This window comes from Drosophila bipectinata, chromosome 3L, assembly GCF_030179905.1.
Source record: "Drosophila bipectinata strain 14024-0381.07 chromosome 3L, DbipHiC1v2, whole genome shotgun sequence".
Taxonomy (NCBI): domain Eukaryota; kingdom Metazoa; phylum Arthropoda; class Insecta; order Diptera; family Drosophilidae; genus Drosophila; species Drosophila bipectinata.
In genome coordinates, this window is record NC_091738.1 from 21,943,781 (window position 1) to 22,080,035 (window position 136,255).

At 42.3% G+C, this 136,255-nt stretch overlaps 23 protein-coding genes, 1 long non-coding RNA gene and 2 other non-coding genes across 30 annotated transcripts in view; 13 read left to right on the top strand and 13 right to left on the bottom strand.

Moving 5' to 3' along the window:
- Positions 1–7,373: 7,373 nt before the first annotated feature.
- Rich (Guanine nucleotide exchange factor subunit Rich) lies at positions 7,374–12,411 on the bottom strand. 2 transcript variants are annotated; one of them, XM_017247109.3, is made up of 3 exons: positions 12,252–12,411; positions 10,064–12,165; positions 7,374–10,000 (listed from the first exon to the last, which is right to left on the bottom strand). In XM_017247109.3, exons 2-3 carry the CDS (start codon positions 12,140–12,142, stop codon positions 7,772–7,774), a joined length of 4,308 nt encoding a protein of 1,435 aa, XP_017102598.2. In that variant the 5' UTR covers positions 12,143–12,165; positions 12,252–12,411; the 3' UTR covers positions 7,374–7,771. The 2 variants fall into 2 exon arrangements, with proteins under 2 accessions (XP_017102598.2, XP_017102599.2); XM_017247110.3 differs by having other exon boundaries at positions 10,064–12,160; positions 12,252–12,405.
- A 93-nt stretch (positions 12,412–12,504) lies between these two features.
- Positions 12,505–15,213, top strand: Ddx1 (ATP-dependent RNA helicase Ddx1). Its single transcript, XM_017247134.3, has 4 exons — positions 12,505–12,695; positions 12,750–12,801; positions 12,862–14,537; positions 14,612–15,213. Exons 1-4 carry the CDS (start codon positions 12,680–12,682, stop codon positions 15,055–15,057), a joined length of 2,190 nt encoding a protein of 729 aa, XP_017102623.2. The 5' UTR covers positions 12,505–12,679; the 3' UTR covers positions 15,058–15,213.
- LOC108129178 (GSK3-beta interaction protein) lies at positions 15,009–15,920 on the bottom strand. The gene has a single exon (XM_017247135.3). It carries the CDS (start codon positions 15,836–15,838, stop codon positions 15,263–15,265), a length of 576 nt encoding a protein of 191 aa, XP_017102624.2. The 5' UTR covers positions 15,839–15,920; the 3' UTR covers positions 15,009–15,262.
- A 541-nt stretch (positions 15,921–16,461) lies between these two features.
- On the top strand, positions 16,462–17,492 carry JMJD7 (Jumonji domain containing 7). Its single transcript, XM_017247096.3, has one exon. The coding sequence runs from the start codon at positions 16,505–16,507 to the stop codon at positions 17,450–17,452; it is 948 nt and encodes a 315-aa protein (XP_017102585.2). The 5' UTR covers positions 16,462–16,504; the 3' UTR covers positions 17,453–17,492.
- A 305-nt stretch (positions 17,493–17,797) lies between these two features.
- On the bottom strand, positions 17,798–24,744 carry cmb (combover). Its single transcript, XM_017247095.3, has 9 exons — positions 24,361–24,744; positions 23,928–24,081; positions 23,348–23,718; positions 23,163–23,258; positions 21,550–23,101; positions 20,653–20,921; positions 20,091–20,593; positions 18,659–19,742; positions 17,798–18,598 (listed from the first exon to the last, which is right to left on the bottom strand). The coding sequence occupies exons 1-9, from the start codon at positions 24,640–24,642 to the stop codon at positions 18,032–18,034; spliced, it is 4,878 nt and encodes a 1,625-aa protein (XP_017102584.2). The 5' UTR covers positions 24,643–24,744; the 3' UTR covers positions 17,798–18,031.
- A 424-nt stretch (positions 24,745–25,168) lies between these two features.
- LOC108129091 (uncharacterized) lies at positions 25,169–26,689 on the bottom strand. 2 transcript variants are annotated; one of them, XM_070280441.1, is made up of 3 exons: positions 26,476–26,496; positions 26,299–26,363; positions 25,169–26,213 (listed from the first exon to the last, which is right to left on the bottom strand). In XM_070280441.1, exons 2-3 carry the CDS (start codon positions 26,350–26,352, stop codon positions 25,518–25,520), a joined length of 750 nt encoding a protein of 249 aa, XP_070136542.1. In that variant the 5' UTR covers positions 26,353–26,363; positions 26,476–26,496; the 3' UTR covers positions 25,169–25,517. The 2 variants fall into 2 exon arrangements, with proteins under 2 accessions (XP_070136542.1, XP_017102503.2); XM_017247014.3 differs by lacking the exon at positions 26,476–26,496 and adding an exon at positions 26,585–26,689 and having other exon boundaries at positions 25,174–26,213.
- A 650-nt stretch (positions 26,690–27,339) lies between these two features.
- Positions 27,340–28,384, top strand: LOC138926364 (peritrophin-44). Its single transcript, XM_070280178.1, has 3 exons — positions 27,340–27,600; positions 27,661–28,097; positions 28,157–28,384. Exons 1-3 carry the CDS (start codon positions 27,354–27,356, stop codon positions 28,373–28,375), a joined length of 903 nt encoding a protein of 300 aa, XP_070136279.1. The 5' UTR covers positions 27,340–27,353; the 3' UTR covers positions 28,376–28,384.
- Positions 28,385–28,635: 251 nt separating this feature from the next.
- Positions 28,636–29,709, bottom strand: LOC138926419 (protein obstructor-E). Its single transcript, XM_070280426.1, has 4 exons — positions 29,641–29,709; positions 29,449–29,589; positions 28,947–29,383; positions 28,636–28,885 (listed from the first exon to the last, which is right to left on the bottom strand). Coding segments are annotated over exons 1-4 (789 nt in total). The 5' UTR covers positions 29,642–29,709; the 3' UTR covers positions 28,636–28,675.
- Positions 29,710–30,511: 802 nt separating this feature from the next.
- LOC108129076 (chondroitin proteoglycan-2) lies at positions 30,512–31,729 on the top strand. Its single transcript, XM_017247000.3, has 4 exons — positions 30,512–30,548; positions 30,609–30,839; positions 30,952–31,439; positions 31,505–31,729. The coding sequence occupies exons 1-4, from the start codon at positions 30,524–30,526 to the stop codon at positions 31,727–31,729; spliced, it is 969 nt and encodes a 322-aa protein (XP_017102489.3). The 5' UTR covers positions 30,512–30,523.
- An 810-nt stretch (positions 31,730–32,539) lies between these two features.
- On the top strand, positions 32,540–38,843 carry LOC108129086 (probable serine/threonine-protein kinase tsuA). The gene is made up of 3 exons (XM_017247010.2): positions 32,540–32,954; positions 36,832–37,475; positions 37,552–38,843. The coding sequence occupies exons 2-3, from the start codon at positions 36,844–36,846 to the stop codon at positions 38,333–38,335; spliced, it is 1,416 nt and encodes a 471-aa protein (XP_017102499.2). The 5' UTR covers positions 32,540–32,954; positions 36,832–36,843; the 3' UTR covers positions 38,336–38,843.
- Positions 33,889–33,961, top strand: TRNAV-AAC (transfer RNA valine (anticodon AAC)). The gene has a single exon. It is a non-coding gene; the product is annotated as a tRNA-Val (tRNA).
- Positions 34,598–34,670, bottom strand: TRNAV-AAC (transfer RNA valine (anticodon AAC)). The gene has a single exon. It is a non-coding gene; the product is annotated as a tRNA-Val (tRNA).
- Positions 38,844–56,747: 17,904 nt separating the features above from the next.
- Positions 56,748–58,304, bottom strand: LOC108131517 (uncharacterized). The gene is made up of 3 exons (XR_011442862.1): positions 58,150–58,304; positions 57,454–58,065; positions 56,748–56,997 (listed from the first exon to the last, which is right to left on the bottom strand). It is a non-coding gene; the product is annotated as an uncharacterized lncRNA (long non-coding RNA).
- Positions 58,305–60,563: 2,259 nt separating this feature from the next.
- LOC108131412 (uncharacterized) lies at positions 60,564–61,430 on the top strand. Its single transcript, XM_017250282.3, has 2 exons — positions 60,564–60,699; positions 60,794–61,430. Exon 2 carries the CDS (start codon positions 60,834–60,836, stop codon positions 61,428–61,430), a length of 597 nt encoding a protein of 198 aa, XP_017105771.2. The 5' UTR covers positions 60,564–60,699; positions 60,794–60,833.
- Positions 61,431–62,180: 750 nt separating this feature from the next.
- On the top strand, positions 62,181–69,351 carry LOC108131712 (protein bric-a-brac 1). Of its 2 annotated transcripts, none has more exons than XM_070279817.1 (5): positions 62,181–63,751; positions 64,565–64,744; positions 65,298–65,621; positions 66,396–67,441; positions 68,254–69,351. In XM_070279817.1, exons 2-5 carry the CDS (start codon positions 64,595–64,597, stop codon positions 68,693–68,695), a joined length of 1,962 nt encoding a protein of 653 aa, XP_070135918.1. In that variant the 5' UTR covers positions 62,181–63,751; positions 64,565–64,594; the 3' UTR covers positions 68,696–69,351. The 2 variants fall into 2 exon arrangements, with proteins under 2 accessions (XP_070135918.1, XP_017106229.3); XM_017250740.3 differs by having other exon boundaries at positions 62,182–62,297.
- A 47-nt stretch (positions 69,352–69,398) lies between these two features.
- Positions 69,399–72,995, bottom strand: flr (actin-interacting protein 1 flr). Its single transcript, XM_017250742.3, has 7 exons — positions 72,837–72,995; positions 72,402–72,523; positions 71,947–72,037; positions 71,480–71,743; positions 70,347–71,401; positions 70,137–70,287; positions 69,399–69,844 (listed from the first exon to the last, which is right to left on the bottom strand). Exons 1-7 carry the CDS (start codon positions 72,868–72,870, stop codon positions 69,735–69,737), a joined length of 1,827 nt encoding a protein of 608 aa, XP_017106231.2. The 5' UTR covers positions 72,871–72,995; the 3' UTR covers positions 69,399–69,734.
- Positions 72,996–73,492: 497 nt separating this feature from the next.
- LOC108131763 (GPN-loop GTPase 2) lies at positions 73,493–74,631 on the top strand. Its single transcript, XM_017250812.3, has one exon. The coding sequence runs from the start codon at positions 73,589–73,591 to the stop codon at positions 74,510–74,512; it is 924 nt and encodes a 307-aa protein (XP_017106301.2). The 5' UTR covers positions 73,493–73,588; the 3' UTR covers positions 74,513–74,631.
- LOC108131762 (uncharacterized) lies at positions 74,591–80,332 on the bottom strand. Its single transcript, XM_017250811.3, has one exon. The coding sequence runs from the start codon at positions 80,207–80,209 to the stop codon at positions 74,951–74,953; it is 5,259 nt and encodes a 1,752-aa protein (XP_017106300.2). The 5' UTR covers positions 80,210–80,332; the 3' UTR covers positions 74,591–74,950.
- Positions 80,333–80,729: 397 nt separating this feature from the next.
- Positions 80,730–81,636, bottom strand: Spase25 (Signal peptidase complex subunit Spase25). The gene is made up of 2 exons (XM_017250752.3): positions 81,459–81,636; positions 80,730–81,347 (listed from the first exon to the last, which is right to left on the bottom strand). Exons 1-2 carry the CDS (start codon positions 81,495–81,497, stop codon positions 80,805–80,807), a joined length of 582 nt encoding a protein of 193 aa, XP_017106241.2. The 5' UTR covers positions 81,498–81,636; the 3' UTR covers positions 80,730–80,804.
- A 531-nt stretch (positions 81,637–82,167) lies between these two features.
- Uba5 (Ubiquitin-like activating enzyme 5) lies at positions 82,168–83,813 on the bottom strand. The gene is made up of 2 exons (XM_017250750.3): positions 83,442–83,813; positions 82,168–83,342 (listed from the first exon to the last, which is right to left on the bottom strand). Exons 1-2 carry the CDS (start codon positions 83,699–83,701, stop codon positions 82,412–82,414), a joined length of 1,191 nt encoding a protein of 396 aa, XP_017106239.2. The 5' UTR covers positions 83,702–83,813; the 3' UTR covers positions 82,168–82,411.
- A 702-nt stretch (positions 83,814–84,515) lies between these two features.
- betaTub65B (beta-Tubulin at 65B) lies at positions 84,516–86,358 on the top strand. The gene is made up of 2 exons (XM_017250748.3): positions 84,516–84,741; positions 84,801–86,358. The coding sequence occupies exons 1-2, from the start codon at positions 84,685–84,687 to the stop codon at positions 86,130–86,132; spliced, it is 1,389 nt and encodes a 462-aa protein (XP_017106237.1). The 5' UTR covers positions 84,516–84,684; the 3' UTR covers positions 86,133–86,358.
- Positions 86,359–87,023: 665 nt separating this feature from the next.
- Positions 87,024–90,112, top strand: LOC108131722 (putative trypsin-6). Its single transcript, XM_017250751.3, has 3 exons — positions 87,024–87,414; positions 89,402–89,672; positions 89,732–90,112. The coding sequence occupies exons 1-3, from the start codon at positions 87,086–87,088 to the stop codon at positions 90,080–90,082; spliced, it is 951 nt and encodes a 316-aa protein (XP_017106240.3). The 5' UTR covers positions 87,024–87,085; the 3' UTR covers positions 90,083–90,112.
- Positions 90,113–92,103: 1,991 nt separating this feature from the next.
- On the bottom strand, positions 92,104–94,552 carry Tsp68C (Tetraspanin 68C). The gene is made up of 2 exons (XM_017250393.3): positions 94,328–94,552; positions 92,104–93,146 (listed from the first exon to the last, which is right to left on the bottom strand). Exons 1-2 carry the CDS (start codon positions 94,379–94,381, stop codon positions 92,175–92,177), a joined length of 1,026 nt encoding a protein of 341 aa, XP_017105882.2. The 5' UTR covers positions 94,382–94,552; the 3' UTR covers positions 92,104–92,174.
- Positions 94,553–97,157: 2,605 nt separating this feature from the next.
- LOC108131512 (trypsin alpha-3-like) lies at positions 97,158–99,097 on the top strand. Of its 2 annotated transcripts, none has more exons than XM_017250410.3 (3): positions 97,158–97,591; positions 98,421–98,691; positions 98,746–99,097. In XM_017250410.3, the coding sequence occupies exons 1-3, from the start codon at positions 97,263–97,265 to the stop codon at positions 99,094–99,096; spliced, it is 951 nt and encodes a 316-aa protein (XP_017105899.2). In that variant the 5' UTR covers positions 97,158–97,262; the 3' UTR covers position 99,097. The 2 variants fall into 2 exon arrangements, with proteins under 2 accessions (XP_017105899.2, XP_017105900.2); XM_017250411.3 differs by having other exon boundaries at positions 97,397–97,536.
- A 4,945-nt stretch (positions 99,098–104,042) lies between these two features.
- LOC108131527 (farnesol dehydrogenase) lies at positions 104,043–105,038 on the top strand. The gene is made up of 3 exons (XM_017250425.3): positions 104,043–104,640; positions 104,701–104,841; positions 104,927–105,038. Exons 1-3 carry the CDS (start codon positions 104,056–104,058, stop codon positions 104,966–104,968), a joined length of 768 nt encoding a protein of 255 aa, XP_017105914.2. The 5' UTR covers positions 104,043–104,055; the 3' UTR covers positions 104,969–105,038.
- Positions 105,039–127,313: 22,275 nt separating this feature from the next.
- The window catches only part of Hml (hemolectin), a 20,424-nt gene continuing 11,482 nt past the window's right edge, over positions 127,314–136,255 (bottom strand). The window contains exons 16-27 of the mRNA XM_017250723.3: positions 133,489–134,814; positions 133,349–133,430; positions 133,040–133,289; positions 132,234–132,972; positions 131,697–132,182; positions 131,123–131,629; positions 130,578–131,061; positions 128,742–130,519; positions 128,466–128,681; positions 127,959–128,411; positions 127,640–127,896; positions 127,314–127,572 (exon numbers count right to left, since the gene is read on the bottom strand). Of these exons, the coding sequence (XP_017106212.2) occupies positions 127,453–127,572; positions 127,640–127,896; positions 127,959–128,411; positions 128,466–128,681; positions 128,742–130,519; positions 130,578–131,061; positions 131,123–131,629; positions 131,697–132,182; positions 132,234–132,972; positions 133,040–133,289; positions 133,349–133,430; positions 133,489–134,814 (6,698 nt within the window). The 3' untranslated portion in view covers positions 127,314–127,452. The remainder of the gene's footprint in view (positions 127,573–127,639; positions 127,897–127,958; positions 128,412–128,465; positions 128,682–128,741; positions 130,520–130,577; positions 131,062–131,122; positions 131,630–131,696; positions 132,183–132,233; positions 132,973–133,039; positions 133,290–133,348; positions 133,431–133,488; positions 134,815–136,255) is intronic.

Sequence of the window (136,255 nt, forward strand, 5' to 3'; positions counted from 1 at the left end):
ATGCTCTCCCCACCCGTTCCCCGCCCAGCTCCCCTTGACCTGTCTGCGCTTGCCAGGCACCTGTGTGGGATGGCTCGGGTGGATCAAAGGGACGAAAGCACAGCAGCTGGTCGTAAAGTGCAATAATGCTTGAATTAATGCAGGTCTAGTGTAATAAAAATATGCATAATTCTGCCATAAATGATCTTAAGCAAAACACATACTCCGAAAGTTGCCTTCTTTACAACTAGTCTCATTTTTCCAAGACAGGCGACTAAAAGTTTCCAAATTCCTGTTTGTGGCTAAGTATGGTATAGTGTTTCTACAGTTTGAGGGAAAAATATTTTTCAGATATTAATTTCTATAGATTTTAGTTCGAAAGAACCCACATAATGAACCCAAAACATGGATTTTTAGAGACTCTGTACTCCCACTGGTTTCCACTTTGACTATGAATTTTATGTTTCAATCTATAATAATTTTAATATGATCTTAAAGTTTGGATACTTTTTCCTGGAAAATGGAACTACAAAAATCCAATTGTAAGACCTCCTTAAAACCCGTCAAAGTACTCTGTTTTCCGTCAGACCTGACGATCCAAGTTCGACACCTCGGTTTACTTTGTCGGCTGGACTTTTATGGCTTCTTGGCTGCTGCTATGTTGCTTGAGTATTATGCACTTGCCGCACGCCCACCGACACACCTCCCACTGATGCAGGCCCATAAAGGGTGAAATCTTTCGGATTACATCCTCGCAGAACCTGGGGGACAAGTGGTGGGTGGATGGAGCTTATTGCCTCGGCCATAAATGGCGGAGCTTTTGGTTAAAACTTAAGCAGTTCACAGGTGTTGCACCGAAATTGCAGTTTATCTAGCCGGGGATAGCTTCTGCCCCTCCCTGACACCCTTTGGGGCGAATACTTAATGATCTCTGGCATGTGTTACGGGTCCTGGAGGAGATGGCCTTAAGTCGGGCGTAGTGCTACGTTCGGGCACCCCGGAACGGTCAGAACGCTCAGAACGGGCAGGAAATTAAGTTTTTGCTGTTGTGTTGCGTAAATGGCTTTCCAGTTCCCACGGAAGTGAGTTGCATAAATTTCGCTCTAGTTCGCTCGCCTCCTGTGGCCCGAAAGCGCGTGTAAAAGCCATGAAATCGAAATCGAAACTAGCAAACAGAAATGATTGACGAAAAGCGGGAGTGGGGCGGTGGCTATGAATGGTATCTGGAGCAGGGCATAAATCTTCATTGGAGTTCTTCGCCGGGTCGAGGCGAGCAGTGGCGGAGAAGTGGCGCAGTCATGCCGAAGGCCCGCCCCGCTCCATTCGCCTTTTTCGGGTGTTGTGCAATGGAACGTAAGCTGCCCCGCCTCCTAGAGATCGCCCCGCCCCGTGCCGAGGCGTAGAACAAAGGCCATTATGTACAGGTGCTGCTCGTCCAAAAGTGCCAAAACAAAGCAGAAGCTCTGCCCCACACACGCATACCCACGCACACCCCCACCTCAGCACAGACACAAGGACAAACACAAACTCAAACACAAATGCAAAGGCCAGGGCGCAGACACATTGATTAATGAATTAATGAGGTAAACTTTGCACCTCAATGACAGAAATGGCGGCATCGGGGGGCCCTCCACGCACTGCTCCAGGTATTCCTGCTTTTAATGCCTCCGTCACGTCAAGCCACCTTCAGCGGAACGCTCGTTATTCTGGCCCGAAATCAGCAGTGGTTTGGCTTGCTAATGTGCAGGTTCAAGAGGTCAGTCGGGGGTGGCGAGAACAACAGAACGATGCGAGTCATCCGCAATCCGCCATCCGCCCTGGCGGAGGGAAAACTTTTGCGGTTAACAGAAAGGCCATGAAAACATAGTCTGATGGCGACAGTTTGCTCCCATTCGAATCGGAGGGGAGCTCGGAACAAGTGGCACAGTAATCAAAACTTGTGCCTTTTTACTTATTATTCCGATACTTAATTATTTAAAATGCCAGCGAGGGCCGGAAAGCCACATGGAGGACTGTGAAAATCGAAGCGGTCATGTCAAGACTCGGCTTTTCAAAAGCATAAATACAAACTTTTAATTCCATTTAAAACCTACCAGATGAGCTACTTACCGAAAACTTAAGGCAATCAACATTTAATTAGGATTGATTTCCACCAATCAATATCAATTAGCAACCTCAATAGCTGGTACTCAAGTTCCCATCCTCTCCACTAAGCTCTTTCTTTAAAAGGGTGTGTTTTTTGTATCGGAGGAACCAAACTAGTAAGCCTTTAAATGAAAAGTTTAAAATTTCGTAGAAACTCAATCGGATGAAAGCCATTTATTAAAATCGTATTTATTTTCTTTATTTCAAGACCTAAATGAGTAGTGAAAATTTGATCCTTTTTACCTTTGGTCGGGAACTTCCTATTCCATGGCAGTGCTTACATACGCTTTTATTAAAATTTACATCAGATAATATAAAATACTTTAAAAATATGTAAGTTTAACATTTAAACTTAGGTGTAATATTTTAATTGTAAATGTATGCTTATTAATTAATACAAATAATTTTATTGTATATTTAATTTCTTCTGTCAAGAAAGCAAATTTCGGGTATTAACACTTAAAAGCATCACCTTAAACAGAGAACAATTGGTACTTTTTTGGCAGTTATCCAGTAGAAGGAAAGAAATATCCTTTTAGCTCGCAATTGGCCATTTTACTACATAAATATTTGCCACCATAAGAAAAATACACGAAAATGCCACATGATTTGGAAGAACCCGTTTGTCATCTGGATGACGAAAAATCGTGGCATTTCGCACTGTGATTTACATGAGCTGGCTCATTCCTCACGCGTCCATCTCCATCTCCATCCGGCTCCATCTGCAGCTCCGGCTCCAGCTCCTGTTCCAGGGGCAAGTCAACGTCAATGCTTTTGCTGCTGCTGCTGACACGTGATAAAACGCTTCTCCAGCGCCCAAACGGCCGCCCACTTGCCCAACCATCTCCCCATCACCCCCCATCTCCTGTGGCAGGCGGTACCGTGTAGGTGAACAGGGCACAAGGCATTAACATTTACATGGCGCACGCACACCCTTGTCCAGGTGGAGCAAGCCGGAGGAGGGCCATGTTGAATGTCGGGAGAAACAAAAGGCCAAAACTTTGGCACTGCTTTTGACGAGAGCAGGGCATTCGCATCCCCACACCCAGACCCACAGACCCAGACCACCACGCTTATCCCACACATGCATCCTCACACAGTTATCCATCCATTCACGAAGTGGTAATGTGTGGTCCAGCTGTGGGGGTGGATAAGGCGGTACCGCCTCAAGGAACCAAACGGAAACTCTGTTACGGACGCTCCTGGATCTCGGCCTGGGGTCGGACGTTGCCATTAACGTTTCTATTGTGAGCTCTTGGCCCCAGTGAAATAAATAAAATTCGACAGTTGCGACGGACATCTTCAGACACCTCCACACAAAGTCCCCAATCCCTAACTTTCCGAAGTGAAAACTGGTACACTCGAAAAACTATTGGTAATTGTAAAAAAGTTATGTGGACCATATTTGTGCATAACTTATGAAAGATCATTTTATTTACTATTTATATGTTACACATAAATTTTAATATAACCCATTTAATTTATATGTAGTTCTATAATAAATATGTTTAAAAATAACACTTAAATAATAATATGTGTTAAGAAAATTGTTATCAGGCTGTGATTACTATCAGACCTTCATATGGCAGTTTTAGATTATTATAGATCAACACCGTCTTTTCTTATTACTATTATTCTTAACTTATTACCAGACGGACTTGTAACTTGGAGGGTATACTAAGCAACAACTCCAAAAAAAATAAAAATTTGATTCTCTTGAGGGATTTAACAATTTTAAATACTTCATTTTTTAATTTTCAACTTATAGCTCATACGCAGTGTAGGCTGTCTTTTTTGATACATGTTACCATAAGAAACATTAAGCCTAATCACCTTTGTTTTTTGTTTAAGCAGAGTAGTATGTTTTTTTTTAATATAACCGTAAAGTCTGGAATAGACTGACACTTTTTTTTTAAATAACCAAACGTTTTGTTTAATTGTTTAAATAACCCAATTATTTTCTAGTTAGTACTTTTTCTTGTCAGTTATAAAAATTAGCTTAAACCCAACAAAATACTATTCACAAAATTGTAGTTGACCTTCAATTCGCATAAAAATATTCTCAGTGAAGTGGTAGTATTGTGGCTTTCAAATTTTAGCCAGACGCGATAGCCCTGGGAGCCGGGTAGGCTGGGCGGGACCAGAGAACCGACACCTACCAGTGGGTGCTGCTCCTCGGCGTATTTATCTATTCAAACTCACAAAAAGTAATTCGAACACCCGGCAGGGGCAGAGGGTGACTGCTTCAATGCAGCTAACGATGTAGGGACAACACCAGAAACAGAACTGCAGATGGAGATGGAGATGAAGCCGAGTTCCCGGCAATGGACTCTAGTGTAAGTTGATTCCGTGATTTTTGGGGGAAAAGTTTTCCGGGGACTCGCTCTGGCACTCGCCCTGCTCGTCGCTGCTGCATTTTGAGCTTTTATTATGTTTTTGGGGCGGCCCTCCGCCTCGTGGTGGTTCAAAGTTGATGCTGCAGCGGAGTTTGGGAGCTGGTTGGCTGGAAAAACGAAGAAAAGTGCAGACTTTTCAATGTTGTGCACAAAAGCGCCGGCATGGACACGAATGTAAGGTCGCTGTTCAGGGCTCGGGGATCAGGTTGGGGCCTGTACTCGGACGGGGGCTAGGGTATCGGGTTCCTGGACGAATGGTTAGACGCTTGGCTGGCTACAAACAAATAGGCAAACCGACCAACTGACAGAGCAACCAACCAACAGACAGACGTACCGGCGGACAGACTGGCGGCCAGACGGAGAGACTGATACAAGGAATCGAGTTTGCGGAGCTCTTGCAACATGCATTAGATTGGCAGTTGGGGATTTACTTGTAAAATGCAAATGCAATGAATGTACAATTTAGAAATTTTTACACCAAAAAATGGTAGACTCGACGGAACCGACATCGCAGATGGGGGTGAACCTGGAGCTCGCCTTGGCGGCCCCTGTTCGAGGTTTTGTTCGCATCCATTGAGCTGCACAGCAGATTGGGGCCCGAATGGGGCCGGAAGGGTCAGGAGAGTCAGGAGGGGTGCTGGAGCCGTCAGTCTGTTTTCGGGGTTCATTTCAAATGCAAGCCGTTGTTTTGTCTGAATTGCTCGTAATCTATGCTAATGAAATTGTTTTTGGTTTCGGTTTTTAAAACAAATTTTAACTCCGAAGCAGCCCCGGAAAAACTTCTCGCATAACAGCCACTGCAGTGCCAACTGCAAGTAACAAAAGCGATTCCTGCAACGATAAATAAACAGGATATACTTTTTCCCAGCTCGTCCTACTTGAAAGTACAAAGGGTAATCCATTTAAATTAATAAACAAATCTGTATCTGAACTTGACTTCACGTGCTTTTTAATATTTACAGCTTTTTTGGGTTCCCTCTGCGAGTTTGAAAAGTGAGTGATTTAGGTGTTTATTAAACTCTAAGTAGTTTTCTTGTTTTAATAATAAATGTCCATGTTATAATAACAAATTAGAGGCGGGAGCTGTCCTGCTACATTTACCATTTATGTATTAGCCATAATCTGAGCACATCCTTAAGCCTGGAGTGATTGGACAACGACTTGGTCCGCCAGCCCCACCTCCCCATCTGAAGCCGCAAGGATTGTCGTAGTGGCATGTGGCATTGTTGATTACATTGTGGTGGGCATCCTTGTTGGTACTGCAGAATGTTTTGTTGTCTGAGACGTTATTACAGTTGTTATTGGTGGCTGGCAGCTCCGGGCCGCTGCAAAGGATACGTAAAAGTTTCTCAAAAAAATTCTGCGTACTTGACGGCGACGACTTCCGCTGCAACTTGCAATGGTGTCTGCTGCTGATGCTTTTATTTATTTGCCATCACTGCCCCGCCAGCGGCCCCGCCACAACTTACGGCCGACTCTTCGCAGGAGCGCCAATAGTTTCTCCCTGCTCGTGAGGTCCGGAAGGATGCGAGGTGCACGAGAACCATGCCTTCCCTCTTAAATATTGCGCCCCAGGGCCCCCCAGGTTGGAGACCGAGCTCGCAAGTTCTGCGACCGGCCGGCTGTCGCAACGCAGCATTACAGTGATTACGCTCTGTAAAACTTACGGTTTTATTGTAAGTTCCCTCGTACGCCGTACTCAGATGGAGGGCTCTGCACTTGACAAAATTAAAACCAAAAATAATTTAAAATATTATCTAAAGAGTGGCAAATTCAGTTCCAATCATCTTATTTCATGTCCAGATAATATATACTTGTTATAAAATAGCTTCTTTAAAGACCTTCTCTTCTAAAACCATTTTATAACGTAATTCTTCCATATTTTCTTACTCACATACCTTTTATTCACTAAGGTATTTTCTGTCTATGAGTTTTTTTCCGAGTGCATCCAATAACCCTGTGTGGGTGACGAACTTTTGTAAATTGCCTGCGCGAGAACTTGGTGGTAAACTTGAAAAGCGCAGCTCGCAAAACAGGAACTCTGCGGGGCGGCTATTCGGCAGCAGAACTATCCCGATCAGAAGTGGCATTACCAAATCAAGCAGAGCACGTAATGAATCAGTCACAGCGATTAACTTTAACAGCAGCCGTGTGCAGGCGAATTACAACCGACTCTGGGAAGGATTCAACTGACAGACTCCATCGAACGGAGACATGGGTAATTTGTATCTCTGGCAATCCACGGGACGAAAATTTTAAAATCATAGTCCTCGAAAGTAGAACCTAGTAGAACCCTTCTAAAGGGGTACAAAGGTATAAAGAGCATCGGCATTGTGTAAAGATATAGGTGAGATAAAAGAGCTAATATTTAAGCTTATTATATTTTGTTTATGTTATTTGATAACCAAATTGAATAAAAAGTTGGATAAATTCGCCCAAAAATTGAATCTTAAGAAAACTTAAAAAGTTTTTTGAAACAGATGCCAGATTATTTAAAATGCTGATGTCGAAAATGCTTCCAACCGGGCGATTTTTGACCAGTTATATGAGTTGCATTGTGCTTTCTCACTGTCTAGTTTCAATGAGTTTCCAATTCTTGTAAACTTTTGCAACCAAGCTTTGTTCTAAGAATCTGTTTTTCAAAAAAAGTTTCGTTAGGTTAAAGATAAATTTTATAGGAAAGGAGTGGAGAGGCCGATAGCGTCCACTCTATTCAAGAAACTCGACTGTACCCGTCCATACTTGGTGTACTCGAATAAATGAACTTCTCATCCTGTGCCACATGCAAGGCCTCTGGGCAACAACTATAACATGCCAAAACAGGAAATTAGGCCAACAGAAACAGAAGTGAGCTTATTGTTAAATAGTTCATTTATTAGTAAAAATATAATTGCATTTGATTTGTATATTTAAGTATATTGTTTGTATAATTTTAATTAACAAATATTGCAGCAAATTTCATCTACTAAATAATGGATTACGTTACGTATGTATCATACGGTTTTACGGATTTGTATTTTACCTGCCGGCGCCGCTTCGTTGTTTGCGAGGAGGATTGGCTCTGTCCCACCTCCTCTTCGGCTTGCAGTCCGGCTCTCCTCCGCCCTGTGAGAGTGTGTACGTTCGCTTACAATTAACGGAAAATTTCAACAAGTTACAGCAACATAACGCTTTTCATCACGAATTTACAAAAGACATGCACATAAAGTACGTATTGCGTATTACGTCCTAGATCTGAGCAGGGAGACTGCTTACATGACACGGCATCCCTCCCGCTCCCGGCTATTCTGCCGGGGCAACTGCCGCTGTGTCGGGGTGGACTGGGCAGTTCCGCCGCCTGCCGCCGGCACGTTTCCGTTCGACTCGAGGCTGGCGTGTCGCGTCAGTCTCTGGTGATTTGGCCGCAAGTCCGCCACCGACCACTGGTTGGCGTTCACTTGCTGCGCCGCCCGATTTGGCACAAAATCATCCACTTCATCTTCATTGAGGCCGGTGCCAGAGTCCGCGCCCTGATCACTACTCGTACTGGTTTCACGTAGCGGCGCACAGGAGACGTCGCCCAGGGATTGGATGTACTGCTCCAGAAGATAGATGTGCGGCTGAAGGGTTAGCACAAATCCTCGGTAGAGAGACCCGCTGTGCTCGAAGGTGCTCTGACTCAGTTGCTTCAGAGCAGCTTCCATTCGCCGACAGGTGAGGACCGACTCGCTCCGGATGATCCCATTTACGATGCGGGAAATGGAAGCGGCATCCTGGAGCAAGATCGAGAGCACCAGGGCGTAGTCCGTACAGTTTGCCTCGATGAATAGCTGCAGCAAGTAACGCAGCTTAATGGACAGCTTTTCGGGCAGCGGATTCACGGCAAGGTCGTCTTCAGAAGCAGGCAGCGAATAGAGTCGTCGGTATCGGAAGTTGTCGAACGAGAGCTGCGATCCGGAACGCGTCTTCAGCACGGGAAGCGAGCTAGGCTGCTGCAGGTCCTCCTCCTCTTCCTTAATACTTGGCTGCAGCTGCGGGGACTGCGTTGCCGCCCCATTGGGAGTGGCTAGACTGAAATAGCCCGACTCCGAGGTCTGCGACGATCCCGCTCCGCCCGCCTGTCGGCTGCCGCGGAGCTGGTCGAAGTCATCCTTAGAGGGAGGCGGGAAGGGTATTGGAAGCTGCAGTTCTTCGTGCAGCGTTTGCAGAGCTCGTGCGAAGTCCTCTAGCTTGGCGGCACGCTCCACCTCCTGCGAAAGCCAGGTGACCAGATGAAAGTCCAGGTAGGCGCACATGTGGCCCAGATCTATCAGCTTGTGGTTCTGCAGCAGTTGGCGAGCATGTCTCTGAAGGATCAGGTCGATGCAGAAAATTTCCCGCTGCTTGGTGGATCGGCGGCGCACCACTGTGGGTGCGCCCGAACTGCTCGTTTCTGTCGCTGGAGTCGCTCCCGTAGTCGGCGTCTGCTTGTCCTTCGGCAAGTTGCTAGTCACCGTTGTGGAGAAGCTGCGCTCCCTCGCAATGGGACCCAATACCATGTTGAATGCGTCCGCATTCTGGTTCACTTGCTGCTGTTGGCTAACCTGCGGGGGAGGTGCGATCTTCACGTTCACCACCATTGAGGAGCGCGGCGAGTCAATCTCGTTGGGATCGATGGCCTTCAGGAATCGAATCAGATCCTTGGCTAACTCCCATTTGCGCTGCTGCAACGCGATGTCCAGCAGCATGGTGGCGTACTGCTTGCTAACCACGGAGGGCTCCAGGTTCTGCAGGATTATTAGGTAGCTGGCAGCGGTGTCCAGTTGCTCGGACTGCAGGCAAAGCTGGAACAGCTCTTTGGGCTTGCCTGCCATCGAGAAGAGGTACGGCCAAAGGGCGATTTCCGTCTTGCGAGCACATTGGACAATGGTCTCCAAATAGACTGGAAACTCCCGAATAAAATCTAGCACGCTGGGCAGCTGGGCGTCTGGAATTGGCTGTTTGCTTGTTGCCTCCTCTTCAAGCACCTCGTGCAGGAGCAGCTCCAGAGCATGGGGGAAGTAGGGAAGCGATCGACAGGACTGAGCGATCTCCCACGCCGAGTAGCCGAGATTCCGTTTAATTAGCTGGCGCAGAACCTTGTGGAGGTAGACCTGCGACTTGCGTTCCATGAGGGCGAATGGAAGCGAGAAGTGAGAGCCCTGCTCGCTGGCATACAAAGTGCTCTCGTTCTCCACGCCGAGGACGATTACGTTGTCGAAGAGCACGACCAAAGGGTAAAGCTTCAACGGAAATCCCAGCATGATCCGCTTGGACATAAAGCTGTGTAGTCGTTGAGCTCCAACCTGATCGCCCTCACGTCGCTCTCTGCCGGGCGGCAGAATAGGCAACCACACTCGCATTCCGTGTGCTCCCGAATAGAGCCACAGACAGTCGCGCATCGCGCAGCGCTCCAGGGAGTGGGAAAGCCAAAATACCTCCACGCAACTGGCTAAGCAGGTGGCCAGGAGAGTGTTGGGAACCTGTTTCAGTTAAGGAAATATATTATTCAACTGGCACATGCAGATACTTGGAACATGACTTACCTGTTCGCTGGAATCACGCTGGATCATCAGGATGCGACCGCACACATTCACGATGATCGTCTCGGCCTGTTCCGCACCCGTCGGAAGCTGGCCTTGCGGCTTAAACTCGTTCCTGAGATTCGTCACCGTAAGACTCACAATGCAGGCCGGATGGATGCAGATGCTCTTTACATCCAGCTCATAGGCACACTCGATGTCAAGGGCGTATGCCGACTTTTTAGTCATATTAAAGAGACTAACTATACCGTCGGCAGTGAGCACGATCAGCTGGTGCCGGAACGAGTTCAGACTGATAACCGGTGCGCGCACCTGCACCTTGTGGCCGAACTGGTTGTCCAACTTGCACTCCGCCGGGTAGCAGCGCAGTTCATCCGTTCGATCCAGAAGGGAGTAGCAGCCCATGACCACAAAACCTTGCCACCAAAGGAGGCCGCCGGACACCACGAAGTCCTTCTCCTGGGACTCGTTGCCAAATAACTTCCACCTGCGGGACACCAGTGAGTAATGGGCGAGACCAGTGCGCCCAGCCACCGCCAAGTGCAGTCCCTCCTGGTCGATCGCGGCGTATCGAATGGGCCAGTTGGTTGCCGCATAGTTCAGCGGCAGTTGGAGCACCGTCCAGTACTTGCTCTCGGTGAGAATGCTTCCAGTGTGGGGACTCTGCTTAAGCTCCAAGCAGTCATCATCCGTAGCCTGTTCTGCCCCTGAGCCGCTCGAAGGAAATGTGGCCTGGCTGCCGGCGTACGTCCTCTCTAGGTTATTGCCCTGGTTGAGGTACAAGCAATCTTCTCCCTGTAGCAGGATGTGGGGGTTGGCCGTCATACACGGGTTCATACTAAGCGCGCTCTTCACAAATTGCAGCTGCAGAACATTGCTCTGGTTTTTTTCGGTTTCTTCCTGCCCTTCTGACGGCTTCTGCGTGAGCATAAATAGCTGGTAGCCCTCAGTGGACCATTCCAGGCGACGCAGCTTAAGTGGATTGTGCCGCAACAGATCTACATTAAGACCAAAGTCCCAGCTCTGAGTGGACATCAAAAGCGCGCCAAAGGTGCTCCACAGCGACAAACCACCGTTTTTCCAGCTCACTGCCAGCACGCAGCCGTCGGGACTCCACTTTAGCTCGTTGACAGCTCCAAGGCTGTCCGGCAACACGTTCTCGGTAAGCATAAGGCGGTGGGAAAACTCCAAGCCGCCAGTGGCATCATCTATAGCGTACACATGAACTGCAGAGCTTTCCTGCCCGTATGCCAGTAGCCGGAACTTGTGGTTAACACTGCATACACTCGCGTCTTCTACGTCAGGTACCCAAAATCCGTGCATGTGGGTGGTGTCGAAGCGCAGATGGCTGGCGACAAGAAAGGCAGCGCGACGATCACTGAAAACGGCTGCGCACCCTCCAATAAAAGGTGAGTACTCCAAGGAAGCCACATACGAATCTCTTCCCATTGGTGGCACATTACGGGCTGTTGCTTGATGCGGCTGTTGCTGGACGTAGAAAGGAATCTCGCGCAACTGGATGGCGGACAAGGCAGGCAACTGTATTTCATTGTCCGCCAGCTCTAGCTGCGCCCACTGCAGACGCAGGAGCTCACAGGACTGCGTGGCTAGAAGTAGTTCGCTCAGGCTAATGCAACACACCGCCGTTATAACGGACCCAAGAGTCACGCAGCAGACCTCGCGCAGGCTCAACCGTGGAATGTTCTCCTTGATGAACAGCTCCGCCGAGTCCCGCTTCAGACTTGCCGCGGGAGGGTCGACCTGTTGTAGGATCCCACTTCCATTGGCGTCGAAATCTAGCTGATACAGGAGGAGGGCGCCTGCGGCCGTAAGTATAACTAGCTGACGAGAGTCGGGTTTCCACACGACTAGTTGGCTCGGGCCATACTGCTGGAGGGAGTCTGTCGAGCGCCGAAAGTATGCGATTGGGATGAGCGGGCTCGCGTACCAGATACCCAGGAAATCGTCTCCCACGGCGGCCACGAGTATTTTGACGGCATCACAGCAGATATGTCGTATGCTTGCACTTTCGCCGGGCAGTGCCAGGCTCACCCGCTTGGGCCATCCTACTGGAAAGTACATCCTCCGAGTGAATAGTTACTGCGCTGCGGAGAAATGCATTAGGTACAGGGTGAGTGAATACGGGGTCGGGGCGCAGATTTGACTTGCCACCGAGTGGGGAAACAATTACATTTTGCTGATTATGTCCAGTTTACATGGTCTCCCTCGCTTAATTGGCACTTTTTAAAAACATTCCGCAGCACAACAAAAAATCTGCGAGATTTACGCGTATACAGTATGTGTTGGGAAACACCCAGAAATCACAGATGTTCATAGATAGGGATGACATTTTCTGCATTGATTTCTCATCCCTAGATGAACCAACTTTGGAACTGGTTCTTCTATGAATCTTTCAAACTTTGACTAATCAGGTTGCCAGACCTTCGGAATTTTCATTGGAAATCAGCAGGCACACTGTCGTCAAAACATTTGGCAGCCGGCTTTTGTAAAAAAATATACTTCAAGGATTGCAGATATTTCCGCAAGGGAGTGGCCGAATAATCCTGGACTAAGTACGACATAAACTTACAATAAAAGTATTGTTGAATTGTTTTTGAAATGACGGCATTTGAGGGTAAGTACAAGAAAATAGACAAATGGAAATACTGTTTAAAACTTCTTTCCGTAGAATTTGGTGTGCTTCCGGAGCTCGGAAAGGCCACGGATGAGTTGGACTGGACGTAAGCAAGAAAAACTTCCCACTTTCCAGTTATCTATTAACGTTAAACTGCCACCCACAGATTGCCCACCGATGTCCAGGCGGAGGCCATTCCCCTGATCCTTGGGGGCGGTGATGTACTGATGGCTGCCGAGACAGGGTCTGGTAAAACTGGAGCTTTCTGCCTGCCCATCCTCCAGATAGTCTGGGAAACGTTGCGAGATCTCGAAGAGGGAAAATCCGGGAAGAGCAGTGCCGGAGGTTCGGCTGGGGCGGTAGCTCCATGGACAATGTCCTTCTTCGACAGAGGAAATGCGCTCGCTGTAACCCCAGATGGGCTGCGTTGCCAGTCGCGTGAGTTCAAGGAATGGCACGGCTGCCGCGCCACCACAGGCGTCCACGGAAAGGGACGATTCTATTTTGAGGCCATTGTTACGGACGAGGGTCTCTGCCGTGTAGGCTGGTCCACGCAGCAGGCAAACCTGGATCTGGGTACTTGTCGCTTTGGCTTCGGGTTCGGAGGCACGGGTAAAAAGTCCAACAATAGACAGTTTGACGATTACGGCGAGAGCTTTGGCAAAGCTGATGTTATAGGCTGTCTACTGGACTTGCAACGCCTAGAAGTAAGCTTCACCAAGAACGGACAAAGCCTGGGAGTTGCTTTTCGTGTGCCAGAGAATCTTGCCAAGGAAACGTTTTATCCCGCTGTTGTGCTCAAGAACGCCGAAATGCAGTTTAATTTCGGGAAAACCGACTTTAAGTACGCTCCGGCAGGTGGATTTGTGGCTGTCTGCAAAGCGGGAGCGGAGCACATTCGTTCTAATCCCCTGGCTAGTCCGTCTTCTAGCTCTTTAAATGCCAGGCCGGCCCCTAACGCACCCCAGGCCATTATAATCGAGCCCAGCCGGGAGCTGGCCGAGCAGACCTTTAACCAGATCGAAAAGTTTAAGTACCATCTGAGCAACCCAGAAGTGCGGTCGTTGCTACTAATTGGTGGCGTGCGACTGGAGGAGCAGAAGACTGAGCTATCGAAGGGAATTCATATTGTGGTGGGCACTCCCGGAAGACTAGAAGAGCTGATCAATAGTGGCCTAGTGCTGCTGACACACTGCCGATTCTTCGTTCTGGATGAGGCAGACGCACTGCTTAAACAAGGCTACACCGAATTGATCGACCGCCTCCACAAGCAGATACCAAAGATTACGGCGGACGGCCGACGACTGCAAATGATCGTTTGTTCTGCCACGCTGCATGCCTTCGAGGTAAAAAAGATGGCCGAACGGCTGATGCACTTCCCCACATGGGTGGATTTGAAAGGGGAGGATGCCGTGCCAGAGACGGTCCACCACGTTGTCTGCATGGTCGACCCACATGCAGATTCCAGTTGGCAATCTTTACGCCAAGCCATTCGAACCGACGGGGTGCACGATAGGGACAACGTCCACCCCAGCAACCACTCGCAGGAGACGTTCTCGCAGGCGGTGAAACTTCTCAAAGGCGAGTACTGCGTCTATGCCATAGAGAAGCACCGCATGGACCGAGCAATCATCTTCTGCCGCACAAAGCAGGACTGCGACCATCTGGAGCAGTATTTAAAACAGCGTGGGGGTCAGCGCTTCTCCTGCGTCTGCCTTCACGGTGATCGCAAGCCGCAGGAGCGCAAGCAGAATCTAGAAATGTTCAAGCGGCAGCAGGTCAAGTACCTAATCTGCACGGACGTGGCAGCCCGAGGACTGGACATTACCGGATTACCCTTCAGTAAGTTGAAGACATTCATGTTCGTGTTTTTCGGATCTTAATGTGTAATGATTTTAATTTCCCTTTCTCCCCAGTGATTAACGTGACGCTGCCCGACGACAAGGCCAACTATGTGCACCGCATCGGACGAGTGGGTAGGGCCGAGCGCATGGGACTGGCCATCAGCCTCGTGGCCACCGTGCCGGAAAAGGTGTGGTACCACGGAGAGTGGTGCAAGTCCCGCGGCCGCAACTGCAGCAACACCAACCTGACCGATGTGCGAGGCTGCTGCATATGGTACAATGAGCCGAATCTGCTGGCCGAAGTGGAGGACCACCTGAACATCACTATCCAGCAGGTCGACCGCGCCATGGAGGTACCCGTGAATGACTTCGACGGCAAGGTGGTTTATGGCCAGAAGAACCTCAACACAGGCAGCGGATACGCCGATCACGTGGAGCAGCTGGTGCCCACCGTTCGAAAACTAACCGATCTGGAGCTGCAATCACAATCTTTATTTTTAAAACGCCTTAAGGTCTAGTCGGGAATTCGTCTGGAGATGGAGCTGCCTTAAAATGAGCCAGTTGGCGGGGAATACTTCTGTGGCAAACACACACGACATCTAGGCAGGAAATCCGAGCAGTGGCTTCGGAGAACACACGATATAGCATTACAAGTAAACATTTAATTAAATTAACTCTAATATCTTCTTTCTAAGCCTCGGGTGGAAGTCGGGTGGTTTTTTCCTACTCCTCCTCCTCCTCTTCCTCGTCTTCTTCGTGGAACTCTGTTCGCATTTGCTGCAACTGTCTGAGCTGCTGGCACAGCTGGTTGCCGAAGGACTCTACGTACCGGGGGCTAATCTTGTCCAGCAGGGCGTAGGGCGTCTCGAAGATCTCTTCCTCCTCTTCGTCTTGCTTGTCAGCTTCTCCGTTGCGCAGCAGAGCGGACACCCGCGGGTCCTCGTCGATGGTGTCGTACTGCGAGGAGACAATCTTGAAGCCGCGACTGGTCACCTGCACGCAGCAAGTGGCGCTCTCGATGGTGCGAATGTTTAAATAGATCTGTGTGGCGTCACTGGCCAGTTTTGAGGAAACGCAAATCTCGGCGACGTGGGCCTTCACGTCCTGGATGATGGCATTGGCTTCGTCCAGGCAGTTGAACGCTTGCTCGTCCCCGGACTCTGTGCTTTCCCTCGGCTCGCCCATTTTATCAGGTCGCAGTGGCCCGTAGTGGAATGCTTCGGCTCGCCTTGAATTTGAGTCCGGTTCGAGGTGATTTTTCTCCCAGTTCACAGGCGCAACATGTCTTCGAGTCCCCATATGTGACAGCAGCTGCCTGACGCGTTAGTACATTTCTAAAGCTGAGGGGTGTTCCGATTTTCGCCCAAAAACCAGGGGATTTTATTATCAAAGCACTAGTGATTGGCCAATAGGTTAGATTAAAAAATAATTCCAAATTAAAATAATTTCATTAAAAAAAGGAGGACAATATTTAATAAATTAGAGAGTCGAAAGCTTTTGAAAATCTTTTGTTTAAAGGAGCGAAATTAAGAGCTTTAGCTTAAGCTTAAATAAGAAACACAGTATGTTCGATATAAAAGAATTAACAATGTGAATAAAAAACAATGAAAAAAATCAATTTCACTTATTTTGAAAGCTCAGAGCCCTAATTAAAATTAGTGAAGTTTACAGGAAGTAACTGAATATAAAAAAAAAAAAATAATTAAAATTTAGCTTCGTCTCGGTTTTATATAAAAAAACAACTTCCAAAAAATTATTTATTAAAATTACTTATTGTCTAAAAGTGATATATTTTTGATTTATTGATATATTTTAAGTACTTTTAATCAAAAATCGATTTCTACCAATTTGCGAGAATCTAGAAACGATTTAAACTTAGAAATAATCGGATATGGATTTGGATGAAAACGGGAACGCCCCGAAAAGTACCATCTCGATTAAGCTCTTTGGTGATGGACTACCGGCATGCCTAAAATTGAGTCGGCTATCAATCTGCTCCTGCAGGAAGCAGAGGATCTGTGCATTGGCACCAGAGTGGTGGAGCTCGACCGGGTGCCCACTGCCTTGGAGTTCTGCCGGGAGTTCTACGGCAAGAACCAGCCGGTCGTCATTCGCAAAGCACTTTCGTGGCCGGCGATCGGAAAGTGGACTCCGGAGTACCTGGTCAAAGCCCTCAATGACAAGATTGTGGACGTAGCCATAACCCCAAACGGGTACGCCGACGGCCTGGCTTGTCAGGATGGCAAGGAGTACTTCGTGCTGCCTATGGAAACAAAGATGAAACTCTCACAGGTGATCCACCGTCTTGACGATCCCATGGGCCCCGTGCACTACATTCAGAAACAGAACTCGAACCTCAGCCAGGACCTGCCCGAACTAGCCAAGGACCTGCGGATCAGTGACCTCGACTTCGCCCAGCAGTCCTTCAACAAACCACCTGATGCGGTTAATTTTTGGCTGGGAGATGAGCGTGCCGTGACCTCCATGCACAAAGATCCGTACGAGAACCTTTACTGTGTTGTATCCGGACACAAGGACTTTATCCTGATTCCCCCACATCAGCTGAGCTGTGTGCCCCGAAGCTTGTATCCCACTGGCGTCTACCGCACCACTGACAATGGACAATTCTCCATAGAGCCATTTAGGGACGAGGACGGCTGCGAACAGCTCACAGAGTGGGTCAGCATAGACCCCCTAGCGCCAGACCTAGCTCGGTTCCCAGAGTACTCCCGCGCCAGGCCCCTGCACGTGCGGGTCAACGCAGGGGACATCCTTTACCTGCCCAACTACTGGTTCCACCACGTGCGCCAGAGTCACAAGTGCATTGCCGTCAACTTTTGGTACGATCTCGACTACGACAGTCGGTACTGCTACTTCCGTATGCTGGAGGAGCTTACCAGCAAGACCAGCTAGGAACTGCCTATATTAAAATGGACTCATGTATTGTTGTAAAATTGTTGTTTCAAATTAAAGAAATATCATAGAAAGGAACATTTTTTTTTGTTTAAAAATAAGCCAAAGGGATAAGCCCCATCCAATTCATGCAGTTTTTACAAATTTACTTCGCTTTCAAGAAATTTGCTCCCAAATGAAATATAGTTAAAAAAAAAATGCATTTTTAACGAACTTATTTGAATCACCTTTGAAATTTGTTTCCAGAAATGGTCTTCGTATTATCTGTTTCGATCAAATCAGTAAGACTCATAACTTTATTAAACAGACACAAGTTACAAGTCAAGTTTGTATAGAATATCATCTAAAAGTAATATAAAATGGAGCTCTCCGTATAAAAGAATTTGAAACGAACGCATTCTGTGTGTAAAAAGTCGTGTAATTTAATTTTGAATGAATCTTCTAACCCAAATGATCTGAAAACTAGGATAAGGTTAACATAAATTTAACGCCCCGGAAAATGGGAATGAGTGGTGGGGTGTCCGTATGGTTAAGTGTAAGCTACGATATTAGGAATGTATAAATCGACGGAAGGACGGTTTAGTCCTGGTTGGGCTCCTTCTCCTGGTCAGGCGACTCGTCTACAGCAGGACCGTCCGCTTCCTCACCCGGGTTTTCGTCATTCTCACACTCCAGGTCGCCGTTTACGGGAGAGCTGCCATTCTTTTGGTCGGCCTCGGCCAGGTCGCCATCGTTTTGAGAGTCTTGGGTGTGGGACTGGGACCGTTCCCGAGTTTGTGGCTTATCGGACTGCTTGCTGCCGGGGGGCTGAACCACTACGAAGAGTTGTTCCAAATAATTGCGGTACCACGACAGAAAATTGTCGCGTTGCCGAGGCATGACCATCTTCTTGATTTTTGCGTAAATGCGTTTGGGGGATATGAGTGGGGAACTAGCATTGGTCGAGTTTTGCGCTGCGGTGGCCGTCAGTTTCGAGACCTCCACCAAAAGGGAGTCGTTTATTACGGTGTTGTTGTGCGTTTGGTTGCGAATGCGCTTAATGATGTACTCGATCAGCTCATGATCGGGGCCAAGGTTTGAGGCCAAATCGGATGGTACTTCTCCTGTCGCATCATCTGAGTGCTCCTCCGCCTGCTCGCGTTCTTTCTAAAAAAGAAAAAAGTGATAGTTTTTCCTGGAATGGCCAAGATTTAGGAGAATAGCTACCTCCGCATTTTCTTTTCCTGGAGGAGTAGGAGCAGCCGTTGCATAAGCGTTCGTTGCCAATTCCCCCTGCTCAAGGGTACTAGGGGGGGCCTTGTCGTCCTCGGGACGATCGTTATCCAGTTGCAGGCTCGCCGTTTCCAGCGGTGAGTCGCTGCGGCTCTCAGTTGCTTCCACATTGGGATTGAGACGCAGCTCGTTGTCGTCCTGGTTCATCGCCTTTCGCAGGTTTTGTGCCTCCTGCGGCTGCTGAAATTGTTGCAGCTGTTGCTGCTCGAAGAGCGACTCCAGCCGGCGGTAGACGTCCTCCTTTATCGACTCGTAGAACTTGGTAGTGAACTTGTCGTTTTTCAGTGCATTGACCAGCAGGTTGCGGTTTAGCTCCTCAGACGCAGTCTCCTCGATTCTCTCCCGCTCCAAAACGTTCGACTCATCCTCTGGCAAAGCCTCCTGGCCCAAGGATGCAGTAACATCCACTGGGGTTGCCTGAGGCAATTCTACGTAGTCCATGTACTGGGCAGGCAGCTCAAAATCGAAACGCAGGTGACGTTGTTGGATGGGCGTCAACGAGACTGCCGATGTGCTCGACTTTGCTGGCACTTTGTTTCGCTGGTACAACGGGCTGTTGCCAAAGTTGACGTTCATGTTTAGATTGGACGAGCTGGCCTGCTCAGGCTCTTCGTCGCGCAGTGTCGAGAGCTGTGGGCGCCGACGGTTGCGTCTGCGGCCCGAGCCAAACACCACATTGTCGTGGCTCTCGTCGACATCGTCCACCTCCTCGTCTTCGCGACTGTGGTCGAGAGCCTGCTCCTCGCGCCAGTCTCGCTTCCTGAGAGCAGTGCCACTGTTGTTCAGGTTATTGCTGCTGCTGCCATGCAAAGCTGTTAGTGGCGACTCAAAAAAATGTCTTCGCTGCGGCTGTTGTTGCTGAAGGGTGACTCCACTCGCCGACCCGCGGGAGGCATGAGGCGCCAGGAGCTGGGGCGTCTGAAAGTAACTTGGCCGTGTCCGCTGTCGGCGGTACTGCTGGAAGTCCACGTTCTGCTCCTCGTTACTCTTGTTCGACAGTAGGTTTTGGCGGGAGTGGCTGCAAAAGCGCATTGATTTTAATGGGTTATGCAAGCAGGAAGCAGCAACTCAAATATATTTAATGTTACATCTTATCAGTTAATAATCGGAAAGTAAAATTAGTTGTTACAAAAATGTAAAGCTACTGGCTCAATGGTGAACATACCATTGGGCACCAGGATTATTAGCTGTTAGTCACTTTCAACTCTGTTAATAGAACCCTACACTGCATGCAACGCCGTGTTGCACTCACCGAATCACAGAATTGAAAATGAACTCAAAACACCGTTTTGCTTTAAATTTTATTGGTTGGGACCTCTCTCCCCTAAATACTAAATAAAAACCATCACCAAAGTTGGGGCATTACCTGCGGAAGTTGTCCCAGTAGTTGTTGGCCCTGTTGCCCGGGGGCACTTGGTTGTTGAGCGTGGCCGCTACTCCTGTTCCCGATCCGGCTCCCTCGGAGAGGGGGTGCAGGTTGTTAGCATGCTGGTTCTGGGTGCGAAGGTTAGCGTTGTTTTGGTGAATCGTGTTGTTGTGGTGGTTCATGAATATGGGTCCCGGGCTGTTGCGGTAGGATGGTGGCGACAGCGGGGTTTCATTGTTGAAATGAGTTGGTGGGGGAGCAGCGTTATTCAGAAACGGCTGCTGTTGGTGCTGCTGCTGGTGCAGGTGGGAGTCACCTCCTGACCGGTGACTTCGCTGGAAGTTACTAAAGGCGCTCTGATGGGTCCCGAAAGCGAAGAGCTGCTCCGACTGGGCGCGTGCGCTTCCCAGGCAGAGGTTATTGAGATTCGGTGGAGGGACGGAGTCTGCCCGCATTCCAAAACCGTGGTCCTGACAAGCCACCACATTAAGGCGATCCTGGAGCTGTAAAATCAAAAGTCTAGTTATGATCCACCAAAGCCCTTAGGATAGGATAACCATACCGCGTGCACTTGACTGTTAAGAGCATCGATTTCCCGCTGCTGGTGCCACAAGGTTTGGTTGCACTGGCACACTGAGTTGATCAGCATCTGTTGGGTTTGCATGAACTGCTGCAGCATGACGGGATCGGGGGATCCGTTTGATCCCGACGCGTTGGACGAGTTGGCCTGCGGGGCGGCCGTCGCAGGTTTGAACTCTGCTCCAGAGCTGGAGGTGGCTTGCCCGTAGCTAGGTTGCTGGTTATGCCAGCCATTACCGGAGTTCTGCGAGCCTGAGAGGTTGGAATTTAAATGATGTTTAATTATTACATTTCTTTGAATTTCCTTGGATATCCAAGTAAATAGCAAATAAACCTGTCTTTCCTTGCTTGACCAGGCCACTTTGGAAATTTCTGTTTCGTTTAGGATTAAGATTTTCTAAAGATTTTAAAAGATATTTTTAATGACGAGTCACGGAGTTATCGTAATAGCTATTTTGGTCTTGAAAATTACTTTTTTCAATTACTTGAAAAATCGGCCAATCCTGATTGTTAGTTGTAGTTAATCTTAATTACAGTTTGTAAAAACCTAACAGTTTTTAATTTTTAAATGGGGTTGCTAAATGCCTAAAAACCACAGAAAAGAACATCTAGGAAAAAACGCTCTTTCAGGCTCATCCTAAAATATTTTTTTAATTTTAAAATTATTCTTGAAAAAAAAGCTTTATTAAATTATCAAATTTAGCAGAAAGTCATATTAATTTATGTTTGTTCTGTAACTTACGTTGCACTTCCAACGATAAATATTGAGGATGGTCAGCACCTTACAATTAATACACCTCTAAACTTGATTATTACAAACTTTTTCTAAATTAAATATTTTCCACTCCCACTCCCACTAATAAATACTGAAGAAACTTACCCCAAATTCCCTTCACCGGCTGCATGGGCGGTGGCATGTATTGCGACCTGTTGCTGCTCGAGGGCAGACTGTCGTTTCCCAGCGACAAAGTGTCAATCGTGGCGTTCAGTTCGTCCTCGGTGTGGGCCGAGGGTGGTGCCTGGGGTGGCGGTGGCGGCGGATGAGAAGCCAGCTGCCCGCGCCGCTGTTCGACCACCGTACTAGCGGATGGTGCCCGTTTCAGCGTCGCCGAAGAGGAGGTGCGGACGTGGGCAAAGTACCGGTCGCTGTCGGTATCGTCGTTGGCTTCATCGTCTGCCTCTGAAGTGGTTTGGTTGCTGGCGACGTAGCGCTGCTCCAGCTCTCGCTGCTTCTGCTCATACTCTTTTCGCAAACGCTCACACTGGAGCCTCAGCTCGTCGCGCAGTTGCTCCTTGGTGGGTGTGGCCTGCTGAGAGGTGTCTACCTCGGAGGGATCCTCGTTTTCTTCGTTCTCCTCCACTACTCGTTGTCTCGCTGGGGTTGGGGTCGGGGTGAGACTGTTTCGCTTAAGGGCCTCCTCGCCCATAAGAACTGCGGCGGCCGCTTGCTGCTTGCGGCGTTCGATTTCTGCTTTGAGAGCCAGAATCCGATCGCGCTCCTTTTGCAGGCTGACTGCTTCAGCACGCAGCTCCGAGGTAACATCGTTGAGCGCAAAAACGCGCTGGGCTATCTCTGCCGGCAATGCTCGCTCCACGCTGTCCCGCTCCTCACTACGCCGCTCCAATGAGGAACCCACGCTGGGAGTACCTTCGTCGATTTGGGTGACTGTGTTCAGCATACTCTTCAACTTTGCCATTTGGGCTTTCAATGCATCAATGTCCGCCGTCTTCTGGTTAATCATGGCTTGAGCTTGAAGAGCCCGTTGGGCTGCGTTGGCGGCCTCTTGCCGCAGGATGGGTACTTTGCGTTGGTATTCCACTGGCACCACTCGCTCCTTAGCCGGCGCTGGAGCAGAGCTCGGCTCCGGGGCCTGGGCCTGTTCAATAGCTGGTTTTTGAGGAGGAGTGGCAGACCCTGCGTTGATGTTGGACCGAGTCTCTCTGGCCACGCGGTTGATGCTGTTTAGCTCGTCGACCAGGTTACGCATGTCCTCGCGTTGACTTCGAAGCGATTCCAACTTTTGCTGTAGAGCCTGTTGCTCTGCCAAGATTTCGGGTCCATCGTCTCCCAACACGCTGCTTAGCTCGTTCTGGTTGTGGATGAAGGCCGTCAGATTCTTCATGCGTCCAACCAAGGAGGCCATATCATCTTGCACCTGTTGAACCGACTCGTAGTTCGGGGCATCTCCTCCTCCCCTATTATGGGGCAAATGACTGGCCTGCTGCCGCAACTGTTCCATATCGCTAAGATGCGACTTGGCCAGGTTTTGGATGTGCAGTAATTTGGCCTGCTCATCTTGCAGGTGCTGCATATTGCGGTTGGAGGCTTCCAGCCGCTGCTGCAGCTCGTCAAAGGTGGGCGCAGTGTCCGGCGTAGGAGTTTCCGCGACACTGTGCAAAGATTGAATAGACTGGGCACGGTTGTCGCTCATCTGGAAGGTATATGAATGTTTTTGTTAAAAGGGAGAGATATTTATTTCCTGAATTTATTACCTCGCTTAACGCAACATCCTCCAGGCTTGTAGAGTTGACTATGCCCTCCTCTTGCTCCGCGCTTGGGTTGATTTCGTGAACCATGTTGTTAAGTTGCTATAAAGGTTAGAATCAAATTCAACATAACATTACAAATCAATTACTGATACTCGAATGTTAGGTATACCAGCGGTATGTTGACTCACCTCGACTAGGTTTTCTGCCGACTGGTGACCGTGGCTGTTCAAGTTTTCGTCTAGTTCCAGCAGGCAACGCAGAACCTCTACTTGAGAGCGGCCGCCTTCAATCCTTTGTCCTATGTGGGGAAGGCTAAGAAAGCGATGCACAAGTGTCTGCAGACTGGCGCTCAGGGGAATGGAATTCTCGTCGCCGCTGTTGCAGTTTCCGTTGCTGGTGGTCGCGTTTGGAATAACTACGCCCACTGCGGCATTCGGGGGAGTCGACTGACGTAGCCGCAACAGAGAAGTAGAAGTGACTGCCGGGGACGAGGACGAGGGCTGATGCTGGACGCGCTGCACAGGACGCACGGGGAATCGGTAGCGTTGGTGCTGTTGCTCTGAAGAGGAAGGTAATTGTGTTATATATACATCGATTTATGTCAGAATGTGGGCTGCTGAACACGTAGATTCGTGGGCGTCTATTTTCGTGCACGCGTATTTTTAGAACATGAACTAGCGCACCGATCTCTGTGCGGCTAGGTGGGCATATTGGAAGTGTTCAATGAATACGTTTCTGCAGACATCTTCTGACCTGTCGACTACTTACCAACTGAATCGTAGCTGCTCTGCTCCCCCGATTCGCGTCGTGGTTTCTGCTGCTCTTGAGTTAGAATCCCAGGGTCTCTGGAGGATGTGGGTTGCTGCTGGTCCTCTACAGGAAGGATTTTTCCGTTCGAAATGCGGGATCGCTGCAGCAGCTCCTTAAAGCAGCACCAAAGAAAGGTTACTAGAAGGGTTACCACAAGTAGGGCCGCAATTTTGACGGCTTTTCTATATATATATGTTTGATTTTCAGATATATATATAATATGCGTTCAGCGATCGACCGGAATCCCTTGACCGCCAGGACTGAGATCGTTTTCTCTACTGAGCCATTCGATTGAAAAAATTCGCGGCCGAGATGAGTGTGAAGTATATTTATAAATCGGAGAGGCATATGCATATGTATCTTGCTGATACCATGGCAACGGGCAACTTACGTTCAGTGTTTTCAGCGTCTCTCGCTGAAGGGGCTCCACGAATTCCAGGTCCGGCTCGCCCAAGTGTTCTTGCTGTCGACGGACTCGGGCAGACCGGCCGGTATTAGGAGTGGTCGCTGCGGTTCCGGCTGCAGAGGTTCCCCCATTCTGAAGGGGACGCTGTTGTTGCTGCTGTTTGGGCACTGCGCCGGTTGCACCACTGACAGAATTGTTATTGCTATTGCCGCTAGAGCGGGCGGTGGCGCTACCCTGGTCCACTACTACTTTGAGGGGCGGCGCCATAACAGAATATATTTTTATTCAATTTTATTTATTTTCTTAGACTCGTACTGTGTTTTTCTGATTTGCGCACTCTGACAGCTGATTCAACCAGGGCTACACAAACACCCGCCACCTTCGATGCGGTCACACTGAACGAGGGTCTAGTTTGAAAAGTTATTGACCGTTAGAAATCCAATTCTTTTTTAAAATTTTTTATCTGAAATATAACCAAAAAGTGTATAATAGAAAAAATTTTAATAAAAAAAAGGTCGTATTTTTGTATTAGTATATTTTATATACCATTTTCAAAATGAAGATACCCCGCTCCACATCAATATACAAAGGGCTATTTATGTTTAAGTTTAAACCAGGGGTGCTCAAATTCGTCTTATGGCAGTGCGTTTACTAACACAGACACAAGAAAACGTGTACATATGTAGCGGCGCTTTAGTGTTGGGGCGCAACTGTGCACTGAGAGAAAGAAAAAACAGTTTTAAATATTTATTTATTTTTTTTTTTTTTTATATTTGGCTTAAAAAAGATTCAATATTTATATTAATTTTAGTGGTTGATAATTTTAATTGAGCTTCCAGATTATTATTATTTAGTCCCACGAAATAAATCAAAAGCCAAAGCAGACAGAAGAATAAGTTCCAGTGCATGTGCTCGAGGAAAAAACAAAAACAAAATACACTGCGTTCAGCGAAGCGTGACGACGGATAGAGATGTAATGAAGAAACAAGCAAAATTGTTTTTGTTTCGCATGGTAATCGAAGCCCATATGCACGGTGCTTATGGGCGCACTAGCCATAAGCACAGAGCATCTACAAAAACAAAAGTGCACTCAGTGTATAGGCGTTGAGCACCCCTGGTTTAAACCATTGCAAGAGTGGGTCTTATTTTCCCTGTTTGCGCTGCATAATTTCTTCCTTGAGAGTCCTAATTCGATCCCTCTCAGCCCGGAGGCTTTCCGCCTGTCCCCTAAGATCGCTCGTGAAGTCGGTGAACATGTTCAGCATAGCATTAAGTAACTCTGCGTTGTCAGGAGGCGCACTCTCTGAGGCATTCGGGCTTTGGCCTTCGCTGGATGCAGGCTCCTCCCTCTGGACAGGCACTCGGACCTCCGAGGTCGTGGTCTGGCGACTGCTATGGCTGGAAGAAGAGCTTTGCGAGGTCTCCCTGGTGGAAATATGCTGCTCGATCAACTTGGTTGTGTCCACCATGTGCTGGACTCTTTTAAACTGCGCCTTCAGATTAGCAATCTCGTTCAGCTTCTCCTGAAGGTAACTCGCCGTCTCCTCCTTGTCCTCGTCGCTGGTGGAGGTCTCCTCTTGGTTAGGTTCTGGACTTTCCGATGGAACTGGATCAGGATGAGGAGCACTAGTTGAATCTGGCTGAGTTGGGACTTCCTCTTGTGTGGCTAGCGGTTCCTGGAGCGGAGCGGCCTCACTAGCTGCCTCCCGAACTTGGTGACGCTGCGCATTCAGACGCGTTAGCTCGGCTGCGCGTGTTCGCAGGGTCTCCATCTCCAGCAACAGCTGCCTGTGCTCCTCCTGCATCTCCTGAAGCTGCAGGTTGGAGGCTGCCAGACGCTTGAAAGTTAATTTCATTAAATATTTGGGGATTTATTCATAACCCGTCTGGGTAGATAATAGGCATCAGACGATTAGACCTTACCTCGCTCAGTGCAGCATTATCCCCAGTCTGAGGTCTGTTCAACTCGTTGACCATCGTCGAAAAGCCTACAGAAAACAGAGAAGATTTTTATTACAAACGTATGTATTCTGCGTACATACAAACACACACTCCCAATGAAACATTGGCTATAAATAAATCCTTCTTTGTTCAATTTACTTTTCAGTTGCAATTGTGTCAAACACGATTGTGGATCTGATGGGTGCCAGCACTTGGCAGCTCAGAAATACTTTTGAAACTTACACAGCGGAAAAGACAAATATTTTACCTTAAAAATTTCCTTCTTAACAAAAATATGTATTTTCTATGCGCTAAATAGGGCTGTTTGCCGAGAGATGCCAAAGCTCCAACTGAAACGCTGCGCCGAAAACAAAAATATTTTCAAACGATCGTGTCTATATGTAACACTTTGAAATTCGTTGAGCAGGCGGCAAGCGTTTCAATAATGATGTGGGATCTACATTGTGGGTGGTTCTGGATAACTTTATACCATAGCCTGCCGAAAATGGATAGAAGCTTCGGAAAACGCACGAGGATATACGATTTTATTTTAATATATTTCTATGGATGTGAGTGTGCCAAAACTTTATAAAATTCCACAAAAATCGAAAAGTTGGAATTGAATGGAAATTTATAAAAAAAAACCCATCCATTATCGAGATGAAGTTTCAAATGAGATCACAATACAGTTCCATTATCAGTGGCTATTTTTTAGGTAAATAACTTGAATCATTCTTTCTAAGAATACCCATCAAAGTACCATAACTATTCCCCTATACATTATTGCATATTTAAGATTTTAGACAAAGTGTTCCTATAAAGGAAGCCACTATCTTCCGTGAATTAATATGTTCACTGTTTTACAGATAAGACAATAGGTTGGAAGAAGAAATCTCATATACAGAGGTAGAATATCGTACATTGCAACCAGTATTTTCCTTTAAGCAGTGATGATGAGTAGATGTTGGTCGAGTACTAAGATAAAATGCTAGGAAAAACTAATACTTTTTCTTTTAGGGCGCTTTATTTTTATATTCATGGTATATGCCCTGTGGACGGCAAGGACACAAAGCTTAGATGGCGCCAAATCCGGTGAAGATATTAAAGTTACACCCACAACTGCACCCGATGAAGATATTGAAATTAGTGCCCCAACTACATCCGATGAAGAAGACGGCGATAATAATCCCCTGATCGTGGGGAACCTTAGTCTATGTCAGAATGTGGTCGACAATGTGTTCCTGCCTTTTGTGGGTGATTGCAACAAGTACTATCTGTGCCGATGTGAGTTCCGTCCCAATAATCTGTATATCATAGCTATATTGAAATTTTTAAATCATCCAGCCGGCAAAGCCATTGAGCTCAGGTGCGAGTGGCCCTATCAGTTCGATGCCGCCACTCAGAGCTGTGTGAATCCTGGCAAGGCGAATTGTTTACCCACCTGTGAGGCTTTTAAGTTCAGTACTTTTGGCTACCAGCGCACTTGCACCAAGTATGTGCTCTGCTACTACGGCCATCCTGTGCTGAGGGAGTGCCAGGACGATCTGCAGTACAACTCTAAGACAGACCGCTGCGACTTCCCTCAGAACGTAGACTGCGTCGAGTCGGAGTGCTCCATATACTTCAATGCCTACCATCTGCGCTACGTGCCCAGCAAAAGTTCCTGCGAAAAGTACTTCCTTTGCGGCAACGGAATTCCCACGGAACAGACGTGTGCCACAGGGCTACATTTTAGCACTAAGTGCAATTGCTGCGACATTCCTTTGAACTCCAACTGCCAGGTGAAAGGGCATAGGTCGCCAGACGTAACTTTATTAAAGCTCTTACTCAAATTCCACAGATATCCCCTCAACGAAGACTAACCTATCATCGGATTTCCCCTAAGCCGTCTGAAGTGATCTGTCCCTCCGAAGGTGTCCACTTTTATGCCCACGAGACACGTCCGGACGCCTACCACTACTGTGCAATGGGCCACGGCCTGATTCTGGAGTGCTCACAGGGATTATGGTTTGATCCTGCGGTAAAGGAGTGCCGTGAACCTAAAAACGTGGGATATTAAAATCAATAAATCTATACATCTTGAATTCTAGAATTTATTTAGTCTTGTCTTTGTTTACATTGGATGATAATATATAAAGCTGAAAAAATTACGGAAGTCAGTAAAATTTTTGAGATTCTTAGAAATAGAAAAACGAATCACATTTAAGCAAATTATATTTGTTTTATTTATAGATATTATATGTATATACATAGCTACATATATATACTTACTGTAGGATAATTTACTGATTGAATTAATAGACAAATATATGTGCTGGCAAAAGCAGATATTTATTATTGAAAACTATTGGCCTCCAAGCTAAGGGAGGCGGCATTCGCCGATTTGAGCATCAAACACCAGGCCAGGAGTGCAGTCCAGGGTAATACCGCGACCGTTCAGGCAGTAGTAGTAAGCGTCCTGTCGCTTTTCGTGGGCTATAAAGTGGGCGCCCTCCGCAGGGCACTCGACAGTCGCCCTACGTGGAGGAGCGCGAGCAAAGGGTAGAATGTTGCGCTGGAGGGTCTCGACCTAATGGCAGAAGATGATTTTGTATAATCTTTTTTTGATCATCTGCCAACTCGATACTTACGTCGCACTCAACTTTCGAGGGAAAGTCACAACTGTCGGTTTCATTGTTGAACTTCAAACCCGAGGTGCAGTTCTGGGCTATGGGACGACCATTCAGGCATATGTAGTACTTGTCGCAGCGCGACTTGCTGGATGCGTAGACGATTGCCTGCGGGTTGTTCTGACGGATGCACAGATTCTCGGCGCAATCCACGTATTGAGGATAGTCGCAGCGATCGGTCTGGTCGTTGTACTGAAGTCCTGAGGAGCATTTCCGGACTACTGGGGTGTTGTCGAAGCAGAGAACGTACTTGTCGCAGGTGCGGGGGTAGCCGAATGAGGACAGACCCCGGCCCTGGCACGACGGGATGCATTGGGTCGCCATCACATCCGTGCACTCTTGAGAGGCAAAATCGAAGTAGTATCCTAAAGGACACGTCCGAGGCACGGCCACCTCCTCTGCGAAACAACCGTGATTGGAATTATAAATGAGACAATTGAAGAATGCAAATTAACGAACTAACCCATGCAAAGGTAGTACTGGCTGCAGTTGCTCACATGCGGCAGGAAGAGATTATTAACCACATTCTCGCATATATTAACATCGGCATTAACTGCAGCGACTCCTATAAGGGCTAGAAGGTGGAGGACTCGGAGGTGCACCACTGCGGAACAGATGCTTAAAACTCGCTCTCATCTAAGGTCTTCATACTCACTATTTCACTGCAGCATCAGCAACCAACTATTGTCTGAGCCACAAATCGTTTCCATTTATACCATGCGACTCCATTGGCTCAAAAACTTGACTCCCTGTTAAGGGAACTCGTTATCAGATAAGGATGCGTGTTTTTTGTGCTGTAATTAGAGTTGTTCAAACTCATCTCATTTAAATTGGTCGAAAGATAGTGCCAACGAACAAGGTCCAATCTGAGCAGGCCGTAATGAGATGAATCCTCAAGAACGATAACTAAGCGCCGCATTAGGAAACACGTGCCTTGACGAGTTACCGATGGGTCTCTTAAGATTTCATGTAATTGGTGCAATGTAACAATTAGGTAGACACTTTCTCATTGAAGGAATCAGGAGGAAACTACAAATCGAGTAAACGTTTTCCAAATATTTATAAACGAAACAAATAATTAAAATACGTTCATATATATTCCCAATAAATTCCCATAGATAAAAATTGTATAATGTTAGACTTACTAGTATTACCATTCATCTCAACCGTTATTTAATAGACTTGGGTTCTTGGAAGTAGAATATGTACCCAATTGCCAATATTGTACTTCCCTAAAATCAAACTAGTACTAGCATTATCGCACTCTTCTCTGCGGACAAATTAAAAGCGGAACACCGCAAGAAATAAAAATAGAACATATATTTTTGGCAGTTTCAAGACTGAATGGTATGCGGAACCCAAACGCCACCGCTGAGTCAGAAACCAATTATTTTCTCTGCGTGTATATAAAACCGCTAGTATTCAGAGCAGTCGTGTGCCTAAGTCTGGCTGATAAGAGAAAGGCAAGTACTCATTAAAAGTGCCTGGTAAAATAACAGATATAAATGGTTTTTTTCCAGGCTATGGCCAAACAGTTGATGGCACGCTGCGCACTATCAAGGAGTAAGTAGCGCTGGAGAAAGGTGTTACCCTCCGAATTTATAAATCTATAAAATTATGCAGTGAATTGGCGAAATACCTTGTTTTTTCTTCTGACACTACTAACGATGCGTCGTGCTAGGAGCGAGGATGACCTGGTGGTGGCTCCTGCACCCGACGATGATCGTGATGCCGAAATCTCCGAAGATCAGTACGACATGTATAATAATACTCAGATCAATGTTTGCCGCAACATCGCTGATGGTGTTTATCTTCCCTATGTCGGGGACTGTGCGAAGTATATTGAGTGCCAGAGTAAGTCAAAATTTAGCCTTACTCCATTTTGCGAATTATGGACTATTTTAATTACAGCTTGTATTAATCCCAAAAGTTGTAACTAAGTATTCAATTTCACTCCCTCTTTTAGACGGCACCATACACGAAATCGGTAGTTGTCAGGAAATCGAGGAGAAGTCACCGTACCTTTGCCAGGATCCGGAGCTACCGTGCGAATTGGGCTTCGATCCTGTGTTCCAGGTGTGCACCTGGAGGAGCATGGTCCAGTGCTTACCCACATGCGAGCCATTCGCGATGAGCAGCTTCTGCTACGATAACACCTGTTCCAAATACGTCCTCTGTTACTACGGCCGTCCAGTGCTCCGGGAGTGCCACGACAACCTCCAGTACAATAACGCCACCGATCGTTGCGACTTTCCACAGTACGTGGACTGCGTGGCCAACGACTGCTCAGCCACCGACCAGCCGGAGAATATAATTTATCTAGCCAGCAAGGCCTCCTGCTCCAAGTATTTCGTCTGCTCCAACGGCCGCCCCTGGGAACAGGAGTGCGCTCCCGGCTTGGCCTACAATCCTGATTGCGAGTGCTGCGACTTCGAAGAGCATGTGAATTGCACGGTTAGTTAGCTAATATTAATATTAACAGGACCCAACTTTTTTTAATTATTTTTCTTATCTTCCAGATCGAAGCGAAGGTCAGGAACATTAAGCCTTACTCCCGCTCACCGTTGCGACGTGCGGACATCACTTGCCCAAAAGAAGGAGTCTTTTTCTACCAGCATAAATCGCGTAAGGACGCCTACTACTACTGCGTTGATGGTCGTGGTGTTACTTTGGACTGTACGCCAGGACTGTACTACGATCCCAAGGTGCAGGATTGTCGCGAGCTCCAAAACATTGGCCACTAACATTAAGAGTTAAAATTTTAAAAAAATATAAACACTGACAAAAAATTAAAGTCAAATAAAAATTGTAAACATTGTTTTTTATGCTGTGTCATTTATTTTATATCTCTTATCTTTTTATTTTCAAATTTATCATCCACATTTTAAGCTCAGGTTGAGCGCAAAAACGTTGACATCTTGAATCTATAGAGTCCATATGGTATAGATTTCCAATTTCAAAAATGTATGTACTAATGAGAAATATAAAAAGATTTTTATACATATTAAACTGAAACAAAATTGATCAAACATTTTTGTAATTTTAAAAAATGCGCGGCATTCTCGCTATAAGACTTTATTCATAATGGTTTATACGGTAATATTCAGAAACAATTTTTATTCATTCACAATGGCGCGCATGTCTCGCGAGTTTTAAGAGAATTATCTGAGAAAAGCGGAGAGGATAATTTAGAGAGAGAGAGAGAGAGAATGAAAGCACACCCCCTGAATATACAGAAAACAAAAACAAAACACTTTCTGCCTCGCTCGCCCACTTTACACTTCCCGAAATTGTTGAAGTATTTCTGTTTGTTAGAAGCTACTTAAGATAAATGTGTACTGTAATAATATAAAAATCTTGCAGTATTTTCTCAAGGTACTGGGGACACAACCAAAAGCAAAAATTAAGGGAGTACCACTTATAAGGAAATATTTTGCAACAGCCCGAAATTTTTTCCAGTTTTGCTCTGATGAAAACACTGTGAACCGAGGGGGGCAAAGAGTTTCTGCCAAATCCGTGAAAGTGAAAACGAGCACGGTGCTCGTCCAGCTGCATTTACAATTCAGTTGGCTTTGAGTCCTTGCTACATTCGTATCGAATTCGGATCCGGAGTCAGAATTGCATCCCCGTCCCTTCCATCCGCCAGTTCCTTCACGGAAGGCTGAGCAGATACAGTAGCTCGAAGAGCTTGCAGTTTAAACTTTAAGGCGAATTCGAAGTCCGTGTGAGTTAGAAGCCAGATTTGATGGAAATATTCAATTCCAACGCGGTTCCGTTACTTGAAAAGTGTGCTGGCTGGTCCTGTCGGGTCGGGTGAGCGCCCAAGGACTTCTGCCAGAGCTGCAAAAACACGACCAGGCAGAAACAATATGTGTGCAATAACAAGAAACGTGACAGCAACGTGCCAATAGGCGAAGGCATTGAAAAGCTGACAGAAAAGTATTCGGACATCCTAAGAAAATATTGCAGGTAAACGAAAGCCAACAATCAGGTGCTGAATTGACATGCACTTGAAAACAACCCACAAGCCATCAAACGCATACATACAGTCATGTTTATATAAAATCTTGTATATACATTTTTGTATATATGTATGTACATATACATACATATGTGATGCATATGTACTTAATTCATACATATATATGCACATATATTGCATCGCATTGCTCATACGCAGCGTACGCCATCAAGTGGGCAGGGATTTTTTCATTCTTGTGGATTGGACGAGGAGACATGAGGACAGATATTCTATGCTGCCTGCCAGCCAGCCAGCCAGCCATTGCACGCCCTCGGCCCCTACTCTTTATTCAGATTTAATCGCCAGCCCGACCGCTTCTTCACTGTAGTCTCGCGAATGAAACAAATTCACTTCCCGCCAACCAGAAGGGCACGAGGGAGCGAACGGCGAAGAGCAGGAACGGCACAAAGGTTAACAGCGAAAGCAGCAAGTGAGAGTAAAAGAGTAAAATGGGGATGATGGCCGCGCTTTAAAGTTTACAATTTCTGTTTTGTTTTGGCATCTTTTTTCGATGACGCATAGATGGCTGGCGGGCTGAAGCAAACATTTATGAAGCGATCGGGCAAAGTTTGAAAAACAATTTTTCGGACATCCGCCAAAATAAAATAAATAGTACAAATTCCCGCGCTTCTGTTTGACTTGGAAAAGTTTATTTTATTTATATTCCCAACAAATACATAGCCATTGGCTGAAACGAATTTTATGCAATTGAAAAAATGAAATCTAATCACTTATTCCCAGTTCCCTAACAAGTTTATTAATAAATATGCTTGTGCGTATATCCCGACACTATCAGCTTTATCTCTCCACGTTCAAATAGTTTTTCCGGTACGGAATTTGCCTCAAGCTCAAGTAAGCATTGGGGGCGCTCGGCTTTCAGCTGTTTCCGTGGTGTAGCGGTTATCACATCTGCCTAACACGCAGAAGGCCCCCGGTTCGATCCCGGGCGGAAACAGGAGAATAACTTTTTTTCTTTTTTCCAGAAGAGAAATACTTGAAAACAGTTTTAAATGTTGACTATTTAATATATAGCATAGTAATCAAGAAGTTTAAACTAAAATTAGTAACTTTATTTACATACTTAACAATCTATATGTTTAAGGGATTTTATAAAGTATGAAGATAAGAAGTCTTTATTAGAAAGTAGGAAATAAATTATTTAAATATAATTAAATCTTTAGGTCTTTAAACATAGCATTATATTTATCATTACTGCATTGATTGATAAAAAAATGTACAAAACAACCAAAAGATAAAAAAAGGGCGGTGCTTAGTAATTAACTTTACATAAAGGTACATATTCGTTTTATTATTTTCAGAAATATTAAAACTGAGTCCAGTTAAACGTTGAAATACATTTTTCTGATATTTACGACTATTACGATATATAAATACATTTTAGGTTTTCAATTTATTGACTTTGAGGTGTACATTTTATGCAAATATTAATTTTTTATTTTTTATAAAATTAAAATGCTACAACTTTCTATGCTTTATTAAATTGTTAGCACTAATTTTACTAACTATAATAAATAAATAAATTTTTATTTTTATAAAGTTAATAATAAAAAAGAAAAAAATTATTTGTACCTGTTTCCGCCCGGGATCGAACCGGGGGCCTTCTGCGTGTTAGGCAGATGTGATAACCGCTACACCACGGAAACAGCTGAAAGCTTGGACGTTCTGAGGGCACGTTCAGCCACAAAGCGCAAGCATACATCAGAAACACCAGACCGAAAATATTATTAAACTGGTTCGTTCAGTGAATAAAATTTGAAAGTCTTGTCTGTCTATTTCAAGAGCAACTATTTCAAGGCGACCAAAAGACTGGGCCGTTTTTTGTTGAGGGTCTATGGTGTCGGGGTGGGGCTGATAAAATAATTATTTTTGGTTTCATGATGGGGGTCCTATGAAATTGGTCGAGAGAGAGCAAAATTTTATTGGTACTTTGTTTATGATTTTTCTCGATGCTTTCTTTTAATTAACAGAAGAAAATTTATAGTTTGTTTTGCATGTGTACTTGGAATTGGTATCTCTTGGGCGGGAAACTTGACCACTATAGGGGCCAACTGAGTTGAACCTTACCAAATGGCATCAAAACCTTCCTACAAACAAAAGGCAGGTCGAGGGACGCGATTGCACAAAGGATTCTCATTGAACGGAGGGTAGATGGGGTGTCATCCCAAAAAAAAGGGGAGTGGCGCCCAGCGAGAAATGAAAACGAAATGAACCTATCAAAAGGTTGTCAAAATGTCTCGTTTAAATATTTTTATTGCTCTGGCTTTAGCTTGGGTATTTATTTGCACTGAGCGCTCAGTTCTTTTCTCTGTGTCTTCATTGTATTGTGTAATTCGGCTCCTCTCGAAAACGTTCACGGTCGTTCAACTTTGAACCTGCTGTCAGATCCGGAAAGTTCCCGAATTAAAGCGTTTTTGTTATTAGAAGACTGTTAGGACCCTTCTTGCTCAAAGTTTCCCCAGAGTGTTTGTCCCATAATTCGAATAGTCTGAGTGTTATTTAAAAAAAAATGTTTCCATCGGTGGAAGTGGCGATTTTTTGTCCATCCAGTGATTGACTAATACCGCAGCGACCACAAAGAAACTAGCGGAGGCACACACCGTGCCCGGAAAAGTTCAACGCCCAGCTAAGCGAGCTAAGAACCAAAAATTGAAATACAGACGCCTGGAACAATGAAGCACTTTGTGGGTTTGGTGGGACATTTTTCTAAGCGGAGGGATAGTTCTTTAACAGTTCTATTGGAATCTCATTACTGTAGTACATTTTTTTACATTTTACATAAATTTTATTTTTTTTAATTTATTTGCCATCCAGCTTTCTATAATTCATTATTTGTATTATTAGCTCGGATTAATTATTCATACAAATTTATAAAGTTTCATTTAGCAGTAAATAGAACAACATATTAAAGGTATTTTTTTTTACAAGTTTTTGTTACTTTGCTTAGGAAAACCCATAAAAAATGAAAATACAGAGAAATGCACCTTATGGCTGTCCCTTCCGTTTGGGTGGCTTGGAGTCTTTGTGCAAATTGGTACGAGTTTGGTGTTTTGGGTCCTGTGGCTGCCAATGACACGGGAAGTGAAAGCGTTCAACGAATATTTTCCTCTTTTGAAGGGTTCCTTGACCAGGCAGGGTGTTGCCAAAACAACCTTTGTCCCTTGTTGCACTTTCAAAAGGGGAGGCACGACGAGGGTTGATGCTCCAGACCACAAGGACGAGAACGATTGTTTTCAAACAAGGAAGGCGACCGAGGTAAGGCAGCATCAGAAAAAGCGAAGCTCACGCTTCCTGTTGAAGCTTTTCGGGAAACAAACAGAGTAAAGTGCGAGTTTGGATGATTTCCGTCTGGCAGACACAAAGCCAAATGAGTCAGATGTGCTTTGTCTAGTCAAGGGGTGCCTCCTCCCATCGCGCACACGGCTTGAACTTCAAATAAGTTCTTAGCACGTATTACCACTGTCTTTCTGACTGTGAGTGCACCAAAAAATCTCAATGATAGGAAACATAAGTAAAGAATTTAAAACAAAATGTATCATTATGAAAATGGTCCATTGGATGTCTATAAAGTCTATACACAGTCACAAAGCTGGCAAATAAACATGCTTTGTGCGGCGAAACATTTTCAGAAACACTTTTGAGTGTCAAGATACACTTTAAATTTATATTGTAATTATAATAGTTGAAAAGAAAAGCTTATGTTACAAAAATTAAGCATGAAAACTTTTTAAGAGTTCCAAATAAGATACATTTTTTTAGTGTATTTATTAAACAAATATTGATAACCAATTTTTTCATCCCTTGTAGAAGGATTCTGCGATGCATTTCTGGATTGACAAACGCTCGCAGCAATGCGGGTTCGGACGTTCCCGGGTGGCGGCCTCCCTGTCACACGCCGGAGGCGGTCTCAGCTACGCCCACCCGCCAAGGCGAAGTAAGACCACCAGCTGCAGCAGCCAGCCTGCAGTGCACCGATCCCTGCCCCAGACTCCCTACGACATCCAGCCAGGCACGAGCCGCCAGTCGCAATATGGCAACAACAACTTACTCCACGGCCAGCAGCAGAACCTGTTGCAACAACATTCCAGCACCAGCAACAACAACAATGCCAACATGGGCACCAGCCATCTCACAACCACCGGAACAGCCACTGCCAGCAACAACAACAACGCCAGCGGAACCGCATCCTCTGCCGCTGTCCTCACCGGCAGCGGAACTATCATTCCCCTAGTGGCACGTGGCTCACACCACCACCCGCACAACACGCGACACCAGCCGAGGAGCCAGCAACAATTGGTGCAGCAACATCAGCACCAACAGGCACAGCAGCAACATCAGCCTTACCAACACTACAGCTACCACCACCCACAGTTCGGCAACATGGCAGTGCCTGTGAGGCAGCATCAGCAGCCGTTGCCGCCGCAGCAGCCACATTCCGGGTACGTCTATGCGTGAGTGTCCTTGGGCTTATTGCTTATAGAACACACTTGATCAAACTGACCTACTAATACTTCTGATTCTCCTCAGGGACGATGGCTACAGCACCTACCATCACGCCCCCTCTCATCAGCAGCACAGTAGCAACTATATTAGCAGCGCCAGCAGCAACACCCGACAATCAAACGCGTATGCCACGCCCCGTCGCCACAACTCCAGCAGTAACATGCGACATCCTGCCACCGTGGCGGTATCCTCGACCCCAGCATCTGCACCAATCGCCTCGAATGCACCAACGGCAACTTCCCAAATCGTCCCGCAGACGACCCACAGCAATCAGTTGCAGCAGCAACACCACGCCCTGCTCCAGCACGCTGACTCCCAGCTGCTGCCTAGCCACTTGAAGTGCGGCATGTGTGCCTCTCTAGTCCTGGCCTCGGTGTTCGTGGCGGGAACCAAGTTCTACTTCGACCACCAAGGCACTGGCCTGGAGGTAATAATCTTCTGCGCCTTTTCTGCCACTTTCTTTCTAGCCGCCTGCCTGGTCAGCCTTTGCCGCATCCCCAAGGGCTTGCTCTCCAGCTCGGGTCGCACCGAGAGTCGGGCGGCAGTGTGCCACTCCCGCGGCATCCCGGGGACGAGACGCGGGTCAGGCGAGGATGGGACACCAGCGGCCGGTTGTTTGTTAGAGATGAGCGACGTGCGGTATCTGGAGGAGCGGCAAGGAGTCGCTGGGGACCCTGCGGTAGCCGCGGCTGGTCCGCCCCCTTACCATATAGCCATCTTGCTGCCGGAGCAGACGTCGGGGCCGTTGGGGAAACAACTGCCGCTGGACGAGTCGCCTCCACCATCCTACGACAAGATTCTCGTCTAGGCTCAGCGGAAACCAGCGGAAGAGAGCTATGGAACCTTGATCGCGGTCGTAGATACCCAATGCCAAAACTCTTGCTCAGTATTTTTCTAAAAGAATATCACATTTTTTATGGACATTTACACGGCATAGTTATATATCAGGAATACATATACGCATACACGAATATTTAATTTTAAGCTCCGAGTAAAATATTTACACTTCTAAGCTCCGAACTAGATTCCAGTCACTTTCCCACTAGACCCCAGAACTTCTTCTACTGTCATTTTTGTTCTGTGATATGCTCAAGAGATCAATAATCATAAGCTATAACGACCGTACTTTTAATCATTAGCGACAACAAGCAAGCCAATGCAACGAGAAATAAACTTAGACATAAAGGATAACAGATACAGAGAGTAATCGCATTAAACAGCATTAAAGGAAACCTAAGAATCAAGTAAACAAATCATAGGCGCATTCAACTACCAAAGCCGAATGCCATATATTATGTGAATGAAGTACATATTCAATAAAAATATTAATAAGAAAAATTAAAAAGTAGGTCTTGTGTTGTTTTTTTTAGTGTATAAACTAAATATTATATAATAAAACTATACAATGCAACAATCCAGTTGTATTCCAGTCCCAAAGACCCCAAGAATCATAGACACGTGCCCCAATCTAGTTCAAACCCCTTAAAAACTGCCTAAATGGAAGCAGCATCCACTTTAAACAAAATACTTAAATACAAAAGGACATATTTTTTCGGCAAAGTGGAAATGGAATTTAAATTAGCTGAATAGTACAAAACAGAGTTATTTATATTCGCACCGGAAAATTTAAAGTATACCAGTTGTTACATAATATTTGCATATGGTATGTTCTTCCTTTTGTCAGCTACAAACCTCTTCTGCCTTAGTTCCACCATCGTGGCAGCTACGTTACATATGTACGACAAAAGACATAGTCCTTCAAGAAGATACAAGACGAGATAGATCCGAGCAAAAAATGTACAGAATGATTTTTAGAATTTCATGTATCAATTTAAAATAGATGGTTTTAGAATATGTATACCTTTTATAAATGTATACCTCCTTCGTCTGAACCGCTCACATACTGCCATAATTTGTCCGCTATTCAATCCGTTTTTAATCTTAGGGCCCATTGTGACCAGCTTGTAGCTTTGGGTGACTTAAATATCCCAGAACAAAGGTGGTCTAATGTCGATAACTCACCATTTTTATCATTCACCATGTTTGACATCCTAGGTCCAATTGACCATGTTAGAAGTTTGTTTGGTCGGCTATTAGACTTATGTTTTGTATCTGATCCTGATAGGACCATTCTTTCGAGCGCTTTGCTCCTTTGAAACCCAGAGGACCCATATCACCCCATGCTTGAGGTTTCAATCGAAACCATATCTGGTATTCCCGCTTGGAATGGAACTAACTATTGAAATGTACATAATTAAAACTGGCTTGCTCAATGAAGTCTTGCAATTAGACAATCTCCTCATCCCAGCCTACCACTATACACTATACTACACTATTTTATCTCACCGGCGTTCCTTGAGATTGGCTTCGTGGCTAATCATTGTCTTAAAGCCGTCAGCTGATTCTAACAGAAGAATCTGTTAGATGGTTTGGTAAAAGGGCATCGTCATCTTCACCATCCAGAGATACAAATGAGAGTGACCCAGCGTATGATCGTTGATCGTATAGTTGGCACTAATTCAAAAGGTTCCGTCGTTGAAGTTGGCGTGTGAGAAGACCGCCTTAAGGGTCCATTGTGGTAAGTTACGTCAAAAAATAGGCAATATTGAATAATTATTTAGGACAAAGAAAAAAACATTGGAACATTAAACTTTTCAGGTATATTTCTGATTCTTTAAAGATAATTTTGTAAAAATTGCAAAAATTGCGATTAATTTCCGGAAGCAGATCGTCCCCGTAGGCCAATGCACGAAACAGAATCGCCGCTGGCAACTCGTCTACAGATCTCACCTTCTTTGGTTTGTTTGGGTTATGCATTTTAAACACCGAACATGATCGTTTCCGTTTGTCCATGTCTTCCTTCCTCAGTTCGACTGCATAGCCCTTCTCTAGCATGCTGTTTATATGGTATAACTCTGCTTTGTTAAACGTTACTCTTAGGCAGGGATTTTCTTCAAAGCATTTTTATAGCTTTCAGGAAAAGTGTGGAAAATTTGTTTCTCCAGGGAATCCCAACTTGATAAAGTCCGTCTATCTTAGTGCAGGCCTCTTTTACTGTCTGGGGGGCTCTAAAGTCGTGGTGTAGCTATTTTGTTATTATCCTTGCCAATGAATATGGTTGATTTTACGTTTCGGTACGATTTTATGGGGATTCCCTGAACATATGTGTATCTTTTATTCAATGGTTCTTCATCGAGTATTTTCTTCGTAGGCTCAGGTTTTTTAATGTTAAGCCAATAGGTGCGATTGCCATCCACTGCAGAAATCGTAGCGTTGAGACTGTTTGGTCCATTGCATACAGATTGGTTAAGAAATACCCTTCGTGTGTAGGTGCTTGAAGAATGCTTCGACAATAAAAATGACGTAAAAATTATACGACGTACCAAATTTCATAAGGATCGGCCGACTATATCCTATAGCTGCCATATATCTGAACAATCGGAAATGACCCAACTTTGTTTTTGAAGATAGAAAGTTGTAACTTCGTACATATGTATTCTATCTTTGGTCAGTTGATCCGACCTACCAAATTTCATAAGGATCGGCCGACTATATCGTATAGCGGCCTTATAACTGAACGATCGGAAATGGTATTTGGTAAAAATACAAACTTTGGTTTTTCGAAGATGGAAGCTTGGGACTTTTTTTTTGTTTTGCATTGGAATAAACTGGTTATATTATGATATTCTCATAAGGATTGGCCAACTATATCCTATTTTTGCGATATACACTATTATCGCTTTTAACTGCAAGGGTACATCAACTTTGGCTCCGCCCTAATTTTGCTTTTCGTTCTTCTTTTTTTTTATTTTGGGTAGTAAATTATTAGCAGGAAAATGAAATATCAACATTAGACTGGCCAGGCAATAGTCCTGATTTCAATCCGATTCAAAATCTTTGGCATATTTTAAAAGTTAAAATACATAAAAAGTAACTGAAAACAACAAGATAATTGAATTTGGCACTGGAAAGTGTTAGGTGATGCGGGAGGCCAGTAATCGACCACCCGTATCCATTTGAAACGCTGGGGCTCCTTGTGATACCGCATGGGCAAAGAGCCCTGCAAGTGGCAGCGCAGGGCAGTGGCACAGGAAGTGCTCCTCTTCTACATCCCTGCAGCTTCTACAGTAGTCGTAGTGTGTCGGCGATAGTCTAGCCGCTTGCATTCCTATTAGCCAGTGCCCCGTGATCATTGATCTTTTCCTAGAGCGGATGGGTTATATCATGCGTGAGTTCCTGCAGTTCTGGAGATTCCTGCTTTTTCTCAGTGCTACCAGTTTAAAGTGTTCCATGCATTTCAACCTACACGTTGATAAGGGAATGCCTAATTTTTCTTTATCCAGAACGCCGAACAATTTCCCTCATGGTCCCTAAATGGTATTTCAAGTCAATTACCGGTCATTGTCACAAATGTGACGAATTCTGTCATAACACTGGGGCGATAATTTTTGAGAAGTATCCTTGACTTCCGATGATAGCGACTGTTCCCAAGATCCTCGTTCGTTCGAGTGACGTAATAGAAAATGCGGTACTTTCATATAGTGGAATGCTTCGGAGAGGAAAGAACAGAATTTTACAAGTCTGTTCGGCTCCAACATTTAAGAAGAAACCAACTGAATATAAAATTTTACAAATGTTGTCAAAGAGAAGCCCGGCCCGACCAAACACGAAACTTTTTCCCCAAGTCCCGTGCCCGGCACGAAACTTATTTACACATATAAGGAAATTTTAATGACATGCAATTTATAAATATTTAAGTACATATTTATTAAGGTATACGTATACATACACGAATATTGTTATGGGTTTAATAAAAAACTGTTAAGTTTTTATTTAGAAATAAAATATTTTTTAATTTTTTTGCTTGTTAGCCTAGTCCGTTTTTATTTAAACATGGCCCGATGTTGAAAAAAGCCTTTTGAGCGTAGACGAACTGGCTGGAATAGTAACAAGAAAGGAAAGCTAAACCTTTGCAGTTTAAACCGGATATATATCGCAAAAATCGGATATAGTTGTCCGATCATTATGAGAAGATCATAATAAAACCAATTAATTACAATTAAAAATCTAAAAAAAAAACACCAAACTATTTTTACCAAACACCATTTCCGATCGTTCAGTTATAGGGCAGCTATAAGATATAGTCGACCGATCGTTATGAAATTTAGTAGGTCGGATTATTACCAAAATTTATTGACCAATTGATTAACCAAAAATATAATCTGTACTAAGTTCCAGCTTTCTATTTTCAAAAACACGAAAGTTGGGTCATTTTCGATCGTTCAGTTATATGGCAGCTATAGGATATAGTCGGCCGATCGGTATAAAATTTAGTATGTCGTAATATGTATTTTGCCAAAAATAGCTCTCGTGTAAAATTTGAACTCTAACTCTAAAAACACCAAAGTTATACCATTTCCGATGAATTAGTTATATGGCAGCTATAGGGTATAGTCGGCCGATCTCGGCCGTTCCGACTTATATACTGCGTAAAAAAAAAAGAAGGGTGTGTGCAAAGTTTCAAGTCGATAGCTTAAAAATTCAGAGAACAGTTCGCCTAGAAACAGACAGACAGACGGACATGCTTATATCAACTCAGGAGGTGATCCTGATCAAGAATATATATACTTTATTGGGTCGGAGATTCTCCTTCACAGTGCTGCACACTTTTGGACAAAATTATAATACCCTCTGCAAGGTTATAAAAATAATGAGGGGAATGGGAGGGTAATTTAAGTAAGCAATCGATGCTTTTTTAAGAAGAAGAATCCGCAGAAAATGGTCCGTTGAGTCCTTTTCCAATAGAGGCGGCCAGTTATGCAGGCGGTCATTAATTCATTTTCTAGGCGGTCATTTTAAAACGATTCAAAAACACAAATCAGTTAAGGGTCTGCTTTCTCCTTGTTTATTCTCCCCATAGAATCAAGAGAAGAAAATAACAAGGACTGGCTACTGTCAAATTTAAATTATGAAACTGGTAATACGTTTCTGAGTGTAAACTAATTTTATGATGTTAGAAATCGGAGACGAAGTGTTCCAAAGAAAAGATTAAGTTTCTGTGGCGGTTCATTCAAATTTTAAAATTTACCGCCCTTTGAACCCTCAAGTGTGGCTGTGTAGCCTATCAATGGCATTTATTAACATTGGTAATACTAATTTGGTATTAAAGCCTATGTAAACCAGAAGGCCATGACTTCTGAGTTAGCTCCATTTTCTATAAAAGGTGAGCCTTTTCACATTTCTATTCAGTTTCCTTAGAGGCCTCCAGTAGGAGGTTCTCTAATAAACTCACCTCTTGTTTTCGTTTATTCTTCATTTTTTTTTTCAAACAATCTTTTGTTTAAATTCCTAATTTTAAAATAAACTCTTATTTTAAAATAAAATTTTTTTTATATATAAACTAATATTAATATTTTAAAGGCAAATATGCAAATATGTCATTTCGAAAAGCTCCGACACCCAAGAGTGCGTCTTGTTCGCTTCGTGACGCACCAGACAGCCCACTACCTGGCTGATGCGACTTCTCACATTCCTCGTCTCTTCGTCGATGAGAGATGGCACCATTATCTGCTTGATCCGTCTTTGCACATCCTGGCTCAGGAGTGTTGAAGACCGGCCGAACCCGAAACTTTTTCACTGAGGCCCGGGCCCGGCCAGTCACCCCACGAAACTTGTCTACCCATATAAATAAATTTAAAAGAAATTTAATTCATATACATATATAAGTACATATTTATTAAAGTATAAATCAGAGAACTGCAACGAGTATGATTAAGTATGATCAAAGACTCATGCCCAAATGGTAATCAAATCAATTGTTAAATTGTATGTTAAAAAAAAGATTTTAAGATAAAATAAAGCAAATATTATAAAATTTATTTAAATTTTAATTATTTTTCAAATTTATATATTTAATATAACTTTTAAATTTTCCAATTTATTTTTATTTTAAAGAAAGGTTTTTAAAAATATTATACTATCAAAAGAGCCAGGTGCAAGTCTATTACGCATCTCTGTTATTACGTATCCAGCTAATGAAAAAGAGCTCTCTGCTGCTGGTATGGAGTTTAAATTCATTGCAACCGTATATAGCAGTGGTGCCCAAAACTGCCTTACGGCAGAGCATGAAACAATACATATGAACGAAATCACACGCACACATAGAACGAAAAAGTCGGTGTGTTTCAAGAAGTTCACTGAGAGAAAAGAAATGTGTAGTTTTTTTTTTTATAGTTATTATATTATTAATAGGTAGCTTTAAAAAAAAAATAATAGGTATTAAATAAAAAAAATAGGACAAAAAAAATTAATAAAATAAAAAAAAAATTATAATAATAAAAAATAATTAATTCTTGTTTAAAAATTAAACTAAATTTAAAAACTCATCAATATTTATATTAATTTTAGTTGTAGATAATTTTAAAAGGGCCTCCAAATTGATATTTGTTAATCGGTTTCTATAAATATTCTTTATTAACTTAAGAGTGGAAAATGCGCTTTCACAAACATACGTACTCCCAAACATAGAATACATTCGCAATATGTTACTACGCAGAGACGTATATTTTTTGACACCTTCACATTTCCAAAAATCAAGCCCTGTTAAATTGCATGCCCTTAGTTCATAATCGGATTGCATATTACACAACTCCAATTGAAACGCAGGATTTTGATCTAGTATTTTGCAATTTATGGGGTTATAAAAAATATCCATACTATTTTTAATATCATCAAAGTCCATAAAACGTTTTTCAAAATTAAGTTTTAAAAAATTAATATGGTTATTAAATTCAGTAAAATCATAAGAAATAATATTAAATTCGTCAAAAACTAATTTTAATGAAGGAAAACTACTTAACTTATTGCGTTGTAAATCAAATAAAAATACATCGATTTTTTTCAAAAACCCTTCAATGGAACCCATTAACTGAAAAATATGCCTATTTTGACCTTGAAGGTTGCAGTTCAAATTTTTAAGGTGAGAAGTTAAGTCTGTTAAAAATCCAAGACTGATGTGTTGAAGTATTGTGATTTTATTTCGCTTAAAAATTCGACGCTTGGCATGTTCTGTTCCAAGAACTCAACCGACTCCTTTCTAAGCTCAAAAAAGCGCTTAAGGCATTTTCCACGACTTAGCCATCTCACCTCCTATATACTATATAGCCTTGGAAATTTGCTTTTATTAGTTTTCCATCAATCGATTAAATTGAAATTGTTAGACATTTCAACAATTTCTCTGGAATATTTGACTTTCTTCGCTTGGGGTTTCCTCTGCCTTATACGCTGCTTTATTGATTAATTTTGAAAAGAAATAGGCATCGCTTAAGGTATTTATTGACTGATCCAAAGAATCAGTTAGGAAGTACTATATTTTATTGGTTTATCAGCAATTAAAGAAACACAAAATTTTTTTACTTTGTCCAATTCAGATGTTTGCATTAACAAAGCAGGAGGGTACAAAAAAATGCAACTTTATGACAGGAGTTCCGCAGGGCAGCGTACTTGGACCGTTGCTCTATTCGTTATATACTACTGATATACCCAGCCCCAACAATCAACATATGATAGCTTCCTCCAAAGCTCTTACTGCGACCTATGCAGATGACATTGCAGTCATCTACAACTCCAGCTGTCGCCATGAGGCAGCTAATGGGCTGCAGGAGTATCTTATATCTCTTGTAGCTTGGTGCAAACGGTGGAATTTGAAGATCAATCCGCTGAAAACAACGAACACCTGTTTCACACTGAAGAGAAAAAATAGTTAATACGCCGGAAATTCAACTAGAGGGAGTCACTCTGGAGCAGTCTTCACAAGCAAAATATCTTGGAATTACCTTGGATAAGCGACTTACCTTTGGGCCACATCTTATAGCCACGGATAGAAAATGTAAACTGAGAACCAGCAACTGCGTTGGCTTATAAAAAGAAAGAGCAAATTGCCGCTTAGATCCAAAAGAGCGGTATATGCGCATTGTATTCTGCCAATTTGGCTTTATGAAATACAGATTTGTGGAATCGCAGCCAAATCCAATTATAAACGAATCCAGGTGTTGCAGAACCGGATACTAAGGAATGTAACAAACTGTCCCTGGTAGGTGCGCGGGACAACTCTTCATAAAGATTTGAAGCTACATACTGTAGAAGACCAGATTGGTAAGCACTAGACATCTTCATGAGTGTCTAAAAACACACGGTGTGAGAGATTCGGTTCTCTTACTCTTACTCATTTGCACAACTAATAGAAAAAAACAGGGACCGTAATTGTTATAATTTTTAAAATAAAAATTATTAAATAAAAATTATTTGTTGATTTTTATGACAAAAATTGAAATATAACTCTTATTTTCCATTTTTATAATAATTATTAAGAATAAGAATTGTTTTTCAATTTTTATAAAAAAAATAAAAATAAAAATTATGATTCAATTTTTATTAAAAAAATTGAAAATAAAAATTGAATGCGAATAACTTCTGAACCGAGTGGACTATTAAAAATCCGCTTACATTTTTATGATCCGTGGCGCAGTACCTTTCAAATGATGTATCGAATGTCCTTAAAGGACATAATCAAGGATTCCTTAATAATTCCATAAATAACAGTGTTCATTACAAAAGGAAGACTCGATTATGTGAATTATGTGAAGAAAAATTTTTTAATAATGGCATCTGCAATGACAATATTACTCTTTATAAAAAAAACAGGTCCTAAAAATGTTTTAATCATGGAATCCTCATTATTCAATTTATTTAGTTATATTTCTACTAGAAATTTGGGAATGGAATGGAATTGCATGGAATGGGCGGCACATCTAATCGAATGTATAGAGTGAACGCGAATATCTTTCATAAGGTCGTCATCGTCAAACTCGTCACAAAATTCAGAATTCAATTCTTTGTTCATGAAGTCGATCGCTTTAATGACATTCTTGCCATTGTCTGAAGTGACAGTGTAGACTTGCCGTTTTTTTTTTATTAAAAACTCGTTCAGCACATTTTCAATTTTCATGCTTCATGGAGCGCAATCACGCCAAGCGTCTTTACTTCAACGCGGTGGTCTCGATAGTATTATACATTGATTCCGAATATACCCCTGTTGACCCACACTAGAAATATAACTAAATAAATTGAATAATTAAGGAATCCTTGATTATGTCCTTTAAGGACATTCGATACATCATTTGAAAGGTACCGCGCCACAGATCATACAAATTTAAGCGGTTTTTTAATAGTCCACTCGGTTCAGAAGTTATTTGCGTTCAATTTTTATTTTAAATTTTTATAATAAAAATTGAATCGTAACACTTATTTTCAATTTTTTTAATAAAAATTGAATCATAATTTTTATTTTTATTTTTTTTATAAAAATTGAAAAATAATTCTTATTTTGAATTATTATTATAAAAATTGAAAATAAGAGTTATATTTAAATTTTAGCAATAGAAATTGAAATAAAAGTTTATTGTGTTTCTGGATTCACCGTTAAAAAATGGTATATGTGTCCTTTTCCCACTCCAAACAAAGGTTTTTTTGTCGTTCAATTTTTTTTAACTCATAAGTCTTATTTGCAGTCCCTGGAAAAAAGGAAACGAATTGAATGAATTGAGAATGTTGAAAACAGAGACGTTTCATTCGAATGATTCGAGCTGCTAATGTTTAAGTTTTAATTTATTTCTTTTTTAATTCGAATGCAAAAACATTATTTTGTTAATATTTTCCGAATTAGTGGCTATTTGACAACGCTTTTCTGTAATTAAATTTCTTGCGTTTGAAAATGTACGTTCTGAGGCCGAGCTGCTCGCTGAAATGAAAAATATTTTGCAGCTTGTTTTGTGCAATAACGGAAAAAATTGCTTATTCATATGCCACCAAGTTAAAGCATTAAAATCAATGGTGTATGCTACATTAATATTACAATATCCAGAAATTTCTTGATCGACATGGGGGACATCGAAAAAATCAGCAAATTCATCGTCTACTAACTGGGTTTCATTATTGTTGATGTCAAAGTTTTCTTGTAGAAATAATAATATACTCATAATAGACTCATAATAATTTTGCAGTCTTTAATTATGGCCTCTTTCTCAGTTTGTGAGAATTGAATTAGTTTGTTTGTTGGAGGAAAAAGGAACAAGGCTAATTTATGGTATTTTTTCAAATTTGGATTTACTGTTGACTGCTCTTTAAAGACACCCTTAACGATGAATTATTTCCTGACTTTTTAAAATATTTGACTAGCTTGCTGCAACTTGTGACAATATTTTCCACCTCGGGAATAGCGTTAATAGCTTTTTCAACAGCGTTGTTAAGCAAGTGGTTTATGCAATGAACGTTCTCCGAGTTTGAAAAGGCTTTAATCATGTTCGACCCACGATCAGTTACAATTACGGGTTTGTCTACTTCAAGGTCACATCCAAAATCCTCTAAAATGGCTTCTATTTTCGCCTTTATATTGACACCTTGATAAAGAAAAAATTATAATTCTACTTGTAACATAAAGATGGGGTTAACAAACCTGTGCTGGGCGATCCCTTCATTGATTTCATGGCCATAAGGCGTTCGATTAAAACTCCCTCCTTTATGTGCATGTGCAATGGACAGTGCACGGCAAATATGATGTTTTTAAGAGGTTATCCGTCCATATGTCAGTGGTAATAGCATATCCAAAGTCTTTGTACTTCTCTATTTCCGTTTTTATCGGGCCGAATTGGGACGAATATATTGATTGTTTCAGGATACGGTTGTGGATGTTTATGGAGGATGTGGTAACAGCTTATTTACGTCAACATTTGCACCATATTTAGCTCCAACATTAATTAAAAATGATGCAAACTGTTTAATGCCAGAGTCGTCAATAATTTTAAGAGGACGGCAGTTCTTAAGTACCCATTCGGTTATAACAGATAAGCCCTCGTCTTTTGTAGCTTTGTTTACTTATTGGCATTTACTATGTAGCATTTACGTTTCACCAGTTTTGATGTGCTTCCTGTAAACTTTAGAACAGTATAGCACATCTTACAGGCTACAAAGTCGACAATTAGTTCTCCATTTTGGTTTCTATTTTTGGTCAGTTGATCCAACCTACCAAATTTCATAAGGATCGGCCGACTATATCTTATAGCTGTCATATGACAGCTATAAGATTTCTGAATGATCGGAAATGGTTTTGGTAGAAATACCAAAATGAAGATAGAAGTTTGGGACTTTTTTTTTAGATTTTGTATTGTACTAAATTAGTTATATTATGATATTTTCATAAGGATCGGCGAACTATATCTGATTCTTGCGATATATATCCGCTTTTTTCAAATTGAGGTTAGGTTACTTGACAATTGAGGTTAGTAAACGATGACAAGCAAGGCTTCACAAAAAATCGCAAGAGGGGCAAAAGGTGGCAGCTGAAATTGAAAACATAGATTAAGCATACATTAACTAATATTAACAATCAAGTTTTGTTTCACGCGTACGCACGCGTAACAACTGTCAAGCTCGTTGGAATACTATATTTAACCTCTTGAAGTCGGTTGAGCTAAATTGGATGGAAATTTCGCAGATTTTGGTAGATAAAAATTAAATTTCAAGAATCCAAGATATAAATTTAAATAATAAAAAATATAAATAACTGTTATATTTTTATTTAGAAATAAAATATTTTTTAATTTTTAAAAGTTCTAGACTGGTCAATACAAACGGCATAGTGGCGACTGATGCAGTAGTGTGCAACATATGCAAAACCATTTATAAATTTGAAAAAAGCACATCAAATATAGTTAAACACAAATGCTACATTATGGCCAATAGCCGAAAGCGCAGTCATCCTGTCGTTGATGTACCCACAGACACCAAAAAGAAGTGCACCCATCTGGCAACGGAGTGGACTATAAAGAATTGTCGACCGTTTAATTGAATTTCGGACTCTGGATTTAAAAACTTGGCACAGTTTTTTATTTCTGTCGGTGCGAAACTAAGAAAAAACGTCAATATTGACTCATTATTGCCGCACCCCGCAACTATGTCGCGAAACATCTGTGCGCGTTATGATTTTCACTTTAATGAAGTAAAAATCGAAATTAACGAGCATAAACAATACGGATATAGCATTACTTCGGATATCTGGACGGACGATTTCTTTAAGGAATCTTACATTTCACTAACTATGCATTATGTCAAAGAAGGCACTCTTAAAAACCGCCTGCTAGCAGTAAAATCAATGGGTGGAGCCTCTTGTACCGGTAAGAATTATAACAGGAAAATATAATAAAAAAAATTATATATGTATGCGAATATTCTAAAATATCCAAATTTCTTAGGTAATGAAATAAAAATCAAAATAGAGTGAATCTTACGTGACTTTGGATGTCAATAATGATAAACGATCCAATAATTGTTACCGACCGAGCAGCTAATATGAAAGCAGCATTCAACGGACTGAACACAATACACTGTGCAAATCACTTGATCCACAATGTGATTTGCAAACTTTTGAATGAAGTACCAGAATTGCTGTATTTTGTTAATCGCTGCAGCAAGCTTGTTAAATATTTTAAAAAGTCGGGACAAAAGTGAAACTTAACAAGCACCCTAAAAAGCTACTGTCAAGCTCGTTGGAATACTATATTTAACCTCTTGAAGTCGGTTGAGCTAAATTGGATGGAAATTTCGCAGATTTTGGTAGATAAAAATTAAATTTCAAGAATCCAAGATATAAATTTAAATAATAAAAAATATAAATAACTGTTATATTTTTATTTAGAAATAAAATATTTTTTAATTTTTTTGCTCCGTTTTTATTTAAAACATGGCTCGATGTTGAAAAAAGCCTTTTGAGCGTAGACGAACTGACTGGAATAGTAACAAGAAAGGAAAGCTAATTTCGGGCGGAGCCGGATATACCCTTGCAGTTTAAACCGGATATATATCGCAAACATCGGATCTAGTTGGCCGATAATTATGAGAATATCATAATAAAACCAATTAATTACAATAAAAAATCTAAAAAAAAACCCCCAAACTATTTCTACCAAACATCATTTCCGATCGTTCAGTTATATGGCAGCTATAGGATATAGTCGGCCGATCCTTATGAAATTTGGTATGTTGTAATATTTTGCCAAAAATAGCTCTCGTGTAAAATTTGAACTCTAACTCTAAAAACACCAAAGTTATACCATTTCCGGTAAATTAGTTATATGGCAGCTATAGGATATAGTCGGCAGATCCAGGCCGTTCCGACTTACATACATATATACTGCAAAAGAAAGAAGGGAGTGTGCAAAGTTTCAAGTCGATAGCTTTAAAATTGAGAGACTAGTTCGCGTAGAAACAGACAGACGGACATGCTCATATCAATTCAGGAGGTGATCCTGATCAAGAATATATATACTTTATAGGGTCGGAGATGTCTCCTTCACTGCGTTGCACACTTTTGGAGAAAATTATAATACCCTCTGCAAGGGTATAAAAACTTAATAGCATTTTTTTGGAGTTTGGATTGGACAATATATAAGTAGAGCCATTTAAGTTTGCAACTGATAGAGGTTCCAATATAATTAGGGCTCTGGAAAATAATATTTGCGTCAACTGCAGTAGACATTTACTGTCAAATGTGCTATCAGTTACGAAAGAATTATCGGAGACAAAGAAGGCTTGCAAGAAGCTAACAAAATATTAAAAAGGGAAAACACGTTTAAAAAACAAAAAAAAAAATGGGCGGTTATAAATGGAGTTTTGGTATGTAATGACGAAAGCCTACGCCTATATAGGCATAGTGAAGTCATTAGTAGAAGTTTGCGAGAATATGGAAATTATTTTTAAGAAACTTCAGACAAAAAATGCTCGGTTATTCCGTCAATTTAAAAAATTAACGAAAATTTGTGTCCAAATCCCAATAATACAGCAATCATTAAATTCAAACGAAACATTGACAAGGTATGGATGGAAAACCTTTTTTTGTGTCATAAAGTTTAATTTTTTTTTTGTACCCTCATGGTATATCAATGCAAACAGCTGATTTGGACATAGTAAAAGAGTTTTGTGTTTCTTTATTTACTGATAAACCAATAAAATATAGTACTTCCTAACTGATTCTTTGGATCAGTCAATAAATACCTTAAGCGATGCCTATTTCTTTTCAAAATTAATCAATAAAGCAGCGTATAAGACAGAGGAAACCCCAAGCGAAAAAAGTCAAATATTCCAGAGAAATTGTTGAAATGTCGAACAATTTCAATATAATCGATAAATGGAAAACTAATAAAAGCAAATTTTCAAGGCTATATACGGTTGCAATGAATTTAAACTCCATACCAGCAGCAGAGAGCTCTTTTTCATTAGCTGGAAACGTAATAACAGAGATGCGTAATAGACTTGCACCTGGCTCTTTTGATAGTATAATATTTTTAAAAACCTTTCTTTAAAATAAAAATAAATTGGAAAATTTAAAAGTTATATTAAATATATAAATTTGAAAAATAATTGAAATTTAAATAAATTTTATAATATTTGCTTTATTTTATCTTAAAATCTTTTTTTTAACATACAATTTAACAATTGATTTGATTACCATTTGGGCATGAGTCTTTGATCATACTTAATCATACTCGTTGCAGTTCTCTGATTTATACTTTAATAAATATGTACTTATATATGTATATGAATTAAATTTCTTTTAAATTTATTTATATGGGTAGACAAGTTTCGTGGGGTGACTGGCCGGGCCCGGGCCTCAGTGAAAAAGTTTCGGGTTCGGCCGGTCTTCAACACTCCTGAGCCAGGATGTGCAAAGACGGATCAAGCAGATAATGGTGCCATCTCTCATCGACGAAGAGACGAGGAATGTGAGAAGTCGCATCAGCCAGGTAGTGGGCTGTCTGGTGCGTCACGAAGCGAACAAGACGCACTCTTGGGTGTCGGAGCTTTTCGAAATGACATATTTGCATATTTGCCTCTAAAATATTAATATTAGTTTATATATAAAAAAAATTTTATTTTAAAATAAGAGTTTATTTTAAAATTAGGAATTTAAACAAAAGATTGTTTGAAAAAAAAAATGAAGAATAAACGAAAACAAGAGGTGAGTTTATTAGAGAACCTCCTACTGGAGGCCTCTAAGGAAACTGAATAGAAATGTGAAAAGGCTCACCTTTTATAGAAAATGGAGCTAACTCAGAAGTCATGGCCTTCTGGTTTACATAGGCTTTAATACCAAATTAGTATTACCAATGTTAATAAATGCCATTGATAGGCTACACAGCCACACTTGAGGGTTCAAAGGGCGGCAAATTTTAAAATTTAAATGAACCGCCACAGAAACCTAATCTTTTCTTTGGAACACTTCGTCTCCGATTTCTAACATCATAAAATTAGTTTACACTCAGAAACGTATTACCAGTTTCATAATTTAAATTTGACAGTAGCCAGTCCTTGTTATTTTCTTCTCTTGATTCTATGGGGAGGATAAACCCGGATAAATTCTAAATGAAAATAGGACTGTTTTTTTTTTTAAATCCATAACAATATTCGTGTATGTATACGTATACCTTAATAAATATACATATATTTATTTTTTTTTGTAAAGCCTAGTACTGAGTTGACGAAAATCCGCTGTTGAAATTCCGCTAGCGAAATCGCACTTTATTCAGCTACCGAGCTAGTGTGACCAAAAAAATTAAGAAAAAGGGTAATACTGGACAGCTGTTGTTTGTAAACAAAAAACCAATAGGGAAAAATGAATTGAAATCAATTAGATGTTGGTGTTTTGTTTATGTATTTCGCCGCTAAGGAGCTGATTAAGAAATAGAAAACTGGGTCAAAATCAAAATCAATCACAAATCATTTCAATGCCATTTGATGGAATTAAAAGGCCCCTTATGGGTCAAATCCCATAATATAGGCTTTGCCTTGACCGCACTAATTAATTTCAATTTATCCTCGCGCGCCGAAAATTTTTCGGTCCGACAATTTTTTTCTTTCACATTTTCGCTCCATGTTTTAGCTATCAAAATAAATCAAATGAATTATTTCAACACCCCAAAATCAGCTGTTTATTTTTTTGATCCGGCAACGCCATTCAATTTGATAGCTAAAATTTTCCTCAACACAGTACTCGAAAAATTTAGGAGACGAAAAATTCTTCTTCTTCCTTTTTTTACACCGTTTATTTTTATATGGAGTTTGACAGCTGTCAGATTTTCGACAGCGGATTTTCGTCAACTCAGTACTAGGCTTAAGGGGTTATATACCTTTTTGAGCGAAAAAATTGAGGGAACTTTGGATTTTTATTTCGTGTGTGTAGCAATTATTTTTTGACACTGAAGTTATTTTTTATTGAAAGTACATGTTTTTATTGAAACAATAAGCGTTTGTTCTTAAAAAAATATGAACAATTTACAAAGTTATGGCAATTCCCTCGGAACCCTTCTTTTTTTTATAGCGGCTTGCGGTGACCACGATAGCAGTCCAGCCGGTCAACCAAAATCCAAAAACCAAAAATTTTTTATTAGTATAATATTATATCCAGTTCGTGAACGATTAGTTTCAAGAATATTTGGTTTTTCCTGCATACAGTAAAAATTTTTCGAAAAAATTTATGTTTTCAGTTCTAAAAATTTTATTAAAAAATTTTTATCTGCGAAATCAAAATGGACGCAAAAAAACTGAATCGTTCACGAACTCGGCACAATCATTACGAATAATTTAAAAAAAAAATGAAGAAGATCGATCAAATAGTTTTTGTGTAATCGTGGTCACGGCGAAGGCACTTTTGGAAAAAAACGACTTTGAGATAATCGCATTCAAAGTAGCTTGACGCTGTCCGCAGCCGTGACGAACCGCGCCTCAAAACGCTGTTTTCCTATCGAACTATTATTCGGATCTCCATGAAACTTTGGGAAAATATTCTCTAGGGGATATACTTTAGGATTCAGCAAAAAAAAATTTTTCGTTTTTTTGAAGAAAAAAAAGGTATATAACCCCTTAACATTTGAAAGTTTTTTTTACAATCTGTCCTCAGTTAGGGACAATAATTAAATTTTTTAAGTGAACCTTGACAATAGGAGTTTGATAAATACAAGTTATGAATCTAAAAAGATTCTTTGCTGTCCAGCAAATTGGTGGCACATTTGTTGGGATGTCGTGTTAGCCTGTCCTTATATTTAGCGGCGAATCTTCGCTGACTGACTGTAGGGATGCCCAGTTGAGCATGAATTGTCAAATTGTCATGGAAAGGATGAGCCCTGACAGCGTCCTGAGAGCTCTGTTCTGTGCCAGCTGAATGACTTTCATATTGCTTGGACTAGCGTGCCCCACAGTTGGATGCCATACGTCCAAACTGGCTTCACTATGGACTTATATATTAGTAGTTTTACCCTCAGCTTCAGGGTTGACTTTCGTCCAATCAACCAGTAAAGCTGCCGTAGCTTTTCCTGTTCTTGCATTCGTTTACGCAGTAAATGGGTACTCCATGTTAGACGCCTATCCAACGTCATTCCCAAGTATTTAGGGGTTGAGTTAGGTGGTATGGCAGTGCCTCCGATGCTAATCTGTGGACAGTCGCCTTTTTTGAAGGTAAATGTTGTTTGGGTGGACTTATCATGATTAATCGCAATGTTCCATCTTTGAAGCCACGGGTCAATGGCATACATATATATAAGTAGCATGTCATTTAAATTTCCTTATACATATGTGTAAATAAGTTTCGTGCCGGGCCGGGCCGGGCCTCTCTTTGAAATACATGTGTAAAATTTTATATTCAGTTGGTTTCTTCGTAAATGTTGGAGCCGAACAGACTTGTAAAATTTTTTCCTTGATTCTGTTCTTTCCTCTCAGAAGTATTCCAATATAGGTACCGCATTTTCTATTACGTCACTCGAACGAACGAGGATCTTGGGGACAGTCGCTATCATCGGAAGTCAAGGATACTTCTCAATAATTATCGCCCCAGTGTTATGACAGAATTCGTTACATTTGTTACATTTATCGGTAATTGGCTTGAAAGACATATATGGATGATTCCTATATTTTTTTAAAGACCATGAGGGAAATTGACATGAAGACATGAAATTTATACATATATGTACATATGTATATATATAAGTACATTTTTATAAAGGTACATACATGAATATTGGGATTTACAATTTAGTAAAAAATAAAGTGTCATATTTTTATTAAAAAACTTGCTGACATTTATCTAGTCTAGATTATCTTATATTCCATTTTGCCAGTATGCATGATTGGTATTAGTACAGGCATCCGAAGGTACGTTCGGAATCATAAAAGTGCGATAGTATACGAACTGATGGTTGGAAGTCATTAATCGTACCGAAATCAAAAAAGCTGTCGGGCGGCGGGAAGTTGGTAGCCCCCCATAACTAATTAAGATCGTCCAAGTGATGTAATGGTCCTGATTTTCTCGGAGAATATCTCGGATCTCGGCTTCGAGGTCAAACCAACAATAAACAACATTAAAATCACCTGTAATATAAAATTTGCATGTTATTCATTTGAAATTCACCCTCTAATCAGTACCCTCTAAAAGCCTAATTATACCGATTGACCAAATCGAAGTTTCACTTGCCATCACTCCATTTGGTCCATCACTCTCAGTTTTCCGAAGAAATTGATCAAATTTGGTTTATATATTGAATTATGTAAGAACCATTGGCTTAACTAGAATTTGGTCTTATTCAACATTATTTTTAAAATCTACAGGTGCCAAGTAAAATTAAAACATGGCACCTTGCAGTTACTATATCTTGGCAATAAGTATGGTAAAATTGTATCAATTTCTTCTCTTAGAAGAAACTTTGGGTGATGGAACCTTCATATGATTGTCCAATGGGTATAGAGTTAGTGAACTAAGCTTTTTTGCTGTCGGCCTGTGTTTTTTATAAAAATGTTAGTTACATAAGTTACATGTATGTATATCACCTGCAATTGACACCGCACGATTCACTGATGGACTCTGTGGAACGAAATTCCATGCGAAACTAGGCCCCCCAAGAGAATCCGCCAAAAGATGACCTTGTTCGTCATTGGTATTTCGATTACCTCCGCGGTACCAATCCATTTGTTGCATACGCTCTGCTATCGAATAATGAATTGGTGCTCGACGGTTTTGTGCCGCGATATCATACGTGAGAGTAGCTTGCATCGTGACGGTTAAGTCAATGGGTTGTGCGTGATTTTGGTTGGCCGGAGCTGTAATCGTGGTAAAATGATTAACTGCGTGTCTATTATCATTCGACACGTCAGTGGTAATGGTTTCTGCACTATTGCGTAGATCGGCAGCTATGAGTTCTATATAATTGTAAAAGTTTTGCGCGGGGGTGGTAGTTACAGGAGGGGGGCAAATAAAATTATTGGGATTTCTCTGTCTTCTGGGGCGATTCGGTTCACGGTGGCACAATTTACTCTTATCGTTGAATGCCGCATAAAAACTATTCACACGTCCATTTAACCTCGCAAGCACTTCACGAACACGAACACGACCCCTCTTCGTTCGAATTGATGTCTGGTTATTACTCGATGCTAACAAGTCGCCTATAAATGATTCAAAATATATATGTTTATTACATTTATAGTCTTTAAAATTCACCAGTTTATAAAAATATGTTGTTTACTTACCAATGTGACGTGAATTGGTCAACCCAACTTCGACCTGATAGGGTGCGCTGCACAAAACCGCAACAGAGAGACATAGACCCATAAAAAGGACAAACAACTTCATGTTTAAAGAAATGCACGAAATGTATGAATTGAAAGAGAATGTTTCCCGGCGAAGTCTCATACGAGAATAGAATATATATAATGTGAATGCCAACATATATACCTATTCTTGTATGCTCTGGTGAATGATAACGATTTTTTTTTGTTTAGTTGAAGTTAAATTTTGTTTCACAAAAAACACATGACCGCATAATCACCCTGTTATCACTCGCATAATTCACTATGGTATTTGCGGGATCGAATTATTTTTAATTGAATGAAATGTATATTTACATTAAGTGTGCGGTTCTTGAGATAACATTAGAAACGACAATTTTGTTAAATTCTCATTATTACTAGAAATAACTGGAAATCGCCAATAACACCAAGCCAGCATTTAAAAGTTATTTTTTTAAACAATAAATTTAATGAGTCTTTTTTAATAATTTTTATGACTCGAAAAAAAATCTGTGTATATTATGGGGATGGGGACTCGAAAGTAACGCTGAAATGTTCGCAATATATCGAGCCCAATTTGCAAAAATAACGTAAAAAATACCGCCAAAAAGCAACTTTTTCAGTAGAGGGTTTTTGCCCGAAGTTAGCTTTTCTTTCTGGCTAGTCTTTAGAAATCATTTGTTTGGAGAAGTAACCATTCGCTAACCCCTCTGTATATAGCTCTAACTAAAATAGCGAGATATGTAGATAAAGAATGCTTTACAACTTATACAACGCACATTATATTAATACTAACAAGAAAGGAAAGCTAACTTCGGGCGGAGCCGAAGTGTATATACCCTTGCAGTTAAAAGCGGATATATATCGCAAACATCGGATATAGTTGGCCGCTCCTTATGGGAATATGAATATATAATCCAATTTATTACAATACAAAATCTAAAAAAAGTCGCAAACTTCTATCTTCAAACATACCAAAGTTGGTATTTCTACCAAATACCATCTCCGATCGTTCAGTTATATGGCAGCTATAGGATATAGTCGGCCGATCGTTATGAAATTTGGTAGGTCGGATAAACTGACCAAAAATATAATCTGTACCAAGTTCCAGCTTTCTATCTTCAAAAACACGAAAGTTGGGTCATTTCCGATCGTTCAGTTATATGGCAGCTATAAGATATAGTAGGCCGATCCTTATGAAATTTGGCATGTCGTAATGTTTTGCCAAACATAGCGCTCGTGTCAAATTTGAACTCTCTAACTTTGAAAACACTAAAGTTATACCATTTCCGATCAATCAGTTATATGGCAGCTATAGGATATAGTCGGCCGATCCCGGCCGTTCCGATTTATATACTGCGTGCAAAGGAAAGAAGGGTGTGTGCAAAGTTTCAAGACGATAGCTTTAAAACTGAGAGACTAGTTCGCGTAGAAACAGACAGACGGACAGACAGACGGACAGACAGACGGACAGACAGACGGACAGACGGACATGCTCATATCAACTCAGGAGGTGATCCTGACCAAGAATATATATACTTTATGGGGTCGGAGATGTCTCCTTCACTGCGTTGCGCACTTTTGGACAAAATTATAATACCCTCTGCAAGGGTATAAAAATGTATAAAAGTATTAATTTCAAGTCCTTAGCCTAGAGCGCTGACAGAAACGCATTTTTATGGAATTCCCTGCAAAAAACAATAACAACCACTTTAACCAGAGATATTCTGGGTGATGAAGAATATGTACTGTGGTTGTTCTGAAAGTTTGTGAGAGGTGAAACTTTATTTCTTAGTTTTATTCTTAGAAACTAGGAATCTTTTTTTATTTTTTTTACTCTTCTATTTAAATTTTTTGTATTTTTCTTTGTTTATTATTTAAATTTATTATTCAATTTTTACTACAATACATTGCTTAGATACAGAGTGCAAAAGTGACGAATGGTGAGTACACATTTTACATTACATGATACGAAAACATGTCAAATTCAATAGGTGGCGACATCTTGTGGTGCGGTTTTTTATGGGTGGTGAAAAATGTTAATGGCAGCGATCTCGTGATCTAAATTATCTGGTTGAGTGCATCGAAATTAGATTTAGATCTACAATAAGATTAATTAAATTTGAATTTAGTTTAATTAGTAATTTAGTCTCTGTTCAATAAAATCCTGTTTATTCAGAATTTTATAATTTGAGAAGTATTAGAAAGCAGTTGAAAAATGAAGTAAGGAAATTTGTTAGATCTGGTATGTTCTGTTATAATGTTTATAAAAGTAATCAGTAATAAAAGTAAAAGTATTCAAAATAAAATTTTTAGTAATTGTTATTCAGAACCGCCTTCTGGACTGACTGGAAAAAAAGTAAAATCAATCAACGGAAGATTTTTCTCCTAAGATCAGATGCTTGTTCCTTTAATAAAGTGGGAAAAAAAACTCAGATAGAGCGGCTTCTGGTATGATTTTATCTCAAAAATGTGCCAACGGACGGCCTTGACACATTATAAAATCTAGAGGTAAGAAACAAATTGGCAAAAGTGTATTGACACGCCTATCAGCTATAAGTGGTGATAAGAGCTCTTCAACAACCTTGAAAATTGCCATAAAAAGCACCTGCAGCATCATCAGGGAGAGACAATCGACTACGAAGATGGCGTTTAGACGACAAACTGTGTTTTGCCTGATGATCCTGACCTGCTGGCCAATCGTCGGCCGAGCGGACGAGTTTCCACAATGTGCCAATGCCGATCCTGACAGTTTTGTGATGACCATTGACGACTGTGCCGCCTACATTTACTGCAATGGAGAGGATTCCTTCCGGGACAGTTGTCCGGAGGAGACGTATTTTGACGACAAGACTCAGGAGTGCGTCTTTGACGACGCCGGAGTGTGTCTTAAGGGATTGGAGACCGAAGAGTCTGGGGAAGTGCATCAGCCAGAAGCAGAGGTGGTAGAACAGCCCGAAACAGAAGAAGTCGTCGAGCCTTCCACGACATCTGTGCCCACAACCGCCCAAGTAATAAATGTTCCCACAACCGCTGCCCCGCTCCCTTCCCGTCCAGCTGCAACTCGTCCCAATTGCGACTCCTCCAGGGATTCCGTCCACCCTCATCCCCAGCGCTGCGAGTACTTCTACCGGTGCGTGGCGGGCTTCCTAACCATAGTCCGGTGTCCCTACGACTACGCCTGGGATTCGCCCACGGACAAGTGCCGGCCAAAGGCACAGGCCAGTTGCTATAGTTTGTAGTTCTTGATTCTAGAAATATGCAAGTGCATATGTAGTATGTGGGGTTGACCCGGGTGGGATCTCTGGGCTGTGGTATTCGCAGCCTCCAAGCAGCGGCACTGCTAACCCAAATAGAGGCGCACACAAATGACAATAATAAATAAGTATTTGTGGCATTTTAATGAATTGAAAAGTGCATAATGAAGGTGCTGGGTGCCCGAATGGACCCCGTCCTGCCCCACGGCGGCAGGCTCCATATGGCGGTTCCATTTGTATTTGTCAGGCATAATTCAAATCCAAGGCGCAGGTACAAATTTATTTTCGGCACACACTTTCGAGTGGCACCGGCAGCGGCGGCGGCGGCGGAGGCTGTCGCCTCTTCCACATTTTATTGCAAATTAATAATGCACACCAGGCAGGCACACACAGAGCCACAAATGCGGTGTTGGCCATGTCAATTGTGTCTCGGGCAGTTCCTGATGCCCTGCTGATGAGTGGCCACCAACAAATGTTTTGATTAACTGGCTGCGGGGCGGCCAATTAATTCGGCCGAAAGTCGGGACGCGAAGTACAAAACTGGCGAGATTGCTCTTCTCGTGGCTGCCTGCTCATTAATTAAAGAACATGGAATTGGGCGACAAATGTCGGCGAGAAGCTGCGAGAGCCAAATTCAAATTCGAATCGGCTAAACAAATGGCAGCATACAGCAATACCACCAGCAACAGCAGCAGAAACAGCAATAGCAATAGCAACAACAGGAGCACGAGATAGAGGAAAATTGTCAAGAGATGGACATTCGAAAAATAGAAAATCTCCAACTAAACCGAAAGAATTGAAACATTTTCGGATTTTTTCATTTCAGATGCGAGCAGCAAACGGTTAACAAAGGTGCGCGCTCGACCCGCCTTTAGAAATCTTTAGATCTTGAGGTCTTGAAACGGAAAATTCGTAACGGGCGTGTTCACATTTCACCAGGGGAATCGTCACTAACCCAATACATACACACACGGGGCCAAAAAACAAAACCAAGATGCAAAGAAAAAACAAGAATGTGAAGGATGCTTTGAGAGAGACCCAAGTGAAAACAGAGCTAAGTGAATGCGTTGTCGAGTAAATTGTGTAATGCCGATCGAGAAGTGTGCGCAGGAGTGGTAGGACTACCGCCGAAGTCAATCCAAATCCGTATCCGAAATAGCCGCGCCTCATAAAAGCACTACATAAAACATAAGTTGGAGGAACGGCAATTTGATGGCCGGCACGGGCATTCTATTAATATTGAAGAAGCGGATAAACATCCTCGGCCGTAAGGGTTAGCCCCAGCCTCTAGCCTCTATAATTAGACTCCCTGGGACGGTGCTGGGCCACTGGATTATGCGTGAATCACAGCCACATATACGTACTGGTCAGGCGGATGATATTCCGATTCTAATTCAAATTCAACAACAAACGGTGACAATTTATGGCGGCAGCGTTTCATGGAACAAATGAAAGTTGAACAACAAGAAGATGAGCCGAGAAGGCTTAGGAATCAAATGTTTTCGGTGGGCTGGTGGCCCGTGGAGGGAGCAGTTTATGGCCGATGATGAGGCCCCGGACCAAAGAGGCGTATGAGTGATTATGTGTGGAATATTACGCATCAAATGAGTGGCCACGAAAGCGATTGCAAAGTGCTATGGAATGGATTGTTGGGTCGACAAGAGCCAGGCACTTGGACAACAAATCAAAATAGACAGCCTGGCGAGAGCGTTTAGCACAGATCTTTATTTTTTGGATGGCTATTTAAAACGCGGCAGCAACAGCAACTACAAAAACAACAACAGCTACAGCTATGCAAGAAGAAGAAAGGCTGAAAAACTAATTTCGGAAAATCAAGTAAAAACTAAACGAAATACCAAAGAGTTACGGAAAAGAAGGCTGCCTGCCTGACTGTCACGACACTTTCTTGTGTGAACGAGCGCCAAAAAGGCCGCGCCGCCGCCACCACAGCCACCCCCTCCTGGCCCTCTTTCCTCCATCCCCATGTGTCCATCCCATCCAATACCCAGCATCCATTGTACCCCATCAGCCGACCTCCACCATCCCATCCATCGTCTCTCAATAGAGAAATGCTTAGATGCGATTTCTGCCGCAGTGCATGCATAATGGAATGAAGAAAATTCCGTCCGTCTGAAGCGGCAGCGACTGCGGCAGCACAGGCAATACAAACAACAATCACACGCTGGGCTAGCCTGGCTGCTTGGTGCCTTGGGCATCAGAAAAAAACACGGAGACGGACACGGACACGGACACCAATACGGTCACAACCACGGACACGGACTCGGACTCGGACTTGTCACACTGCTGTTTGTTGGTTTGCATTCGGTTGCCTTGGCTGGGTCCGCTTGTAGTTGGGGGGCCTCCAATGGGCGGCAGTGCAGCATAGACTGAGAAAGCTCAGCAGCGACTCTTGGTCTGGCGTCTTAAAAATAGCCCTCGGACAAAAGTGTGATGATTGTGGCCACCGCCTCCCGGCCGCGCACTATAAGATGCGAACAATGGAAATTGCCAAATTTATAGTGCACCCAGAAACCCACAGCAGCCAAGGAGAACTTATTTTATTTAAATGAATTTAATTTAATTGCCAGCCAGAGCGCACACATCGCTCTGGCCGCCTGCACCCGCTCGGTGGTGTGCGTCTTAGCCGCAATCTAGATTCGTCTGGGATGTCCGAGCTGCCCGACTGCTGGGCGAATGTTGACTTGGCTAACGAATCGCTGACAGGCAGCGCTGTCCAAGGAATGCTCCCCGGCACCTAGTCGAAGGCCCGCCGGGGAAGGCCATCTGTCCCCTGGGAGATGAGGGGCCCCCGATCCACCCCGGCGTATGAGTAATAACTACATGGATAGCTGGCAATAATACGTATACGCCCCGATGGGCGCAACCGTCGAAGAGCTTTAATCGAAGAGGCGAGGAGCGAAGCGGGACGAAAAGTGTGTTCGCGAGTGACAAAACACCCAACAAATAAACAAACCCAAGCGCAAACAAACAAATTATGATGAACCAAAACAAAACCGAGTGGGCTCTCGCGAAAGATTCTGTTTACCTCCCTGACATCCCCAAGACACAAATGAAAACATTGCCGCCGGCGCACTAATTGAACTTCCCGTCTTTTGCAGCTGGTCCATGCGATCCAACCCAGATGAACGATGGAACATGTAAATAGCACCAATACCAGACAGCCGCACCAGCCCCTGCAGCCAAGTCAGACCAATCAGCTGAACCAGCTCAGTCAGTTCGAGCAGCTGCAGCACAATGAGAGCCAGCAGCAGTTCTGCCTTCGGTGGCACAATCATCAGGTGAGCACCACCCCCAGAGATAATCTGCCCCCGACCGGCGGTGTTGTCAGAGAGCCGATTTCGGGGGCTAGCGACTAGGGGCCTGGCCTCGTCATCGAACTGGACTGGTCACCGTCCACTGAAGCAAGCGAGCCAGCGAAATGTCGCCCGTCTATATATAGGATCCATCTATCTAAACACATCCAGGCATACGTATTACGAACAGATTCACACATAGTTTTCCGCACTTTCATATAGTGACACTTTTCGCTTCGATGTTTACTACGAAGGCTGCCCAAAGGGTGGGGCAGTGGCGGCCGGGGTGGGGGCTGTCCAAAATAGCGAAATTTCGGTGGACACCTAGGTTCTCCCAGAGGCAGAGCCGGGGGTCTGTGGTAATAATTGAAAAAGTCATGCATTTGCCAAATCCAAAGAATTTCCACTGAGAGTAAGTACCAAAGTTGGCGAGCAGCTGCATCCAAACCCAGTGCTTCTCCTTTCCCGGGAAAGTGTATTTTTACGATTGGGTGACCCACTTTCAATCGCTTCTCTTCTCTCTGGCGATCCCTTCCAGGCTAGCCTTCTGAGCACCCTCCCGGTGCTGTTGGACCAGTCCCATCTGACGGACGTCACCATTTCCGCGGAGGGGCGCCAACTACGGGCTCACCGCGTCGTCCTGAGCGCCTGCAGCAGCTTCTTCATGGAGATCTTCCGGGCCCTGGAGGCGAGCAATCACCCAGTCATCATCATCCCTGGAGCCAGCTTCGGCGCCATTGCCGCCCTGCTCACGTTCATGTACTCCGGAGAGGTCAACGTGTACGAGGAGCAGATTCCCACGCTGCTCAATCTGGCGGAGACTCTGGGCATCAAGGGACTGGCCGATGTCCAGAATAACAATGTGAGTTTCGGGAATTGGCAATTATTGTAAAGTTGAACCGAAGTTAAAATTAATAGGATATAAGGGTATAATTATACCTCTATGATAAACATGATTTGCATAGTCTAAAAATTGACTCCTAGGAGTCTAATATTAAATCTTGGTAGTCCAACTTTAATATGTAATAGCTGTTTTAAATTTTAATTTAAAATTTAAAACTTTAAAAGGTACAAAATTTTGTTGAACATTTTTCACATTGATTTCCCTTATTTTAGAAGTGGGTAAATTGGGAGAAGTGGTAGATTAGGATTTTAGAAGTGGTGGAAGTTAGGAAAATTTAATAAAATTCTTTAAATTAGTTATTTTACATTTTATTTTTCTCAAAATGACTATAAACTTTACTTTAATTTTGAGTTGAAAGAAATTTATCGTCTAATTTTATACAGAAACCCTTTAAAATACAACTAAAAAGATTCGTTCAAGCACTATATTTATGAGTTAAAATATATATATATATATACATATATCATTCAAATCTACTTACCCTTTTTCGACTAATCTCGGCTACCGAATCGAAAAACAAAATTTTGGGAAACCAATTTTTTCTTGATTCAATTGCTTGAACTTGATGTAATTTTTTGAGTATAATTATAAAATAATATATCATGAATAATTAATTTATTCGCATACAATAAATTTTACTTATTTATACATAGTTTGCAATACTATTTTAGAGATGATTCATCCTAGAAATATCAAATGTAATTTGTTAACTTTCAAATCTGGTTTAATTAGCTGCCGAAGACGTCGAGGCCCGGAGTCTCATCCTACATGGAATCTTCGAACGCGAAATCTTCAGAGTTCGAGCGTCCCAGCACGCCCTCACCGGCGGCCACGCCCACACCCACCCCATCTCACACCCCCACCCCAAGTATGGCCCTTCCCCTCCCCCAGCTCCCGAGTCCTGCGCTGAGCACGCCTCTGCTGGCCAACAAGCTGGGATCGGTAGGTGCGGCGGGCATGGGCAATTCTCCCCTTGAGAACCTCTTCAAGTCGCTGCAGTTCTACCCCAGCCTGCTGCCGCAGCCCCTAAACTTTTCCCAGACGGCGCTGAATAAGACCACCGAGCTGCTGGCCAAGTACCAACAGCAGTGCCAGCTGTACCAGAGCGGAATCCAGGATGACGACGTGGACTGTTTTGGAGCGAAGCGACTCAAAGGAAGCAGTCCTCCCAAGGAGCTGCGCCGACTGGACAAGACCCCTGGAAAAGGGCCCAAGACAGCGGGCACCAACAGCACTAGCAAGTCGCCTTCCGACTGCGCCAATCCCCACCCCATAGTGGCCACCTCACCAGTCACCCTGGCACCGCCAGCCATGGCACACTTCTCACCCCAGCTGCCGGTTGTGAAGTGCTCTTCGGCCAGTTACCCCCCCTCCTTGACCGGCGGCCACCTGTACAGCAGCAAGCCGCCCCTCTACAGCGCCGCCGTCACGCCCACGCCGTCCCAACAGGCGTCCCAGATGCACCATCCTCCGGGAACTCCAGCCACGCCCTACATATCACCGGAGGACCACGCCAAGCTGCAACTCCACATCGAGCAGTATCAGCGGGAGGCGGCTGCCGCGGCGGCAGCAGCGGCCGCTGGCGGAATGGCGTTGGTCAGCGCCAAGTCAGAGCCGAATCTGCTCTCGCTCAGCGCCGACCGCGACAAGCCGCTACCGCCCGCCAACATCAAGCCGCCCTCCAACTCGAAGCTCTACGCCACGTGCTTCATCTGCCACAAGCAGCTGAGCAACCAATACAACCTTCGCGTCCACCTGGAGACCCATCAGAATGTACGGTGCGTATTTTCTGCCGCTGGCTAGGTCGAATTTGGGACCTTTTTTTAATAATACTCTATACTCTATAAAGAGGTCCAAAATATACTTATAGTTAATGCATAATTAAAACAAAAAAGGAAAGGAAGTTTGAGCCGATCCGAAGCCTAATTACCCAGAAAGGGTTAATGGAGGTTTCGATGTAAACTATTAAAAGTAATGTAAATATGGGATATAGCTGACTGATCATTATAAAATATCAGCCCATTTTCGTATAATATGAATTCTAAAACAATAACAAATATTGGTTCTAAAACACAATGCAAGTTATGGAATTCCCGATCGTTTAACTATAAATTAAAATTTGTGTAGATCGGATCAGTTTGCAAAGGAAATATATACTTTATAGATTATAAATCTGCGTTGAACACGAATTATAATATCACAAACAATATAATATCACAAACAAATATCACAAACAATATCACCACAAATTATAATATCCTCTGGAAGCATTTTAAAACTAAAATATATTTTTTAGTTGTGGGCTACTTAATGTTCATAGCTATAGTCTACATTTTAGAAATTCTTAGAAATGATTGAAACATCATTCTAACATTCATCCTTCTAAAAACGTTTATGTTTTTAGAAAGGAATCCATCAAGGAGTAGAAACTTAAGTTCCCAAGATAAAAATATATAAATTAATCTGAACTGCCCAGTGCTTTAGTCACCTCAATTTGGGGCATAATTAATTTAATTTACCACTAATTTATGTTTGGAAAAATCTGGTGTAGAAATGCAGGAAACTGAAGACTTTTCGCTTTCTCCTCCAGGTACGCTTGCAACGTCTGCTCCCACGTGTCCCGCAGCAAGGACGCCCTGCGGAAGCACGTCAGCTATCGGCACCCGGGAGCGCCGTCGCCGTGCGAGAACGAGGCAAGGCGGAAGCGCGTCTCAAAGCCGGCAGGAGCGACGCCCACGGTCACGGCCCTACCGATGCCCAGCCACACAATGACCAGCGGAGGGTCGGGCGGCGCAGGGACGAATGCGGCGACTACTGGTCAGGAGGGAGGCAATCCGTATCTCTTCCTGCCCAACCAGTTTCAGATGGCTGCAGCTGCAGCTGCTGTGGCGGTGTCCGAATCATCGCCAGCCTCCGGAGCGTCGCTGGACCTGGGCCACGAGGCGCCACTGGACATCAAGGTAGAGCGGGAGCCGCCTCCCGCCAGCAATGGGGCGTCGGCCGGCATTGAGACCCCGGCTGCGACCACCTAAGGGAAATATGTTTAAATTTGAATTTTTGAATTCACCGCACTCACACGCACACAGATACAATGAACACGTCCGCCCACACATACATAAGTGAAAGCATTGGCGTTGGGAACCCACAAGGCAGCTCCTTCTGCAACGCGACCGCAGGACCAGAACCCATGAAGCCTTTCGATGTCCGCGTTCTGCAAGGCAAGGCTTCAGTTCTAGTGTCAGGCTTCGGCCTGTTTTCAGAGCCCGTGGCATCCAGCGCCAATGGCAACCTCCTAGCCCCACCGAAACCAACGTCTTAGACCCGGCTGTGATAATTAGCGCAATTCGTTTCTCGCCTTCTACACACATACACTCGTGCGAACGCCTTCTAAGCTATCTTAATCTATGTATCTACTTCTAGCACAAATTTAAGTTCTTACTTCACATAGCCGATGCTTGCCCGGAGGCCGAGCCGACTGCCCAGCAACCTCCGAGGCTCTCCATCTGCAAGCAGCAACTACCTTCCGCTTTATCACACGCATAAACCCTCACATTCTAGTAAATTAAGAAAAGTTTTTATAAATATTGTAATTATACACCAGAACACACGCACACACTTGCACACAAAAAGACAGGGTGAAGACCTAAAAGCCAAAACATTTTAAATGGAATAAACTGTTAAGAAGCCAGAGGCGTGCTTTCTTTTGGGCCGGCAGCAATGACGAAACAGGAGGACTTATGCCAAAACTAATATATTTCACTTCATAATACAATAATTTACGTACGCGGGCGTACCTTGCAAAAGTTGGGTTTTCGTATTTAGTTCTTAGCTCGAGTAGTAGAAAAAATAATTGCGAAAACGCAGTAGCAAATGATAGTGGGCTAAGGATATTGGTATCCATTGCATGATGATTAGTAAACACTTTGGGCTTAAATGTAAAGACATGACATGACGGGCGGGACTAAAGACATAAATAGGTAATGTAAACTCTTGCACTTAAATGAATTGAAGCCAGGGGGCTGCTGGCTGCTCCCCTGGATAAGTATAAAACGTTTGTCGCGGCGCCGACTCTTAGATAGTTTCCACGTGCCACACCTTGGTGTTGCAGTCCTGGCCAGTTGAGATCACAGTGTTGTTGTCCAGCCAGACCAGTCGAGTGATTTGCGACTGCGGGTGCGCATCTTAAAGAGAAGAAAAAGATAATAGGATTAGAATATATTTAAATCCAATAAGATTATGCTATAATTAAATCCAATATCTTATAGTCTAGTGCTGTTTTTCTAAAATTTTTAGACATGTATATAAAAATATAAATAATTCAAGTTGAGTTATTAAAGCTCTGATAAAGTGGAAGCTTTGACAATAAATTCGAATAAACCAATAAAACCCAGTCAATCAAACACATCACATAGTGACTAATCCCTATTTCAGCGGTTATGCATAACTTATAAAATATACAAGCGATTTACTCACTCTTTATGATAGTATGCTTGGCCGGATTGGCCACAGACCAAATAATGATTGTAGTGTCCAGCGATCCACTAGCCACCAGCAACGAGTTTGGCGACCAGGCCACGGTGTTTACGCGAGCACTGTGGAAGCCCCACTCCTTGTTGTGTGCAGGCTGAAAAGGTGGACAAGCTCATTAGGTTACGGAATTCAGCTCTATCGCTGCTATCCTACCTTGTACTCCTCCACAGAGTAGAGCACGACCTTGCGATGGGCGTCACAAGCCACCAGATACTTTTGATCCGGTGAGTAGGAAACATCAGTCACTGCACCCAGGTGATCCAGCTCAACCTTAGGCTCCAGGACACCGGCCTTGAGCGAGTAGATATGCAGTTTTTGGTCGTCGCCTCCGACAGCGACATCGTGGGTGTCGGCGTTGACAGCGATTGAACTGGCCTCGTACTTGATTGGGAGCGAGAATATCTTTTTCTGATCCTGCACAAGGGTCAGCTCCTTGATACAGGCCAGGGCGATTATGTTCTCGCTGCGCAAGATGGCCAGACCGCGAGGCTGACAGTTGAGCTTGACCACGTAGTCGGTGTAGACATTGCCCTCCACGCTGAACTGGCGCAGACTGTCATCAATGCCACAGGTGTAGACGAAGTCGCCCCAGGCGGCAATTCCATTGATCTGGTTTCCATGTCCGGTGCCAGTGATACGATCGTTCGTACCGTTGCCAGAGTTCCAGTTGGTCACTACGCCGTCGTGGCTGCCAGTGTAGATGGTGCTGCGGTCATCACTCAGGCCCAGCACAGTTATTGGCTTGTTGTGTCCCTTGACCACGCGCAAAGGCTTGCTGGGGTCGGCAACGTTGAGGTAGGTTATCACACCCGACAGCGACACAGTGATAAGGTGGTCTCCCTGCCACAGGCAGGACACCTGCTGATCGTCCACAGTGGCTCCCATTACGAACTCAGAAACAAGTTCACGCGACTCCACCTGCCACAAGCGACATGTCTTATCGCCGGAGCAGGTCAGCAGCTGGGTACTGTCTGGCTTCCAGGCCAAGGCATAGACGCCACCCTTATGAGCTGGCGACCCAAATTCGCCCACCAACTCGGAGCTCACGCCGTCATAAAGGAAGACCTTCCCATCAAAGCCAGCCGAGGCGAAGAACTTGCCGTCTGGAGAGTATCGTACAGCCTGGACGAATCGCGAGTGCTCCTGCTTGGTCATCTTGAACTTGAATGGAGGTCCTTCGAAAACAGCAGTCGTGTTGTCCTCGCTGCCTGTGAAGCGTATATAAAAATGAGTATGAGCTACCGCACAGATGACCAGAACGCCAGGATGGCCTCTGGAATACTTACCAGTCACGATGCGGAATGGCCTGGCTGGCCGGAAATCGGCAGAGTTGATCGACTTTGACTGTCCGCTGATCTCGCCGACGGAAGTACCAGTTTCAGACATGAAGACATGACCAAACCGCTCTCGTCCCTCGCCCACGGCCACGATACGTTGGTTGTCCGGCGACCAACTGATGTCCTTGATGGGTCCTGCAATCGGCTGGAACTCATTCTTGAGAAGGTGCTCCTTGTTTACCGTGTCCCAGATGCGAATCTTGCCCGAGGCGTCTATGGATGAGGAGAGCCGGTTAATAAAATTCTGATTCGATCGAGCCGAAGCACCAGATAAGATAAAAAAACCTCCTAATATGGAAATGCTAGCAGCAGGCAGTGCTGTGACTCATGGTGGTCACGATTTGCTGTGGTACGGCTTCTGCATGCTCCACTGCGTGCCGAAGACGCGAAGTGTGAAATTGTAGTGCAAAACTTACCACCAGATGCAATGTAGAATCCGCTGGGCGAGTACTTGGCCACGTTGACTGCACATGAGTGTTCCGTGTACACATCGGCGATGGCTGGATTCTTTGGGGCGGAAAACAAGGGGGTTAGTCTAAAAAACACTCTTACAAGCAGGTTTGATTCCTGCGACAGCACATTCTCTGCTCGAATCGCCCAGCGATCATCATCCATAAATGATGATGCGTGGGCAGCAAACAGGCACAAGATATTTCTCAGACCGGCCGAGTGTGTGTGAGTGTTTGGCCGGTCGGCCTGTGGAATGGCTATTTAAAAATAAATATAGAACAGCTGCCAGCAGCCAGAGGAAAAACAACACGTACACACACACGGTCGGAAGGAAAAACACTAGAAACTGCAACTGTCCAAAAATAAAACGCCATTTGGAGCGGCCACAGATTATGGCAGGAGCTGCACAATATCAGCTTACCTCGATGTTCCGGATGATCACGGAGTTTCCATTCGTGTAGAGGAAGTTCTTGCCCTTGGGATCGGCACCCAGCACAATGGGTTGGCCCCGTTGGGTGCGCGGCAGCGTTGCGTAGATATTTTCTGCAAAGGGAGCCGCCACAGACGGCGATTAGACAAAGAGCCAACTGCCGATAACGCAAGGAGTCGTGGAAGCAAAAAATGGGTGCGGCTTGGCCCATTCTCTTACGGGAGTGGGGTCCCTGCCCCCACCAACGCGCCGAGCACCGGCTGCCCATTTATGGGCATAATCTCGGCGCTTCCGGCGGTGGTTTAAGCTTTTACCGTTTTCGCTTGTTGACTCATCCCCTTCATTTCTTTTCTTCTTTTTTCTCTTCACTGCAGTCTATGGGAGTCTATACACCATGCCGGCAACTATTCTTGCATGCCAACTCACTGTTTTCGTAGGCCGGGGGCTGAGGTTGCGCCATTGCTTGTGATCCGCTCTTGTGTGCTGGAGATTTTTGAATGTTATTAATAAATGCGAATTTTCGCCGGGAAATGGAAATACAGAGTTCAAGGCGCAGTGCTGCCAGACTGTGCTGCCAACTCAGCTTTTTTCTCGTAAAACTTTATAGTTAAAAAGGCTCGCTGTTTTTATAGCGATTTCATACAATAATTGGTCCGATGTCAAAAAGAGTCAAAGTTGCCGAAAATTTAAACGATTTAATTTAAAATAGAATTTAATATGGAACCATAATGCAGTATTATTTTTCAACTTAAACCTTGTTTCTATTAAAATACTATCTATTTTTTGGATAGTTATTGTGTGGCTAAATTATAGCAATTGTTGGCAGCCCTGTTGTTATAATTTAGTGTTGCCACATATTTGTATCTTTAAACTGTTCCCATAAAGGTTTGTACCTTTGTGGGACTCACCACACCTGCAAGATCACAAAAATTCGACTTCTGCTTTTTTTCGAAAAATGGTTGGGAGTTAAACAATTTTTATATAAAAACAAGTGGTTTTAAAAGGCAGTAACTTCTGCCATTGAATATTTCAGTTTTTTAGGAACCATTCGAACGTGCAACCATTCATTAAATTTATTCTCTTTCCTTAACGCGTGAAACTCAATTTGGTCACACTGACTCGGTTTTTGTTTACATTTTTGTGTTTGTTTACATTTTGCTTCTCAAGAGTTGTCCGATATGCTGCAACCACTCCCGGCACATGCTACGGTAGAGAATCCCCGATATGGCCAGCTCGTCATCGGCCCTCCTGGTTCGGGAAAAACCACTTACTGCGGGGAGGCCCTTAAGTTCTACCGCGAACTGGGTAGGCAAGTTGGCGTCGTGAATCTGGACCCGGCAAACGAAAATATGGCTTACGAGCCGGTGCTTAACGTAATGGAACTAATAACCGTAGAGGACTGCATGGAACACCTGCAGCTGGGACCGAACGGAGCACTCATGCACTGCGCCGAGTTTCTGGCAGAGCACCTGGAGGACTGGTTACTTCCAGCACTACGCAAACTGAGCGCCAGTTACAATTACTTTTTGTTTGATTGCCCCGGCCAGATCGAGCTGTACACACATCACAGAGCTATGGCCCAAGTGTTCGAGCGTCTGGAGCGGGAGCGGTATAATCTGGTCACCGTGAACCTGATTGATTCACACTATTGCTCAGAGCCGGCTAAATTTATAGCCACGCTGCTTATGGCCCTAAACACAATGCTGCGCATGAGCTTGCCGCACGTGAACGTTCTGTCTAAAGCTGACACGCTGCGTAAGCATGAGGCTAAGCTGCACTTCAACGTGGACTACTACACGGATGTGCTGGACATTAAATACTTGTTGGAGAAGTTGGACGACGATCCCAAGATGCGAAAATTTCAAAAGCTGAACGAGGCAATTTGTTCTATGGTGGAGGACTACGCTCTGGTGTCTTTCCAGCTATTGGACGTATTCAGCACACATAGCATGCTCCGTCTTCGGAACCACATCGACAAGGCGAATGGATATATCTACAAAGCGGGCGAGGAACAGACTGTAAACTCGCTCATGGCTTGTGCGGTTGGGGCGGAGGCAGAAGCCATACGCCAGCAGAACGACGTCCAGCCCTATGTTGAGTAAAACTAGGAAGCTTTAAAACTATTTCCATGAATTGGAAAATTAGGGAAGAACTAAACATTTCAATAGGAGGAAGTCGACTTCTCGTAAGTCGATTCTATTTATTAATAAAAATTATAAAAAAATGTTAAGACTCCGTAGAACTTTCCTTAAAATCTGTCCAACAACTGAAAAGTCTTATTTTTATAATTTTATTTTGTTTCATTTGCCGTAATTGTAATGACTATGGGAAAGAGAAAGTACAGAGCTCATTTGAAATTTGAAGCTCACATATTTTCTCAAAGTGCGAGTTTTTAATAGCAACACCCTTAAAATTTATAAACGAAATTTTTGGAAAAATGTCCTTATGCTCGAAGATTCCAATAAGAGCACGTTGAATTTGGGGCAAGCTGGAGTTTAACGATCGAATTCATGTTAAGTTTGCTGTGTTGGAAACTCGGATTAGATGACATTCTCGTACATCTTCGGATTACGCTGAATATTCTCCTCCATGACCTTCTTGTGCATATTCTCCCAGTGTTCCAGCCTAGCCAATACATCGGGTAGAACCTCGCGGATTTTCAGGCGGCTGAACTCGGGCCCGTCTCGCAAGTCCACGTTCGTCCTAAAGTTGTAGTTCGGAGTGTAGCCGTTAATCTTGAGGAAATGGTCGAAGTAGAAGGGCACTATTTGCTCCTGCATGTTGTCCACTGTCAGCAGGGATGTGTGGGTCACTTGGTCCCCGGTGTAGCCATCCTCCCTGAAAGCGCGAACGAAGTTCTTCGTATGCTCGGATATAACAAAAACCTCCTTCTCCTCCGGAACAACCCGTTTCTTGAGAAATAGCCTGGGCAGGCGACCCTCGCGCTTCGGCTTCTTGTAGGGCGGTTCTAAGTTGCGGCGTACCTTTTTCATCTCCATGTCGATGCGTCGCTCCACTTGATAAGCTTGGAACGAGAGCTTCTCCCGGTAGCGCCGACGTTTTCGCAGGGTCGCTTCCACAGCGCGGACCTTTTCAATATCCATGTGCTCAAATTTGGACAGTATCTCCATGACCACATCGCTGATGGCGGCCACCATATCGGCGGTACTGGGAAGCACGTCACTGGTTCCGCGCACGGAGTCTGGGACCACTCGGCGCCAGACTTCGGCAAGCACTGCACGGTGCTTGTTGAAGTCCTCGTCTGCGATGGTCTCTCTGATGGGCTCCCCGAGATACTGATGCACTTTCTGCTCCATTTCCCAGGCGCGGTCCTCCATAAAGAACTTCTTCGCCGACTTGCGGGCCACGTATTCCTGTTTTTCCTTGAGGTGTTTGGAGCACCAATCGTTGAAAGTTTCCAGGCGTCCTTGAAGCTCGGTGTGGATGGAGAGGGTAAAGTGCATCTCCAACAGCAGCATGAAAGTTTTGTTCTTTAGGTTCTCCACACCCTGCAGGAAGGACTCTGCATCCGGGAACACCTGCAGAATTGGATGAACCTTCTGCATGTACACATCGTAATAAAAGGCGCGGATGGCCCAAGCATCGTCCTTGTCGCGCACGCGAATGTTGACGATGGCGCGCTTGGCAATGGAGACATCGTAAGGCTCCAGCTCCAGCTCTTCCTCGGCACCGTCCTCATGCCCCTCGGGCTCCTGCTCCTCGGATGCCTCGGCCTCCGAGCTATTGGTGCGCTTCGACTTCGGAACAAGGTGTATCCAGTCGTGTTCAGCACGCCAGTCCTGGTCTCCCATTAGGTAATGGAAGTTCTGGAGCATGATGCAACGGATCCAGTGACCCTCAATAAACACTATGTCCATGTTGAGCATCATCAGCTCCCGCTCCAGCTCCCGGTACTCCTGCTTCAGCTTGTCGGTGGTTTCGTAGTAGGACTTCACCTGATACACCATCGTCATGGCGGCGTTGTACTCCTTCTTCTTCCACTTGGCGAACAGCGCCTCATACAGGTTCTTTGTGTTCTTCATGTTGACCCAGTGACGCTCGTTCATGCGGTCGTAGATTTTGGTGCGCACCATCTGTCCCTGGATAAGCAGGGACTCATACTTCAGGCGCATGGCGTCCTTGAGCAGCTGAATGCTGGTTTTGAACTTGAACGACTTGATGGTGGCGCGGCTCTTCAGCTCCTCAATGTAGTTTTCATCGAGGTCAGTGATCACAGCCCCATAATACTTGCGGTTGCCCGGACCCAACAGCGTCTTACGCACGTCGGGCACGGCCACCTCGAGGCGCAGACGCAGACTGTTTCGTAACCGCGTACTGAAGGTGAAAAAAGTGTCCTTGGGTCCCAGCATGTCGGCCTGCTCCTTGTGCTGGCCCGAAAAGGGCAGCATGCGGTAGGGATCTTCGTCCTCGGCCGATACGTCGATCACCGCAGCATGGAAGCGGGCCCGTCGCATTTCCTCAAACGGCACCAAAGGCTTTCTTATGTAGTCCAGGGGCAGCTTAGTCTTGCCCTCGATTACCATATAGCTGCCACTATCGTTTGACAGATCCGTGCAGTCCGAGCTGGTCAAAGAGCTCAAGCAGTTCTCGATGCTCTTCAGATCCTCTTCGAGGTCTTGCACCACAGCGCGGCGATCCACCAGAAGGCGCTCCTCCCCCGGTTCTATGTCCTTGGTCTCGTAGATGGCCTCGCGGGTCTCTCGCAACAGTTCCAGGTACTGCTTCCGACCCGGAAAGTCCAGCTTGGCCAGTTCCTCGGGGTCGCGAGAGTGAAACACGAAATCATAGGGCCGGCAAAGATCCGGAACAATCTCCCCTGCGGCTTCCTTGTTGTCCGTCCGGGTGGCGGCCAGATGCTCGGCTATCATTTTGTCAAAGTCGTAGCTGGGCATGGTAAGGTCCCGGTCCACGTACTTGCTGCAAGGCGGATCGGCCCTCTCGAACTTCAACACCGGCTCCTTGACCTTCTTTGCCACATTGGTGATCTCCGGGTACACAGTCTTTGGCTGGTATTGGACATGGACGTTTTTAACCTGGGTGGGCGCCCAGTGGTCGTGGTGGTGCCGTGCTTCGAATATTTCCGAGTAAGGTCGCTTTTTTGTCCGCACGTTGGCAAAGCGGATTTTGTCCGGCTCCGGTTGTTCCAGCAGGGGCAGTGGCGAGTTCTGCAGCACTTCGTTGAAAATGGCCGACGGAATACGCTCGTTGGCGTAATCGCGCTTGCGCCTGGGGTGAATCGTTAGCGTCTTCTCCCTCTCCTTGGGTGCGGGCATATTTCCACGCCATCGAGGCGGCTGGGTTACCTCGAAATTTTCCTGTCCAGAAGTGGCCCGATAATCAGAGTTCCTGTAGCTGCGACTCTGTCGTCGATTCATCCATCGAGTGAATCCACGCAGCTGGCTCGATGACCGGTCACAGCCACCCTCCAAACGGTGCATAGCTTCCTCTTCATCGTAGGGAGGTTCTGGGGTCGGGACCCAGTCCACGTCAAGCTCCTCCTCCACCTCCAGGCACGGGTCTGCCGTTCGCAACTGCTTCTTCTCAATGCAGGGAAGACCGAGCAGTTTCATGCGGCCTAGTTTCTTCTTTTGGCGCTTGGACTTAGCGAGCTTCTGTTTGAGATTGAGATACTCCAAGGTCGTGTTCACTTTAGTGGCATCGAGCTCCTCAATTTCCTCCATCTCCTCCACCGGCCCCCGCCCATCTGGTACGAGTACCTTCTCCGGAAAGACGTAGCGAATGAGATTGAACTTCTTGACGTTATAGGCGGGCTTCGGCTTCACAAGCTTAAGGTTCTTTCTCAGCCGGCGGTGGTAGTGGAGACCCAGGCGTTCGTCAACAAACTCCCGGACAGCACTCTTTCGCTCGCGTCTCTTCATTAGCAGTGGCTCAGGCGGGAACAGATCCAGATTGGGGTCGTCGGGGTCCAGCACTTTGATGATGCCGCGCTCTACGTCCAATTTGATGGGCTCCTTGTGGGGCACGAGCTGGTTGAGCCACTCTTCGCGCGTGAGGCACCCCTTGACCGTTCGCTGGCCTTGCATAATCTGGTGCCGGTGCAGCTTGCCTCGAAGGCCATCCCCGTGCTTGAAGTGGAAGCCGCGAAGCTGAAACTTGTCCCCAATTTTTCCCACCTGGAGATAGTCCTCGTCGTCGCTGCTCTGCTCGCTGGGCGTGGAGCCGACGCTGCCCTCTATGCTCTCATCACAGCGCAGCTTCTGCTCCGCGTCCGGCAGGTTCTTAACTTTTCCCGTCCGCTCCAGGAAGAACTGCTGCGTCACACGCGCCTTGTCGCGCCTCACACAGTCTTCGCGGTGCATGATCGATTTGAGGCGCTCTGTCTCCGTCAAGGTCTTCGGAAAGACCTTCCGCTTCCGGATGATTGGCTTCAGTTCCACGTGCTTTCGAAAACTGCGTTCGATGGCGTCGTCAATGACGGCCACGTCGGCACGCAGGTCCTCCTCGGCCACAGTTCGCCCCTCAATCTCCTTGATGGCTGCATCCTGTTTCTGGCGTTCCTGCATCTGCTCCAGTTCCCTTTGCTTTTTCCGAAGGTAAATGTCCTTGTAGCGAGCAGCTCGACGCCTGCCCTCTTCCTCGATCTTAGCCTTGTTGGCCGGCTTGTCGGGGCTACGATACAAATGGACAAGTCGCGGCGAGCGCTGGGGACTGGGCTCGTGGATTGGCATGTCCTTGATTTTCGTGTTGTAGCGAAGCGGCACCGCCAGGCGCTCCTCTTTCAGCTCAGCCTCCACATTAACCTTGGTGTTTTTCTTGGCTTTGCGCCGCGCCATGTACCGTTGAACTCGCCAAAAAGTCTGTGCGTTCTGCTGTTCCATCTCGTCTTGCTCATAGGTCGTCTTGTAGTCCATGCCATGGAAATCGAGGCCCAGCGGATTCTGCAAGTCAATCACCTCGCAGATGTGGGTGTCGGACGTCTCCGAACCAGTGCTGGCACAAAGATTGTCGCCGTGCTTCACCAACTTGCTGATCAGATTGAATTCTTCCTCCTTGGTCAAGGGCTTGTGGCGCAATGCAACAGGATTGACCAGGCAATGGGTCTTCCGCGGGTCCTGGGTGAGAAAGAACTTCCGGCGCGCCGGCGTCACCTTGGCCAGCTGTTCGTAGTTCTTTGGGCAGCGACCAATACGTGGCCGCGGAGCACCAACCACGAAACTGGCTGGACACGGGCGTTTCCACTCATCCCCATTGAAGTTGGGCGGGCGCGACGAGGGCTTGTGCATCGAATCGATTAGCTCGTCCGAATCTGGGTCCCCAACCACCTCATCATGTGACAGATCTGTGGCCCTTCTGCTCTCAGGTTGCAGCTTTTCGACTACGCTCTGGGAATAAGAGGTGCCACGCATTTTCACCGTCTCGATCCCATCTCTGAAGTGGGAATTGCTGGAGCTTGCAAAGTCCCGCCCCTTACCACGGATAACGCTCTTGCCGCACTCGTCGCGTTTGTGCAGCTCTGTACGCTTGATGTTCACATCAGGAAACTCGAGATTCTGGACGGTCAGTAAATTATTCGAGTCGCGCTGGCCAAAGAAGTCGATGTTTCGGAACTTCTCGATCGTTCTCTCCTCCCGGGTTTTCTTTTCGGGGTTCTTTCTCGGTGGGCACCGGCGGACCAACTTTGGCTCTACCTTAAGCTTCCCAGCATCGCTTCCAGGAGGTCCTTCTGTTTGATGTCTTCGTGCTCCCGGCCCCGAAGGCTCCATCCTCGGAGCCTTTGGTTTATCGGGCGGCTGACTGTTGTGTGTGGCTCTACGCATCTGTTAATTTTTTTTATAACGATCACTAAAAAATAAATATACTTTTTTGTTGTAACAAGCGCTTTCACAGATGGACTGTGGAGAGAAATATTTTCTCCGCACAGACTCGAATCTGACTGAACCTGCTCTGGGTTCCATGTGAAACAATTTCTTGGATAGAGTTCAATATTGATTTTTGAATTTTTAATTTTAGGATTAACAGGCCTGTTGATTACCTGGAAAATGGGAACGGGAAGGACAGCGCTTGATTTTCATGAAGTTATAGGAGTCTACGCGTAAAATCATTTATGTGGCTGCAATTTTAGAGTCTCTAATCTTAGATGGACGGTTTTCTGATCGCTGGTTTCGGTTGTTCTTCGCCTTTTTACGCTTCAGCACACAGAATCTTCAATTTTTAAAAACATGGACAGCGTGGACTGTCCATGGACTGAGTAATTCTCTTAATAACCTTTACATGTTTGACCTTAACATAAGCATCTTTAAAAAACACCAGACACGCTTATAACAATCAATCAGGCAATGGGTTTTAGTTGTTTTTATTTTATTTTAATTTAAAAGAATAGTCGAAGTCTGGTTAGACTGTCTCTTCTCTTAGTTATTTGTCTTTCTTCTCGGCAGCCAAGGAGTTATACAAGCGATTAACCTCGTTCGCCACTAGGTTATCCAGGACGATGCCGTTCTGATCGATGAAAGCGGCGCAGGATTTTGAGCTGGTCTGCTCACGGCGGGCTCCGCTGCGAACGTCTCGAACGCTAAGGGTCAACAAGTACTTGTCGTCGTATTTGCGCATATCCGAACTGGCCTCCCATATGCGCTCTCGCTCCTTATCCTTCTGGACAGCCACGGCAAATGTGCCCTTCTCACGGAAACTGGAATGCAGAGTTAGCACACCCATCAAGGCGAAGTACGCCAGGACGCTAAACAGAAGAACTGGTCTGGACTGGGGAAACGGGTGGGTGAAGTCCCAAGCATGGGCCATTATAGCCACCCCCACTGCCAAGGCGCAGAGGGCTAATCGAGTATTGACCAGCCCGAATTGTTCCTTCAACTGAGGCCGATCGCCCAGCAAACAGGTCTTCACTGCATCGTCAAGAGCGTGCTTAACCGCCGATCCGTCCCACTTGTTTACTTTGACCAGCTGTCGCAAATCGAGAAAAAAGGAAAATATTCAGTGACGTGTCTTAAATGGAATAAACTCCAGTTTTCGAAGCCGGCAAAGCTCTGGTGGCCTTCTTCTGTGCTTTCTCACCTCCTCAGGCGGCTGCAACTTATCTTCCTTTTTGGTCATGTTTACTACGACTTTGGCCCTGTTCTGCTTTTGTTTTAGTAATAAGCAATTGTTTTATTTCCGAAAATAGTTATTTTTTTAGTTTCTTTTTGACAGCACGACAACAATATGCCCAGTGTGTGACCGCCTCCAGAAAACCAAAAATTCCGTTCATATTGGGAACAAGTGTTGGCTAATTCGAATTTTTACTGGGTAAAAAGGACCAGACTTGTCTTTCCTGAGCAGAAAGAATGTGACCAGGTTTTCGAGACCCGATGCAATAAAAAAAAAGGAAAACACGTAGCAGCGTTTTAGGAGCCCGCGGTTAATGTTACGGGAAGATTAATATAATCTCCTACTTTTGATGTGGAAAGAATCGATTTGTAGAAAACGATTTGTTGTGAGGTGACCATCCACCCGCTATTTTTTTTTTACGGAATGATCCCCGCTGAATTGGCTCAATATGTCGATTGATTGTCGAACTAGACACAGTTCTGTCCCACGGGACTGACTCCATTTGGCAATGATCTGCTTTAGCTGCCAGTTTACACCACATTCGATGTTCAATCCGGACATTCCTGGCACTCCTGCCGAAGTCCACCTGAATGAGATTAACAGCAGAGGAGCAGCAGATGAGGGAGTATATCACTAAACGAGATCAGAAAATTTTTCCTTTTGGATTTTCGTGAAATTTTTAATTGTTTTAATTTTTTATTCTTTTACATTAAAAAAGCATACCGTTATAAACGTACCTTGATAAAAAATTTGTTAGTAATAATTTACAAAATAATTTTTTATATATTTCAATAGTACTAAGTGCTCTTTCTTTTCAGTTAAACACTTATTGCAAATTATTAGAGCTTAAATTTTATATTTCTGTCTATTTTTTCACTTTGTAAAATTGTGTTGTTCAATTAAATATAACAAAAAAATATTCACATCGACTTCATTTGCGCCATTAGGTCCTCTAAGCTGGTTTCGTCGGAGACAGTTGCCACATTTTGCTCTTCCGCCTTGTCTTTTTCTGGGGCATCATAGGCCAGCTTCAAGCCCTGTCCTACGACTGCCGACTGCACTGGCTCTGAAACGCTGACGGGTGCATCATCCGCCACCAACTCGATACCCCATTCGTTGGTAGCATGCAGGGGCTCATCGCTGGAACTGATCTCCTCCTTAACCTCTATGGGCTTAGGCCGCGCTTGGAAATCTTTCTGCCTTAACAAACAATTTCTATCATCGCATTGAGGGTTTGGTTTCAGCGTCATCTTCGGGAAAAAGTCGTTTAAAGCATTGTAGCCCAGATAGTCCGAAACCTCGCCAAAGTTGAGTAAATACTTCAAGGCATTTTGCACCAGGAAACCAGCTGTGATGCCCATAGTTGTGGGCAAGGATGCGGCGCACACACCTTCCCTTTTAAGAGTCTTTTCATCAATATTTTCAGCCACTACCAAGGGCGGAGCACAGGCAAAACAGGCTGTGTCTCCCGGGCGAATGAATTGAATATGTCCGGAAACGGCATTTTCCGAGACACCCGACTCAAACCAGTTAAGGTTTCGCTCATTACAGGCAGCATTGATCGCCATTCTGGCTTCAAAATTATCCACGCAGCTTAGGACAAGGTCTACGGGCTGCCCAGGTTCCTTTCCACTCTCTGTAATTGTGGCCAAGAAGCGGTCGAAATTATCTACCGTCGTTATGTTGTAATTATGCGTTTCGATCTCCACATCCGGGTTGATAAAACTAAGAGTACGCGCAGCGGCCTCCACTTTGGAAAGCCCCGCTTGGTCGGGGGTGAAGAACAGCCGGTTCATATTCGCCAATTCCACCTTGTCGTAGTCGAACAGAATTAGTTTTCCGACGCCGCAGCTAAAATAGGGATTCAAATGATGTCAGAGATGCATAATGCATAATAAGACTTTAGCTGCAGCAGACATCTCAGCTTTTTATAACGCTTTAAGAGATTACCGGGTGAGCATATCGGCAGTAACGCTTCCCACGCCTCCTACGCCAACGATGGCTACCGCCTTGTCCCTTATGCGCTCGTACTCCTTCACAATGTTCATCCGCTGAAGTGCCATTAGTCGGCTGTAGGGATTGGAGTCCACCACCTCTGCGGACATACGATCGATCCGACTGCGTGCCTGCCGATTCGAAGACTTCTGCTCCTCCAGCTCAACCTTTAACTCGGCGATGATCGCCTGCAGTTCGTCTATTGCGTGGGACATTCTGGTATCGACCGCTAAGACTTATTTAAGAAAACAATAAGCTAATCAATTCAAACTCTAATTCGCTTTCGATTGCTCTGTCGTCGTGTCACTTTCGCTCCGAATCAGCTGCTGGTCATCAGCAGTGAGACCGTATGGCTAAGCGGCAACCCGGTTGGTGTTGATAAATGACTAAACAAGCGCGCGTTAATTTGAATTAAACTAGTTTAAATAAGCTTATTACTATTAAGAACTAAATCAATAAATTTTAATCTAACTTATATTTTATTACGTTTAAAAAATAATTTTTGCGTTTTTAATAATGTCACGAAAATGTTACTTTGAGTTACGTCTTAAACTATTAAATTTTAGTTACCGGAGGTTTTTTTTTACCAATAGTTTCTATGATGATGGAATCATTTGGTCCCAAGAAAAACGTCCATGTAAACAGGCATTACCATTAAGAAAAACATCCATGTAAACAGCCATTACCGATCTAAAAAAGAATTATTCAGTTGCTGGCTTAAAAGTGGATAAAGTAATAAAGAACAATAGTGGAAATCTCGGGGTTATTGTTCAGTGCATTATCTAAAGATATGCGTTGCTAATATCACTGACATAACCATTAAGAAAAAAGTGATAAATGTGTAAATATTTTGAGTTAGACTGTATTTGCCTAAGATTTGAATCTGCATAAAGATTAAGCCTTCACGTTTCGAAAAAAAATTAATAATAACTTATTAATGGCGATAGTAGTATCAATCCCGTTGAGGTATTTTCCCAGAATTAATAACCTGTGTAGATCAAGGCGGCCTGGAGAAGTTGATTTCCACGACAATGTCAGCAGGATCATCGGAGCGGAGAGAGAAAATTGGAAAGGAAGGGAAGAGAGAAGCAGCATCGCAATGCGGCAGTAGAATCCTGCCGTTTGGGTTCTTGGGTTCTAGAGCGGAGTGATAGGGTTTGGACAGTCTTGAGTCGGAAGACGAAGTCAGGGATTGGCAATGCGGGAGATAGTTACCCTGCAGATTGGCGGAGCCGGGAATTCTATAGGCGATGCGGTAAGTTCTTCTGATCATCAAATTAAGAAGATTCGTCATTTAATGTTAATTATTTTTAGTTCTGGCACGTGATTTCTCATGAGCATGGCGTGGACTACGGCTCCGGACGTTTCGGGGGCACAAGCCCGCTCCAGTTAGAGCGGATCAACGTATTTTTTAACGCCACCGCGAGCAAGAGGTTCTACGCCCGGACCATCATCATTGACACGGAGGCTAGCACCATTCAGCGGTTGAGCTCGAGCAGCCAGTTGTACAGACCGGAAAACTTTGTGGCCGGATCGGAAAGCGCGGGCAACAACTTCGCTAGGGGCTACCACACCGACGGGGCCGAGATTCTGGAGCAGGTACTTGATAGCACGCGTCGGGAAGTGGAGTCCGTAGATTCCCTGCAGGGCTTTCAGCTGCTCCACTCGATCGGAGGCGGCACGGGCTCCGGTCTGACCTCTTTGATCATGGAGGCGTTGGTGGAGCAGTATCCGGACAATCTGCTCTGCAATTACGTGACCATACCATCGCCAAACATGTCCCAGGTGGTCGTCGAACCGTACAACGCGCTCCTTAGCACTCCCGCACTAGTGAACAACTCGCATCTTACCTTCTGTTTGGACAATGAGGCACTTTTTCAGATATGCAATCGGAACCTAAAGATAAAGATGTCTGGCTACGAGCACATCAACCACATAGTGGCTTTGACTATGTCTGGGATTACCACCTGCCTGCGATTTCCTGGCCAGCTGAACGCCGGACTTCGCAAGATTTATGTGAATATGGTGCCGTTTCCTCGACTGCACTTCCTCATACCGGGGTTCGCCCCGCTGGTCACCTGCAAGCAACAGCAGTTTAGCAAGGGAACGGTTTCTGAGCTGGTTCAGCAGATCTTCTCCAGCAACAACCTCCTCTGCGCCATTGATCTGCGCAAGGGAAAGCTCCTGACGGCAGCCGGTATATTCCGTGGTCGGATGTCTCCTCGGGAGGTCGACCAGCTCATGACCGGAGTTCGGAACAAGAACATTAACAACTTCGTCGACTGGATACCGAATAACATCAAGACGGCGATTTGTGACATTCCGCCCAGGGGCCTCAAGATGTCGGCCACGTTCATTGGCAACACGACGGCCATTCAGTCGCTGTTTCAGCGGCTTCTCGATGGCTCAACGGCGATGCTGCGGCGGAAGGCCCATCTGCACTGGTACACCGGCGAGGGCATGGAGGAGCAGGAGTTTATGGACGCACAGCAGGAGCTGCAGGCAATCATCGACGACTACCGGAGCAGTGCCGAGGGGGAGGACTCTGGCGGGGGAGGTGGCGGTGGTGGGGGAAGCGGCAGCCAGGACGGCGAGAGCGGCGACGAGGTTCCCGCCGGGCCCAGGTGTACTTACTGCCCTGAGTAATACCTCCTGCATCCCAAATGCCTGGCGGCTGTTTCCCCTTTCCACCAAGCCGAAGATTCAGGGTAGGGGCTTTCCTTGCATCCTAGCTATTTCTTTCGAGCGTTTCACGAGCATTTTATACCTTTGCAGGGCATGTTAATTTTGTCCATATAACTTCCGACCCTATAACCACCTTCATCAAAAAGTTCTCGGAATTTATTCGGAAAATTAAAAATACAAGTTTATACATCGAAATTTGTTATATTGTCCCCCTCAAAATCATGATGAATATAATAAGAATTCTGAAATATGGTCGAAACTTTTATCTCCACAATCAAAGATTGAATAGAGTTTTGCATAAAAACTTTTTCAAAATATCTTTCTAAATATCTCAGAAATATGCAATTTGTAGGGGCGGGAGGGAGTGTGGCTTATAAATAAATACAAAAATTTGGAACAAACTTGAACTGCTTGTGTATTGTAGGAGTCCTCATGCAAAATCCTATAGCTCTATCTCTTATAGTCTCTGGGATCCACGCGATCAAAATTTTAACCCGTTTGTATGGGAAATTTTACCATATATATAATAATATATGGGTATTTTTCGGACGTATGGGTATAGGACGGACGAACGAAAGGACAGTCAGACATAGCTATATCGACTCGGCTGTCGATGCTGATCAAGACTGATTCCTTGGGCAATTTTTTGAGTTTTTCCATTCTAGTTATATTCTACCCGGACTATCCAATTGAATAAGGTCGGCCGAATATATCCAACATTTGAGATGTATATCCGATCTTCACTGGAAGGGCTTGATCAACTGCGGCTCCGGCCGAAGTTAGCTTTATTATTAGCTATATTATTATTTAAATCATTTAAACTAAAAGGGTTAAAACTTGACATGTTTCATGTTTACTTCATTTTGAAAGCTGTCATAAAAATTCTTCCATATTAATTTTTATAAAATACTAAAATGAGTTTACCCAAATTTGTTTGTATCGTCGCAATTGTTTTATTAACCCACAGAAACGGGACTAAATCACAGTACACGTCTATGAATCACCAAGAAAATGAAAATACAACCGCAGTAGCGCCCCCGATGGATTCCAAAATTTTAGCTGATTCGAATTTCCAATTCCTAGTTACCGGTGGCTATCGGCCAGAGACTAATAACTTGGTCAAGTATTTGGTGGGTTTGCATAGGAGCGAGGGCAATATACAATTTGGGGACAGATACTTTTGCGAAGGTTCCATCATAGCTAAGCGCGTCATCCTGACTGCAGGCCACTGTATGTTTGAAGAGTAAGTATTGACAAGCTTATTGGAAAACCATGGTTTTAATTCTGTGGATTTTTAATTTCGGTTTCTGCATTAAATGTCACCAAAAAGGGACATTCCCCATTTTAGGCACAGAGTTGGGTCTTGCCCTGACTTATCATTAAACAACCTGTCTATCATATTCCCGTCTTCCTCAGTCCGGTACTCGTAGAGTGTAAGGGTACGAGGTGTGTTCAAAAAGTAAGATGACTTTTCAAATTTCGCGTGCAACATATTTTCAATTATCGATTTTTTTGTTTTTGTTGTGGTGGTAAACTCTTCCCTAACATCTGTATCAAGTTTCAATTGAATCCCCTTTTTTGTTTGGTTGTGAGAGGTGTAAAGGTTACAAGTTTTTTGCGTGCTCGGCGATTTTTTGTTATCGAACAATATTGATCAAAGGATTTGCATCAAATTTTGAGTAAAAAATAAAATAAAGTGCTCCGAAACACTTGAAATGTTGACAGTGGCATACGGTGAAACTGTTCTGAGTTTGTTTACTAAAATGTTTACAAGAGTTACAAACTCTTCCACGATGGCCGGGAAAATGACAATGACGAGCCTCGCTCTGGACGCCCAAGCACGTCAACAACTGATGAAAACGTTCAAGCAGTGAAGAAAATTGTTTTGGAAAATCACTTGTCGAATCACTATCTGAGAAGTTGCTGAAGATGTCGGTATATCGCTTGAAATGAAATAAAATGCAATTTTTTCTACCTTTTTGGGCATGAATTGCTGAATTTTGACCAAAAAAACCGTCGCATGAGCATCACTTAAGAGCTGTTGAATGACGTCAACGACGACCCAGATTTACTCAAAAGGGTCATAGCTGGTGACGAATTAAGGTTATATGGTTATGATATCGAAACCAAAGCCCAATCGTCCCAATGGAAGAGCCCAGGTGAGCCAAGACCGAAAAAAGCACGCCAAGTTCGACCAAATGTCAAATTTTGATCACTGTTTTCTTCGATTACCATGGCGTGGTGCATCATGAGTTCTTACCATATGGTCGTACGGTCAATAAACAGTATTATCTGGAAGTTATGCGGCGTTTGCGATAAGCAATACGAAAGAAACATCCAGAATTGTGGAAAAATAATTCATGGCTTTTGGATCACGATAATGCCCCTGCTCACTCATCTTTGCTTGTGAGAGATATTTGGCCAAAAACAACACCATAATAATGCCTCAGTCACCATATTCACCGGATTTGGCCCCGTGTTACTTTTTCTTGTTCCCAAAACTAAAGAGATTTTCGACGGTTGAAGAGATAAAGACTGCATCGCTGGAAGAGCTCAAGGCTATACCGAATTCTTATGGGAAGTGCTTTGAGGATTGGAAAAACCGTTGGCATAAGTATATTGTATCTGAGGAGGATTACTTTGAAGGGGGCAACATAAATATTGATAAATAAATTAATAGTTTTTCTTGAAAATACAAAGTCACCTTACTCTTTGAACACACCTCGTATATTTTATATATTCTTATATTATTATATATATATATTCTTATATTCTCGAAGACTACATGAGATAGAGTTATCCGATTTGGAACTTGAACTTGTATGGTATCCCCGGAGATCAAGTTTGTATCATAATTTTACTATGCCCACTCCCGCCCCAAACTGTTCCCGCCCAGTTTGATGCCAAACTGTTCCCATGGCTAATCTAAATATACAAATTTTTAGACTTTTTAGTCAGCTTCCCTACTGAGTTTGTTGTTGTTGTAGGCTTGTTGTTGTGGTTTTGACCAAGCTCAAAAGTATGCAACAAAAATTTGTTTCTACGAGTCCATACAGTTTTAACTATGAAAGTTATTTAAATTGTGGGTGGAAGAGATGAGTACCGGGTACAATGTAGTCGGGAAACTCGACTATAGCCGTCATTTCTTGTTGGACGGCTAACCAGGATTGTCCATTTAATCCAGAGTATTTTCTAAATTTGTTTCTCCATGTCCTTTAAATATTTTAAAGGAATGTAAAGTTGAAGCCATCGGATATCTTTGTCGTCGCCGGAACGCCCAAAAGACTGGTTAAAACCGATAGCACGCAGATCATGAAAGTGAAAAGCTTGAAGGTACACCCCAGATACTCCAGAGTAGGGGCCCCAACGAACGATTTGGCTCTTTTGATACTGGAAAAGGAAATATCGATGGGGAACTTCACAGACACCATTCCTATTACCAACCATACGCCAGAGGCTGGATTGAATTGCACCGTTGTTGGCTGGGGAACAGTTTTACCTGTAGGCATCTAGATCAAACATCTCGCCTGTCCCTGCTCGCCTAACTTTTCTTTCCATAGGAAGGACCACTTCCCGACGAAGTTGTATATGGAGACGTGCAAATCCAGCCGCGGAGCTTTTGTAAAAAGCTACAAGGCTTTAGGAGCGATGTCATGATCTGCGCCTGCAGTCCCCTTAATTATGAGGTGGACAGCTGCCAAGGTGACTCTGGTGGCCCGATAATCTGCAACGAGAAGGTTTACGGCATCGTTTCCTTTGGCGATGGTTGCGGCGAGCCCAACAATGCAGGCATCTACACCAACGTATACCGATTCCGCAAGTGGATAGAGAGGAACTCTCGTTCCGAGAACGTCAAGCAGTTATCCTTAGTCTTGCTACTCTTAATAATACACACGCAGCTTGTTTTATAACTCATTTATAAATATGACTTATATTTTTCAGTTGTTTGTTTTAATTGAACTTTATTTAAGTCTTTCCATCTCATTAATTTAGGTGTAATAAATTAAACAATTTTTGATCATATTATTTTTTTTCCTCTATTTAGAATCAAACCTTTGAATTTAAATCTTTAAAACGACACAAGGCATGTTAAGATATAATCAATGATTCTAAAGTTTTAAGTTTAAGTTTATTTGTCATTTTTTTTATTCTTAGATTTAACCAATACTTTTCAAAGTTCTAAAAAAAATAAATGAAAATATAACAAGAAAGGTGAGCTAACTTCGGGCGGAGCCGAAGTTGATATACCCTTGCAGTTATAATCGGAAACATCGGATTTAGTTGGTCGATCCTTATGAGAATATCATAATATAAGCAATTTATTAAAAAAAAAAATCTAAAAAAAAATCTCAAGCTTCTATCTTCATGAACAGCAAAGTTGGTATTTTTACCATTTCCGATCGTTCAGTTATATGGAAGATATAGGATATGGTCAGCCGATCCTTAAGAAATTTGGTAGGTCGGCCGTTCCGGCTTATATACTGCGTGCAACGTAGGGTTTGTGCAAAGTTTCAAGTCGATAGCTTTAAAACTGAGACTAGTTTGCGTAGAAACAGACAGTCGGACAGACGGACAAGCTCATATCAGCACAGGAGGTGATCCTGATCAAGAATATATATACTTTATAGGGTCGAAGATGTCTCCTTCACTGCGTTGCACACTTTTGGACAAAATTATAATACCCCCTGCAAGGGTATAAAAATATATGGGGTAAAAATAAAAAAAAAAAACATCTAATCTAACAATATTTTGTTGTCAAAATTTTTGAAATTTTGCAGCTAAACAAAAATAAACTGATGGACAAATTGGAACATTTTTATATATTTAAAAAAAAAATAATTTTTTTTTGTACATTTTTATAATATTGTCCAGCATCAAAGTCGATTTACCCATGTCCGTCTGTCCGTCCGTTCGTATGAACGCGTGGATCTCAGAGACTATAATATTAGAGATATAGGATTTGTCATGGAGACTGTTAAAATGCGCAGTTCAAGTTTGTTGCCACGCCCCTCCGCCCTCACAAATCGGGAATTTATGTAGCCCCGGTACAGGAAGGCTTATGAAACTTTGATGCCAAACTATTTTTTATAGTTTCTATTTCTATATATCTATTTCTATAGTATATATGTATGTGAAAACAAATTTCATTTGAATCGGCCGATTTTTTGAGGAGATATACCCATATATGTATGTACCTTAAGATTATAAGAGATAAGATTTGGAACTTGGGATTGTATGATATCCACGCATATCAAGATTGTGTCAAAATTTTTCCACGCCCACACCCGCCCCCAAAACAGAAATCTGGTTATAGAACCAGTTTGTTAGTTTTTGGAAAATGTTTTTATGCCAAACTTTTCCAATGACCTACAATTCAAGAAGCAGCCAAATCGGATAATTTTTAGAGTTTGTTTTTGTTGTTTTTCCCTAGCGCAACATTATGCAACAAAACGTTTTTGGACAAATTGCGAGTCCATAAAGTAATGTTTAAACTATAAAGGTCAGTTGTGGTTGGATGAGATGAATACCGGGTATGATATAGTCGGTAAACTCGACAATAGCCGTCCTTCCTTGCTTTTAGTTGGAAAACTATTCTTAAGATTTAGTTTTAGGTTAAGAAGGTCTGTTCTTTAAAGAAAACTTTTTCTTTTTTAACCAGATTCTTCCCCAAACAGCTACTTCTGGAAAATGTTTGTATGGAAATAACCAAACTAAAAAACTATCGATTCTCTATACTTTTGTTGGATCGGACGCACCCAGAAATATTTCAATTCGTTGGCAATCCAAATATATAATTAAATTTTTAAATAAATACGTGCAAACAAATCAATTAAGAATTATGATGAAATCACAGTCCCCTTCGCAAATAATCAAAATATATTTTTAATTTAATACCTCGACAATGGGCAATAATCGACAATAGTGTATAAAAAATTCTTTATTGCGCTTTTCAATAAAAATATGCATATATGTATGGATATACCTCTGGTATTACCGATGTTGTCACGGGTGTTGTCGCTTTGAATAATATTCGCTGAAGTCCTCGCTGCTCACATGTCTACTAGGTCCAGCTGCTTCAGTACTGTGTCTAGCTTTGGGCCGAAGTTCAACCTCAGGCTCGTATATGTTTTCGATTAATGCCAGACTCGACTGGACAACTTTTACGCGTCGCTTTCGATCTGGCAGTCCCTCTTTGCAGCCTTTCAGCACAGCCCTTTCGGATGCCAGGCCGGCGCAACTCATAATGATGCCAAGTAGCACGCAAAACTCCACCAGAGCTAGCACCAGGCTGGCCCCGAGAAAAACACTGTAGTGTTCCCGGTACCAATCGTCGAGATGAGGAAGACAGGACTCCGTAAATCTCTCCCTTTCATAACTCAAACGCTCAAGGGACTGGCAAACAGAAGAGTTTACTGGCTTGGGATCCAGGTACGCCAACGGGTTCGGTGCATTTTCCAAGACACAGCAGCTGAGCGGTACAGGCCAATTCCTCTGGCCAAAATTCTGAAGACGCCAAAGGGACGTATCGTAGTCCAGGGAGCTCTTCATACCACAGCACCCAAAGCGAGCCTGCGCCAAGTCCATAGCGTTTGTGAATTGTTCCTGCCCAGGTACTCCATAGTGCTCTTGCAAGGCTCTCACCATTTGACTCTCGTCCAAGCTAATGCCCAAGCAGTGGGGCCAAAGGGTAATGGCAAGGCACACTACCGACTCGGTCAGAAGCAGAACCACCACGCTCAAAAAGTAAATGCAATGGAAAAGATAGGTGTGCAGGCAATTGGCCCAGCAGCCCACGACAGCGGCCAGTACAGCTATTAACCCCGCGGAGGCGACTCCCAGGGCAATGTAGTGGAGCAGGGGCTGTTGGAGCGAGTTCAGCCGATCACTGGAGGCCACAAAAAGTCTGGATAGCAGAACCCTCTTACCGTCGGCATACAGGTAGCAGCCCGAAGCAATTAGTAGCAAGCCACATATCTGAAAGAGAATTCGAGCTTATAGTAGAGTTATTAACATAGATGTAGAGTTCACAATATATACGTGTAGGTGTCGAGCCTTTTGAAGAGCAGCCGACCAAGACAAAAATTGAAAGCGAAAGAACTATCTATGTATGTACGTACATTGTACAATACAAATAGGTAGAATGATCTAGATAAGCTTACGTTGCGTACACTGAAAGACATTGCGTTTGAAAATATGTAGCATTGCCCATGAATATAGCGGTTGAACATAGTAAAACATCTGCTACAAGCCAACTATATAATAAATAATAAATAAATAAAAAATAAATTAATGATATTTTCCAATTTTAAAATTTATTTTAAACTCTTTGTATTAATAATAAATAATATTATTGGAGTTTTTAATCTATCTTTTTTTAAATGCTATCAAAGACCTGACCACAACTACGGAATAAAACATTGTTAAAGCATAGTAGCTTTATGAATAGCTCAGAGTTTCAGATAGACATGACATTTAAAAAAAAGAGATTTATTTTAATTTATTCCAATTTATTACAATAAAGCTACAAAAAAGTCCCAAGCTTCTATCTTCAAAAATACCAAAGTTGGTTTCTTTAAAGTATATGGCAGCTATAGGATATAGCCTTTCCGACCTATAAACTGCGTGCAAAGGAAAGAAGGGTGGGTGCAAAGTTTCAAGTCGATAGCTTTAAAACTGAGTGACTAGTTTGAGTACTCAGGAAGTGATCCTGATCAAGAATATATATACTTTATAGAGAGGTCGGAGAGGTCTCCTTCAAAGCGTTGCACACTTTTGACCAAAATTAAAATACCCTATGAAAGGGTATACAAATTGAAACAAACTTGAACTGCGTGGGCGTAGTAGGAGTCTCCATGCCATATCCAATAGCTCTATCTCTTATAGTCTCAGAGATCCATGCGTTCATACGGACAGACGGACATGGACTTGGGTGTTGATGCTGATCAAGAATGTAGGGTCGGACATAGTTCATTCTCTATGGATTCTCTATTTGATTCCATAATTTGATCAATTTCTTCTCTTTTTCTTCTGGACTTTGGTTCAGTGGAGCCTAAAGGTTATGGACCAGGTGAAATTATGCGTGGAGATTTTTTTCGGCCTGTGTTATTACACCCACTAATTTTTTGCAAGTATAATAAAAGTTTCAAAATACTCACCAAAAAGAAAAAATTACATAAATTTAGCAAAAACTTGTAATAAGCACGACCCATAGTTAAAAGCAAATGCGACTGCACTCGGTCCTAATGCAAATAATACATAATATATTCCTGGAAATGCTGCATCACGATCGTTGCGTATTCGATAATTCAATAGAGTTTTATTAAATTTATAACTGAGCTCGGTGCGCCGATGTTTGCCTTCAAGTGCGCTGAACACCTCTGCCGAACAACAAAAACTTTCAGAGAGTGAAAATACACCACCGTTTCGCTTAGCTGGACAAACACAAATATAAATTCTCCACCAGTGGCGGAACAGGTGGGTATTTTGGAGTGGTCTACATTAAAATTGTACAAATGCCCTTTTCTTTGAGACCCCTTCTAAATAAAGTGTGGGACGCCTCTGGCTAGTGAAATAAACGTGTTTATTTCACAGAGGAAGGCACAACTCTTGCCGCAACAGTTTTACAATGGGAAATGCATCATAGTTGGAGTAACATTGTACAAAATAAGTGTTTTAAATTCGGCTTGTTTGATCTAAAATTGACATTTCTTTTTGGGTTTTTAAATGATCAACTGGAGTCGCCAAAGAAAGTGTATTCCAACCACGGTTGAGACAAAAGCTATCATTTCCAACACGTTTTATAACTGGTTCGTCGTCATCCAATCGGAACCAAATACAACAACCAACATACGAAGCGGGTTTTGTCGTGGTTCTTAGCCTGGATGATACCCTTTCATTACGTTTTACGGTAATGAAAAGTTTTAAAATTTTTACCACATACACAATTGTGAACCTTCATTATATCCTTGCGTATGGTGTGTGTAGCTAATTTTTTTGTGTTTAGCGCTCTAACCTCTAACTCTACCCCTGTAAATTTTAAATCTTGTATTTCTGCGCAAATACGTTTTTTTACTTTTGATGCGATTGATTTCAAACACGCCGACTCTCTTCTTTCAATTGCAGTATATAAATATTCATGTACAAATGTTATTCGGACTCTACTGACTTCCGTCGACTGTAGTCGGCCGACTACATCTTATAGCTGTTATAGCTGAGATCTTGACCAAATAAAATAAATTGGTTTGACCTGGTCTAGTTCTAAAGTTACCGAGCTTTTAGATTACTCTTTAAGTTACCGAATTCGAATTGCTGAGTCTGCCCCGCCACCCACTTTTCTCGATAACTACTACACGGTAGTTGATGCATATAAGCAGAAAACAGAGAGTTGGCTCATTCTCTTGCCGGTACTTGTAACATCACCGTCGCAGTCATCTTGCAGCACATAGGCTGGTTCTGGGTTAACGTGGTACTAGCTATTTCGATTTTAACTGAACTGTAAGATCTTTCAGTGCTCTTTCACGCCTAGCGAAAAGCTGCACTCGCTTTCCTTCTCCTTTGTCGAAGGGACGCAGTTATGTAAACAATTCTTCTAAAACATCAATCTGCTCTAACAGGTCGTGGCGCTTTGCTTTATAAATGCCACGATTGTTTTGCATTTGACGAGTACAGAGTGAAGAATATCTATTTTAGGGATTTCTAGCAAAAAAAAAAACAATAAAACCGACTATTCTCTTTAAAAATAGATAGTGTAACGCGGCTTGATCGTAAAATGTCAGTGCTCTCGTCATCGTCAATAATTAGAGGACGCTAGCGCGTATGCGCAGTGTTGCCCCCGTGTATCGGAAGCGCGACGCACGGTCATTGACGGCAACTTTCAATCCTGGCTCGCTAACGCGTACGCGCGGTGTTCCCAGGTGTAGTGGGTGGCGCGACAACCACTGGCAACTCCCAATCCTGGCGCGGTAGTGCGTATGCGCGGCGTGTCCAGGTGTAGAGGAGGCGGCAGTCAGCAGCTAGCTCCCAATCCAGGCTCGCTAGCGCGTATGCGCGGCGTTCCCCTGTTGTAGCGGAGCGGAAGAGCGCCGCTCAGTCTTTGACCTGTCGCAGACGACCCAAGGGGGTGTTCCAAGAGGTACGAAGGCCTGGGTGTGGCCAGCGAAAGGGCGACTGTTAGGGGAACCTACGGCAACGCAGCACGATAAGTAGCAGCGGCGACGGAGCAGCGGCAGCGACCGGGACACCAGGAACGGCCTACAGGAAGCGCCAACGACGGAGCCGGCAGAATCAGTAGGAGCAGAAAGATTACGGAGCGAAACTTGTTGAGATTAAATAGGAATTAACATTTTATTTCGGTTAAAACCTCTAAATAAAGAGTTTTTTAAGTTTTATCTATTTGTATTATTTCTGGGTTCGAGCAATGACGTCGAACTACATATAAATTCGGTGGAACAGACCCACAAACTCTGTGAGCTACCCGCTGCAAATTGTTGCGAGCGGGAAGCTGAAAAACAGTTCGTTACAAAGATCCAAATAGGATAGCTCGACACAATATGCCTTAGTACTCTATGACCGGGTATAAAAACACCAAAGTTACAGAATTTTCGATCAATCAGTTTTATGAAAGCTGTAGGATAGTCGGCAGTTCCCGCTTATATACTGCGTGCAAAAGAAAGAAGGGTGTGTTCAAAGTTTCAAGTCGATAGCCTTAAAACTGAGTGATTAGTTTGAGTAGAAACAGACAGACGGACAGACGGACATGCTCATATCAACTCAGGAGGTAAGCCTGATCAAGAATATATATACTTTATAGGGTCGGAGATGTCTCCTTCACTGCGTTGCACACTTTTGACCATAAAAAAGTATAAAAATTGAAGATTTTGTTGCACTTTCCGTTTGGAAAGTCACTCCTCTCTCCAAATCTAGTGACTTTGTTGTGATACCAAAACTTTCAACACACTGAGTATTGACCCATAAATTATATTACAAATATTTTTGGTACAAAACAAAAATACAGAAAGTTACTTGTCATATTTTTTGTCTTGCTTCCATATCTGTCAACAAAAACTAACCTAATAAACAACAAAATCTTAAATGGGTTTACAAAAAATTGTTTGTATCGTCACGATTGTTTTGTTTGCCAACAGAACCGTGACAGAAGCACAGTGTACATCTATTCAGCTGCAACAAAATGAAAATACATCCATAGCACAGCCAACGATTAATTTAAAAAATTTAAATAGTTCGGATTATGAATTTTTGGTCACCGGCGGATATCGGCCAGAGCATAACAACCTGATCAAGTACGTGGTGTCTGTGCGAGCGTTTAAGCAGAAACACCACTTTGGAGATAACCACGCATGCGGAGGTACGATAATAACGAAGAGTGCCGTCCTGACTGCAGCCCACTGTTTGTACAATGCGTATGTCAATCAATACCAAATCCTTTTTTAGCTTCCGTAAGAATATTACGTTATGTAGCAAGTGCCATTTTTGTCAGTCAAAAGATTTAAGGCACTTAACAAATTGTCCTTTCTTATATTTTATTAGTCCTCGCTGTTTATAACGCGTTGCACTGTACATATAGTACCTTTAAATGTTTTTAAAACTGCCAATCCTTTTGGACATAAGTTCTTGGTAAAAACTCTTCGCTTTATCAGGTTCCGTAAACTTTTTTCATTTTAATTTTAACGAGTCAAAAAACCAAATGTTTTAAACCAAAATATTGTATATTTTTTAAATTAAACTTACAGTTCCGAAAATTTTACCTCTAAGATATTTAGAAATTCATAAACCCATATTGTTTGCACTTATAGCAATAAGTAATAAAAACATCTTTGTTACAACACTGTTTATAGTTTTTCAGGTTTTATACCCTTGCACAATGAAAACAACCGAAGACACCGAAGATATTTTTAACTACTTCTTTATAAAATATACCTATGAATAATGTATAAATATTTTCATCAGGAAAATACAAGCGATTTTAAAACGCAAATCGGGAATTCTTTTAAAGAAATCCTACAAATAACTACGCGAAAATATTTATTTTTTGATGTTAAGTAGGTGGGATATAGATTTATAGAGTCGGTACGGTATTCAATTAAGTTCGTTTTTAGTTACGAAATCCTTTTTTTTTCTTATTTTTGAAATGAAACCAGTAAGAAAAGAAATCAGGGTGTGATCGTAATTCACAGTATTTAAACCAAATATTTCTAAGACCACGTTCTTTTATTCTTCAATCTTTTAAAGACATAAAAAACTTAAGGCTAAGCACCTCAGTGTCGTAGCCGGAACACCGAAAAGACTGGTACGGGTCGAAACCACGCAGAGCATAAATGTGAAACGATTTAAGGTGCACCCCAAGTATAAGCAACAAAGAAGCCACAAGAACGATTTAGCAGTATTAATTCTGGAAAAAGATCTGTCAATTGGGGAGTCTGCAGCTACCATCACCGTCCCCCAATCAAAGCCCCAAGCAGGACAAAATTGTACCGTCGTTGGGTGGGGAACTGTTTTACAGGTAAGAACTTAAGTCGATAAAACGCTCGCCTGACCTTTTCTTCTCGTAGCGTAGTTTGGACCACTTCCCGACGAGGCACTGAATGCAAACATGCAAATCCTTCCGCTTAGCTATTGCAAGACGCTCGAAGGCTTTAAGGAGGAGGGTATGATCTGCGCCTCTAATCCAAAAAATTTCGAGGTGGATAGCTGCCAAGGTGACTCTGGTGGCCCATTGATTTGTGGCGAAAGAATTTACGGCATCGTTTCTTTTGGCCGTGGTTGCGGCGAGCCCAACAATGCTGGCGTCTACACTGACGTATACTACTTCCGCGATTGGATAGCGAAGAACTCTTGTGCCCAAGACGTTATGCAATTACCTTTAGTTGTGCTACTGTTGATAATCCCCTTAAAGCTTGTTTACTAAAGCATTATTGGCTATGTAATTTTGTCAGAAAGTGTGAAACCCAGAGAGTGAGCCACGTCCCACCTTGTTATACCCTTGCAGAGGGTATTATAATTTTGTCCAAAAGTGTGCAACGCAGTGAAGGAGACATCTCCGACCCTATAAAGTATATATATTCTTGATCAGGATCACCTCCTGAGTGGATATGAGCATGTCCGTCTGTCCGTCTGTCCGTCTGTCCGTCTGTCCGTCTGTCTGTCCGTCTGTCTGTCCGTCTGTCTGTCTGTTTCTACGCGAACTAGTCTCTCAGTTTTGAAGCTATCGTCTTGAAACTTTGCACACACCCTTCTTTCCTTTGCACGCAGTATATAAGTCGGAACGGCCCGGATCGGCCGACTATATCCTATAGCTGCCATATAACGGATTGATCGGAAATGGTATAACTTTGGTGTTTTTAGAGTTAGAGAGTTCAAATTTTACAGGAAAGCTATTTTTGGCAAAACATTACGACATGCCAAATTTCATAAGGATCGGCCGACTATATCTTATAGCTGCCATATAACTGAACGATCGAAAATGACCCAACTTTCGTGTTTTTGAAGATAGAAAGCTGAAACTTAATACAGATTATATTTTTGGCCAGTTGATCCATCCTACCGAATTTCAATAGGATCGGCCGACTATATCCTATAGCTGCCATATAACTGAACGATCGGAAATGACCCAACTTTCGTGTTTTTGAAGATAGAAGTTTGGGACATTTTTTTTAGATTTTTTATTTTAGTTAATTGGTTTTATTATGATGTAATCATAAGGATCGGCCAACTATATCCGATGTTTGCGATATATATCCGGTTTTAGCTGCAAGGGTATATCAACTTCGGCTCCGCCCGAAGTTAGCTTTCCTTTCTTGTTTATAATTTAAGTCTATTGTTCCTGTTTCTAAAACAATTCTTGATTTAATTAAAATAAAACAAGAAATTGCACCACCACATGGAATAAAAAAAATAGCTAAAACATATTTATCTTTATCAAAACATAAAAGGACTGCTATAGTCGAGTTTCCCAAATCAGACAATATAAACGATCTAACGGAAACTTTTGATCCGTTAGCGACTAAAAAATCGATATTTTTGTTATTGCATATTTTTTAAGTATATAATGTTAATAATACTCTCATAAAAATTTATAACGATCGGAGCATTAGAACCGAAGTTGTAGCTATTTATGGCGCACTACCTGCACATCAAACTTGAACAAACTTTAAACGCGATTATCTCAGAATCTTGTTTTTTCGAAGTTATCTTTGCGGTGGACACGATTACTAAAAAACTAGTAATCCGATCAACACCAAATTTTGACCACTTATTTATTATAATATTAGCTAGCGAATTTTTTTGAAAACCCCTTTTTTTAGAGCATAAAAATCGAAAATCTTATACCTTGAAAAAGTACATTTTTTGTTAAGGGGTTATATACAGTTGTGATATATGAAAAAATAGATTTTTTTGTTATTGCATATTCTTTAAGTATATTCTATTGGGAACACTCTCACAAAAATTCATAACGATCGGAGCATTAGAAACGAAGCTGTAGCTATTTATAGCGCACTATCTGCATATACAACTTGAACCAACTTGAAACTTTAAACGCGATTATCTCAGAATCTTTTTTTTGGGAAATTACCTTTGCGGTGGACACGATTACTAAAAAACTACTAATCCGTTCAACACCAAATTTTGACCACTTATTTATTATGAACTTCTTTTTCTTTTTTAAAGCACAAAAAACGAAAATCTTATACGTTGAAAAAGTACATTTTTTGTTAAAAACGTCGCCATTTTTTTTAAATCAAAATTTTTAAAAATCCTTCGTTTACGGACTAGACAATACAATATACTAACTAAACTTTTTTGAATTTTGGATTTCGGATGAACAGTTTTCGAGAAATCATGTCCACCGCAAGACACCATCGAAAAAGGACGATCTTGGAATGCGGCTTTATTATTCATTTTTATTATTTAATATTTTTTTATGAAAAAATTTAAATAAGTACCCAGAAACATGTACTAAACAACCTGAGTAAAAGATTTTAAATAAATATTTTCTATGGTGCCAAAAAAAAAATCAATAAAATTTCATTATTTTGCGCGGTACAACTGTATATAACCCCTTAATCGCATAATTTTTTGCCCCAGTTTTATTACACTCTAGCATCAACAAAGCTTTTTGCTTAGATACAGAACTTAAAATGACTATTTACGTATTGTGGGGCTTTAGGTTTTGGACTCATATAAAAGGACTATCCCCACCTTCAGTAATCAGTTTATCAGCACCTCGTCCAACAGCACCACCACAACCACGACGACAACGAATGCAACCATCACCGATGCAACAACATCATCGCAAGAAGCTCGGCTGTGGGGGCACCGACCTTCACTTCAAAGATAAGGAGGAGGACCAGGAGTGAAACCAGTAGGAATGGCAAGAGCGTGAGGTGGAGGTTAGGGTGACCCACGAAAGGCATGGCTAAGGTTCTAGATTTCCGGTCTTAAATAAAATGCACAAGCTCACAAAATTTAAAGTTTTCTTTAAATGTGTCACCAGATTTTGGAAGAATCCGATAGTCTATAAGGTTTGGAACCTAAAAAATTGGTCTTGGGTGACAATGAGAGTCTGAAACGAATACATTTGAAATGACAAACAAGTCATTCATATACTTACTTTTGCCGGTATCAAATAATACGAATTAAAAAAGTACAATCAAAGCAACCATCGTTTTGGTACTTATGAGTACCAAATACTTGCTTAGGCTTGGCATTACTGCACATTAGAATGTGTGCTAGGTTCGTACAAGTACAAATCGATGCTTACTATACCGAGTACCATTTGAATGTATTTGTTCAAAAATAAATTCATTTGAAAAAAAGAAAGGAAAGCTAACTTCGGGCGGAGCCGAAGTTTATGTACCCTTGCAGTTAAAACCGGATATATATCGCAAAAATCGGATGTAGAGGGCCGATCATTATGAGAATATCACAATATTATAATATCATATGAGAATAATATTATAACCAATTTATTACAATAAAAAATCTAACAAGAAAGGAAAGCTAACTTCTGGCGGAGGCGAAGTTAATATACCCTTGCAGTTAAAACCGGATATATAACGCAAACATCGGATATGGATGGCCGATCCTTATGAGAATATGATAATATAACTCAAGTTATTATTATATAGAATCTAAAAAAAATCCAAAATTTCTATGTTCAAAAATACCAAAGTTGGTATTTCTACAAAAAACCATTTCCGATCGTTCAGTTATATGGCAGCTATAAATCAGCCCGTCGTTATAAAATTTGGTAGGTCGGATTAACTGACCAAAAATATAATCTGTACCAAGTTCCAGCTTTCTATATTCAAAAACACAAAAATTGGGTCAATTCCGATCGGTCAGTTATATGGCAGCTATAGGATATAGTCGGCCGATCCTTATGAATAATTTGGTAGGTCTGATTATCTGACCAAAAGTAGTATTTGTACGAAGTTTAAGATTTCTATCTTCAAAAACACAAAAATTGGGTCAATTCCGATCGTTCAGTTATATGGCAGCTATGGGATATAGTCGGCCGATCCCTTTGAAATTTAGCATGTCGTATATTTTGCAAAAAGTAGCTCTCATGTGAAATTTGAACTCTCTAACTTTAAAAACACTAAAGTTATACCATTTCTGATCAATCAGTTATATTGCAGCTATAGGATATAGTCGGCCGATCCGAGCCGTTCCGACTTATATACTGCGTGCAAAGGAAAGAAGGGTGTGTGCAAAGTTTCAAGTCGATAGCTTTTAAACTGAGAGACTAGTTCGCGTAGAAACATACAGACAGACGGACAGACGGACATGCTCATATCAACTCAGGAGGTGATCCTGATCATGAATATATATACTTTGTTGGGTCGGAGATGTCTCCTTCACTGCGTTGCACACTTTTGGACAAAATTATAATACCCTCTGCAAGGATATAAAAAAAGCACCAAGCTTCTATCTTCAAAAATAAAAAAGATGGTTTTTTTACTAAACACCATAAACTATTCCCGACCGTTAAGTTATATGGCAGCTATAAGATATAGTCGGCCGATCGGCTTGAAATTTTGTAGTTCGGATCAACTGAGAAAAAATAGAATCTCTAGTTCGCTTAGAAACAGGCAGGCAGACATATTAACTCAGGAGATGATCTTGATCAAGAATATATACACTTTATAGGGTCGCAGATGTCTCCTTCACTCCGTTGCACAGTTTTGGACAAAATTATAATACCCTCTGCAAGGGTATAATAAATCACAATATATATAATCACGTTTTTGTTTTAATAGCAAGCAAATAAAATTAACAATTTTTGTAGCGACTATAGACCAAAACTGCCATAATACGACCTACCAAAGTTCGTATTATAAAGGTAAAAATTTTGACACAGACTTGATCTGAGCGGAAACCATACGAGTCCTAGTTCAAGTCCAAGTCCAACCCAAATCCGATGGTTTTATCTCTTATAGTCTTCGAGTCTTCGTTTTTATAGAGATGTTTCCTTCTCTATGTTACTTTCATTCACGCGACTACAATATACCTTACGAGTACGAGTACAAGGTACACTACTGAATCCCTACTGAATATACACTTAGCACCTAATTATCTTACCCTACCTAAGTACAGGTAAGATAGCTTACCCTATAAAATATATAGTATGGATTGGTGGATTCAGTTTAGCGGGTGCAAGGTATCCACGTGTAGGTTAATTTGACGGGCTGTAGTAAGCCCGAAATCCCCTCTTGGGCTTCCACACTAAAAAGCATTACCCAGCCAAGGAGTTCAATAGAGTGCTCTAATTACCTTTGCCCAATCGATATGACTTAACATGATTTCATATGTATGGCTTCCTTGTCACTGGTGCCCACTGTCGTTGCGTCTTGGCCATCAGTCGATGAGTCTCATGGAGCGTTGGTGCAACAAAGTCGCCGTGGTATCCGGAGCCAGTTCCGGAATCGGTGCAGCCTGTGTCCGGGCACTGGTCGGGGCTGGAATGGTGGTTGTTGGGCTTGCTAGACGCCAGGAACGAGTAGAGCAGCTCCGCGAGGAGCTGGCCGGGGAGAAGCAATCACGACTTCATGCGATCAGGTGCGACGTATCTCGAAATGAGCAAGTGTCGGAGGCTTTCGAATGGATTAAGAAGCATCTTGGCGCCGTGGACGTGTTAGTGAGTAACGCCGGCATCATGGCCACCGGCGAGCTAAGTGGCCAGGATGATGCCGAGGCCATGCTGGCTACGATGGAGACGAATGTAATGGGCGGCGTCTATTGCATCCGTGAAGCGTTTCAATCGATGCGGGAACGTGGAGCTGAAGGCCACGTAGTCATAGTAAATAGTGTCGCTGGTCAACAGGTGCCCAACCTGGGCCCTCAACTGCCGTCTCTCAACATTTACCCGGCTAGCAAGTTCGCGCTCACAGCAATGAATGAGATCTATCGGCAAGAGTTCCAGAGGCACAAAACGCTCGTTAGAGTATCGGTGAGTTTAAAACACCATTTCAAGCTTTCTAATTAATAAGAAAAATTCTTCGGTTCCTAGACAATCAGCCCTGGGATCGTTGATACAGACATCTTGCCACAGCAAATCCAGGGGGTCATTAAACAGCACATGCCTATGCTGCAGTGTGCGGATGTTGCAGATGCAGTGCTTTGGACTATCGGAACACCGCCCAACGTACAGGTTAGACTTTAATAAATAAATAAAATATTGCAATCTTTTATAATAATTTATAATTTACGTATTTATAAAACGTGTTTTTTTTCAGGTCCACAATGTAACCATAAAACCCCAGGGGGAAAAATTTTAATCTTTATTTATCGCAATTCGCATAAATAATTATTTTCTGATATAAAAAATAAATGATTTACAAAATTGTTTTCCAATTCACTTATTAAGATCAGAAGATCAAAAGGCTTAAAATTTCCTCGTAAAAATGTACACATCATACATAAACATAGTACTTTAATATTAAAATAATTCTGGATCAAATGAGCCAGTTTTGCCTTTTTGGGGCCTTGAACTTTGATATTTGAAGTATCATTGAACTTTAGGTTATCAGCAACTTCAACAGCCATTCTAATTCTCCAAGTCAAGACTTGTGGAACATGAGCTTGGCCAGTGAAAGGCAAGGTGCAGATTAATTTGCAAAAAACAGCCACTAAATTATAAAATTATAATCCCATTTATCTAGTCTGCTCCACTTTGCATAATCTTTTGAATAAACGAAACGGTGCAATATATTAAAATTCATTCGATGCCAGATGAAAGTCAACTAGTCGATCTTAACTGCAAGGGTATATCAACTTCGGCTGCGCCCGAAGATACATTTCCTTTCTCTTTTTATACCCTTGCAGAGGGTATTATAATTTTGTCCAAAAGTGTGCAACGCAGTGAAGGAGACATCTCCGACCCTATAAAGTATATATATTCATGATCAGGATTACCTCCTGAGTTGATATGAGCATGTCCGTCTGTCCGTTTGTCTGTCTGTTTCTACGCGAACTAGTCTCTCAGTTTTAAAGCTATCGACTCGAAACTTTGCACACACTCTTTCCTTTGCACGCAGTATATAAGTCGGAACTACCGGGATCGGCCGACTATATCCTATAGCTGCCATATAACTGATTGAGCGGAAATGGTATAACTTTGGTGTTTTTAGAGTTCAAATTTGACATGAGAGCTATTTTTGGCAAATTGCGACATGCCAAATTTCACAAGGATCGGTCGACTATATCCTATAGCTGCCATAAAACTGAACGATCGGAAATGACCCAACGTTCGTGTTTTTGAAGATAGAAAGCTGGAATTTGGTACAGATTAATTAATCCGTTACTGAACGATCAGAAATGGTTTTAGGTTGAAATACCAATTTTGGTATCAAAGTTTTCACACAGCACAGATGGCCAAAGCGATGAAGGCGACGACGAAATGGTATTTCCATTTGAATACTCTGTCCTGCCTGATTTGAAATGTATGAAATGAGAAGGAACAAGCTCCTTACACTAAAGGATGCTAAGGGATCTTTGGCTATCAACAAGAATTTTAGCGAATGGACTGCTAGAAAAACGCTGCGACACATCGGATATATTGCAAGTGTGAAAAAAAACAAACATTCATTATCCGATAAAAAGGTTACAGCGCGATTGAAATTTGCAAGGGCACACAAAAATGGGACTGTTGACGATTCGAATCGTGTTATCTGGTCTCACGAGTCAAAATTTAACCCTTTTCAGTCTGACGGAAAGCAATATTTCTGGTGTAGATCTGAAGATCGAATCCAATGACACCATGTAAAACAAACTGTAAAACGTGGTGGTAGAAGTATAATGGCTTGACGATGCTTCACATGGTGACATGTTGGCCCTCTACAGTTAATATAAGGTATTAGAAAGAGGACTAACTAAAAATCTTGCAGACCAATCTTCCCAATTTTATTGAAAAATGTGCTTATTCCAAAAAAGAAATGGTTTTTCAACAAGATGGGGATTCGAAGCACTCTTCGAAAATTGTTAAGGAATGGATTGGAAGGCAAACTTTGAATTTAATGGAATGCCGGTCGATTGAATACGATTGAAAATCTTTGGTCAATCATGAAAAGATGGCTCGGGCAGTACGAAACAGTTTCATCAAACAGGGGCAACCATTGAGAGCGTTTTGTAGCTGAATGGATACGTATTCCTTAAAATATAATAGAAATTTTGGTAGAGAACATTTCTTTGGACAAAATATTAATATTATTTTGGAAATTAAAACTCTTTGAAACGTGCAAAATGGAGTTTATGTGGGTTTTTTTCGTTTTTAATTTATGTCTCCCCGAATTCATCTGTATCATCATTTTTTTTGCTTAGAATTTATTAAAAATTAAATAATTAATAGAAAACGAAAAAAATTTTAGATTTGGTTGTGTGATTCTGATTTTATGGGTGACCAAAGTCTGATATATGTATGTATGAACGTTTGTTCTGGACTTTGGTTCAGTGAAGCCTAAAAAGCTTTTGAAGATTTTAAAGCAGAAAAACTTATTCGTGGTGGGAATAAAATTTGAAATTGTCGGCCTGTGTTAATGATCAATGATCATAGCTCGCAAAAAGGTGTTAACCGATTGGTGGGGTCTCAAATTTTACATCGCATTATTAATGCATGTACAAAAATTGTTACAATGTAAGGAAATCAAATTTTATTCCTCGACAGAGAGGGATTCATGGGAATAGTTTATTCAATTTATAATTTCCTTGGTATGAATTTAAGGCACCTTATCACCTTGTGGGATCAAAAAGTGCTCGTTTTTTAGGAATTTTTTTTGAGAAAACGGTTAAAGATACAGCGCTGAAATTTTCGTCAGAATATAAACATATATTTATTCAAAGAATACAAATTTTGAACTTGAAAAAATCCAAAAAGGGGGGGGGAGGGGGCGCCCATTGGTGGCGGCATGCATTTTGCTCCCGTGCAGGATTGGCTGAGAACCCGTGATCTGAAACAAAAAAACCGAACACATTCTTAATTAGTATCGTATCATCTATCAAATGACCCTCTATCATGAAAAAAAAATCAAAATTCCAAAAGTTATGAGGTTTTGAAAAAAAAATGTCAATTTTCGCATTTTTTTCTGTACTGATTATTTTTTTAAATAAACAATTTCCAATATTTTTGGCTGGTCACGGGTCATTTGTTAGAAAAAACCCTAAGGAACATTTTTAAAAAAATTTGGTGACGATTGGTTCATTGTAGCGTCTTTAATCCTGCACGTAAGGTCCAAAAACATGGTTCTGAGAAAAACGCGTTTAAAGTTTTGGCTTCAAAAAGAAATGAACAAATATCGCTCGGCAGGTGCTCGACAGTGCTCTATGTAACGGGCTATAACTTTCGAAATTTTTCAGATTTCGATCTGAAACTTTTACAGCACATTTTTGGAACATATATCTACACGATAAGACAAAAAAAAAAAATCGATTTTTTGGACCCCACAAGGTGATAAGGTGCCTTAATTACTTTAAGAAATCAAACGTCATGCTCGCAACTTACTTTCTGTTATTCGTTACTTATACTAATGAACTCAAATTATATCAATGTGTTGAGTGGCGACCACTGTTATAGATAGTGTTTTTGTGATAGATATGTGTTATACCGTTAAATATTCCTCGTCATTCACATAAAACTTTTTTAAATTATGATCGAAAATAATAAATAAAATAATTTTTTTTTATGATTATAGGTTCACTGGCTATTCCATCCAGTTCCTCTACGAGCGTAAGGCACTAGGCCAAAAAGCAAAAATTTGGGAATTTTTTTTTTTTTTTAATATGACCTCCTTTTGCTGTGCCATTGGCAGCTCCTGAGCCAAGATGTGCAAAGCTGCATCAAGCAGATTATGCTGCAAGCTGTCATCGCCGAAAAGGTGAAGAATGTGAGGAGTGGCATCGGCCAGGTGGTCGGCTGTCTGCAAACATCGATGTTTCTGCACCTCTATTACATATGTTACACAATGTGACCGAACACCGGTTAGCATTTAAATCAAACACGTTTGATTCTGATTAAACTTCGGGTATTGGTTGCTATCGTAACAAAATCATACATGGGCCCATTACTTGTGTTTGGAACTTTTTCGTCGACATTGAATTGGAAACAAAAGGTTCAATTTCTACCCATGATATACCAATTATACCCATGTACTCGATTATGAGCAAACATTTTATACTCGTTGCAGTTCTCTGCAACTATAAATACTATAAATATGTAAATTAACATTGTGATGCATTTAATAAAAAATAAACAGTCATATTTCTATTTAAAAATAAAATGATTTCTAATTTTGTGTGTTTTAGCCTAGTGCGTTTTTCATTTAAAACATGGCCCATGTTGAAAAACACTTTAGCTCGAGTACATCGATACTTTAGCTTGAATACATCGGTACTTTTGATATTGATATTTCAAAATATCGATATATCGAGATATATCGCATATTTTAGGTAATACCCAAATTTTTTTTATTTAATCTTCTATTTACAATCTGTCTGTAGAAACCATAAATAAATTGTATTAAAATAATTTAATAGAATGGTATTAATATTAAATTAACAGAAATAGAAGTTTTCCAATGAATCCAGCTATTATATATAACTTGTCTTCATTTGGTTGTATTTAAATATTTATATTATATTTACACATATATCGCATATTTACACACATTTACACATATTTACATATATCGGGGAGATCGAATATGTGATATCTTTTCAGTCTTCTTATTGTTAAACTATTGTCTAGTAGATTTAGGGCTAATTTATTTTCATGGTTATCGATGTATTTCTTAGTAATTTTATTTATTTCTTCTTTTATTGTTGGGATATTAAGATCTTTGTGAATATTTGCATTAGATACGTAATAAGGAGCATTGACAATTTGTCGCAAAGTTTTTGATTGGTATCGCTGAAGTATCAGAATATTTGAATGGCTGGCAGTTCCCCAGTATAGCGTAGGTCCTGACAGGCTTCAATATGGATTTGTGTCAGCGACGTTGCAAAAGATCGGGGAGCCCAGCTCCCTCTCCTTGAAATCAGACACAGCGCACATTTTGAAAATAATTTCGAGAAGCTCCGACACCCAAGAGTCCGTTTTGGCCGCCTCGTGGCGCACCAGACAGCCCACCACCTGGCCGATGCCACTCCTCACATTCTTCACCTTTTCGGCGATGACAGCTTGCAGCATCATCTGCTTGATAATAATTTTATATTTAAAAATATAATTAAAAAGTCTTTATAGAATTTTTATTTAAACGAAAAACAATAAAAAATTTATTCAATTAACATATTAAGAGAAATTAATAAAATAAAAACAAAAATTCAGTCCATAGAGATCGGATAAGTCACTTATTAAAGATATAGTAATTCTTATTTATAAACATTAGCTGGTCAACGACTTCGGACTTCAACCGGGTACGGCGATCCGAAATTATTTGGCCTGCTTTGCTAAAGGCTCTCTCTGATTCACACGAAGTGGCTGGAATACATAAGAATTTTTTTGTTAGCTCCTTGAAGGGCTGCATGTTGTTTGAACACAGCTAGAATTAGAATAATTTATTTTAAAATAATCATAATACACAATTTCTATATTTACCATCCAAAAATTTAAGGGATCGCAAGTTTCTGGCTCGTTCCCGCTTTCTACGTGTTGCCTGAGCAATATAATTGCGTCAGAACGCGTAGGCGTTGTTCTTGAACTTAGTTTGAGTTAAAGATTTGTAAAATAGCTCGAAGTTGGATTGGGTGGTGTAGGCGCTATCGACGCTGATGTGAATGGTTCTTGAGCCAAATTTTTAAAAACATTGTGAAGCTCGTCTTCTAATGCTCGATATGCTTGATCGGCATTATTTGTTCTTTGGAAGCCCTGTTTTTTAAACCTGGGGTCAATTAATGTTGCCATCCTAGGAACGGTGCGCGTTTCATAGTGCCCGAAACGATCATTATAGCGATCACTTAAAAAGTTGAATGCCAGAATGGCTTCTGCGCTTTTAAAGCTATGTTTATAAGAAAACACTTGTATTTGCATTTCGCAGACAATTGGAATTACAAGGGACACAGTGGGGTACTTCCCGCCCGATATTAATTTTGTGGCTTTCGAACGGACGAAGCAATGAACAAAGTTCCTCTAGGACACCAATTTCCTCGGCAGAGAAAGGTGCCGGAGCCTTTGCAGTTCCTAACAATGTGATTGAGAGTGCCTCAATAGTCTGCAAAATTCGTTCCATCATTTGGAAGGCACTGTTCCACCTAGTTGGTACCTCTTGAATTAATCCAAGGGGGTCTGTCACCATTTGAGCGTCCTTAAAATGCGACAACAGTCTTGCACTTGATAAGAATGGTTCGAATAATCTCCAATTTGAGAATTTCTTGAACCAGCAAATTAATCGTGTGCGCAAAACATGGAAAATGTTTAATTTTCAAATGTTCGCATGCCTTCTTCATTGTAGCGTCGTTATCTGTAGCGTCGTTATGTCCTTCTTCATTTTAGCGTCGTTATCTGTAGCTATAGTTACAAGTTTATGTAGAAGTTTCCACTCATTTAGTACTTGCCGAATAGTATCAGCGATATTCAGTGCTGACTGATTTGTGGGCGTCAAAAGACTCGCCGTCGACAAGACCGCTGTAATTAGCTGAAACTTTTTGTTTACAAAGTGGCACGTAACCGTTATGTAAGCTTCATTTGCACGGGAAGTCAATCCATCCGTGGTAATTGCAACGTACTGGACACCTTCGAGCTCACATTCCAGATCCTTTCTTAAATCTTTGTATATCTTAAGGGGCCCATCCACAGCATGTTCCAGCGAGCATGTTGACGAACATTCAAGTAGGCGAGCATGTTGACGAACATGCTCGCCTACTTGAATTTCATTTTCCCCACTAACTAGGCCAACATTCGTGCGAACATCATTTTTCAACAAATTTTCAAACTGTCAACATGTCAACGGACAACGACAGCGGCACTGTAATTGCACTTATGGCAATAAGTATTTGCTTAGAAAAAAAGAAAAAACAAAATGATGAAGTGAAAAAAGGAAGCACAGTATGTGGATGAAGGAATGGTACGCAAAGTGGATAAATTTCACACATACGAAGCTTTTAAAGGAGTTGCATGAAACGTCTTCTATGGATTTAAAAAACTTTCTTCGAATGGACAGTTCTACATATGAAAAACTGTTAAATTTAGTAGTGCCTGAAAACGAAGACAGGACACACAAATGCGTGAGGCAATAAGCGCAAAAGAACGCCTTTCAGCGACTTTGCGTTTTTTGGCTAGCGGCCAAATTTATGAAGACCTGAAATTCTTAACAGGAATTTCTCCCCAGAGCCTAGGGCGCATAATAATTGAAACATGTCGAGCAATAATTAAAATGCTAAAGTCTTATATCAAGGTAACAAATTTTTTATTATTTATAATATATATAATGTACTACATGGGTTTATTCATCGCTGTAGAACAATTCTTCAAAGGATGTAGCAGAAACGGTTCTGTTTTTGGTTTTTATAAAATCATTTTTGTTGTCTTTCAATTGATTAGACGAAAAAGAAGATGTATTTGAGTCTCTCATATGTGGAGTGCTCTCACGATACATTTGTTTTCGTGAATACATGGATGCTGGCATCTGGCATTGACCATTAGAATTTGTATTATTAGGAATATTTGCAATGCTTGACACCCCTTGATATGTCAGCATATTCATGCACCCTTGCATGAGGATCTGGTCTATGCCTTTTTTCGCAAAAAGCTGCTGCTCCTTTAATAGCTACATGGCAGCCCACCCTTCTGCATATATGTCTGCTTCACACCTTTGTTGCTTTGCGCTAATGTTGTCCAAGTGCGCTACTGCTTTCTGTAGGAACTAGAGGTGGGCACGGGCCGGGCTTTTTTCGTGGCCCGCGGGCTTACACAGGCCCGAAGCGGGCCCGGGCCTTAAAATTAAGATTCGTGCGGGCCCGGGCCTTTTCAAAACGGCCCGGCCCGTAAAAACCCGAAATAGGCCTTAAAACAATTTTGATTTGACCGCGCATTTTTTTTTATTCTCGAATTGCAACCGCCATTAATCGTATTTTAATTGCTTATCGATGTTACTATCGATTTGCTTAAACAATATTTTACTTGTTTGCACACCACTATTTAAAATCTGGCCATATTGTGAAATTCATAAACTTTGAAAAATAAAATAAAAATAAAAACATGAATTAGGATTAATAAATATGAACTTATATATATGTATACATAAATAACATGTCTTTTAAATTTTGAAATATGTTTAAATAAGTTTCGTGCCGGGACGGGCCGGGCCCGGGCCTTGATGAAAAAGTTTCGTGTTCGGCCGGGCCGGGCCTCTCAAAAAAGATTTTGTTTTCGTGCGTTCCGGGCCCCAAAATACAGGCCCGCGCCCACCTCTAGTAGGAACTGCGTAGATTCATCCGGTTTTCGTTTCGACGCCTTCGGCTAAAAAATTAAATTAGCAATTATTAACGAATTTCATATTTTTTTTAGATTCCAGGAAATGAAAAAGAGTGAAAAAAAAACAGCTGATGATTTCGAAAAACAATGGAATCTCATAAATTGCATAGGAGCTATTGACGGAAAGCATGTGCATATTAAGAAACCAAAATCATCAGGATCATTCTATTTTAATTATAAAAAAACGTTCAGCATTGTCCTGATGGCTATAGTAAATGCACAATATGAATTCATTTGTGTGGAAGTTGGAGCAAATGGCAGGGCATCAGATGCTGGTGTATTTGCACAATCGGAATATAAAAGGCGCTACGATGACCAATCACTATTCATTCCGAAGCCTCGCCAAATTGCAAATACATCATATGAACTGCCACATGTGCTAGTAGGGGACGACGCCTTTCCATTATCACAAAATTTGATGAAGCCATACAGTCGACAAAAATTGCTAAAGGAGGAGCTGATTTTCAATTACCGCCTCTCAAGAGCTAGGCGTATAGTGGAAAATGCATTTGGCATAATAGTGACCAGATTTAGAATACTTCTTAATACTATTTCTTTAGAGCCGGAAAAGGCTTCGGTGATAGTTCTATGTTGTTTCTATTTGCACAACTATTTGTCGAAGAGAAGTGGAGCTGTATATTTGCGAGGTTCAGCAGATCCAGTCAATTCATTTGGAGGCAATCATTACAACCATGAAATGGACGATTTGCAACCGTTGACAGGTGGCAATTGCCCAGAAAATGCCAAAAGAATTCGTGATAACTTACGCGAATATTTTAACACAATTGAAGCAGTACCTTGGCAGAATGATCGAATTTAATATAAAATTATGTTCTTAATATGCACAATAAACCTTTGTTTTCAATTTTATTAAAATACTTACTATGTCATTGTCTGGGCCGTCATCAAAAGTGCTGATTCCATCCACCGAGGATTCTGTTTCATTAAGAAAAGACAGGTCACTGAAGTACCACAAGCTCGGCTGGTAAACATTGTCCGCTCCAGCGCCTGATTTTTCACTTCGATGCACCTTTTGTAGTTTTCGTCTATATGACGCACGCAACGAATTGACTTTCTCCTTAACGGTTTCTAGTGTGGCGTGCTCATCGAACTCTTTATATTTTTTGAGTAGAACTTCCCATGCATTATTACGCGATTGCTTATTTTTATATGCATCGCTTTTGGCGTGCCATAGCGCAGGCTCATTTTTTAGGCTATCAATAAAATCTAGCAGGAATGTTTTGTTAATTTTGCTCTACAAAAACGTTTTTCCAACTGACGTTCGTGCCAACATTGCCATCCATTTACGAGCATGTTGTTGCCAACGTTGTCAAAATAGAACGATTTCAATTCCATTCGAACATTTTGACGAACACAAAATTTGACAACGAACACTACCATCCACAGGAAAAATTTCGTCGAGCACAACATGTTCGCCGAACATGCTCGCCTGTGGATGGGCCCCTTTAGGTAGCATTACTTCTCTGAAAAAGGTTCTGCTCGGGATTTTATATTTAGGGTCCATGTTCTGCATTAAATTACGGAATCCATCGTCCCCAACTATGGAAAACGGTTGAACGTCCCGTGCTATCATGAGCATTACATATTTGTCCATTGTTTTTTTCTTTTGGGACTCTGGCAGATACTCTATATTTCGTTGCATGGAACTATCTAGACTTGGTGACTGACCATCTATTTCTAAAACACTATAGTTTGGATGTATACGTTTGAGGTGGTCCATTAAGTTAGTTGTGTTTCCTGTAGTGCTGCAAAAACATCGGCACACTATCGATACTATCGATGTTTTTATTTTTTTAAAGAAAACATCGATGTTTTTTTTGCGCTATCGATGTTTTGTTTGAATGGATTACCATCACAAAATTTACTAAAAGCGCGCGAAGCAGGTTTGGGTAACATTATAAATTACAGATTATTTTAGAAGCTTGGCTTAAATTGGTGTTGGCGGTCGTACGATGGCTAGTCCTGTAAATAGAAAGCGTAAGTACATGTTTCTAATCTGTTTGAAGGTGATTAATTCATGGCTTGTGTGTTTTCAGGCAAGGCAACTATCACAACAGGCAACGACAATGCGGCAAGCAATTGCGAAATAAATATTTCAGATGAGGAGAATAGTAGCTGTATTCTGAGCAGCAATGCAGCAGCTATGCCTGGCAAGTCAAAAGTTTGGCCATTTTTTGAAAAGTCGAAGGATAGCAAATTTGCGAAATGTAAGTCGTGCGCAAAAATATATAAGACTAGTGGTAATACTACCAACTTAAGAGATCATTTGAGACGTTTGCACCCATCTCTTAAAGTGAGTGACCTGCCGAAATCATCAAATACCATTTTGCCATTCATAAATAAAAAATATGACAAGTCTTCTGAACGCAAAAGTAAAATCGACAATGCACTGTCCGAGTTTGTCGCTTGTAGCATTCAACCTTTCAGTCTCGTTGAGGAAAGTTCTTTTCGAAAATTTGTTGCTGTTCTTGATCCTCACTACGAGTTACCATCAAGAACAACTTTAAAAAATGTTAATATGGAAATGCGCTACAAGGAAATGACTGCAAAGTTGATGTCAATATTACAGGATATTGAAACTGTAGCTATCACCACTGACTTGTGGACGTCAGTAGCAAATATGTCATACATTACTATAAAATGCCATTTTGTTGACGACAATTATATTTTGCGTTGTGCTGTTCTATCCACAATGTCTTTAAAAGATGAAACAAACCACTCCGCCAATAATATTGGGGACACATTAAGTGATGTGCTTCAAAAGTGGAACATATTGGACAAGGTTTCCACAATTGTGACAGATCTATGATCAAAATGTGTGAAAATTTAAAAAAACGACATCTGCCTTGTTTTGCCCACACTCTTAATCTTATAGTAAGAGAATGTCTTTCAGTAGACAACATTCAAATTGTAATAATCAAATGCAAAAAAAATTTTCACATATATTAAACAAAGCAACATCGCATATGCGAAATTCAAAGCGGCACAGTTGCCAAACAAAACATATGGCTTAAAGCAAGTGCCTACCAGGTGGAACAGCGCCTATGCCTTGTTAGAGAGAATACTTGCGACCAGAGAAGCACTTGGACAAGTTCTGCTGACCACTCCCAAGTCACCGCCACCTCTAACTGCGGAAGAAGTAAATGTAATAATGGACATTGTAAAGCTGCTCGCACCGTTTAATGACGCTACCCAAAAAATATCGGCTGGAGCAACTGTGACGATTTCTCTAATCATACCATTTGTCTGCGGACTATTAGAAAAAATGGAGGACATCAAAACAACTCTTCGAACGGATGAAGGCTTTAAAATGCGTGAGCTTCTCGTGGCAAATATAAAAAGAAGACTTTTAGAATACGAAAAACGAACACCAACTAGGATTGGAACTCTGCTCGATCCTCGTTTCAAAAAGGAAGCATTTTTATCGCCTTTGAATGTTCAAGAAGCCACAAAATTATTAGAGAATGAAATATCTAATATAAACAGGAGTCTGGATATAACGCAGGAAACTTCAGAACCGCCAACACCAATAGAATCAAGCCAACCACTGCTTAAATTTTTAAAAAGAAACATCGCGCAAAAGATAAAAAATTGTCGAAGTGATTCTATTATAACCCTGCGACAGTACTACCAAATTGACGAAAATCGAGATCCGTTGAAGTATTGGAAAGTAGGGTAAAAATTATTTATTAGCTAATGCATTATTTAATTGTAATTTTATCTCATGCAGCGAGCCATCAACGACACAGCTCTCCAATTGTATGCCAAGAGAATTTTGTGTGTTCCAGCAACGTCAATTGAGAGCGAGAGGATTTTCAGCAAAGCTGGAATTATAATTTCAAATAAAAGAGCATCCCTTAAGCCCTCAAATGTGGATAAAATAGTGTCTTAGCAAAAATCAATGGATAAACGAATAATTATTATTACTATTAACATTTATTATAAGTCCAACGATCTCAACAGATCTCAAAGCAGAGCTTTTGGCCTTGAAGGCTGTTATTATTATTTTGTTGATTTGTTATTTTTGATTTGCTTACTATTCATTGAACTAAATTTATTATTTGTTTTGGTTTAGAAAAAAAACTCGCTTTTATTTAAGATTTTAAACTTGTATATCAAATAACTACAAAAAAATTGTTCTAAACATCGATACTATCGATGTTTTTTTTTTAAAACATCGGAAACCTCGATGGTGCCAAACCTCGATGTTTTTGCAGCACTAGTTTCCTGCCGTTTTTAACGTTTTCCCACAGTGAATGCAGGTGGCCTTAGTCTTGTCCTCGGTTTTCTTAAAGTGCTGCCACACACATGATGTTTCTCGCTTTCTTTTAGGCGACCGACCTTCAATATTTTCCTTCGTTGTACTATATTATAAAAAATGTACAGATGAGAATTGGCCGCCACACGTGGGACATATGTACGCAATCAACTACATTGCTTGTAGTTGGCCATGTACTGTGCAGTTTTTAATTTACTTACGGTTCAAGAACTTATCCATCGTTGAAACTGAATCAGCGTCGCGCCTACACCACCAATATCACATTCTATAAGTACATATAAGTAAATAATTAAACATTATTATTAACAAAATAAGTAAAATGTTACAAAATATGAACCTTAAGCGTGGTTTTCTTCTTCAAATTTTTTGAAATAGTGATGGTTCTCGAAACATCGATGGTCAAAAAAAAACAATCGATGTTTTTTAGAAATTTAAAAACATCGATGCATCGATGTTGTTTCTGCACCTCTAATATGTAAGTACTTCTAGAAAGTTGTACTTTTTTCTGTCGAGTAGCACATTTTTTTTTCCAGGAAAATTAAGGAAAACAATAAAATTGTGTTGGAAAAAATTAATCGCAGTGAATATATGTAATTAGTCTTTCTGAGCAACGTAAAGGACCGCAGTTCTCTGTGGAACATGACCTAACTTGCATCGGAACAAATTTTCCAAAGAAATAAATCCAAAAATGTTGCTAAAACCAAAGTTGCAAATGTTTGAGGCAACCAAAGTTTGTGCTGACTGGATTGTCAGATTGCAGACCATTTTCTGCCGTGAAAGGTGATTTATATTTAAATTAGTGATACAACTTTTTATTTTACAATTATTACTTACATATATTAAAGGTACTGGGTACTACTTACATATTTGCCCACTGGGCCTTTTTCCTTAAATCTGCCACTGGTGAAGTCATTATAAACTTCAGAAGAAAAATTCCATCACTAATGCTTGGTTATTCCGTCAATTTTAAAAATTAACGAAAATTTGTCTCCAAATCCCAATGATATTACAGCAATCATTAAATTCAAACAAAACATTTCAGAAACATTGACAAGGTATGGATGGAAATTTTTCAATGGAAAACCTTTGTTTGTGTCATAAAGTTATTTTCTTTCACTTTCACTATATCGGCTTGTGTGCCTACCAATCTGGTCTTCTACAGTATGTAGCTTCAATTCTTTAAGAAGAGTTGTCCCGCTCACATACCAGGGACAGTTTGTTACATTCCTTAGTATCCGGTTCTGCAACACCTGGATTCGTTTTTACTTGGATTTGGCTGCGATTCCCCAAATCTGTATTCCATAAAGCCAAATTGGCAGAATACAATGCGCATATACCGCTCTTTTGGATCTAAGCGGCAATTTGCTCTTTCTGTTTATAAGCCAACGCAGTTGCTGGGTTCTCAGTTTACATTTTCTATCCGTGGCTTTAAGATGTGGCCCAAAGGGAAGGCGCTTATCCAAGGTAATGCCAGGATATTTTGCTTGTGAAGACTGCTCCAGAGTGACTCCCTGTAGTTGAATTTTAGGCGTATTCATTATTTTTTCTCTTCAGTGTGAAACAGGTGTTCGTTGTTTTCACCGGATTGATCTTCAAATTCCACCGTTTGCACCAAGCTACAAGGGATATAAGATACTCCTGCAGCCCATTAGCTGCCTCATGGCGACAGCTGGAATTGTAGATGACTGCAATGTCATCTGCATAGGTCGCAGTAAGAGCTTTGGAGGGAGCTATCATATGTTGATTGTTGGGGCTGGGTATATCAGTAGTATATAACGAATAGAGCAACGGTCCAAGTACGCTGCCCTGCGGAACTCCTGTCATACAGTTGCATTTTTTTGTACCCTCCTGCTATATCAATGCAAACAGCTGATTTGGACATAGTAAAAGAGTTTTGTGTTTCTTTAATTGCTGATAAACCAATAAAATATAGTACTTCCTAACTGATTCTTTGGATCAGTCAATAAAGCGATGCCTATTTCTTTTCAAAATTAATCAATAAAGCAGCGTATAAGGCAAAGGAAACCCCAAGCGAAGAAGTCAAATATTCCAGAGAAATTGTTGAATTGTCTAAAACTTTTAATTGAATGGATTGATGGAAATCTAATAAAAGCAAATTTCCAAGGCTATATACGGTTGCAATGAATTTAAACTCCATACCAGCAGCAGAGAGCTCTTTTTCATTAGCTGGAAACGTAATAACAGAGATGCGTAATAGACTTGCACCTGGCTCTTCTTTTAAATACCTTTTTTAAAAATAAAAATAAATTGGAAAATTTATAAGTTAAAATAAATAGATAAATTTGAAAAATAATTAAAATAAATTTAAAAAAAAAAAATAAAATAAATTTAAATTTGCTTTATTTTATTTTAAAATCTTTTTTTTAACATACAATTTGATTTGATTACCATTTGGGCATGAGTCTTCGATCATACTTAATCATACTCATTGCAGTTCTCTGATTTATACTTTAATAAATATGTACTTATATATGTATAAGAATTGAATTTCTTTAAAATTTTCTTATATGGGTAGACAAGTTTCGTGGGGTGACTGGCCGGGCCCGGGCCTTAGTGAAAAAGTTTCGGGTTCGGCCGGACCTCAGTACTCCTGAGCCAGGATGTGCAAAGCGGGATCAAGCATCACCGAAGAGACGAGGAATGTGAGAAGTGGCATCAGCCAGGTAGTGGGCTGTCTGGTGCGCCACGAGGCGAACAAGACGCACTCTTGGGTGTCGGAGCTTTTCGAAATGACATATTTGCAACAGATGCGCGTAAATAGTAATTTTGTTTTTTTTATGTTCTAACTTTTTTTCTTTTTTATATTTTATTTTTAGATTTTATTTCATTTGTACGTATTTTTCATCATAACTTTTTTTCCATTGAAAATGGTACTATAATTGTTTTCAATACACCGACATGACTTGCAAAAAAAACGCTGCCTACTTCGTCCACCATAGCGTAACTTACACAAAAGATTATTTAAAAACAAAAGCAGAACAAACGAAAATGGCCCCACTGTTTTAATTAGGTTTTAATACAAAATTAGTATTTTGTCAACTTCACCAAATGCCATTGATAGGCTTAACACAGCCACACTTGAGGGTTCAACGGGCGGTAATTATTGGAAAATTTGAATTAACCGCCACAGCAAAAACTTATTACCAGTTTCATCATTTAAAGTTGACAGAATCCAGTTAGTCACTTAACAAGGATAAAGCAGACACTAAAATGATTTGTGTTTTTGGAGCGTTTCCAATTAATAAGGCAACCGTTCAAGACTACACACTTAACTAACATAGAGAAATAAAAGTTTGCGAATTAACTTTAAAGAAAACACCTATTGGATCCATTTTAAATGAAATTCCAAGTCCTCTAACTGCAGGACTGTGTGAAATCTATAAATGTTATTGCGGTATACGTATTTTGTTTTTGCAATTCCCCTGCATCCTAAAAACTGTCAACTACTTCGGGGTGTTGGTCGGCAAATAATTACTGGTCTAACACAAGTTGTGAACTGCTTTGATTGGTTTATGGCATATACTTATTAGTGTCGGAGATGTCTCGTTCACTGCGTTGCACACTTTTGATCAAAAGTATAATACCCTCTTCAAGGGCATACAAATGTATCTATTGTGAATACGCAATCAGGTTCGGAAAGAAATCAAAATACTAGGCTGGAAAATGTTAGTATATGTAATATTATTGCAAAAGCAACTTTTCTTGGACACTTTAAAAGGGCATGAAAAGATTACACAACTCTACATTCAGACATTCTATATTTATCCAATTAAAAGAGAAAAATTACTTATGATACAGCTGACACTTGCTTAGTAGTCCAATTAAATTACTCAGTCCAAATCACTTAATTCCAGAGCTGCAACACCAAAACCCTTACAGGTGATTCCTCCCTCGAAAAATATACCATTTGTTTCTCAGATTGCCCCTAATACTTCAGAGATTGATATCTCGGCGTATATCAAAGCCAAAACAAAAGCCAATATAAAGGTGAAGGACATAACTAAATTTAAATATAATTATATACGGCGCACGTCTTCTTTCAAGATTCGTGTGCCCGCGCTGATGTTCAAGACGATTTGTTCGCCCAGTTTTTGGCCAGAGAACATTTTCGTCTAAGAACACCAGCCTAGTACTGTTAAGAAAAAAGTTTTAAAACTAGTGGGAGTGAAACTTCCCCACATTAGAACCACTGACCAACCTTCCACATGTTCTTCGTCCACTAACCCAAAAAACTAGTATCGTCACTAATACTTACCTATCAGAATATTGGGGGGCTACGTAGCAAGCTTCCAAACTATATTCTAATAATTCTTTCCCCATCCCATATTACAGCCTTTACAGAAACTTGGTTAAAGTCGGTGATCTTTAGCTCTGAAGTTTTTCCAAGTAAGTACACCACTTTTAGACGGGATCGACCACAGCGAAGGGAGGGTGGAGTCCTCATTTCCTTAGACTCCACTCTTACTTCTAAAGAGGTGAAATCACCGCCCAGCAAATGGCAGCATTTGTCCGCTATTCAATCCGTTTTTAATTTTATGATAGATCGTGACCAGCTCGTCGCTGTGGGCGACTTTAATATCCCAGAATTAAAGTGGTCCAACGTAACTCACCATCTTTATCACTTATCACGCACTATGACTTCACCGCGGACATGTTTGACATGTCCCTAGGTCCAATTAACCATGTTAGAAATTCGTTAGGTCGGCTTTTAGACTTATGTTTCCTTTTTGTTTATGTTTACCTCTATGTAATTTGAACTTCTTTCGTTTCCAAGAAAGTTGTGGCACAAAGAAATGAAACTCAACCAAGCTCTTTTCTCTACTGGGTACAATTTTTTTCCGAAGTTCTCATCAGTCATAAGCTTACGAATCTGCGGTCCAATGAAAACTCCTGTAATTCATGATAGAAATGTAAAAATAAATTTGTATCATTTTTTCTGAAGAATGTGGTGTATGGATTTTTTTATAAATACCCTCTTTAATCTTGGCGTCGCTCAATTTTGGGAAAACAAGTTTCAGGTGTAAAAAAGCTTCGCTGTTTTTATCGAGTCGTTTAACGAACTGCTTCATATACCCCAATTTTAAGTGCAACGGCGGCAAAATTATATCATCAGTCTTCACTAATGGAATGTTAAGAACATTCTTTTTGCCTATTTGAAATATTCTCAGTGGCCAGTTGTTACACTTGTACTGATCTTTGGCACGACTGTCCCATTCACAAAAGTAACAAGGGTACTTAGTGTAGCCTCCTTGCATTCCAAGTAGAATTGTTAGGACTTTGAGGTCCGAGACAATCTGCCAGCGAAATTTATTGTAATTTATCAATCGTAGAATTTTTTCCATCGTTGAATATGTTTCTTTCATATCAGTAGCGTACGCTACTGGAACTGATGGCAATTCATTTTTGTTGTGCAGCAGTACTGCTTTAAGAATTATTTTAGTAAATTAAAACTTAAAAGGGAAATCGTACTCAAACTAAGTTCCCTCACACTCATAACACATAAAATGCTTGCTAATCGCCAATCTTCTGGAAAATGCTCGTGATCGAGTGCAACAAACAATTCGTCAACATCAACGCAATATATAAGTTTGTTATCAGTGTAATCTGCTTTGAAAATTCGTTCCAACGAGGATAGGTCTCTACGTCGCGAAAACGTTACTTTGAAGTCATTGTCTACTTATTCCATTGCTTCAATCTGGAGCCCAGAATCTCAGTTTGTCTTAAAGAAAGATTCATATCCCGCACAAGATCACAAAAATCCCGATTCGAAACGAAATGACATTCTGTGGCTTGGGTTGGAATGTACTGTTCCTCATTTACCTCATTGAAAATTTCATGTCTTGGTTCCGGAAATTTTGCTGGATTTTCGTCATCTTTCGGCTGATCTTGTTTTTTTCTTTGAATTGGTTTTGATACAGTCAATAAATTGGCATATTTTATAAGGTGACGAGACTTATAGCGGTGACCATTAATTTTTGTTTGGCAGAAGTAGCAATCCACCAGCTTGTGATATGTTTGATAATGCAAAGTCATAGGACGCACGATTGGAATGCGCTGGTCATCCCATTTACCGTATATCCATTTTTTCAATGGTGTACAGCACGTCGAACATATATATTCGGGTTCATACCAAGCACTTTCCACGTATGAGTAATTGAAAAAGAGGTTGAACGCTTTAACTATAGCTTTATTTGTTCTTAACTTAAACCGATGTAGCTTATCAACAAATAAACCGCAAGCGTAACAAAAGTTATTGCGCTTATCACACATTATGCCTTGTAATGAGACACAAATTTCAGAAACTACTAAAAAACGGTTTGTGAAAAAAACGGTTCGCTGGTCACTTAAACGTGAAACTGATGACTCTTCTTATAAACGCAAAAGATCATATAAACATTTTTAGCATTTTTAAACATTGATAAAAGCTATGAAATCAATAAAAATAAGACTGACAAGAATAATCTTCCATTGAGTTTCTATCTTTCTGTTAACTTACATTGAGTTTCTATCTTTCTGTTAACTTACATTGAGTTTCTATCTTTCTGTTAACTTACATACTGGTACTTACATACTGTTACGGTGCGCTCGAATTTGAATTGACTTGTTTTGGGAAAAGCGTAATAACTTCAACAATTTTCATAATTTCGAAATGAAATTGGTCTCGTTTTATTCAGAATTAACGAGACAATATTGATATGTGTCAAACCATTTCTTGGAGGTTGTACCGAAAAAATGGCTTCAAAGTTCGACAAACACGACAAAAATTCAAAAAAGTCAGTTTCTTTTGTAAAATTTGTATTTTTTCTGTTTAAATAAATTAAAATAAAAAAAATTGAAAATCGGCCTAAAATTGCGCGTTCAGGAATTTTTAAGAGCAAAACACTTTCGAAAAACCGTTTTTTCGAAATAAATCAAGATTTGAGGGTGTAGGAAAAATTTCAAACATGGTTTTATACTATACTCGACCTAATGAACAATTCCTACTAGGTCTCTTCAAAAGTTCCAAATCACTGTCGCACTGTGTTATAGGTCTCAATCGAAACCATTCCTGGTATCGATCAGATGTCTCCATGCGTGGCAAATAAGATTCGCTGCTTCCGTAAAGCTAATTTTCACAAGCTTAATAGCCTTGTAGATACATATGATTGGTCCCATTTTCTGGCATGCAACGATCTTAATGTCTCCTAAGAAAAATTTTACTGTACTTTAAATACATTTTTTGACGCCATGGAAATATCCGTCCGCTTCAACAAATCCTCCTTGATTTGCAAGGTGCCTCACTAACCTAAAAAATACTAAAAATAGGCTCTTACTAAAATATAAAAAACCTGCAGTAGTATAGATTTTTGAAGATATCTACTAGATCGGTCAAATTTTACGGTGCATAACGCTGAAAGTTACAAGAATCATATTCGTCGTTGCCGGATATAATTTACTCAGGATCCGAAGCAGTTTTATAATTTTGTAAACACAAAGCGTAAACATGTATCTTTCCCACCAGAGAAAATTCATCTGAGACCTCTGAGTAGGCCATTGTCGATCTATTCGCAGAATTTTTTCAAACAACTTATTCTCCGCCTAAATTGTCAAATCAGCCCTACGCATGCAACATTCAATCAGCATATATTTATTATTTTCCGTCCGTTTTTCTCCGAGAATAGCTTCTTCTTCTAAGACTTTTCAACTTATCTTTGGAAACCTCGATTTTTCCCGTTAAGTGGAAGGAATCTTTCATAATTCCCATACATAAAAAAGGGAAAAGTCCGATGCTGCCAATTACAGAGCCATCTCGAAATTGTCGGCAATAATTGATAATATACTTGTTACAATCCAGGCTCATGATCAACTGAGATCAAAAATTGCATTTTTGTTTACACTTATAACTTTTTATTAATATTACTTTTCTACCTCGCACTTAAACTATTTACATGCAAGTTACAAATTTTTTTTAAACTTTGGCCATAATAAACGATTATTTCGTATAAGGCATAGGATATTCCATCAATTTTAATAAATTATATACATATCTAATTTAAGTTTACTACCAGCGGCCCTACACTCGACAAAGCAGAAAAATAGAGGTCTACGAGATCCGCCATTTTGAAGCCGCCATTTTGAATTTCCTGAATAATGAATATTTTTTTAATCGTTAATAAACAACGAATCAAAAGTTCAAAAGCATAAGTTTGTATGTCTTTTTGTTTTCCCGCAATCCATTCTCAAAGTTTGTTAATTTTCGGAAAAATCCAAAAGAACTTCCCCTTAATTTAAAATGGGTTTACATTGACAATGACATGGACAGAGAAAATCTTCCAATTTTATTAATGTTTGAATTTATGAATATCATGTTTAAATTTTCGTAGGAGCTTAATACATTTGGAGTTTCTTTCATAAGTAACAATCGGAATTGTGTAAAAGATTATTCCTAAATGTATCACTTATTTTAATTAAATAAAAAAAAATAAAAGAAAGCTAACTTCGGGCGAAGCCGAAGTTGATATACCCTTGCAGTTAAAAACGGATATATATCGCAAAATCGGATATAGTTGGCCGATCCTTATGAGAATATCATAATATAACCAGTTTATTCCAATACAAAGCTTTCATCTTTAAAAAAACCAAAGGTTGTATTTTTACCAAATACCATTTCCGATCGTTGAGTTAATTGGCAGCTATAAGATATAGTAAGCCGATCGTTATGAGATTTGGTTTTTTCTTTTTATACCCTTGCAGAGGGTATTATAATTTTGTCCAAAAGTGTGCAACGCAGTGAAGGAGACATCTCCGACCCTATAAAGTATATATATTCTTGATCAAGATCACCTCCTGAGTTGATATGAGCATGTCCGTCTGTCTGTCCGTCTGTCTGTCTGTCCGTTTCGACGCGAACTAGTCTCTCAGTTTTGAAGCTATCGTCTTGAAACTTTGCACACACCCTTCTTTCCTTTGCACGCAGTATATAAGTCGGAACGGCCGGGATCGGCCGACTATATCCTATAGCTGCCATATAACTGATTGATCGGAAATGGTATAACTTTGGTGTTTTTAGAGTAAGAGAGTTAAAATTTGACATGAGAGCTATTTTTGGCAACAAATTACGACATGCCAAATTTTATAAGGATCGGCCGACTATATCTTATAGCTGCCATATAACTGAACGATCGGAAATGACCCAACTTTCGTGTTTTTGAAGATAGAAAGCTGGAATTTGGTACAGATTATATTTTTGGTCAGTTAATCCGACCTAGGAAATTTCATTAGGATCGGCCAACTATATCCTATAGCTGCCATATAACTGAACGATCGGAAATGGTATTTGGTAGAAATATCAACTTTCTTATTTTTGAAGATAGAAGCTTGGGACTTGTTTTAGATTTTTTATTTTAGTTAATTGGTTTTATTATGATGTGTTCATAAGGATCGGCCAATCTATCCGATGTTTGCGATATATATCCGGTTTTAACTGCAAGGGTATATAAACTTCGGCTCCGCCCGAAGTTAGCTTTCCTTTCTTGTTTTTTTTTAACTTTTTGAATGTGGAAATTTTATTTTTAAGATTAGCGCACTGTTACCCAATTGGCAGCCTTCCTACGTGAGATTTTCCTAGAATTCTTTGTAGGTTTAGATTTTTAAAGATGCCAACCACGTTTATTTGCTCCGTACAAGTTGACCAGCCCTACAGCTAATGATTTTAGTGCTAATGTGCTAATGAAACAGAAAGTCGAACTAGCGAATGTCAATATCATGCTAGGAAATATATAGGATTTGTTTAAGACAAAAAGGAATTGATTGTAAAATTTGCTTGTTTTAGTTACCCCCTCTTATTGACAGCAAAACGGAAGCACGTCGAAAAGCTTTTATTGTCAGCTTAAATCTAATTTCAATAAAAATGTAATACTCGCAGCCCTTAAGATATATAAAATTCCTGTGTCTTTTTATTAATTTAAAGACTTTTAGTCTTATGTGGAGTATTAACAATGCTACGGAGCACTCAGTAATTTTAGTAGCGGTGATTGCACGTCTGGTTGAATTCTAATGTCGATCGCGGGATCTGATAATTCTGAGCACAACGAACATCCGCAGTTGGCGGGTACTTCATGCTGCAACAACGTTAGAAATAAATTTAGAATGCAGATTACAATCTATACATAGACGACGGATATTTACCTTTTGGATGTATGTGTGACCATCTTCACATATCATGTTCACTGATATTGGTTGGTAGGATTTGATGCTGCAGCAAGTACAATACTTTTCGTGGACGTCAGTGAGACTGTTGTACTTAGTTCCGGAAGAGCAGGCGCCCTGGCAGTCGGTGAATCCTCTTATTGGCTCGGCGTTCACGCACTCACCATGACCAATCTTGGGAACCTTAATGATGCGGTTTGTTTGCGACTCGGCCAATGAGACTGGCAAGCAGTTGGCTAAAATTGAGAACGAGAAATTAAAGTCCCATACTGAAAATCCCATACTGATCAAAACCTACATTTATCCTCCACTAAAGGCTCCACCTTGCACCGCTTGCAGCAGCCGTCCTGGTACAAAAGGTGGGAGAGACAACTACCCACATCGGGACATACTTCCTGCGATGAAGAAACCATCAGTTGGTCTTTTTTTAGGCAGATGAAGGAAGTGCAGTTGTCTGAAGACTTCCAATGGGCATTGACATCATAAAGTTTCTGTTCAAATATGCAAGAAGTCTGAATACATTGGCCACAGCACTTGGATTGGTCCACCCTTTGATAACTAAATCCTGGGGCGCAGTCTGTCACACACTGTTCAAGAGTGCTGACCACCTGCGATGACCCATCGGGACCATATGAGCAGGACTCATGAATGCACAGGTCCTTGGCGTGAGTCCACTTCTCCCCTATTTGCTTGGTGAACTTGGAGGATTCCTCAAGCCCATACTGGACGATGCACATATCCTTCGGTGGCACTGAAAATACATTTTATGCATTCCATGATCACCTGATGGTCTTAATTGACTTACCACAAGAATGTTTGGGGCAGCACATATCCAAGTCCTTGACTGTCTTCACCTGGTAGAATCGCTCGGGACAACTATCGGGGGCCTTAGGGCACAACTCCGGTTCGCAGATAATCTTTTGAGTGGGGCAACAGCCCTCCTCGATTGTCACAATCTTTTCGCCCGGACCCAACTCCCGGGTTGGTATTATAAGTTCACACTGATCTTTGGGCTTGCATTCTGGAAAAAAGTAAACATGAAAATAAAGCGTTGTCGCCTTAAGAAGTAAATTAAACTCACCGCAAATGTACTGTGGACAGCCGTTCACATCGTTTTTCTGTTTCTTGAACTGCCCTGGGCCACAAATGGGCATAAGTGGAGCCAAGCACACCTTTGCTGGGTCTTTGAGCTCCGGGACACATCGATACTTGGGGCAGCATGATTCCTTGCTGACAATGGTTTCGGGCTTGTAGCCTTCGGCGCAGATATGCTCTTCCACCTGACATTTCTTTTCAACACACGATGTTTTGCCGGTCTGGTCGCACTGACAATCGATGCACTTGCTCTTTTGCCAGGCATCGCCGGGGAGGTGCAACCCATCGTCGCACTTCGTGCATGCTATTTCAGGCACACATTTTCCGTCTTCCATCACCTGACCTGCGGGACAGAAGCATCCTTCAAAACGCTCCGAGCTCAGACACATCTCGTCGCTCTTCACTGTATGAACGAAGGCCTGGTTCTTTAAGCTGACCGCATCGAACTCCGACAAGGCCTTGATGGTATCACATGTCTTAGCACAGCCACAGGGCTCGTAGACCATGTTGGTTGGGCATTCGTAGGGGCAGAGCTGCGGTCTTCGCCACTTGGTGCAAATGCCATGCTGGTTGCACTCTTTAGCGTAGGCCGCGAGTGCCACACAGACCCCTTGTTGGGTATTTCCTGGCTTACAAATGTCTTGCTGACACGCGGACAAGTAAGCAATGGGATCCACCACCAGGGGGCACTTGCCAAACAGCTCCGAGTTGTAAAACTGCAGACAGGGATCCTTCTCTGGCGGAAGAGGGATGCAGTCCTGCTTGGCCACATCCTCGCTGAGGCATTCCTCCACAATACCCAGTTTGGGTTCGTCGGCTTGCCAGCTCCGAATGACGTCAATGCCAGGCTTACGCTTTGCCGGATTTGGCTGCAGGTCGTTTCCAGCATTTCCGTTGCAGTCACCGCAGAGGCCTTCCATCTTGCTTCCGTACTTAATACTTGGCACTCCCAGAGAGAAAATTAGGTCCTCGAAAGACGCAGAGAGCTCTACGTGGGAGTCTAGAAGTGACAGGACAAGGTCCTTGCCGATCACCTGGCGAATTCCAATCCAACTGTCCTTGTACGGAATCTTTTTCACCTCGAAGCCGTCAACCAGGACTTGTAAGGATTTTGGCTGGCTTGGAATGCGCTGGACGTGAATCACGTGGTCTCCGTTGAGAATGTGCAGGGACTTGGCACAGCTGGCTCCCTCCAAAGCCGTGATCTGGCCCAGTTTCTTGCAATCGTCCATACTAACGTAAACCTGGAAGGTATGCACCCCAGGAAGCACTACATCACGCGACAATAAGTAAGTACAGTTCCCGTTGAAACTAAAACTTTTTCGATCGTAGGTCATGTACTTGGATCCACCCAAAGAATTGCACAAGCAGTCCTTGCAGTCGGATATGGGGACGCAGTTCGGTCCTTTCCTTACAGTTCCTTCCGGGCAATAGCACCCCGGAAAACAGGCATCTGGGAGTACCGGGCAATCATCGCCGTGAATATTGTCGCAGGACGGTTCGCATCGACGCTTATAGCAGTCCGTGTGCACTAATGGCGCCGGGCAACTTATCTCGCACTGCGCCACCGTTCTCCAGGTGGTCAGCTGAACCAATGGATTCACACTAAGGCACTTCTTGACAAAGCTTTCAAGGATGTTGCACTTGCAAGCGCTTGTGTCCCCATTATTAGCAATCATGCAGTCGCACGCAGCTTCAAGGCAGTAATTGTTGAGGAACTGCTTGTAGTTCACGGCCTTGTGGCACCGGGCGAAGGTTGGATGGCTGAACATAAAAAATGATTTTAATATACAGTTGGGAAGCACTAGATATTAAAACTTACTGAATAATGTTACACAACTGCAGGGCCTTGGCCTGCATGTCTCTGGAGCACTTCACGTCCCCACACTGATCTTTAGGGATCCGCTTATCGTACCAGCTGTCGCCGAACATTTCTGTGTTGGGGATGATTTGCCCCTCCGGCGACCTCTTGTCATCCCGAGGATTGCCGTTGTAGTACCCACACAGACCATCGACAGTGCGTATGAACTTGGATGAGATACCCACTTTGACGATTCCAATGTCATCGAGCTGGACCCAGAAGCCGTACTTGGTCGACACGGCCAGGAGGGTTTTTCCCGGCTGAGATACCACAAAAGAAGCCTTGCATATTGGCGAATTGATTAGCTGTTCCACAGTGAACTCGAATCCGTTGAACTTTAGTTTTAGATACGGCAGCAAAATAAGCTCATTTCCGGCCTCCTTGTCATGAATGGTGATCACTTTACGACATATTCTTCGGTGCTCGTCACTGCAGTCATGATGAACTTAAACAATCAGTAAACACAAGTCAGAAATTAGAAAGCTTGAGAAAACGACCCTTTATACCTGAGATGGACCAGCTACCATTGTGAATATCCCTGGCTAGAATGTGGCTGCAGGGTCTGTACTTGAAAACAGTTCCGTCGAAGGTTGTGAAACTCTTGCCGCTTATTTCACAAACATCGTCTTTGTTGGGCCTGAGAACACAGGTGTACTTCAGACAGTCTCCCGCCTTGGCTGCGCTCATGTCTAGCTCGACATCGTACTTCTCAGGGCACTTGGGCTCTGTGCAGGAAATAGTCTCGTTCTTGTTCACCTGCGTGTTTGGAATGGGGACACAGGTAAACTCTTCGCACTGCTCCTCCTCATGGAAGTCCAGCTCCTGGCTGGGCAATGCCAGAATCTGTTCTTTTGAAGAGATAAACTTGGTTTTTGTAACGGTGACGCCATCGTCAACGATGGAAACCTGCTTGGAAAACGTGAACATTTTGGACAACTTCCGTTGTTTCTTTTCAGTTATCTTTATCTTCATATGCGGCGGGCATTCCGGAACAGGACAGGTGATGACTTCAGCTGGAATTTCGTTTATTAATAAAACATACTTCTGATTAAAGTGAAAATAAATCCACGCTTGACTTACTCTCGTTTTTCTCCCGCTTAATATCGGGCTCCACGGTAAACGAATCTCTGCAGCTGGCGTCCTCGTCATCGGCACAGTCTTGTATTCCATTGCACCACAGTACCTCGGGAATGCAGTCCCCACTAGAAGGACACAAACGCTGATGTTTGGGACAAGGCTCGCACTTGCAGAAGCAGTTGCTTGTGATGACGGGTCGAAGCTTGGCGTCCTGGCAGGGTGGGCACTTCTTTGGTTTGCAGTTTTTATGGCCCCCGAGAACGCAGACGCACTCCTCGCAAGCAGAGTTTTCAAATTTGCTTCCAATGGGGTAGCTGACGTAGTTCTCGACACAGGGGCACAGGTTGTGTTGCACACAGGTGTTTCCATCCCAGAACAGTTGATCGACACATTCACAGACCTCGTTCAAACCAGGCGCAGATATACCCTCACAAATGTTGCACTTGGAGGGCTCGGAGAAGTCTATAGGTACTTGACGCTGGATCTCAGCTGGAAAAAGCAAAATGAATAGGAGAACAAAGCTTAGTGAAGGTGACTTACGATATGGTTGGAAGCATCCCAAGGGCTCTATGCGCATGTTGATGTTTTTCTCCCATTTCGCTGGAACAACTTTAAGGTACTGTGTCAGGATCGGATTCTTAAAGTGATGCGTGCGCTCTGTTTGGGCGTCCATATTAGCTTCGAAGATACGAGGCTGCCCATTGGCGGAAAGCACCGTGTTCCAAGTGGGTTTATTTTTGGAAAACATCACCTTGTAGCCCGTCACCCATCCATCTGGACCACCCTTGGTAACGAAGCCAGAAATGTTGCGCGGCTCGAGGAAGTCAAACTGAATGAACTCATTCGGAGTATTGGCGAGGGGCCTCCAGGCGAGAGGAGTGGACAGCTTGAGCAAGTCCAGTACTTGTGGCTTCTTAGGGAGTTCGGGCCACTGCCATAAACTGCTCGATTGGACTTGCTCAGGGTATAGTTTGCCCTCGTCCACCCCCATTTGGTCTATGCATTCTTGGTTCTTCAGCTCAAATGGTTTCTCCGTGCTGGTTGGAACGAGAATTATGGGCTCTGGGACCACCTTATCCCCGCATATCAAAAGCTCCACACGCATTGCGATCGAGCCGTGCCATTTGAGAGGGTAAATGCGGAGAGATTGGGCTTCAATTGGAATTTTAAAGAGGGTCTGTACTGGAGCCCTTGAGTCTAAAGGTCCGCTGAACATTTGTGGTTTGTCTGTTTCGTCCACCAGATAGTGGTAGCTAACACCGTCGTGGCTGTGAAGGATCTGAAAGAAAAAGGGGTGTAAGATTGGAAACCCCTTTAGAAGAAACCATTTCGCAAACAAGTGGTACCTTAAAAAGAGTCACGTAGTTGTCGAAATCAGGGCTCCCCGCCATGACCACTCCATAGAATGGCTCCGGCCTGCCAAAGTTGAGCTCCAGATACTGCATTTGATCATTGATGCTCGGCGACCAACTGCCCTTGGGGTACTCTTTGGTGAGACGAGCCATGTGTGGTCCGTGCTCAGGAGCTAGTTGAGAGCTGGCGTTGAAAATACCGTCTGGCTGGGGATCTCGAATGTTTTCTATCATCGGAATTAGCCTAGAACCAATGGTGAATCAAGTTTAGTAACTCTTAGTTATAATTATTTAAAATGTTACCTTTCTGGTGAACATTCCAGGGGTGGGGTCAACGTCACCGGTAAAATGGGACCAATGGGTATGCTTTTAGTCTCTCCTTCCTCTGCAAAAGAAAGAGGTAAGCATGTCACGAAGAGATTTATCCAAAGCCAGAAACTAACCCTTCGGTGGAGCTGGAATGGGCTCCGGTTTGTTTGGCACACATGTGAAGGAATTATCAATACATTGGCAAAGCTCTGTTTCTCCGACCACGGGCTTGTGGGGCTGGACATAGAGCTCGTTCTTGTCCATGCAGGGACACTCGTCGACATGAACGCAGGTGGTTTCGTTTCGCCAATACTTGTCCTGTCCGCGGCAGTCAGGTCGCAGAAGATCCACGCAGCCCGGCTTACAATGCTCCCCGGGCTGGCACAGCCCGCGTTTTCTTAATATGCTGCCGTAGTAGTGACACGTGTGCTCGCATTGGTTGGCGCAGTCTGCCCAGATCTGCCCTTCAGGGCACTGCCTTATTGGTTCGATTTCCGGCTCCAAGGTGGGTTTCGCACCACACCTGGGATTGATTTGTTGGACGGTGGCTATGTGATCGCAAATAAACAGACTGGGGTTGTACATCATGAAGTCGCCGCATGTTTTCTCTACGTAGATCCAACTACCGTCCACTGAGTTTGGCTGGCACTGCAGGAACTTGTGGCAGTCTCCAGGAAACTCCTTATACTCCAAAATGGCCGCATCGCACGCTAGTCCTATTTGGGGTTTCTCGGTGGGTTTCGGGGCGTCCGGCGACGGCTGATCATCGCACTGGCAAAATGCCCGCAACTCGTAGTCGTGGCACTTCCCGGTGCACTGAAGACCCACGTCCAGATTGCACACCACATTCTCGTCCATTTGAGCGGGATCCTCGTGAGTCCCTTTGACGCGACACTCCACCTTGGTCATGTATTGTTTCAGGCACGTTCCATAGATGTTTTCGAGGCGATCGTAGCGCGGCAGCTTCTCCTCATCGTTTAGGCGTACGCTCTTGTCCGACGAGTCTCTGTCTTTGTCGCACCACCGCGTCCATCCCTTGACGCACTTGGTCTGATTCTGGGTCGCTAGAGGGGGAGAGGTTGTGGTGCCCTCTATGATGGGCGCCCACTGCATCGGCGTCGTAGGGGCGTCGCACTTAACTCCGCTGCAAATCTCCTTCCGCTTGGAGCAGCGGCACGTGGCGCAAGCATCCATGTAGGTTACGTCTCCCTCGTAGTACGTTTTCCCGTCCTTCACCATGCACACCGGCTTGCACTCGGCCTTGGGCACACAGTCTCGGTAGGTGTCATTCAAATAAATGAATCCGTCCTGGCAAGGTTTTATGTGACAACCCTCCACGCAATTCTCTCGGGTGCACATCCGATCGGCGATTCCCTGATCAAGGAAGTTGTCGCAAGTCTCCACCGCGCAGGCCGGCGTACAGGACTTATATTCAGCGCAGTGGGGATCACATTGCATAGCTAAAAAATAAGTGGTGCGAAATATTTAATAAAATTAAATAAAGGTAATTTTGCAAGGAAATATTATCAACCTGACAAGGTCAGCCATATTACTTTAGAATATGTAGTTACATATGGACAAACATGCGGTAACAATTTGTTAAATTCTTAAGATTTAAGACTTGAAGATTAAATATAGTCCCACTACCCTAGACCACAACTTTAGTATAGTCCCACTTTCCTGCCTATAACCAGGAAATTTGACTTAGAATAACAAGCTTAACAAGCAAGATTAGCAGTATTATTATATTGGAGACAAATATTATATATTGGAGATGTAAATATTAAGATAAGATCCTCAAGATATTGGATCTAGTGTCAATCAGGTCTAAAAATATTGGAGCTTATAAAGATCAATAGTATGTATCCTTGAGAGGTTGGAGGTAATTTTTTCTTCCTGCTAAGATTTTCATAAGTACCTCGTAACTTTAAGATTACTTTGTTATAATATTAGTAAAAATAATTTTCTAATATCAGTATCATCTCAAGCCTCGCAGAGAAAAGACGTGTTACTATTGAGCCCTTGTAGTCTACCTACCAACAACCAAAAACAACAACTAACAACTGCTTATCAGAAAAAAACAAACAAGTGCGTAAAACAAAAAGTAAAAAACAAAAACAACTAACGCAAAATCCAAGTGCCGGGCGCCAGCCCGAAAACAACTACAACAATGGACAAACCACCAGACATAAGAAGTGGTACATCAATGTACAACAAAAACCCAAAAAAGGTGAACCAAAATTCATGATCATTAAAGGACCAGACAATAAATCACTCGAGAATCTTAACCCTTTTATACTTAAAAAAACGATTGACTTTACATGCGATGGTGAGGTGGAGTCTTGCAAAAACACCCGTGCCGGATACATTTTGATAAAAACTAAAAACACCTTACAAGCAAGCAAATTACTTAAATTAAAAAAAATTGCAAACATTGAAGTAACTGTCTCTGAACACAAAACCCTAAATTTTTCTAAAGGAGTCATATATTGCAACCTACTTCGCAACATAAGCGAAACAGAAATCCTAGACGAACTAAAACCACAAAAAGTCGCCGAAGTGCGAAAAATATTGAAAAAAAACGATCAATCCACGACTGAAACTGGTTTAATCATCATTACATTTGCTTCGCTTACCCTCCCAGAATACCTTAACATTGGATACGAAAAAATACGCATACGCCCATATATCTCGATGCCCCTAAGATGCATGAGATGCTTACGCTTTGGACACCCAACCCCATCCTGCAAGAACCCTAATGAACTTTGTAGGAACTGCTCTGATAAAGTTCACACAGTGACAAATGAGACATGCCACTACGAAAAAAACTGCATTAACTGCCAAAACATCCCCGATACCGACTCCAAACACAACCCACTAGACCGCAACTGTCCAACATTC

Excerpts from the sequence above, each read along its gene's own strand:
- LOC108129178 (XM_017247135.3), bottom strand. The coding sequence starts at position 15,838 with ATGGGGACTCGAAGACATGTTGCGCCTGTGAACTGGGAGAAAAATCAC.
- Spase25 (XM_017250752.3), bottom strand. The coding sequence starts at position 81,497 with ATGACCAAAAAGGAAGATAAGTTGCAGCCGCCTGAGGAG. Across the intron at positions 81,348-81,458 it reads AGTTGCAGCCGCCTGAGGAG|CTGGTCAAAGTAAACAAGTG; the intron begins GTGAGAAAGCAC and ends GATTTGCGACAG.
- Tsp68C (XM_017250393.3), bottom strand. The coding sequence starts at position 94,381 with ATGGGTCGTGCTTATTACAAGTTTTTGCTAAATTTATGTAATTTTTTC. Across the intron at positions 93,147-94,327 it reads TATGTAATTTTTTCTTTTTG|ATATGTGGCTTGCTACTAAT; the intron begins GTGAGTATTTTG and ends ATTCTCTTTCAG.
- betaTub65B (XM_017250748.3), top strand. The coding sequence starts at position 84,685 with ATGCGGGAGATAGTTACCCTGCAGATTGGCGGAGCCGGGAATTCTATA. Across the intron at positions 84,742-84,800 it reads GGAATTCTATAGGCGATGCG|TTCTGGCACGTGATTTCTCA; the intron begins GTAAGTTCTTCT and ends AATTATTTTTAG.
- Rich (XM_017247109.3), bottom strand. The coding sequence starts at position 12,142 with ATGTACTTTCCAGTAGGATGGCCCAAGCGGGTGAGCCTGGCACTGCCC. Across the intron at positions 10,001-10,063 it reads AGCGTGATTCCAGCGAACAG|GTTCCCAACACTCTCCTGGC; the intron begins GTAAGTCATGTT and ends TAACTGAAACAG.
- LOC108131712 (XM_070279817.1), top strand. The coding sequence starts at position 64,595 with ATGGAACATGTAAATAGCACCAATACCAGACAGCCGCACCAGCCCCTG. Across the intron at positions 64,745-65,297 it reads TTCGGTGGCACAATCATCAG|GCTAGCCTTCTGAGCACCCT; the intron begins GTGAGCACCACC and ends GATCCCTTCCAG. Across the intron at positions 67,442-68,253 it reads GAGACCCATCAGAATGTACG|GTACGCTTGCAACGTCTGCT; the intron begins GTGCGTATTTTC and ends TTTCTCCTCCAG.
- LOC138926419 (XM_070280426.1), bottom strand. Across the intron at positions 29,384-29,448 it reads CCAGTACTACCTTTGCATGG|AGGAGGTGGCCGTGCCTCGG; the intron begins GTTAGTTCGTTA and ends GTTGTTTCGCAG. Across the intron at positions 28,886-28,946 it reads CCTCGAAAGTTGAGTGCGAC|GTCGAGACCCTCCAGCGCAA; the intron begins GTAAGTATCGAG and ends TTCTGCCATTAG.
- flr (XM_017250742.3), bottom strand. The coding sequence starts at position 72,870 with ATGGCGCAACCTCAGCCCCCGGCCTACGAAAACA. Across the intron at positions 72,524-72,836 it reads GCCCCCGGCCTACGAAAACA|AAAATATCTACGCAACGCTG; the intron begins GTGAGTTGGCAT and ends CTCCCTTTGCAG. Across the intron at positions 70,288-70,346 it reads ACTCTGTGGAGGAGTACAAG|CCTGCACACAACAAGGAGTG; the intron begins GTAGGATAGCAG and ends CCACCTTTTCAG.
- LOC108129091 (XM_070280441.1), bottom strand. The coding sequence starts at position 26,352 with ATGGTCAACGAGTTGAACAGACCTCAGACTGGGGATAATGCTGCACTG. Across the intron at positions 26,214-26,298 it reads ATAATGCTGCACTGAGCGAG|CGTCTGGCAGCCTCCAACCT; the intron begins GTAAGGTCTAAT and ends TTAACTTTCAAG.
- Ddx1 (XM_017247134.3), top strand. Across the intron at positions 12,802-12,861 it reads ACGGATGAGTTGGACTGGAC|ATTGCCCACCGATGTCCAGG; the intron begins GTAAGCAAGAAA and ends TGCCACCCACAG. Across the intron at positions 14,538-14,611 it reads CATTACCGGATTACCCTTCA|TGATTAACGTGACGCTGCCC; the intron begins GTAAGTTGAAGA and ends CTTTCTCCCCAG.
- Uba5 (XM_017250750.3), bottom strand. The coding sequence starts at position 83,701 with ATGTCCCACGCAATAGACGAACTGCAGGCGATCATCGCCGAGTTAAAG. Across the intron at positions 83,343-83,441 it reads ACTGCCGATATGCTCACCCG|CTGCGGCGTCGGAAAACTAA; the intron begins GTAATCTCTTAA and ends TCCCTATTTTAG.
- LOC108131763 (XM_017250812.3), top strand. The coding sequence starts at position 73,589 with ATGCTGCAACCACTCCCGGCACATGCTACGGTAGAGAATCCCCGATAT.
- LOC108131512 (XM_017250410.3), top strand. The coding sequence starts at position 97,263 with ATGGGTTTACAAAAAATTGTTTGTATCGTCACGATTGTTTTGTTTGCC. Across the intron at positions 97,592-98,420 it reads GCCCACTGTTTGTACAATGC|ACATAAAAAACTTAAGGCTA; the intron begins GTATGTCAATCA and ends AATCTTTTAAAG. Across the intron at positions 98,692-98,745 it reads GGTGGGGAACTGTTTTACAG|TTTGGACCACTTCCCGACGA; the intron begins GTAAGAACTTAA and ends CTCGTAGCGTAG.
- LOC108129076 (XM_017247000.3), top strand. The coding sequence starts at position 30,524 with ATGGCACGCTGCGCACTATCAAGGA. Across the intron at positions 30,840-30,951 it reads GAAGTATATTGAGTGCCAGA|ACGGCACCATACACGAAATC; the intron begins GTAAGTCAAAAT and ends TCCCTCTTTTAG. Across the intron at positions 31,440-31,504 it reads AAGAGCATGTGAATTGCACG|ATCGAAGCGAAGGTCAGGAA; the intron begins GTTAGTTAGCTA and ends CTTATCTTCCAG.
- LOC108129086 (XM_017247010.2), top strand. The coding sequence starts at position 36,844 with ATGCATTTCTGGATTGACAAACGCTCGCAGCAATGCGGGTTCGGACGT. Across the intron at positions 37,476-37,551 it reads CATTCCGGGTACGTCTATGC|GGACGATGGCTACAGCACCT; the intron begins GTGAGTGTCCTT and ends GATTCTCCTCAG.
- cmb (XM_017247095.3), bottom strand. The coding sequence starts at position 24,642 with ATGGCGCCGCCCCTCAAAGTAGTAGTGGACCAGGGTAGCGCCACCGCC. Across the intron at positions 23,102-23,162 it reads AGGATGTTGCGTTAAGCGAG|ATGAGCGACAACCGTGCCCA; the intron begins GTAATAAATTCA and ends TATACCTTCCAG. Across the intron at positions 19,743-20,090 it reads TACTGGGACAACTTCCGCAG|CCACTCCCGCCAAAACCTAC; the intron begins GTAATGCCCCAA and ends GCGCTTTTGCAG.
- LOC108131722 (XM_017250751.3), top strand. The coding sequence starts at position 87,086 with ATGAGTTTACCCAAATTTGTTTGTATCGTCGCAATTGTTTTATTAACC. Across the intron at positions 87,415-89,401 it reads GGCCACTGTATGTTTGAAGA|GAATGTAAAGTTGAAGCCAT; the intron begins GTAAGTATTGAC and ends AATATTTTAAAG. Across the intron at positions 89,673-89,731 it reads GCTGGGGAACAGTTTTACCT|GAAGGACCACTTCCCGACGA; the intron begins GTAGGCATCTAG and ends TTCTTTCCATAG.
- LOC138926364 (XM_070280178.1), top strand. The coding sequence starts at position 27,354 with ATGGTATATGCCCTGTGGACGGCAAGGACACAAAGCTTAGATGGCGCC. Across the intron at positions 27,601-27,660 it reads CAAGTACTATCTGTGCCGAT|CCGGCAAAGCCATTGAGCTC; the intron begins GTGAGTTCCGTC and ends TAAATCATCCAG. Across the intron at positions 28,098-28,156 it reads CTTTGAACTCCAACTGCCAG|ATATCCCCTCAACGAAGACT; the intron begins GTGAAAGGGCAT and ends CAAATTCCACAG.
- LOC108131762 (XM_017250811.3), bottom strand. The coding sequence starts at position 80,209 with ATGCGTAGAGCCACACACAACAGTCAGCCGCCCGATAAACCAAAGGCT.
- LOC108131412 (XM_017250282.3), top strand. The coding sequence starts at position 60,834 with ATGGCGTTTAGACGACAAACTGTGTTTTGCCTGATGATCCTGACCTGC.
- JMJD7 (XM_017247096.3), top strand. The coding sequence starts at position 16,505 with ATGCCTAAAATTGAGTCGGCTATCAATCTGCTCCTGCAGGAAGCAGAG.
- LOC108131527 (XM_017250425.3), top strand. The coding sequence starts at position 104,056 with ATGAGTCTCATGGAGCGTTGGTGCAACAAAGTCGCCGTGGTATCCGGA. Across the intron at positions 104,641-104,700 it reads AAACGCTCGTTAGAGTATCG|ACAATCAGCCCTGGGATCGT; the intron begins GTGAGTTTAAAA and ends TTCGGTTCCTAG. Across the intron at positions 104,842-104,926 it reads GAACACCGCCCAACGTACAG|GTCCACAATGTAACCATAAA; the intron begins GTTAGACTTTAA and ends GTTTTTTTTCAG.